The sequence below is a fragment of the Squalius cephalus genome, assembly GCF_949319135.1.
Source record: "Squalius cephalus genome assembly, chromosome: 12".
In the NCBI taxonomy this organism is placed as follows: Eukaryota; Metazoa; Chordata; class Actinopteri; order Cypriniformes; family Leuciscidae; genus Squalius; species Squalius cephalus.
The window spans coordinates 5,171,281-5,296,097 of NC_137133.1; the positions used below are offsets into that span (position 1 = coordinate 5,171,281).

Consider the following 124,817-nt stretch of genomic DNA (forward strand, 5'->3'; position numbering starts at 1 on the left):
GTTCCTCAAGATCTAGCAAGATGTCAATGCTACTGCCCTTCAGTCTCAATACATCAATCTGCTCAATTAAAGTTTCAATAGCCTCAATGACAGCAACAACTATGTTTTTTACATTATATTTCTCATTGAATGCATTCAGTACTTCTGTTAGTCTCTGTATTGCAGTGTCAGATAGTGTGCCACTTGCAATCATTTCCCTCACATATTTTTCTATCTCCCCTACACGAGTGTCCAGTTCAGTGATGAGCTTCATCACAACAGGGTTTAGATTAATCAGAGAGGCCTCCAGGTCATCCATAGTAACTCCATACTTGTTATAGAGAGCAGTCAGGTCCTCGCTGATCTTAACAATTCTCCTCTCCAGATTTAGATCCTTCACAAAATCACTAATGTACTTGGCCAAGTTCTCAATCTCTGCAATAATATCTTCTCTGTTGATATAATACTGCATGGCTTCAGCCGTTCTCAAAAGTGTAATTTTCATGTGTTGCAAGACCACAGGAAAATGCTCAATTAATGGCAGGCTGAAGACACGACTGTTTTTATCATATTTTAGGAAGGCTGAGAAAAAGTGGTCTTGGTTGTCGGAGTCAACCCTGTTGAAGAGGTTTGTCATGATTGATCCAGACCATTCTAATCCAAGTCTTTCAGGGGTATTGTAAGCACTCGCATCTTGGCTGAAGACATGGTTGTTAACCTTAGATTTTACTCTCACTGTTGCCTTCTGCTCAGATGGGGTCAGGACAGTGTCAATCTTATTATCAAGGTTGGTTTCAATTGATAGACCATTGTCCAGATTGTGAGTTGTTGAGACTCTGCATTCGTGCGAGTGTGCGAAAGCAAGTGGTTCTACCTTCATAAGAAATTTAGTGTAAGCTTGTGCGCTCTGTTTTCCATACAGATACAAATCACCGTCTGTATTGGCCATGGCATCAACATTGAATCTGAAGGGAACAGCAGTGGCGTGAAAGTTACCGTCAAAGCGTAGGTACTGAGAGTTGAAACGGGCATCACTGCCAAGTGTGACTGAAAGTCCAGCAACCTCGATTTCTGTGTTATGACTCATGTGAGATCCCATGAGTTTTCCAGTAGTACCACATTTGGCGGTGGCAACCAGATCTTCATATCTGATCTCATATGTGTGCTTCAGCTCTTCTTCGTCAGAGGCAAGCTTCCAACTGCCAGTCAGTTCAGCTGTGTATGGAAGTGCCTTAAACTGAGCATCATTAATCAGGTTGATGTCCAGAACATTCAGTTGATTGCTGATTTTCACTGAAGTACTAAATGGCTCAATCTGAAGGGAGAAGTCATGCTTATATGTTCCATCATTGCTAATAGCGTTAGAGGTGAAATCTAACGAGGACAGGGAAGCAGACAGAGAATTTGTATTTTCAATTGTTAGTTCATCAAATTTGCCCTTCGTCTCAACTGACAAGGAAAGTTTTGAAGTGTCGAGGGCTCCATTGAAGTTGTTCTCAAGTGACAAAGGCATGAGAGGGCATTTCAGTAAGGTTGTGCCACTCGTGGTCAGGCCATCCCTGGTCAAGGATAAGCTGCAAATATGGGAAGCTGTGTGTTCAACCAGATTTGCGGAGGCATCACCTTTTACATCCAGCCCATTTCTATCTAGTGCTGCTATAAACTGGGAACGGATGACATTTCCAGCAGTCATGTCAGCACTAGTGTCAATCTTAATGTTAACCAAATCAAGACTAGCACTAGCTTCAGCTACATTTTGGATGTTCAGACCGAGAGCCGTTGACCTTGTATCTGACTTCAGAGCAAGCTGAGACCCTTTATAGGTAACTTTAGCGTCATGCATCAGTACACCCTCAAATGCAGTTGTTTTTGATTTGACAGAGAGCTCTCCATTGGCAAACGCTGCTTCAATCGTGTTCTCTGCTTGGAAATGGTCTGAGTCTACTTTCAGTAAGGAATCAATTTTCGCCTCTGGCTTGAATGGAAGTAGGATAAGTGACTGCCTGAGAGCAACTTCACCATTCAGAGGACCAGCCTTGACAGAACCCATCAGGTTTCCATCTCCGGAGATCTCATCCTCATCAAATCCAACCTGGCCTGTGTGTTCCAGAGAAATCTTCAGACCCAAGGGACTGTTTGCCTCAATCTTGCTGCTTGATTTCATCTTGATCTTTTCAGCGATTGTCATTTCCTCAAAATAAGTAACACTGGCGTCAATGAGCTTGTGATCAAGAGATGATTTCATCTCAACCCTCAAAGATTCTCCGGGTGTGCCTGCTGCTAAAGCTGATCCTAAACATAAGCAGAATAACATTCAAGTAATCAGTATTTCATTACAGATTTCAGAACATGGTTAGTAAAAAATATAGCTGCAAATAAATATTACAAGTACCTTCTACTTTAAAGGAGAGGAGATCCACTGGGCTTGTTCCAATGACTTCAATCTTGGCAGAATAGCTTGGTTTCTCATCAAGTTCCCTGCCAGCTGAAGCTGTTGCCTCCATGTTGTAGAAGTTGCTGCTCAGCTTGCTGGACACCTCTGCAATTCCCATGAGAGGCAGTGACACAGACAGACTCTCGGGAACAAAGATCTCTGGAAGAGAAATCGTCATAGGAGCAACCTCCAGACCGATTTCTTGTAATACCAGGTTTGGTGTGGTCAGAGCAGCAGGGAAGTTGAAATCTCCAAGAGATTTCCCACCAAGAGGAATAGGAATAGAGATAGTGTAATAATTCTGGCCAAACTTGTATTTAGCAGCCCCCTCACTGTTAAAAAAAAAGATATAATATATACAGTATATATGAATGTACTTAACATTAGTATGTGTATACTTAATTCTTGTTTCTGCATTTTGAAATGAATTGTTATATTACTTGTTATATATATACTCACGCATTCAAGAACAGTTTCTTAGGGAAAGTGAATTCTGGCAGGGCAGGAATCCTAAAGTCCTGGACATATGGGATGTCAGCAGCAAATTTTTCCAGGTAGGCATTTGAGGCCTAAATGATTATGGATATAGTGTTATATTATAATATAATTTCTATATATTCGATATTTTATGGTTTGCTTTTCTTATTTGTATGACTTTATAGGTTTGGGGAACTAAGGATTTCATTTGAATATACCTCAACTGATTGGATCAAGACATCACGGATCTTCATACCAGATGTGCCAGTCTGCTGGTCAAGAAGATCATTGACTGTGGCTTTGATGGCATCAATTGGAATAATGTTGTGAATCTCAGAGCTGACATCAGAAGTGACCTCAGCCTCAATCTTCTCCGCATCTAAAAAGAACATGAACATTTTTTAATATAGCAGAGGATTTCCAGTTTATTTGCTGAATTTAAGGAAACGCAATTAAAATTTGTATACGCAAAGACATTTGTATAATCTCAGTAAGTATACGTTTTTAATGTTTGCCTGACAGACTTAAAGTTTAAGAGAGTCTAAATAGTTTTATAGGCAGTCACATTAAAGTTACTCATTGAATTTGAAATTAGACATCATCTTCCTTTGGGGCATAACTAATACAATTCAAATTCTCTGAATTCATGAATGAAAGCGAGCCATTTCTAGAATTCAGAATTTGCTTTTATCTGAAATTATACAGTATCTGGAGATCTTGTGATACTTTCAGTTTTAGAATGAAAGCTTGAAAATTTACCGTATTTCAGAATGACTTTCTGAATAGAAGTCGTCATCTCAGGGAGCCTTAGGTCACTCTCAAGCTCTACTGTAAGGACCTCAGATTTTTGAAGTTTTGCAGTTACTTTAGCATCAGTCTCAAAATGAGGAATGAGCAGCTGAACCTGCAGCATGGCATCCTTCATTGACTCTACCCTAAAAATTGAAGAGAATTTTAAACCCTGAAGTTTATTTGTACAATGTATAATTATCAAAAATATAACTTGTTATTGTCAGAACATATTTAATATAGATATGTACATACTTAGCAAGGGCAACAAGAGATCCTTCAGGTATGTTCTTGTTAATGTAGTCAATCTGGATGGAATGTGTGGCCCTGCTCTGAGTTTCGCGGTCAACTGCATGAACCCGAATTCCAGCTTCCAGGTCATAGTCAGGAACTTGGAGATCAGCCGAGACGCTGTATTTCTGTCTGTCAAACATCAGTTTGGCTGAGCCCTCAAAAGATATTCCTAATATATGGAAAAAGAACAACATTTCAGTTGATGAAGAAGTCTAGACATTTTATTTATTTTGTGAAACAATGCTTTACCTTCTGCCTTCAGACCAAAAGTCACTGTGTCAACCTTGTTTTCATATTCATAGTCGACAGTAGCTGTGTATGCAGAAACCTCGCCAGTTGGGTGGATCTCAATGGCAAATCTAAATACAGGTCAGTATTCACATTTTAGCATTCAAAAAGAAGCAAGAAAACAATCAAACAAACAAGTATTTCCCTTACTTGCTGTCACCAGTTAAGGGGAAATAGGGACTGGCATCACTGGAAAAGGCATTAGAATACTGCAGGGCACTGCAGTACTTAAAACCAGGGAAGAAAGGAGTGCATTTCTTTGCGTTCACATGTTCCATCATGGGTGGAATGGTCTTGGTTTCAGTACCAGTCACTGAGAACAAAGAGTTGCTGTGCAGAGAAAATAAAATTCAGAATTTCTATAATGTATCTTTAGAGCAATTTGACACTTTTCTGTGTTAACAGACACGTCTTACGTCACACTGATGAGTGTAGTTGGAGTTTGGGGTGTGGGAATGGTCAGCTTGAACTGCTTTTTGTTTACAGCAACCTTTACACTCAGACCGCTCTCATGGTAGATGTTAGTATGCATCTCTAAGCCAGACTCGACATATTCAGGTAAGAGAGCCCCAACTTCAGTCACAAACTCAACTCCGGCAGATGGCATGAAAGCCATCTCACTCTGTGTGAATAGACAAAGAAATGGGTTAATTAGGTATAGCTTGTAAAACTCTATTTTAAATTTTAAAAAAGTTATACCCATACCATGTCAAGGGGCAATTTAAGTCCTCCCTTCACTCCTGGAGTAAAAGTACCAGACAGGGCGATTCTTAATGGAACTCCAGTACCAGTAGGTAGATAAAACTCATTGTCCATGAAGACGTAGTGAAGGAAAAGGTTGTTGTTTACACTTGAGAAAAGGGTCCTTATGAACTGTAAAACAAATCATTCACTTGTTTATATATGTATACATATTTATGACCATGAAAGTACACTTAGACCTTTGACCATGATCCTTCTTCATTATTGTGGGGTTTTAGAGCATGGCAGATTTGCTAAGCACTAATATTTGTTTTAAAGCAGTGCACTTACATCAGTAGGGAACATATGTAAGAGTCTATTAGTCAGAAAAGTAGCAGAGTAGGCCATGCTCTCCAAATCCTTGGTTTTGAGATAACCCAGTTCAGCACCCAGAAGCCTCAGGTAGATCATAGCCTCTGGATTATCCTGAACCTTCAGTTTCTGGATAAGCTTGTTCACATTATTGCTTATTTCCTTGACGATGTTCTCGGGGACCTAGAGTGAGAAGGGTACGTGAGTGACACACCAAAACAAAGAGAATGACATCAATGTTGCAAAATGTGGAAATTCATTCATCAATTTGAAAGACCTTTTGTGTCTTTATGTTATTCCATAGGCTTGGGAACATGCGCTGCATAATGTCATTGCCTTTGAACACGCTGTCAGCTGCATAGTTAATGGTCTTCTGCATGGTGTCACTGAAGAATCCATCAATACCAATCAGGGCATCAACCATGGGTTCCAGTCCCTTACCATTCAATCCAATCTGTAAGTAAGAACAAAAAATAATTTAGTTATTTTAATTTATTAATTTCGATTATTTAAAATAATCGAGTAAAACGAAGGGGGAAATTTAAGAATGCAGAATAATCCTGTACCTCAAACATGTCTATGTCATTTCCGAAAGCATTCATGGTCATCTCCAGGATGACTTCATTGGGCAGAAGTTCCTCAGACTCGAAGATCACATTTCCCTCTAGAGATCCAATCTTGTAATTGCGAGAGTATTTAGTTGGATCCGTGACAGATCTGATCTCATTTCCTTGAAGGGCATTTAGAATCTTTTCTCTAAGTCTGAGAAGTAAAAGAGAAATTAGATACAGTTTTTATACTCAAAAATGTTAAAATGCATAAAGAGTTCTACTAACTCCTTAGTCTCTGGTGCTGTGGAGCTCAGGATGTTGCTGATGTGAGAGTTAACAAAGCTCATAGCCTGACAGTTTTCATTGTTAGGCAGAGCAGCAACCAGCTGAGCCAGTTCAGAGGGCTGAGGGTCCTTCATCACAATGAGATAGGCAGCAATACGCTTCGGTATCGGAGCAGCAGCATCAAAAATGACCTTCATTAGCACCTCTCTGCCCTGTTAGATATACAGCAAGTTTAATGTTAGCCAAACATAATTGCTTTATATTTACTTATTACATTTATTATTATTTTGAATTGTTTCAATTAGTTAATATATCTAGTTTACCTCTTCAGGGACAGAAGTTAGTCTAAAAGCTTGAATAGCAGCTTGCTGGACCTCAGGGGATGCAGCAGGTTGGTTTATGCATTGGATAAACGCTGATTTCAGAGCAGGGCTTGCAGCTCCGACGGCAACAGCCATGTTTCCAATGATCTACGAGATTTCAAGTACAGATTTCTATATCCACATATCAGCTGTTATTTTTAACTGGGTGAAGCATGCTTAATGGAAAAGGTTGAACATACCCTCAGGGACAAGTACACATGTTCCTGGCTCCCTGTGCAGTCGCCAATCTGTTCAAGGGCAAAATCAGCGACTGCCTTGATCTCTGGGGTGACACTTCCTTCAACTTTATAGAGCCTTGGATAAGACAAATTAATGAAAGTTTAAATTCACGCATAGATCAAACAACATGATTATTGTTGAGATGTCCTTGTTTTCTCACCTCCTGACAGCATTGCTGAGGCCATAGTAAATGGGCTTACTAGCCTTGAACTTGGCCATCTCTAGCATTTCCTTGACAAGGTCTCCAGATGGGTTGGGCACCATTCCCATGGCATACACTGCAGCATCAATTTCTACTGAGGAACTGTCAAAGGTCCTGAGAACCCGCAAGATGGCGCTGGTGCATTCTGGTGTGCCACACTGGAACAACGCCTGGTACACCAAGGGGCGAGAAATCTCCAGGGCCTCAGGTAGACCAGCGCTCAGGCTTTCAGCATTCATTTTGCGCACTGTAGCGATAAGCTTGTGAGCCAGGTGGGCTCTGTTATGTCCATTTGTGGTCTCAGAAAGCCCAGCCAGTTCCCTTAGAACAGACAGCATGGCCTCTTTATCCTGAATCGGATGGACTGTGCCAATGCTGCCGTCGAGGTGCAGGGTCTTCATGTTGGCTACATCTATAGATGGGTAAACCAAGAGATCAGGATTACTTCTGCTCACTCTAAATGCATCCTAATTTAAGTGTCTTAATGATTGCTTACCATGCTCAAAGATTCTGTCGTTGTGCACAGACACTCCCACCAGAGTCAAGACTTGCTTTCCTACATTAGTAACTCCATACTTTCCTCTGTTGATAATCATAATGAATTAGCAGAGCAATAAAACAAATGATGAGTCAAAAGTTAAAAACACATAGTTGTTAATGAACTCACTTGTAAGAGAAAGGCACAAGCATGTGGTTTTCAGTGCAGGAAGCAGATGTCATATGCTTCTGTGCATTATCAAACTTGTAGTTGCAGGTCTGGCTGCTCCTGATGAGCTGAGCAAGTGGGTAGTGCTGTGTGATGAAAAAAGCAAGTAAACGCATTATTGAAACCATCAGATGACCAGCACACAGTCCTTTTGTCTTATTCAAAGACTGGGTGACTTACCATGCCTGTGATAAGGGCCAGGGGACTGGTGTGGTCCTTGACAGGGCTGAAATGGTCACATTTAGACAAGTCTCTGTTGAGGGTGACATCAGTGGCAATGTCCTCTCTGGCGTTCACGGAGTACCCTGTCTTGCACGCACCGTAGATGGTGGGCTGGTTTTGGGGAAAAGTTGTAATGGATTAGTAAATATATATCAATCTTTTAACAAATGTAAACTTTTTTGATGTTTCAGAGTTAATGGCTGACCATTCTCCTGTTTCTGTCCTCCTCCAGCACAGGCACTGCAAGGGCAGAGATTAGACCCCTCTTGATGTTTAAAATGTTGACTGGTTCATCATCCTCTGGAAACAACTTGATGTCATCGTCTCCCTCAACGGTGAACTTCAGTGGGTTCCTGAGAATTGAGAGGTCAGTGTTTATTTAACGCGATCAGTTTCTTCTTATCTGCTCGGTGTAGAGTGCCTTGATAAACATACTTCTCCATGGCAGCCTTGAAAGCATCTGCACCAGCAGATGGCCCAAAGATAGGACTTCCTCCATCATCAACGTCGGTCGCCTCACTCAGTGTGCACTCTGTGGTGCGCACGATGAAGCTACATGTGCGAGGGACCTCAATCTCAACCTGTTTAAAAGAGAATATGTATGAAATTTTAAGTTTTGTTCAAAATGAAAATAAGAAACAAAATATATAAATACTGACAGCGTCGACATTTATACCTTGCATCTGGCCTTGGGACCATTGATTGCTCCATTCAGGGCATTTAGAGACTCTGTTTCGTAGGTGTATTCATACTTTTGAAAGCTCTTGTACCTTTTGGCCACTAGGGGAGCACAAGTCACATCTTAAAAATCTAGTATACAGTACTACATGACTCACAACATTAGATTGCTTTTCAGATTCTACTGTTAAAGTAACTCAAAACTTAAAGATGATTTTTATTCCTGATAAAGAGCACTAGATAATATATACTGTATATGATTTCTTATAGACCATTTATCTTTTATTAAAAATGTTAATAGTTTAGCACTTACAAAGGCATGGAAATTCCTCGTCTTGAGCATCTAAAGTGAAAAACAACCAGGAGTATTATACACAGAAAAAAATTACCATTACCATATAATAATATTACATTTTATTCATTAAAGGGATAGTAGACACAAAAATCACCCTCACCCTCACCCTCAAGTTGTTCCAAACACACACAAAATATATTTTGAAGAATGTCAGCAACCAAACAGGTTACCCATATTCGTCAAAATATCTTCTTTTGTTTTCACTTGAGGGTAAGTAAATGATGACAAAATGTTCATTTTTGGGTGAACTATCCTTTCAACAACATAAATATATTCAAAAACACCAAAAATAACTAGCGAATAAACATTATTTTGTTTTATAGTTTATCATCTATGATTTTTTGTTTAATGCTGACATACACAAATATTTTATACTATTTTCCATTCTATAAAAACAAATGAGTATGATCAGAAATGAAACATAAAACATACTTGTATATAATCAAATATATAAAATCAAATGTATAATATCAAACCAGGAGAGACATTTAAGAATGAATTCTTATTTACAACAACAGCCTGGCAAATATATTATTAAAAAAGTACATTATTAAACAAATTCCACCAGTCACAAATCCTCAATAGTACTTACTTATCACGGCTATTGCACACAGAAGCAGCAAAAGGCAGAGCTTATTGTCCCCCATGATGGGTTCAGTAAAGCTCTTTCCTTAAGACCGTTGTGAATTCAGATGGAATCTGCTGTATTACCGCTGTCTAAGACCTTATATATTAGGGTAGGTCCTGCAGGAATGGGAGGAGAGATGGCAGTTTTGAAAACAGTGAAGTCCCCGCTCCAAAGTTCATATCTTGTGCCTCTGTGGCAGGACAAAGGCAACTGTTTCATGTAATGTCAATGGTCTTTCAAATAGAGAGAAAATGCTTTTTTCAAGGAACACTTGCTTTGCTTGGTCTGTTGGTTGATTGTTTGATTCATTCATTTAGCATTTTCCTCTCTTTAGTGTAACCTCTTATTGATACACAGAGAAAATGTATTTATTTATTTACTAAAGAAGTCATTACATGACTGAAGGTTAAATTTGTACCAAAAAAAGTATTGTAGTTTAAAATATATAAATTCTAATCTACCTTTTAAATATGTAGCATCTCAACAACTTCCGTACGGCTGCTCTTACGTGATATTAGCAATAACGTGATGGCAGAAGCCTGTCCTTCATGCCTTCTTTACTGATGATCGATAGGTAGGACATTAAGCACCAAAAGCAGACTAGGTCATATTACTAATCTCAGACCCACATTTGACTATGCATTTTATTTTGACATCCTTTGCCGAGGGTATTGCCAATCAGACAATGACTAAACTGATATAGACACTGAAATAAATGATTAAACCTTCTGCCCTTTTGTCCTGTTTACTTTATTCTGTAACCTCTTATTTTATGTTGTGGGTAAATACTAATCACAATTGTCCAGGCAAATCTTTTTGGATACACAAAATGATATTTATCCAAAGTCTTCAGTTGTTAATTGATGGAAAGCAGAATATACTAGAACGGGTCCCTAAACATCCTTATAATCATCATGAGGAAGATATTGAGAACATTTACATGTTTTTCCCTGTGATGTTATGTATTGATTGCTGAAAGGTGTGTGGTGTCAAAATTCATTCAAAATGTGTGTTTTTGGATAAATGCATTGCGTTCACTTATGTTTGTAAAGCACAGCTTGTAAGACAAGAATGTCACCTCTTCCAAAGAGAAATGCTATCCTCATTTTTGGTACATGTAATCAGACTCCAAAAATTAAGTCGGCCTACTTGTAATTAAATTATATTATAAATACTCAGATAAGTAATGATAAGTAATCAGACTGCAGTTGATTTTATATTGTTTACATGATTACATGTTATTCTTACAATGGCAATAAATTATTAATAATTCATCGATTCTCCTTATTACTACTTTTTATCTTTTAAAACCTTTCTAAAAAAGCCTATACTGCTTATACGTTCAGAAGGTCTTCCAGGTTTGTGGAATTGCACACACAGACCAAGCACTATGTGCCTATGAAAACTGAGACCCACACAGCATTTGATCAAATTCTTGCAATCCTGCAACCATTCAGTCAATTCACTGCATTTCATATGTACGTGCAATGCATGGATCGCCCAACTTTTTTGTCAGCTGAACCTCTTTGTCCTAATATATTTACTTGAAGTAACCCCTGAGATTTTGAAGAAGTTAGGTCAATAATAAAATTAAGTCAATGATCGTACTACTACTACTAATAATAATTAAAAAATAATTAATTTCAGAAGAGTAAGTTTCTCTTATGTTGGTTAATCGTCACATGCAAGCAAGCAGAGCCTAAAATGAACACTTGCCAAGTGCCAAATGCGAGTGAAGATCGTGAGTATTTGGCGTCAGTCACCAGTTGGCTGGTAACATTTTTATGAATTCTAACAATGCAATGTTGTGAGAACATCATCACGCAAGTTTAAGCCTTTGGCAGTTTAAATATTCAAGCGCAAGAAGACGCAGTTTGTTATTCTCTATGTGGAAACAAAGTTTAGTGTCTACAAACATGCACGCACTCAGAAAGCCGTGTCTCAGACAGCACACGAATATCTACTGAATTGAGCTCTGTTTCACGTTTTCTTGCACTTGAATGTACAAATTCACACAAAAATGATGTCAAAAAATGCCTGTCTCGGCGAGTATCCTAGTGAACACAGTCGGTTATGGCTTGAGTGAATGTAAACAGTCGAGAAGAGTTGAGAAGAATGGCATCTACGCTAATTTTAGTGTCTTTGTTTATCCCAAGGTTTTCCCGCAGCCTGCCGGATCCAGGCCGTTTCCAGATCTGATGAAGGACCTTCGCCTGGACCGATGTCAATGCAGTGCTGAAGTGCCAACTAGTCTCTCCCTATGGAGGATCCCTTTCCCACTCTACAGATAAAGCGTCGTCGGGAAAAATCAATTAGCGTATCTACCCCGAATTGATAAAATAAAATAAAATTCTGAATCAAAACTATAAGGAAACACCAGTAATTTGTTTAGGCTTGGTTTTTAGGGAATTCCAAACCTGCACACATATATTCAAACGCACATAACTATAGAACCCGTTCTTAATGCGCATCTGAACGCCATCAGCGTTTCTCACAGGTTCGCGTTTAAAGTCTGTGTAGAGAGAATGGTGTCTTCTTGGCGGCCCTAATTTAAAAACAAATGATCGTTGCGACAGAAGCGAATCAATCAAAACTAACTTTAGCTGGAAAATAACTTTATTAAAGAACCGCTATAAAGCCAAAACAATCTTACGTTAAATTATACATTTATCTCTGTAAAGCTGCTTTGAGACAATCTACATTGTTAAAAGCGCTATATAAATGAAGATGACTTGACTTGACTTGACTTGAGAAAGACAACGCATGTGTACAGTATCAGTATACTGGATCTGTGCATTAAGTCTTAAAGCGACAGCAGTCTAATATTCCTACTTTTAATGTTAATCAAAGGACAAAGATAAAAATCACTCACTGCTCTTGACAGAATAACTTTTGTAACTTTAATAAGAATTAATCTGTTTAATTTATACAGTGAAGACTATCCAGACAGCGTCTCTACATGGAAACTTCTGTTACTTGTCTTTAATAAGGTTTTAAATTGATATTAGTTAGGCTAGTAATTTTAGCTGTGGTATTGAAATTGGAATAGTTTCACTGATATCTAAAATGTTGGTGTCATAATTGCCTGTCATAACTGTTTCATGGGCAGTAAAAAATATTTATGGCCGGTAAAGTTTCGGCCATGTGTAGGTGTGGCAAAAAGTTAGTTTAAGGCTCTGATAAATATATATTCATTTATTATCAGTGCCTTTTAGTAAGTGTTTTTTGTTTTTGTTTTTTCATAAAAAAAATAATGTAATTTAAAATGTTTATTATTTAATTACTTCCTTCATGAACCCCGGTCTGGGAAAGCCTGACGTAATGTAATATTTAATGCACTTCATGTTGTTGATAACAAAAAATGGAATATATTTTCTTTCTCTTTGTATTTTTAAATCGATATGGTACAAGATTATCCTATTCAAATCAAAGTGATAAATGAGTAAGGTCAAAAGTAATCTAAAAGTAATCAAAAAGTACTCTGATTACATTACCTTAAATATGTAATGTAATGGATTATCTAACAAACTACAATTTTTGTCAGGTAATTTGGACAACCGTTTTTTAGTAATCTACCCAGCACTGCTCATTATAAAAGCATTGAGCTCGACACAATCAATCTGCAGAGGCCAGCAGCAACATGAATCTTTACCCTCTGTGTTTGAATATGTATAAATCCGTATAAATTTGTATGTATTGTAATGATTAAAGTGACATTCATTAATATTACATTTTTCGTTTAGTCTGTCTTAGGACCTGGGCCTACACTGTTTGGTACGAACCTGTCTCCACTCTCAACCCTAACCCTAACTCTGAGAAGATACCATTTTTAACAGTTTACTAAATAACAGTAAAAATGAATATATATTTAAAAATGTTTAGCTCACTTTTCTCTTTTATATTTATTTAATATTTGGTTTAAATTTAAGCCTGTAAAAAGCAAATAGTCTTTTAGCTGGAAAAGGAGAGCACACAGCAATAATATTTTATCATGAACACTTGTTTAAAAGTCCACTGAGATATCAAGGTTCAGATATTGACAGACATGTCTTTGCTAACTTACATAAGATGTGTAAAGAGAGGTTCACTGATATCATTCAATCTCTTTCTTTCTCATTACAGTGCTTTTTCCAAAATAAAGGGTAAGAATATGTTATATTGAAAAATATAAAATTAAAATAAAATCTGACTAAAAAGTATTCTTTTGCATTACCTGATTTTGTGAATACTGGTCCGCTATTATACATGTTTATGTACTAAGGTTTATGTATTAAACAAAATCATCAAAAAAAAGACACATTCTTAATGCAATTTTTTTCTTTTCTTCATAAAATCGGCATGTCTATTTCCATCCTTGATAATCATTTATATGGGATTTCTCTCCCCTATTGTTTAATAGTCATTTGCCTCAACATGTAAAGTCATAACATAATCATATCTTCGCTAATCATTAGCTAATGATTAAATAAAGCAGACAACTGGAAGTTTAAATGCATGGCTTTGACCCATTGTGGTAATTAACACATTCATTTACACATTAGTACTATATGTTGTTGAGGAATTAATACATGATTAATTAATAGCAATTCATATATTACTTAATCTTTTAATCAGATAGACCCTTTATTAGTTGCTGATGTGGTAATCATTGATGAATGGTTCAGTTCTTCACAAACTCGTATTATCTGTGCATTAGTTAAGCATGAATTAATGCTTATTAGTGGGCCCGTATTGTAAAAATGTTACCAAACTCTTTTTCCTGTAGGATTTTGTGTTAGGATTTTGTCTGGCTCCTTTTGATTAGCATTACTGTTGATCAAAGACCTTTAAAACAGTCATAAATCATCAGTTTATTAACCCGGTTCATGTTATTATTGCACGTATGCAGGCATGCATGCAGACACTGACTCATTCCCTCATTAACGTGGTTATTATTCTACACACACTTTTATTAGTCTCTGAGCCAGATGTTGGACAAGTGTGTGAACTTGACCTCAATCCAGTATACTGTAGAGATATGTGAAGACATTATCAAACACAGACGGTTAGGTAACTACTGTATGATAACTGTTATCTAATCTAATAGACCACATAAAAGGCCTTTTGTGAGGGTTAGCATGGGTGACTTTGTCAGTGATTTTATAGACATGTTATAACAGTATTTATTATTAATAATAATAATAGTAATGCATTTTCTTTAGTCAGGTGATATTTAGAACCATTTGGGACTGTCATGTTGGTCTATTGTACTGTAAATGTCAAATCAATTGTACCAAAATTACATTACTGACGTAAAAAAAAAAAATTTAAAAAAGAAAGAAAATGAAGGATTTGTACAGAATGTACAGTGTATTGGCTCAGAAGCATTTGAGGTTTGTAATACACACCATTATCAACACTGATTACAGGCAGGTTTCTGATAAGTGTTTGAGCACGAACAGTTCTGGAATGCATTGTGCAATAATGGCAGCATACGCTCACATATATTAAACAGGCAAATAATCATTCTGGTGTAATGTAAATATGATTATACTAATCTGAAATGGCAAGCGTAAAATAATGAATCATGAAAACCTATTCAAAGGAGCTTTAACAGAATAATTTTAGTTAAACGAATATTTTTCATATTTAGTCATTCACAAACAGACGTGTATGTGGCTCAAACACTCCTTGACTCCATTGTTTGATAGCATATACATTCATTTTTTGGCAAACACATTTGTTTATTCACATCCTGCGTGAACTTTGACCGGGACATTTGAGTTGGATCCAACCTTCGTTCCTGCATTGATGAGCTTATCTTTTGTCTTAGGAGGCAAGTTGCACTTTTTCGAGTAGATAATGCCATAGATCTTCTTCGTTTTTGTGCTTAAAGTCCTCCATGATAGTTGTGTCCTGTTAGTCATGAACTGTAATCATAGTCCTTTAAATGAAATGTAATATATTTTTGTAGACTCATGGACTTTCAGTTGCATTTGTTAGATACTTTGGTAACTTCAAAACTGATAAGCTCTGGGCCTTCTATTAGACCTTATTTAATGGGAGTGGGAATTGATTAAGATGGTGGACATGCTGTGCAATAGATACTTCACCCACTTGTCTAGATGCAGGATTCACAGCAGATTCATGCATTTCATTTGCACGATATTATGAAGACAGCAGGTGATTTAACTTGACTTGTTATTTTTTTTTTAAAAAGAAGCAATTTATTGGGTATATTTTTGTGATTTTTTTTTTCAACATTCAAAGGTAAGTAGTGGCACAAGCCATCTCTGATATGCATTTTAATTTGAATTATTTTGAACAACATTGTATATTTGACTAAATAATTTAAATCTAACTTTTCTTATATAAAATAATTCTTGTATAAATAATGCTGAAGTTGTCCTGAAAATCTGTATATATCTGAGAGAGGGGACATTTCCTTGCAATTTGATTGGTGGAAATTGGCAGCACTGATCTAATAGGACAGACAAAAATGGATCATCTCAAACCCACCCTGCTGTTTGTTCAGTATTTAAACTTCATATTAGATCCTAAAATGAAACAATCTGAAATCTGTACTTTAAGATGTAGAACATTGAGTAGTATGATTTTCAGGCTGACGCATGAAGAATTGGCCTATTAGTTTATTTTTATTCTTTTGAAATGTAGATTTCATTGATACATAAAAAAAAAAAATCCAAATTGTCAAAAAAATGCTAAATTATGTGCATATTATGACTCTGATGATAATAATATATCTAAAAATAAAAAATAGCTTACTATGTTGTGTATTCATTTATTATAAAACAATTTGTAGATTTGATTTTGTTGTGTATATTTCAAAACCGTTTTTTAGCAGAAAATACCTATTTCTAGAGAAATCAGCACGCTTCCATGGAGTGACCATGAAGACCATTGCCCCTCAGTGTCCGAGGTACATTTATATCAGTCAATATTAACTGTTTGTTTTTCAACTCAGTGTTATCATGGTCTCTCAATCTCAATAATCATTTGTAAACATGATGGAGGTAGCCTAGATTTTCAGTCTGGGGTCCATACAGTTGAGAAATCTAAAAATTTGTTTATTTAAAAAAATTAAATAAAAAATAAAAATATTATAACAACATAAAATAAGTTTTGATAGTGTAGACTCATAGCTGATTCATGCAATAACAATTCCTTGTTATTTCTGTAACAAGAGCAAAGGTCATTTACGCAATCATAGATCAGAGATCATGAGTGTTTTTCTGCTTTGGTGTGATGGGTCTCTAATTTGTTTTTTAAATAATAATAAAAAAAAGTTAAAGAGATTAAAGGGTCTGTGTATGTCAACAAGCATTTACTGATGAAATGTGGATCACATTGCATAACATTTTGAAATCACAACATGAATTTTAGAAGTGGATATTTTCAGATTGACGTCAGAGCCCGGTCATTGTTTTGGAGCACACTAGCTTATAGGGTGATTTCACCAAGTACCACATGTTCCTGGATCAACATCTTTGTTGATCCTGGAACAACTTTCCAATCAACCAATCAGATTTGAGGGACAAGTTTACAGTTTATGTCAAGTTTAGGCTTAGAACCAGGGTGAGGTGCTTGGATCAGTCTTATTCACATATCATTTCCCTCTGATTTTAGGGAAATGTTATGGGTGGGGTTAGGTTTAGGGGTAGGGATAGGGTAAGGACTACATTTTGGGACAGGAATGTTATTCCAGGATCAATAAAATATGTTGATCTAGGAACATGTCTTACTTGGCAAAATCATTTATTGAGTGCACTTATTCAATCTCACATTCAATCCCACTACTGGAACTGTGTTCTAGAAATACATATTATAGATATGAGGGTATAGGCAGGCATAAATTCATTCAGAGGAATAAGGTACTGTATCACATACAAAAATGCAACAATAATAAAACAATGCATTGACATTTACTTTTGATACTTAAGTACATTTAAAAATTAGTACTTCTGTACTTTTACTTAAGTAAAAATCGGTCTTTACTACTTTTACTTGAAACAGAGTAATATTTGTCCAGCAGTATATCTGTACACTGAAATGTGACAATCTGTACATACACTGATTTGGGTTACATGAGAAATCACAAGGCAACATCTGCTGCCTCCTGGTGGAGATGCCAAACATATTTCCATCAGAGTTTTTCATCTCAAACCAATGAATGCTATCATTGTGTAAATTATAAAAATTATTTAGGAAGCGGGAGAATCTGATTTAAATGGTCAATTTGAGCTATGTCTCTTTCAAGAATCATTTAAGACATCATAACTGAATAATACAATACAAATTCATGTTTATTTTGGGTGATGTTATGTTGTCAAACCAAAATTTATTCAGACACCTTCAACATTCTTCACATTATCAAAGTTTATTCGCTATAGTTTAGAAAATGGTAATAAAAAGAACTCAGTAATCAAATCAGTTGATATTTCAATGGTTTTGGCCACCCTTCTGTTAGATTGTCACAAATAAATTAGGTTGAATAGCAGTCAGCTGTTAAATTTAAGTACACAATTAGATCATTCCAACTTAGGTCAACCAATTACCAAGCAATGCTTAAATTTTGCACCCATAAACAAATATCAAAAATGATATCTGGTGTCTGAATAATTTTGGGTTTGACTGTAAATTTACGACTGTCATTAGGAACCAAGGTATAATTTGCATTGATTGGACTTAAAAAGCTGCCACAATATAGCCTATAGGCTATGTGAAATGTATCAGCTCGATGTATCAGTTTGATTAATCTGGCTTTGCTGGGGACTGCAGGAAATGTATATTATAATATATAAATAAAGGCTATGATAATTATTTAATGACCTTTCTATGCTCTATTTACATTTTAGCTGATGGAAGTCAATAAAATGCACTGACAAGTTTAAGGTATAAATTGGTTATGGCCAACATTTCCCTATATCTACTGTTGTAGCCTACATAAATGAGGCTTATATATATATATATATATATATATATATATATATATATATATATATATATATATATATATATATATTGGTACAATTGCCATTTACAACACAATATACCAACACGACAGTCCGAAATGGTTCAAATTATAACATGAATATAGAAAATGCATTATTATTATAGTAAAAAATAAATAAATAAATAAATAAAAAGTAATAATAATAAATGCTGTCATAACATTTCTATAAAATCACTGACAAATTCACCCATCCAAAACATCACAAAAGGGCTTTTATTTGTGGTCTATTTGATTAGATAGCCTTATCATAGTTGCCCAACCGTCTGTGTTTGATAATGTCTTTACATATCTCTCTTGTACAGTATAGGCCTACTGTAAGGTCAGGTTCACACACATTTGTCTAACAGCTGGCTCAGAAACTTTACATTTTAGTTGATGGGAGTCGATAAAATGGTAAGTTGATAAGTTTAAGGTATAAATTGGTTAAAAGCCAACATTTGTCTATTGGATCCACTGTTGTAGGCAATATAAATGATGCTTATGTTGTCAAAAGTAAAGTTAGTATCCAGTAAAAAACAAATGTATCCAGTACGCGCTTTATTTTCCGCTAGCGACCAATAACTGTTCATTATTGCAATCTGCTCTACTTCGGAGTGTACGGATTCGTCCAAAGAGTAGCATGGGTGTTATACCCTCACAACAACGTTGTGGGTGCTCAGAAATTATTATTTTGCACACAAAAAAAATAGTCATCAATCAAATCGCATGGATTCCAACATCATGAAACATGAGTTTATAATGTGATCGTTCTCAAAGATAATACTGACATTCCATTCTCAGATAAACGAGTCCCCCCTACAGTCTAGTGGTGGACTCGTCCATTGACAGCGGAGCAGAGCTCTCTGTGTGTGGTGTCAAGTCTCTCGCTCAATGATGAGGTTTCAAGTGCGCCTTTGAGATGTTATGGAGTCTGTAGAATATTCTGCAAGTTATAACTTTTTCGATTCTCTTTTATTAAAACAACATTCCAACTTTTAGAGTACAAGATTGACCTGTGACCTGTTCTCAATACCTTATTTAATTTTTTTGTTTACAAGCTTCTGTGAGTTTTTTTCATAGCGAAAATGTTGAAAGTTTTGTGAGGACACTCCTTCAGACGGACTAAGGCTACAACCGACAAATTGGAGAACATATCAGCTCTGTCGTTTTTTAGGAGGTAAGTTGTTGTCTTTTTTAAACATTTTCTAATGTATTTTTTCAACATATGCCGCTTTTTGGAACCCATTATTTGCATGATAGCGGTCCATGGGAATTAATACACTCTTTATGGCACTAAAACTAATGCATTTCAGACTAAATACTGCTTTCATGTCTAGCAGTCTACGTTGGTTTTCACGATGACACGTGTGGTTGTTTCGTTTTTCTAGATTCTAGAAACATTTTTTTTTATTTATTTTTTTTTAGTTCATGTCCAGGTCACCATAAAAATCCATGCATGTAAGCATGGGATGGTTTTAATGCCCAGGAAAGCTGACCTTATGATGCCAAGGGACTCTATTTGACCCTTTGCATTTAATTTGATGCGTTATATTACTAGATTCATCGATTATCCACACAGTAAAATGACTCAATATTAGGGGTGTAACAATATATCGTGTCACAATATATCGCAATACAAAAATGCAACAATATGTATCGTGAATAGTTAACCCCCCCCAAAAAAAATTACTATGTGAGAAAAAATGTAAGTTTTCAGAGTTTTAGTGTCAGTACTTACATTCAAATATTATATATACTGTTGAATATAATGTATAATAATGCAATAGGGGAATATCTGTGTAAAAAAGTGGCCTACATTATTTTAAATGTATCTAGTGAGTGACAGAGAAACATATTCGTCTAAAATAACTCTGTATTTTCAGCTTCAGAATCATGAATATTTTTATTCTGGTGTCTCTATTGTCCTGTGCTTTGGGTTTCCAGCACCAAGTCCAAGAATATTCATTTATACACACAATGTAATATCAAATTTATCAGTTTAATAAACAGTACATTTTTTGTTAACCTTTTATCATATGTCTTGGAGTATCGCAATGATATCGTATCGTGAGTTCAGTATTGTGATATGTATCGAATCGTGACATGAGGGTATCGTTACACCCCTACTCAATATATGTGACTATATTTACTATACTATTATAAAACTGGGTGTAATGTATAATTACAGTTACACTGCTTATGATAGTTCTCTTATGTTATATTAATATTTGCAGTGCATCTTCTTTTCAGTGCCAGTCTGTAGATGGTCTAATAGCAATAAGTTATTCTTCCAATTCAGTTGTCATTTGTGTTCTTTAATTTCCCCTCTGTTATGATCACCTTCTGGGTCACAGCATGATCTTCACAGCAGGAGTAAGAGGTTGATTCCCCACTTTTCCAATCAAGTCGCTCCATGATGCCTTGCAATCATCTCAGTGGCATATCTGCCAACCTGCTATCAGTGTCTGAATAAACCCGGAACCATTGTCAACATTACATTTCTATTTCCATCCCTAGTTCTGGTCTGGTTCTGCTAAATATCAGAATTGTTTCGGAGAAATTCATTTCCCGCTTATGATGATGGGAAATGTATTGGATGACCTCTTGGCATTATTAAATTTAGCGACAAGCTATTTCGGGGAAAAATACCCTGAATTCTCAGACAAGGGTAGAAGTGTATTGTTTGTTTTCCTGTAATTTTACGGTCCGCCGGAGCAGCAGAAAAACTGGGTTTTCTGTTCTACTGATCTTTTGACACCTGTCAGGGTGCATTTAAGTTAGGCCACATTGGGGAATAGAAGGCTTAATGAGACACACACACACACACACACACACACACACACACACACACACACACACACACACACACACACACACACACACACACACACACAGTTAATTGAGCTGATGTTTTATGCATGATGGGTCAAAGATGAATACTGTACAACTGCATGCTCAATTGCACTGATGTGTACAAAATATGTCCCACTCCCACACTTTCCAGGTTACATTTATTTCTGGCTATTTGATCCGTGCACATGGCAACCTGGCACATATCTTTGTTTGATTTGAATGGGGTGTAATGAAAGCTGTTATCTGGAAATGAATTAAGGGCAATAGTTGCACTGGATTGCTTTTCACACTGGTCTGCGAAAAAAAATACATGTCATGTGAGTGTGTGTGTGGAATCTGGTGGCGAGACACAACATTCACGTGTGCCAGAGTGGCAGTGTTGTAATGGGGGCTAGTTTATTGAGACGAGGGAGGGTAACAAGATGAGTTTGTGCAACCAAGACTACTGGGAGTGAAATTGGAAACTAGGGCTTGTGTGGAGAAATCATCAAGGAATGTTTAGTCATTAGATGCAATATAAGAACTGGGACTTAGTGTGACAGAGTATTCCCTTTAGAGACGTGGCAGAGAGAGAACGGGCAAGGGTTAAACATTCAGTGGGAAGAAAGTGCAACGAAACTGGCATTTAGGATAAACTGAGAAAATATGTTAAACTAACAAATGCACATGTAGGCTATTCTTTTGGACAGACAGCTTTAGTAAATTAAATAACATATTGAAATACTCACAAGCTTGGCTGAACTGCACATTTTGGCTTTTTTTACATAAAATGAATGATATTTCCAAACCTATTTTCACCCTTAAAGGGATAGTTAACCCAAAAATGAAATTGTTGTCATCATATCACTCTGGCGTTCCAATCCTGTATAACTTTCCTTCCTCTGTGGAAAACTTGTGCTGAAGAATGTACTGGTAATTTCTTTCCATGCAGAACAATGAATGGTGACTAGAGCGTTCTAACTTTAAAAAGGACTCTGGCGCCCTATAAAAAAGTATCATAAAAGTGGTTCATATGACTAATGCATTTTCTGAAGTCATGCAATGGCTTTGTGTGAGAGACAGATTCAATTTACTGTAAGGGTTCGCTTACTGTGTTCATGTTCAGGTTCGTGAACAAAGTGTTCTTTTGAGTTGTTGATCTTTTCAGTGAATCAGTTTATTCGGTTCACGAAACCATTCAGAATGAATCAGTCTGATCCAGTTCTCAAGTTCCACTCAACTGACTGGTCCTGTATGCTAAGACTATCAGCAAGTGAAGTGAAAACATTAAATGTCAGTCTATTCCTCTCACAAAGCTATCATAGACTTCAGAAGACTTCCATACAAAACATATAAACTGCTTTTATGATAGTTTAAGGATTCAGTTCCAGTTCTTTGTAATTGAATGGAAAATGACCAGTAAATTCTCATTTGGTGAAATTAAGTCATACAGGTTTAGAACAACATGAAAGTATTTGAATGATGTCAGAATTTTAATTTTTGGCTGAACTATCCCCACAAGAAACATGAGCTCAATATTTCCAGTGTTAACAATGCGGAAGTTCAGTGTGGAAGTAAGCTGTTTTCTGTGAATGTGTGAGACTTCCAATTCATTGGCCGCTATAGGGAAATAACGTGAAGAGTATAACAAAGTGCAGTAAACGGTAAAACTATTTGCACTACAAACCAGTGTGTTTAGAATTAAGACAATACATTAAAATAATATGTTAAGAAATACAATTTTGCAGTACAGCTATAAATAACTATAAGAGGATGACACTGGAACATTCAATTTACAAATAGCCACGCACACTCTTAAGTGAAAAATGAGGTGGATATGTTTTCCAGTTTCCTTTGACTTGTATGGTTTATAGACAGACAGACACCAGTTGTGAAACCACCTGTAAAGCATTATGGTTTGTGACTGGAGTGGCAGAGGATGCTTGTGAATCTTGAGGTACTGGAGCATACAGTGATAGACCATCTGCTCTCCATCCGAGGAGATGTGTCTCACTTTTCTCTGTTCTGATTCAATTTTTTTGCAAGGGGATTTTCAAGCGTTTTGGAAATTAGGGCTGTGTTCAACTCCTCACTCCTCTCATCATGTCTTTCATTTTGGTTCCTCTTCACAGAGAATGAATTTGTGAGTCTCCGCTCTATATATGTGCCCCCTGTGATGTTGTTATTTCTGCTGGATCAGGGCCTGTAGGGACCCTTCAGATTTTTTTCCATTTGACAGCAGCATGAGCTTACATTTTTTCCTTCAGAACGGAAAGTTCTGGGTTTCTTGTGGCTTGGTGAGTGTCTGAGGAAAAAGAGGGAGGGAGAAGCAAGCTACGCCCATGTTTATGTCTGTCTGCCTGCGTGCTGCCAGCCCAGTAGCTTCACCCATGTGACTCCAGCCAAGGGAGGAGCCACCCTTATGATGGCCTCGACAAACTTAGCAAACGGAGCAAAGCCATTTTCTGAAGAGGTGGACATATCTAGAGAACCAAGTCTAAAAGTGAGGGGGCAGGAAATATAAGATATTCTTCACCCTGCCTCCTTTTCATCATGGTTTTATAAATTATATATATGAGGATGATGAAGTAAGTTTTGTTGGAAAATATCCATGAATGAAATAAACATAATCAATCAATCAATCAAAAAAAAAAAGTACCTATGAAATGTATTTCTATTAGGTCAAATGGTAGATTAGTACCTCCTTGAGAAAGTGTAGCTTTAACTGTAATAAATTGAGCAGATATACATATAAATTTACTGTATCTTTGAAAATGAAAGGTTTTTAGGTCATACCATCTCAGTTATTCATGAGTTTTTATTTATTTAGCCGAAAAAACTATCCATCACAGTGTTGCTCTGTGAATCCCTGGAAAGTAAGATGCCTGCATGAAGAGTTATTTTTCCAAACAGAAATATGCACGTTTATGGTCTTCTCAGGTCTGACTTGTGTCTTATGACCTATGACAGTAGCAGATCTTTTAAAAATCTAGTTTAAAACTAGTCTGGCTAACGTCAGACCTCTTCTCATTGAGATGTGGTCTGGGAACCACATGTTCATTTTCTCGTATTTGAGGCGTGGTTTACGAATGCCCAGAGCCGTTTATTGGGCGCTACGAATGTCTATCAAATGCGCCTGCACGTAGCTCATAGCCAATCGTTTCAATTATACCAGATGACGTATGTAGAGCGACAGAAATTCGACGAGGAAGAAGACGAAATAAACTTGCGTTCTAAACTACTTAGAACACTATCTAAGGCTGCATCGAAAGGTAACTTTGCGTCTGATGCCATGTTGGATCCATAGATATAAACAAACTGCTCTGGTGTGTCGCATAGACGTCGTCATCGTCTTGCTGCTCCCTCCCCGTTCTGTGATTGGTTCCCTTTTTGAGGGGAAAATCTGGTCCATGGTGTCCAGGCTGCCTAGCAGCGTGAAGAAAATCGCGCTGCGCGCAAGGCAGAATGGAGAAACCCAGGCTAGTTTAAAACACAAGAAATTCACTTTTTGTATTCATGTTGGTTTCCAATGGTTTTGAAAAACTTTTTATAAAATGTCATGTAATTTAACCCTCAAGTAAAAAGTACTTATAGAATAGAGGAAGAGGCTGTAGTAGAAAGAGAGGATAGAAGTGAGTGCATATGGCTATGTCGCTTATATAACCTATCGTTAAATTTCACTCCCTGCCACCTCACCGTTTATATGGTCTTTATATGATTTGTTTAAATAGAACGAGCAGTGCCTCACACTCTGCCCCCTCTTAACGCCGCAAGCACAGGCTCATGTACAGTAAGAGAGACACCAACCGTTCCAAATTACCCACACACATGCAAAAAAATAAAATATCTTCCTCATCTCCCTGGTAACCCACGGCCTCTTGATTGTTGCTAAGGTGGTCTGGTGGCAGTTATGCCCTCATATGAGCCTCCCTCAATTCTGCTCAGTGCCCTCCCCGCTTTACCCCACTGTGGAGGAGTCAATCAATTCTCACCTTAACAAGGTATTAAATGATTTCCATGGATACCAGGATCCACTCCTTCAATTTGGAAGGCTAACACGTTTTCCATTATTCTGAAACATACATCTGGCAGAGGAAATGTGAATCTCTTTATTGTGGCTTGCGTAGGTTTAAAAATATCTAAGAAGCTACTTTATTTCATTGTGTTTGTGCTGACAGGGAGCAGCAAGAGTCGTCTGCACTAGAGTTTCATCATGGGTAAACAGAACAGCAAGTTGCGACCTGAGGTCCTCAACGACCTGCGGGAGAACACGGAGTTCACAGACCACGAGCTGCAGGAGTGGTACCGCGGCTTCCTGAAGGACTGTCCGTCTGGCCATCTAACGGTAGAGGAATTCAAGAAGATCTACGCCAATTTCTTTCCCTACGGTGACGCTTCGAAGTTCGCGGAGCACGTCTTCCGCACCTTCGACACCAACGGCGACGCCACAATCGACTTCCGGGAGTTCATAATCGCCCTGAGCGTGACCTCGCGCGGAGGCCTGGAGCAGAAGCTCCGCTGGGCCTTTAGCATGTACGATCTGGACGGCAACGGATATATCAGCCGGGCTGAAATGCTGGAGATCGTACAGGTGAGCTTTTGGTTTCATTTGCATTTCTATATTTTATCTGGCCAGCCATTGTTTTTTATGGAAGCCCGTTTCCGCCACCATTGAGTAAAAAAAAAAAAAAGATTCTTTAAGTCATAATAATTAGAAAGTTTTTCATAATTATGACTTAGTATCTCATTATATTGAGAAAGTTTCTCAAAATAATGACTTAGTATCTCATTATATTGAGAAAGTTTCTCAAAATAATGACTTAGTATCTCATCATATTGAGAACGTTTCTCAAAATAATGACTTAGTATCTCATTATATTGAGAAAGTTTCTCATAATAATGACTTAACATCTCATAATAATGAGAAACTTTCTCGTAATAATGACTTAACATCTCATAATAATGAGAAACTTTCTCGTAATAATGAGAAACTTTCTCGTAATGACTTAACATCTCATAATAATGAGAAACTTTCTCGTAATAATTACTTATTTTCTCGCACTTCTACGCATGCGCAAAGCAGTGGAGCAGAAGGGAGTGCCATGCTAGCGACATCCGCTGGTCAAAGCCGTGTAAATGCATCACAGCAAACATGTCGCCGCGTTTTTAGAATGCCGTGTCGTGCGTGAGACGCTGCAAAAGACGCAAGCGCAACGTCCGTCTTATTATGAGATGTTAAAGCTACAATATCTAATTTTTTTCACCGCTAGGGGTTGCTAACCTCTTACTTTGGGACAAAAGCGAATTACTTCTCAATGGCAAAACAAAGGCGTAGGTTGATGACGCATAAGCGGAATTATGGAATTATCCGTCATGCCGAAGGATCTAATAATGTTTATGATGAGTGAATACTTTGATGTTTTTAACATGACTGTGGTATGAAGCAGGGCGTGATTGCTAATGAGAGACAGATATCAGCGCCACACGCGAGTCCCGCGGATATAAAGCAATGAGGACATTTCATTCTACCGAACTACCCGCAAGTGCTGAATTAATACTCACACAGGTCAGTTTATTAGACGAACTAAACTTGTGAGGTAATGCAGCGCTGTTTCACTTGGTCTACACTATCACACTAAACAGCATTTGAGTGTGTTGAAAGTTATAACGTTATTCTATGTGTTAGTTTGTCTGTATGAGACTAGCAGTAAGCTAGATCAACATTAGAATAACATACTGATCATATTCTAACTAGGGCTGTCAAAAGATTAATCGCGATTAATCGCATCCAAAATAAAAGTTTGTTTTTAATAATATATGTGTGTGTACTGTGTATAATTAGGGCCCGAGCACCGATGGTGAGAGGACCCTATTGTTTTTGCTCCGTTTATTATTATTCTTCTTCTCCAAAGTGAATCGCTTTTTAGAGGGCCTAAACATGCTCGAAAACTCATGAAACTTTGCACACGCTTCAGAAGTGGTGAAAATTTACGTGTGATATGGTTTTCAGAATTGTGGGGGGCAAATTCGGTAAATTATTGCCCCCACATTTTGCCCCGGCTCCTGGTTTCACGTACAGGTATGAAATTTGGTACATACATGTAATGACCCAATACCTACAGAAAAGTCTCTTGGAGCATAGCCCTAAACACAACAGGAAGTGAGCTATTTTGAACTTCCTCCTGGATTTTGGGCATTTTTCGTAATTTCCTGATGTTGTACTTTAACGAACTCCTCCTACAGATTTGATCTGATACTCTTCAAATTTGGTGAGTGTAATCTTAAGGCCTTTGTGACGTTAAATTGCGAAGATCTAGAGTTTTCGTCGAAGGGTGTGCCCTCGGCGGCCTGACAAACATCTATCTATAAATTACAGGAACGTCTGTCTGTCTGTCTGTCTGTGTGTGTGTGTGTCTGTTCCTCGCATATCTCTCGAACCGTTAGTCCGATTGATTTCAAACTCGACAGGTGTCTTGCCACGGGCACGAGTAAGTGCAGTGCCAAGTTTGACATTGTTTGGATGAGAAATGCAAAAGATATCGTTAAATATATCATTTTTAGAAGGTTGTGGTTTAAAAATAAACATTCTGACATTAGAGAGTTGTATCGGTCAAAGAAGCCCCAAGAAGGCTGTGGTTTAAAAATAAACATTCTGACATAAACACTCAGTCAGCTACACTGTTTACTTCTGAATATTATAGTTTGGTTCCCGAACGTGATAAATCCATCTATCTATAAATTACAGAAACGTCCGTCTGTCTGTCTGTGTGTTATTCGCATATCTCTCGAATGTGAGATAACCACTAAATGTGTGAAAACCACTATTTTCTGTTTCAAACTTTCACATAGCATCTTTAGGTTATAACAACATTGAAAATCAAAATCTGGATTTGAATTTTTTAAGATTTATTATAAAAACGGATTATTTTTTCCCAAAAATGCAATAAATTCATGACTTTTTTTTTTTTTTTAAATGCTATTAATCCATTGAATCAATATAAAGTTATTTTTGATCATATTGCCATCGCAAGAAATATCTCCTGAACTTTTTTGACGGCGATCAGCTCACAAAAACTGATTTTGCACGGGCACTTTGCACTGCTCCCTGAATCGAGGTGCTTATTCATTTGTGGATGTAAACTGAATCTGTAAGTCAGCTATGCTGTTAGTGTTTACTTCTGAATATTATATTTCATTCTGGTGCGCTTAACGTTGTCGCTACTGTGTAATAGTAGCCTATGCTATTCACCAACTAAACATATCCTATTCAATGCGTTCACAGTCTCTTTCACGGGCATCATTTGTAGTTGCCTATTCACAAACTGTTTGCTCAAGCATAGCGTTTTCTCGGAGTTCACTGTGTGCTTTTTACCATGCACAAATAAAAATGTCACTGAACTTTTGCTGTGTAATTGTAACAATAAGCACACACCAAACCAACAATTACTAAAAACACACACAAAAACTGATTTTGCACGGGCATTTTTTGCACTAGTTCACCCAATTTCGGCCTTTTGGTGATATATGCATGATCAGATAAGTTCAATATTAATGTTGCTTGCAGTTCTGATGTTGCTAGGCAACCACAGACAGCCTGCAGTAACTCAGGCATACAATTTTCAATCTGCCACAAACTTCACATGTTTGATAAGAGTCCTGTCCTGAACACATGCCAATGCTCATTATGATTATAGCAATAGCACCACCTGCTGGTAGCAGGAAGTGTGGCAAATACAAAACGTGCTCGAAAAATCATGAAACTTTGCACACGCTTCAGAAGTGGTGACAATTTACGTGTGATGTGGTTTTAAAAATTGGGTGGGGCAAAATGGCTTACTTATTGCCCCTACATTTTGCCCCGGCTCGACGTTTCACGTACAGGTATGAAATTTGGTACACACATGTAAAGACCCAATACCTACAAAAAAGTCTCTTGGAGCATAGCCCTAAACACAACAGGAAGTCAGTTATTTTGAACTTCCTGTCAGATTTTGGGCAGTTTTTGCCATTTCCTGATGTTGTACTTTAACAAACTCCTACAGTTTTGATCTGATCCTCTTCAAATTTGGTGAGTGTAATCTTAAGGCCTTTCCTAAAGGTGCCGGGTGGCGGTGGCAGGGGTGCGAGGGCCCTTTTCATCGCTGCTTGCAGCTTTAATTAAATTTGTATATATAAATACACACACATGCATGTATATATTTAAGAAAAATGTGTTATTTATATATATATAAAAAAAATATATTTATATATAATATAAACTATATAAATATATATACAGTATATGTATGCAAATATTTCTTAAATATATACATGCATGTGTGTGTATTTATATATACAAAATAATTATACACAGTACACACACATATATTATGTAAACACAAACTTTTATTTTGGATGCGATTAATCGCAATTAATCTTTTGACAGCCCTAATTCTAACATTTCATCATGTTGAGCTATATAACATTGATTAGTTTTATGTACATTTGCGCGTCTCTGTCGAGTCGAAGTTAGTTGCGGACGTGAAGCTTTCGGCATCTCGAAAACACCACGCTGATATTGATCCTCGTTTTAGTTCTCCTTTTGTCCCAAAGTCTGCTTGCCATGGTCCATAATGTTTGAATGAAACAACAACCGCACGAGATGTCCACGTCTGTCGCCATGGTTACTATGGCAGTACAAGCGGAAACCAGGGAAAAAGCGGATATTACGTCATTGTCAGGCGACAAGTGAACAGGGACGTTATTTAAAATTGGAATTTCTCAGAAATTAAAAATCTTTGGGATATTGTAAGTACACAACTGCAGGAAATATATCACACTGTGCAAGTGATTTTTGGATATTTTATTACAAAATTCTTACATATTGTACCTTAAAGTCACAATTATGAGAAAGTTTCTCATTATTACGAGAAACTTTCTTAATATGATGAGATACTAAGTCATAATTATGAGAAAGTTTCTCATTATTATGACTTACAGAATTATATTTTTTACTCAACTATAGCGGAAACGGGCTTCCATAGTTTTTAGAGCAGCATGTTCCATATCAATATTAGCTCAGTCTAATGTTTGGTGATACAGACCTCCTGAATAAACAGATCTCCTCAATCAAGTGTTCCACAGGCCATATGGTCTTGCCACAAATGGTGACCAAACACAAAGGCTTTGTTCGCTACTTCAAAGGGACTGTTGACTCTCAATGTTAATAACATAGATGGCTCTTTTACACCTGCATCAGAGGACATGCTATAAAACAATGTCTGAAAGTGACATTAAATGCATCTGCCAGAGAAACAGTCTCATGATCATTTGCATTGATTACACTGATATGAAGTGTTGATTGAAGCTGTGACAGTGACAGTTGCGTTATGCAACTTTTGACTGTCAGTTGTAGCATTATAAAGATAAACGTGTTGCTACTGAAAACTGAAACCTTTGCATGTGACAGTGAACTACCGTATGTTTTGACACGGTTACATTCATTTTAACAGGCAATTTATAAAATGGTGTCATCTGTGATGAAGATGCCCGAGGATGAGTCAACGCCCGAGAAACGCACAGATAAGATATTCCGACAGATGGACACGGACAACGATGGTACGCCTCCTGAGATCCGTCTCCCACTCACTGATAATATTTATATAGACTCTTAAAGTTGAACCACGCAAAATATGCACTGTTGTCTTTGTTTTACAGTAAAAACATCTAAATCAAGATTTGTCTTGAAAGTTTACTTTTCTTACCCAATTGCCAAATCGTTTTTTTTCCTAACCCAAATTGAGTGTTTCTTATGCAACTTTGCTTTCCAATTTGAAACCAAGGCAAATCATTCTTCACAGTGTCTATGACAACCACAAATGATTAGGATTAATTTAAGTTCAAGGATATTTGATCACCACTGAAATGTTACTCTTGGAAATGAACAAAATAACCCTTTTGTTGTTGTTTTTTCAAATCTATAGGCAGACTGTCTCTGGAGGAATTCATCAAAGGTGCCAAGAGCGACCCCTCTATCGTCAGACTACTGCAGTCTGACCAAAGCACCTCTCAACAGTTATAAATTCAGCTCTTAAAAGCGGCTGACAGGCGCCACTCGCATGCACACTGAAAAGAAGATTTAAGAAAATGGGAGTTGGCTGGCGTTATCAGTGATACATTTCCTGCTTAAAAAGTTTCCTTGTTCATGGGTGGTTACCTCTTTCATCATTCCAGCCTGTTTTTATTTTGATGTAATTCTGTTTGGATTGGCATTGCTGAGTCGTCATAATGTCTGGGCTGGGTCGGATTGTGAAGGACCTCTTGAAATCAATTGTCAAAATTCACTTTTAGCAGATGTTCACATTTTAAAACGTATTCTTCAGGGCCTTGTTTATAAAATGTGCGCACGCACAGATTTGATCTTAGAGTGTGCGTATGCTAGCCTGGAAATCCAGACCTAAATCTAAAAGATTAATGGTCTGGCGTCGACTAATGAAAATCGGCCAGCTCGAGGGGCGGCACCAAGCATGCATTTGAAAATCTCATTGCACGCAATTGGATAACACTACGACCAATCACAACAATAAACCCCATATGCTATCAGCGGAGCTAACTGGTAGATTAGACTCTTACCATATCTGGTCGGCAAAACAGCAAAAACGTCCTTCTTGCAAAGGAACGATTCGAGTGGCGTCTTCTGTTCCTGTTTTAGATAAAAAGCCAAGTCTAACTCGTTCATTGTAGCGGCCAAAGCCGTTTCAAACAACTGGTGTTCATCCATAGCCATCTTGCAATGTTTACTAATGACTTCGACGTCACAGCGCTGTCGTCATCTCGCTTCTGCCCCGCCTATATCAGATAACCTGATGTGATTGGTGCAGCTCAGATTGAGGGGCATATTTAATGAGCATCATTACTCGACACCAGAGTAACTCGCTGAGCAAATTCAACTTGTGCTCTCGCGAGAACTCTGGATTACCAGGGTATGCGTATGCAAAAATCCACACAGACGTTCATATTTATAAAAACGGTCTTTGATGTGGAAAAGTTCTTAGCACTACGTCAGGGTCTGAACAGACATCCGCGCTTTTCCTTGTGAAGGAGGGTCGGAGTATTGCAGGGATTTGGAAATCTAAGCAATTCTTGCCGCTCTCTATTCTCAAGTAAAGGATTTGGACGTTGACATGCTCATTTGCGATTTATAAATTTCTGGAAGAGAGGCGTATGCACGTTTGTTCTCTGAATCACACGTACGCACATTTGAGAAATGATCATCAGATTAAATGTAGGACGGTTTCTTCGCAACATTTTATAAATGAGGCCCCTGATGATTGGTTGCATTACACAGATTTTTGTCAAATCACATGCTCTCTAGAATGATGCTGCAGAATTGTCGCTACTTCATGATATCTTTAAATGATGACTAAAAAATATTTATATTTTCAATTGCATTCCACTCAACCTGTAAATGAGTAGTCAGTACCACGTCCAAATTTCCAGAATGGCTATTAAGCCAAAACATGAAGTTTCTGCTTGTAAATATTTCATTTGTTTTGCATTCAATCAAGCTATTAAGTGTCTCCAAAGCACCATTTTGGTTAGATGTTGGCTTTTATGCATCAGGTGCATTCGGAGCTGTCCGGCCAATTATGATCGACTTTGTTCATTTTATTTTAAATGGAAAGTGTTGCTTCTTTTAGTATGTAACAGAACATGCCAACAGTTTTGGGTCAAGAAGTCTTTTTTTTTTGGAAGGAAATTACTTTTATTCAGCAAGGATGCATTACATTTTCTACATTATAAAAAAAAAAAAAAAAATTGTGTTCTTCATCAAAGAATCCGGAAAAATGTATCCATTGTTTCCACAAAAATATTAAGCAGTGTGTAATCCTGCTAAAGCTTTAGCTTTGCCATCACAGGATTACATTACATTTTTAAAATATATTAAAATAGTAAAGTTCTTTTAAATTGTATACCATATTTAATAGTATTACTGTTTTAGTGCATTTTTTATCAAATAAATGCAGCCTTGGTGAGCAGGAGAGATTTCTTTCAAAAACATTTAAAACATCTTACTGAAACCAAACTTTTGATCAGTAAAGAAATGCCTACTGTTGGCTGCTGGGGTTTAGCTTTCAGTGTATTTTGATTTCAAATTTAACATTTAGATTTCAAATCAATATAAATACACTAGAATAAATGGGTCAGAAATTTGCAATTTATTCATGCATAATTATTTTTCTCCGTTTTGGTTTCAGCTCTAAGAAGCAGACAGACAAACTTTTCACAACCATTTCTGCCCTTAACTTAAAAAAACACACACACACACAAAAAAAACAGCAACCATCAGCCTTTAGGCTACTCATTAATATTTAAACGCTATTGTCCGATTGGACATATGGCACAGATAGAATGGCAGACCGGTGGTTAGTTTCTGTTTTTTCTTTTACCAGTCCAGTGTCAACATGAACAGTACAGATGCTGTTGTATAAGTAGATTCATGGAACGTAACAGAATAACTAAATGTCTTCAAGTTTCTGCTAATGGAAACATTGGATAATGCTCATAATTTGCTCTTTTGCATGTGTGGTATTTTAATTCTCTCTTAGTATTTTTTTCTCTGTAAAATGATTGTTGAAGTGAAATGCCAAAACTAATATTTGTACTGGAGATATATATATTAGCTTTACGAGTCATTTCTAATTTTGTATAGTGTTAATTGTGATGATGGTTGTATACTGCAGCTGGGATTGGGATGTCCAGACATATTTTTGTCGAGCCAAAGCATCAGGAAGAATCTGAACGTTGCATCTTTACAACTGAATAGTGTATTTGTTTGCATGAATCCTCAATAAACCACTGATTCATTGGCCACTGGTGTCTATCGGAATAGCTTCTATGATAAAAACGACTCGATTTATTATTTTTGTTTTATTTTCATAACAAAAACATTTATTTCAAAACAAAGCTGTGTAAGAAAAATCTACACAACACCCACATTACACCTGGTCAAACACGGACAAATGGGCAAACTGGGATACAGGTTGGCTGCCATTCTTTTCAGTAACAATTTTAAAACAAATAACCAAATAATAAAAGAAAAATATCACATGAGAGGGATAAAGGGTGAAAATGAAAACCATGTTAAGCTTCTTGTAACTCCAGTGTAATGAGCTGCTGAAATCATAGAAAGGCAGATATAAATAACCACTGGTTCATCTCATTACCAGAAAGACCAGTGCCATCTGATTAAATCTTGTCAATGAAACATATTAGAAAGTGTTCTATGAAGAGCCTCTGTGTGACGTCTGCTTACTGGAAACAAGTGATTGATAATCAGTCACATTCTGCTTCATCAAGCTGATTGAAAGATCCAATCAGTCACAAAATCAAAATGTGAAGAAGGAACTTGAGGCAGAGCATGGCTCAATCATGATGTACACACTGAAAAGCCTCATTTTTAAACTAACGGGGGTGTTTTCTTTTAAAAAGCTGCACAACCATTTGCTTTATTTGTATGTTTTCAAGAGTCTTAAGGAAGTTCATGTCCCTAGCATCCCCTCATCCATGGGAGAGAAGACATGGGCATCATTTGGGTCTCAGAGATCTAGAGTGGTTTAGACCAGGCTCATAACTCATCCTTCTCCAGATCGTCCAGATCCACGTCGCTCAGGTCAATGTCATCCTCCATGGGCAACTGAGGAAAGGCCAAAAAAAGGGGGTTGAAAACAGGAAAGGATGACATCCATCCATCCATCCACCCTCACACTGTTCTCTCTACTCACCACTCCATCTTTCCCGTCCCAAGGCTCCACAGTGTTGATCTTAGGCAAAGCTCCGCCTCCCACCGTAGCAGTGGAGCCACGGCCAACAGAAAGTTCCCTGCATAAATAAAGACATTAATAGTTTAACGACATAAAACAGGCAGACAGTTAGAAGGGCCATTATAAACAACACCTTAAATTTACTGTATGCTAACAGTCTCTGTGACGTAACTTGTTTCCTTGTAACATAAACTCCAGCCTTCTGTTACCTGAGGAATTCGTGGATGCCCGTTTCACTGAATGAGCCTTTAAGCAGAGCGAACTTCATCTTGCGAGCATTAATGGCTGCCATGGCGGGATAGCCGAATCCACCGATCCCGAGAGAGGCCTCCAGCTCCATCTGCGCCCCTGCTTCAGTCCACAACCAACTGTGTAGAGAGAGGAAAGAGAGTGATGTGTATGACTGCATCCCGCTCTCTATTCCCTAAAGTCTCGTCTCTGGCACACAAGCAGCGACATGTGCTGGTGTTATTTTTGGGCAGGATGATCTCAACTTGTACTCTAGATGATGCTGAAAATACTGACCCCCACATCTTCTTCTTGTATTTCTCTGCCATCGTCTTCATCACTTCCATGTAAGAGTTTCTTCCAGATGCACCTGCGAGCAGAGAGAAAATCAAAATAACTGTTGTTGTTGCGTATTATTGCTTACTAAAACTATGACAAATTGGTGCTTAATTGAAATAAAATAATTAGATTATAAACTTAAATGAAAATTAGAAACATTGCCTTGGCAACTAACTGACAAAACAAGTTGAAGTACTAAAATGACTAAAAATGGAATAATTTTTTTTTTAATTAACCATAGAAACCTAATTTAAAAAAAAAAGAAGACAAAATTACTAAAACTTCAGTAAAAATTTTTTTAACTAAAACTGTAATAGTATATAATACTAAAATATCACTGTATATTAACCATCAATCATGTTCCTAACATATGCGCCTTACACAGTAAGCTGAAAATTAAGTGATCACTTCTAAATGACACTTGCAAAAAAAATTACATGCACATGTGCTGTATGTACATACATATATATATACACAGATATATTATAACAATTATATTTTAATTCTATACTATTTTTGTGAAAAGAAAAGTTAATATGCAACAAGTGAATTGAAGCATCCACCATTATAATTTCAGTATGAAAAAAAATTGTTTTGAGGTATAAAGAATACATTTAACAGTTATTAAATTAGTCTATCTTGTTAACCAAGTGAACGTTAGATGACAGCAAATGTAAAAATAGAGGAAATGATCCAAAAAAAAAAAAAAAAAAAATCAGTCAATAAGAAAAAAAATAAAAAATGTATCCAATAACCTGTAACTAATATATTGTGCATCCCTAGTGACCGTCACGGTTTAAGAGGCTTGTCATTTTCAAATTTTTCTTCTAAAAAACAATAGTTTTGATGAAATCACTTGATGTGTGTTTTAGGTTGATGTTGTATCGTACCTGTGTCGAGAATGTGAGGCAACACAGCTATCATACACAGCTGATAGTCCTCACAGGTCTTCTTCAAAACGTCTTCATTCACAATCTAAAGGAAATAAAAACCACATGAATATAATCCAAACTACACCTATTATTTCTTTACAAAATGTTTGTCAAAATAAATGGTCACACTTTACATGTAACAAGCACACAGTAAAATAGTTACTATAGTAAGACCTATGAATTATGAATAATTGCATGCAACTACTTTAACCAAACCCTAATCCTAATCCTCTAGTGAGTGCATGTAAAAATAATACACATTAGTTACACCATATTCTATAACATGCTTAAAAATAGAAGAGAAAACACTCACCTCTTGAAGCTCTGGGGGAGGGATGTTATCAGAGAAGAGGTCCATGGCACTAGAAACGATGTCAGATCGGGTACGTCCCCCCTGAAAGTCCTCTGGCTCCTCTCCTTTACGAAAGATCTTGATGGTGGGGAATCCTCGAATCTACCAATAAAGACAGCAGAAAAGACACCGTTAATGAACCCAATGACCTGTGGAGAAAAAATGGCTCTCAAAAAAAAAAAAAAAAGCCACAAGCAACAGACATTCAACAAAAATGAGCTAACAAACATGTTCATTGTCCAAAATGAATGAATATTTTTTGATGACATAACTGGGATGTGAAAATAAATTAGAGACAATATAAGAATTGCTGGTAGCACTTTATTTTACGGACCATCTGCATGCACATACTATGTAATTATTATAGCTATTACAGTAACTGGGTAATAACTAGGTACTAAACTGAACATAGCCCATGTAGTTACCTTATATTAACCAGTACTTTCTTAGGCAAGTACACATACTGTAAAATAAAGTGCAACCGAATAGTTTATATTAAAAGACATCAAATAAGTACCCCATATCGGCTTGCCAAGCCCTGGTGAACGGTAGCATCCACAGCACCCAGTTTCACTTTACCCTTCGTCTTCTCTTTGACTTCTGTGGCGGCTGCCGTCCATTCCGGCTCAAGACTGGAAACATTAAAGAAAGTCAACACGGGAAAGCTCAGCCGGCAGAGGAATTTCATTGCGGCTTAGAATGCTTGTAAATAATTGAACATTGATTCAGCGCTTCAATAATGCATGGCACAGCATGTCAGGTACGATTTCAGGAGAATGACAGACAGACAGGTCTTATGATGTATGAGAGACACGTACTTTTTGCAGTGTCCACACCAGGGGGCGAAGAACTCCACCAACCAGATATCGTCACTGTCCAGCACGGTACGGTCAAAGTTATCATCGGTCAGCTCCACAACATCCTTCTTATTGCCAGCACCACCTCCACTCTGATCACAACATCACAGAGGAGTCAATCAATGGAAGGAAAACATAATTTAACAACAGATTCTTCATGCTGAGCTTCAATACCTGTCTGCTGTAGTCTGAGCCTCCAGTCTTTCCACCAAGCCTGTCTTTGACCAGGGAGCGAACAGCATTCAGAGCTGCGTCTACAATGGCCTGACTGCCTCGGCCACCTAGGACAGAGAGAGAATTAACAACATGCTTTCATATGGCCAGAAAACATTTTCTTTACATGCATGCCAAGATGTTTGATGAAAATGCAGTACTGAACCTTGGTAATCCTCTGGTTTGTTTTTATTGGCTCCAAAGATCTTGATAGTTGGGAAGCCTCGGACTCCATACTGGCCTCCCAAGGAGTTGTGTTGGTCTGCGTCCACAGCACCCACCTTCACAATGCCCTGTACCAACACACAAATGCTATCAATGATCTTTTTTATAATGCATTTTCACTTTTAGATTTATCCAGTTAATAACTGTGGTGAGACATGCTGCTTGTTATTTCTGAATTTTTAGATACAAAAATAAGTGATGGGAATCATAATGATTTTAATGATTCATGTTCCATTAAACAAGTATGGTTCCTTATTAACAACAAAGTCCTTTTATTAAAAAATAATTAAACCTAAATACTATATACTATACACCAACATTCAAAGGTTTGGGGTTAGTAGGACTTTTGAAAGTCTCTTATGCTAACAAGACTGCATTTATTTGATTTAAAAAAAAAAAAAACAGTAATATGTAAAAATTTAATTTATTTCCATATCTTAATTTGGTACTCAAGAAACATTATTATTATTATTATTATTATTATTATTATTATTATTATTATTGTCATCAATGCTGAAAACAGTGCTGCTTAATTTCTGTAGAAACTATTTTCAGGATTCTTTGATGAATGGAAAGTTTAAAATAACGAAACGAAAGAAAAAGAAATAGAAATATTCAGTAACATTATAAATGTCTTTACTTTCACATTTGAACAATTTAAAGCATCCTTGCAAAATAAAAGTATTAATTTCTTTAAAAAAAAAAAAAAAAAGTAAACTTACTGACCCCAAACATTTGAATACTACATTTTGGAAGAATGCTGAAGTTTAACAAACCATTCTGTGCCAGTAAATTGAACCGGTTCTGAATAAGCCCCAGTTCTAGATTGTAAGCATAATTAATTATTATGTAATTTCAAATTTACCTTTAGAGCTGCGGCTGCTTTTTTCCATTCAGGGGCCAAGCTCTTGCAGTGACCACACCTTTAAAAAATACAAAATAATAAATAAAAAAAACATAAACATCATCATGAAACATATAGCTACACAGGTGTAATAACGCTGCTCATGACTGTATTATGCAACATATGCAAACTAAGGCGGCACTTCATTTGCATTGCTTTACATCTCATTAAAGTAGCAATGACTCATACTTTCAATTATATACAAGAAAGCAACAGATTGGGTTCCAGACAGTACCCTGATCTGTAACTAAAGACCTAGAGATCTCTATGAGTGACACATATCCGGGTTCCACCACACTCTTACAACTTACCAGGGGGCATAAAACTCGACCAGCCAGAGACTGTCACTCTGCATGACTTCCCTGTTGAAGTTGGAGGGGTTGAGTTCAACCACATCATCCCCGGCAGAGTAGAGACCGTGGACAGAGAGTACAGTCAGAGAACACGCCAACACACCTGAGAAGAAGATAAAGAAGAGCATCAAGTCATTTCAACAGCTCTATTAAAAAGAAAACAAGAAAAATGCTACATTTTTTTGTTGTAAAAACAAGATCCACAGCATGAAACACTGCATATGGTTCATAATCATAACAACCAGGACATTCTACTACCAGACTCTAGGCACATACAACAGATTATTGTAAAATCTCAATATGAAGAAACTGCACATTTAATTATTATTCTCCAATTGGTCTTCTGCAATATGAAGATGAATTTGCTGTAATGTATAGGCCTAATACACCATTACACACTCTAAACTAGCTATAATGTACTATACGGTGCTACACACTTACACGTATGTATTTAATGTAAACAAAAGCTTCATAAAACACACTTCAGTTGGTTCAACTTTAGAGAGTTGTCTCTTCTTTTGTCATATTAACGTCCAAACTAGTTCTACAGTTTAGGCTCTCTGCATCTCCGTTTGCTTGCAAACGATTTTGAGTCAATAAAACGCGCTTCTCTACAGCTGAATTCACGCCTTTATGTCATTATAACTCACCCAGTAGCGCTCGCATGGTTGTTCTTTGTGCCTAGTCAATTATCTTGTTCAAGGCTTCTTCAGTGTGAACTCTCTCTCCACCTCATTCACTGAATCACACGACAGGTCTCCAACCAGCGGCGTAACAACACAGCACAGTCGTACCGTGGCCCGCGCTGATTGGCGGGCCTCCACCCGGAGACGACCTTAGCCAATAGGAGCTCGACGTGTAGTTCTGCATCTTGGGAGAGGTACGGTGGCTATGAGGTGGCAAAATTGTTAAATGAAATGTACAAAAGTTAAGGATCTATGTATTTTAACACATCAAGTAATATTGACAAAACGTTGCTATTTTATCGTCCATTACACCCCCTTGACACATTTTAATGTAAGATAAAGACAAATACTTCTGGTAATTAGGATTTAATAATAAAATATATACAAACAAGACGCATGCTCAAAGAATGATTTTAATTTGAGCCATAATATTATAAAGTTTACACAATAGTTATTAAGTTACTTTAAGAAACATCTTAACACAAAATAGAGTATAAAGATATATGAGGGTGTTCTTCAACTAAAGGCACTTTTAATACCCCTGGAGTAGATTTATTAAAACTAGCAAATTTCAACGTTTTATTTACATATTTAAACCCATGCCTTGACAATATAAGCCATCTGAAGTAAATAAACCATTAGGTTAGTATTGATTGTGCAGAATGTCCCTTTTTGTACAACATTTCCTATCAAGCTTTAATTGTGTAAAATTTAACACAAATTATATTTATAATACACAAAATGTCAGCTATGAAATGAGCCTTAGCAAAGATCAACCACTGTATTCCATTAAAATGTCATTAGCATCACTTTTACCACAGAATGTTATTAAAGTTGAGATGTGGTGGACCGTGGAAATGTTCATGACTTTCAGAAATTAGACTAAAATGACAATATTTCAGATACTGCATGCATAGACACTGTTAAACATCGTAATAAGACAAATTAACTATATTAAAGTTTTTAATAGTCCACAGCGGCAAAAGGCTCATAGTTGAAAAAACACCCATAAAAAGCCTCTATACATACATACTACATACATACAAAAAAAAGAAAATTTATATTATGTCATGCATTTATAAATAAATCTGTGTTGTGCATATTGTGCTGAAAGCAGGTGATTGATCAGCTTATCCTGAGATGTTGAAAATCTTCTGGATGAAAGCTGAAGGCAGAGAAAAGAACAGAAGGCCCAAAAAGATCAGCCCGGTTATGCTGAGCAGAGTCACCACTGTGGCCAACTTATACTGCCGCCAACCCATTATGCAGGTCACCCGTATTGGACTCAACAGCCACGACAGGCTAGTAGTTGGACGACTGTGTGAAAGAGAACAGGGTTTTAAACTATCTCACACACATACATACATGCATACCCACACTATGGAAACAAGAAACATGTTCAGTTTTATCTCAATGAGTTCATTTTATTGTCTTCATACTGACAAAAATAAATAAATCAATCCATATTGCACACTTGTGAACAAGAATTAAAAATACACTCTTTTTCAAAATCAGTGCAAACAAGTCCATGGTCAAATGCCATTCATTAAATAGAGCAACAGTACATAGCAAGCAAACAAGTACACAGCAAGCAAAATCAACAGTAGGAAGTACAGGAAAGAGCATTCAATTCTTTTATTTAAACTTGAAATGTCAAATTAAACATAATTCCCCTACTAGAATCTGTGTGTTTCTCTAAAGGATAAACAACATTACTGTATCTTACTGGAGTGCAGAAGATTTGTCATGGACTGAAAGTGCAAACATCAAGGCAAAGTTTAATCAAATAACATAGTGTACTGTATACGAGGCCTGCAACCCTATCATAATCTTTTTTTTTCAGACTGCAGCCACTGATGAACAAGTCATCTTTCTTAAGACAAAGTTGCATGCTTATTGTGCTTTTAGCAGCGACACGTACACGTCTAGACAATAACTACAAAATCCAAGAATTTGAAGCAATGCATTTATATGAACATTTGAACGGATACCAATAACGCTAGTCCAGTTTCATTTCGTACCAAAAATAAACAGTGCTGCTTTCTCTCCATATGACTAATTATTCTTGAAATGTACAAATAGAAAGATAAATAAGATAATTGATCTTTTCCAGGTAAGACATGCAAATTGATACCGAAAAAAGATTTTTGATACGTTATGCTTAGAGTGCAACCTTTCTGACCCCTCTTTAGGCCCCAAGCAGCTTCTTGACCAGATAGCCTGGCATGCTGTAGAGAAACAGGCCCACCATGATCAGCAGCAGCAGAGCCAAGATGATCTTGATGATGAGCCACTTGTAGCGGTTGCATATCAGGTAACGGATGGCCTTCAGCGGGCTCAAAAACCACAGGAAGGTGGTGTCAGGCCGGCTGTGATTGGAAGTGGTGAAGGGGTTGCAGGTAAGAGGTGGTGAGTTGAAAGGTGAAATCAGGGATGATGGAGGAAGAGAGGTAATACAAATGTTAGTGGTTAGTAAGATGATTGGTAACATGACTGAAAAGTTGTCAAATCTCTTAAAGGCATATTAACCATTTAAGCAATGACTTAAAAAGGAAAGTTTGTTAACGTCACAATGAACATGAATATTGAATATTGCAGTGTTTATTATATATGTACATATATATATAACTTCCACTTGCAATGACATCTCTTCTCTGATGACGTGTGCGCCAGCGCACTCACAAGAGATCGCAGCAATACAAACAAGCCAGTGATTCCATCAATTCCCGATGGGCAAAATCAAGTACCGCCCCAAATTTTTTTTTTGTTGGAGAAACCGTTTCACTCGGATATACATCACAATAGGAAAGAAAAGACTATTGCAACTTCCATTTCATGCCGACTTTAATGCCATTCAAAACTTTTATGACTTTCTTTTGCTGAGCACAAAAGAAGATATTTTAAAGAATGTTTTTTGTTCATACAATTAAAGTAAATGGGGTCCAAACAACACATTTGTGTTTCACAGAAAAAAGAAGTCACACAGGTTTGGAACGACAAGAGGGCAAGTAAATGATGGAGCAATCTTAATTTTTGGGTAAACTATTCCACAGAGCTGGTAAAAACATTCGCCTAGGTCAGGGGTAGGGAACGTCGGTCCTGGATGGTGTGTTTGATTAGGGTTGACCATCCATTGCTCTCCAGGACCGACGTTGCCTACTCCTGGCCTAGGTCTACCGTGTGTGTCAGAGTGATACTGTAACTTTGCAGTGGGTTGAGCTCAGAGCAGTAAAATGACACATCAGGCAACAAAGGTAGGTCCAGAAAAAGCACAATAGCAAACAGTCAAGTATAAATATCATAAAATCCATTGCCAAAAACAGACAACCAGAGGAAAAATGAGCAGCAAAAAGACTTGAGGTACCACACAGCATGCAGCTATGCGGTAAGAAAGAGTTGGGATGACAAAATGGAAAACACCACAATCCCTCAGGTCCATGTTGTAAAAATGGTACGAGAAACAAAAAGACAGAAATACACTGTGAATGGTGACATTGCACAGTTTGAGCTTAAAGGTTTGCTCAGAGAGAGACAAAAAGCAGAGAAAACAGAGGCAGTAAGAGTGGGCTACCAGTGATCTTCCCCTCTCTCCTCACGCCCCTAGGAGTTTCTTGACCAGGTATCCAGGAATAGAGTAGAGGAAGAGCCCAACGAGGAGGAGGAAGAGCAGCAGGGCCAGAGCCTTCAGGATCAGCCAGCGGTAGTTGTGCCAAATGAAGTATCGTATGGACTTCAGAGGGTTCATGAACCACATTAGACTGGTGTCTGGACGACTTTTTCCAAAACAGGAATGGGGGTTGAAATGAAGGAAACGAGCGGGAAAGGGTAGGCGAGGGAAAGGGCAGTCACAGGAGGAAGGAAGGATGTGAAAGAGGAGAGTGGGAGTATTAGAAAGGGAAGTTAACAGTTTCAGATGGGCATTCTTCACTGGACTTCATAGTAGACTTATATAGTCTACTCTAGAGTATATCTTTTTATTCATAATCTGAAACTGCATTGGTTCTCAGATGTGCTAGGCACCATGTGAGCGGAAGCAAATGTGTGTAAATGAGCTGCTTTATATCTTACTTTGGTTTCTCAAGTGGCTCAGGTTCGTTCCGTCCAAGACCGACTGGACTTTTCTCTGCCTCCTCAGCTGTCATTAGATGGAGCTCTGCCTCCACTTTTCCCTGCAAGCATGACATGGTTGGAATGTTAATGAGGTAACCTTAGCTATCATTCCGAATACACTACATGCTGGCTAATTATCAAGCAGTAGTAAAATAACCTTTAGATAATTGCATTGTATTAACTCACCGTGAGCTCAAATTCGTCATTCTCATCTCGGGCCACAAATGGCCACCAGCCCTTCACTCTCTTCTGTTTGAAGATGGAAATGGTTGGCAGCTCATGTTCTTTGAGGACCATGTTGAGAGAGCACTGCTTGGCTGTTTTTGCCCCACGGGGAAACTTATTTAAGTCCAACTCAATCGCACCTGTGGAAATAAATCACAGGCAGCATCAAAAATATATTTTGAATGAAACACATTGAGCACATTATTAACGACAATAATCAAATTATTTTGCCATACATGCAAATATCTAACAATATGTATGTTTTGTGAGCATACCCAGGAAGTCATCTGCAGAGAAGTGATCAGCATCCCATACTTGAAGGGTGAGTCGAGCAGGAATCTTGTACTCTGTCTCATCCCAGGAAAACATGGATTCCTTCTTGGAGATGACTATCTTCTCCTCAGCCATTAGATAGTCAAAGGGGTAGACAAAGCGCCAGTTGAAGTTTCCCTCCCCAGTTAGAGAGTGATAATGCACGTCTGTGTCCTGTTTATCCTCCTGCTGTCCTTTCAGCCAACTGAGCAGGGAGATGATTTTCAATTGTTAGAAGTGGCACAATAATATTTTAACATTTATGCAAAAGAATATCCAAGCACGGTATACATATAGTCATCAATGACTTATTGTATGTCACATGACAAAACATGCACAAATGTTCTGAACATGTGTCCTTTAAAAGTGCATCTAGATATTTGCAAATGTGTGAAATGTATAGACAAAAATACTGAATAGACAACATGCATATGATAGCATTTATACATATCAAGTTGATGCTCCATACAGCATCAGGAAACTGAACAAAATAAAAGTTCTACCCCGTGGTCATTGCAGTAAGATGTTATTAAACATTTTATTGAAGTCTGAATTATTATATTTTAGGTCACACTTTATATTAGGGTCCAATTCTCCCTATTAACTATGACTTTTGCCTCAATAAACTCTTAATTACTGCTTGCTTATTAATAGTTAGTAAGGTAGTTGTTAAGTTTAGGTATTAGGTAGAATTATGATCATGCAGAATAAGTACTAATAAACAGCCAGTATCCTAGTAATATGCATGCTAATAAGCAACTAGTTAATAGTGGGAATTGGACCCTAAACTAAAGTGTTACCATATTTTATTATAAAATACAAAGACTATGTACTGTAGATCATCAATGCATGACTCAGAGTTATGTGCTTGTTACTCTTTGATAATATAATTTGAAAGAGAGTGCATGTAATTACAAAATAAATATACTCTATTTAAATAGAAAAAATAGATGCTTGACCTGACATCTAGTCAATTATCTGCACTTAAGTTGAGAGGCTTGCATCTGCAGAGCTTTGTAGTCTGCCCCAACAGCATTACATTATATAGAGCTACTGTCTGTATTATGTATTTCTTTGAACCATTAGTAGCTAACTGTATGAATCAGATACATGCATAATTGTATGCATAATTGTATACCAAATAGATAGATTCATTCCTTAAGCAAAATGTTGGTATGCAAATGCCACATGTCAGATTATAAAAGTAGGTTTTGGCATGCAAACAGACATATCTTATGCTTTCATGCAGTAATTGATACTGTGAAAGACATCTCAGTCCCCAAGACATACTAAACAAAAATGGCTCTATAAACCAAGACCATACCAGTTATTAAATATTACATTTAATATACATTTTATATGAATTATCAAGGGAATTGAACTCAAAAGACAATCGAATTAACGTAAATAATAATATCAAATTAAATCAGAGGTTATAACTAGAAATCAGCATCATTTTGAATGATATGGTCCTGTTTAACTAGGATCTGCATGGAAGGTGGTATTTATTCTTTTGGATGTGAATGGAAGGGGCAGGTACAGATTTCTGCAGGCGGTGGGGAGAGCGGTCAAGCCATGCGATTGTATCGTCTTTACCCCCTGACATAGATGTCAGACATCTTCTCTCCTGTCATGAAAGCATCGTCCTCTAGAACTACGTCATCAGTGTTCCAAATAATAACACGAAGCTCAAAGCTAGATAACAGCACAGCAATGACGTGGGGGGCAGGGAGGGGGATAGACAAAATCACATCAAACGCAACAAGACAGACAAACAACAAAAGGAAACAGAAACAAACAAAAAGTTACAGATTAACCACACACTCTTCACACACCTGCCCATACCTACCCCCTCACAAATATGTCACTGGACTTTTCCCCTGTGAAGTAATCATCATCTTCCAGAATTACTTCGTCAGTATTCCATATTATCACCCTGAGCTCATATCTGGGAGATGAGTGGAGGGGAAGGAAAAGAATGGGATCATCATCTCACACTGTAAATATTGTTTTAACCTAAAAATGTAACTGGTTTGACTCAAATGAAAAATATTAGTTTGAATTTAGCCAAAGTAAAAAAGTAAAAACTGCTCGTTTCTTAATGCATGTTCCTGGTCTTGTAATTGATTCAAAATTGCCTTCGTAATCAAAACGTTATAGTCCTCTCTTCCTCTGAAATGAGTTTCCTTTTTTAATATTTAGTCTGTGCGCACTGTTGGATATTGGTATTGAATGTGCAAATAGCTTTTTATGCATCAGTTTAGCAAACTCACAGGTCTGGCTCTATTCTGTAGCACTCACTTTCACAATTCAATCCTATCCAGATAAAACCAGGATCCGCTGATTACATTAATTTCTACTTAATTATGCCGTGCATTCAGAAATGCATTTATGTCAATAAACTGCACATTTGGACTTTTTGCAGTGCATGAATATCTCTGAAACTGTCCTACTTGAGTCTCAGTTCAGGCCTTGGTAAAAATTGGCACATTCTTTAGATGATTAACATGAAAAAAATAAAGGCAGATGAGAGGCGTGAAGCTGGCAGAGTAAGTATGAGAGGAAAAAGAATAAGGACAGTGTGTTGTATCTACAAACTCTAGGTGAGAAAGAGTGTCGTCTGTTTTGTAGCTGAATCACAGTAGTATCTCTGTAGTTAAACAGTTAAAAACTATTATAGTAAACAATTCTAAAAAAAAAAGTGAGGTAAAAAGACATTCTGTAGTTTGGCAGCTACTGCTTCATCCAAAGCTTTTAAGTCATCCAAAGAATATTAACTGCACAAGCAGTCCAGATAACAAAGCAATCTGTTCCTTGCTTAAGGGTGTAATGATCCAAGAGTGAGAAAGTGATTTAAGCATGACTGATTATTAAAGCCTCCTATCTTTGTCTCATTTTCTTCAAGGCTAAACTCAGTGACGCACATATCAAAATGACATTTTGTTCCATGTACCAAGAGACGTTAAGGAAAAAACCTGTAAAAGATTATTGCAACATTATGCACACATGAAATATTAAAGCCTTAACTGCAACAAACTATTTGAGATTAAAAGAGCATGAATAAAGGAAAAGCAGCAAAAGTTTCACTGATCCTGATTCAAAATGTGTTCAAAATGGAGTAAACCGAGACTTTGAACAGAATCATCTACAGTACCTCTTTGGTTTGCGTGGTGATATGTCAATGGCTGGTCCTGGTGCTGGTATATCCATAGGAAACATGTCCACCCACATTTCAATCCTTCCCTGTGAGATTATGAACATTTGAAGAGTTGACCAGTTAGTTACAATATAATAATGACAAATTGATACGGCACCATTTTGCTTTATTTTTTCTAAACGATTTTTTCTAAACCTCATTTATCAAGCACAAATAAACTGCTGAAAATGATGAACCTTAGAATATGTCCTTGGTAATAAGAGCTGTATTTTGTTGCACACGCATGCATACCTGCTCTATGCCTGGCTTGTCAGGGTTGAGGAGCGGCCTGGTCTCTACATGCTCAGGGATGAGTTTGCAACCAACACGTGGGATCTCCTCCCAATGCCTAAGAACAGTGAGAGCCAAGTGTTCTTCTGTCTGCTTCTTCAGACCTGTAAGACATACAAAATGGATATCTTTTTTATAAATAATAGGAGAAAAAAAAACTAAATTACATTACATTACATTCTCTGTATAAGCTCTTAAATGTCTCACCACTCTCATCCTCAATTTCTGTAAACCCAAGAAAGACACGGTTTGCAACTTTGACCCTCCCACCAGGTCCATAGTGGGGTCCATCCAATTTGCCTTCTTTGCACAACTTAGCAAGGATCTGAGTTGGTTTCTGAGGGTCCCGCCATACATTGTAACCATGACTGTCAGTTAAAAATATAAGACTGTTAGTTTAACACATTAATTCAGGGCAGGTAATTAAACAGACTTTACGTTTGGCTTGGACAGATCAAAACTATTTTTAATAGGTATGGCTGTTCTCTATATGCAATTAATTATGATTAGTAATATAAATTAATTGTCACATTATGTAAAATAAAGTAATCGATTGACAACCACAAAATGAAAATACTTTAGCATGTTGTTTCATAAAGATTTGAGTGTTTCATGCTCAATGTGTTGGTAAAATAGGAGCAGAGAGTACTCACACAGAGTAGTTGGATGCGATGCCACACGTGGCTCTGTGTTTGCTGTAGTATCTGTTCTCCAAATCAATCTTAGTCTCACCAATCAGGTCATCAGTTCCGACTAAATCCCAGTCATATACTGCCACAGTCAGCATGGACTCCATTGGGAATGTGGCCTCTATGTCAAATGACCTTAAGGGAAAGAGAGAGAAAAGGGTGTGCTACATGAAGTGCTTTCAAGAAATGAATATGTTCTAGCTTGAGCTCAAACCATTGGTTTGGTTGGTTTACAATAGTATAGCCAACTCACTTTCCAAATACAGGATTCAGCTGCTTGGATATATAGTTCTCCTTGTCCCGAATCTCAGACTTTCCCAATCGAATGACTATATAAGGGTCTGCTTTTCCATTTATATCTGCAGGATGCAGGTCTGTGGCCTGAGAAGAGAGTCATGTTACTTTAGCTGACAGTACTGGACTAATAACACCTACGTATGATTCAGAGTTGAATTCACTTACTCTAATGACATAAATCCTGATGAGAACATTGATAGGGTCATTGTGAGGTGTGCTTTGGAACATTCCCATGTTCGGGTCAAATCCTGACTCCCTGGTGACTTCCTCAGACAGTGGTAGTTTATACATACAGAGGGATCCCTGGTTCACAAGGAGACAGATTCAAATATCAAAATGATATGTTCATACTCTAATAGTGAAACCTGATCTTTACACACACACACACACACACACATACATATATGTGTGTGTGTGTTCTTACCTTGAATCTGCCCACAATTCTGTCATCATCAACCACATTGTGGTCATCATCATCTCCAGCCTTTCCTCTATACAGGTTGAAGGTGTGGAGCCAGTCCTCAAAGTTACCATACTCACACTCCAGCTCTTTATTGTAAACCTGAGAATGAAATAAAGGCCTTCATATTTATATTGAAATTATATTAAATTGCTACAGACCACAGGTCATTTAGCTAATGCACCCTTATCAATTAAAAGTTTAGGGTCTGGATTTTTTTCATTTTATGTTTCTCACTTTCACCAAGGCTGCATTTATTTGATCAAAAATACAGTGAAAACAGTAATATTGTGAAATGAAAATGTGATTTTTCAGCCGTTATAATTCCAGTCTTCAGTGTCACATGATCCTTCATTAATTATTCTAATATGCTGATGTAACATTTCTTATTATCATCACAGTTAAAATGGTTGTATCGCTTAATATTTGTGTGGAAGCCATGGTACTTTTCAGGATTCTTTCATGGTTAGAAAATTCAAAAGAACACCATTTATTTGAAATAGACTCAAAAAAAAAAAATCTTCCTGACCATAAACTTTTGAACAGTGGTGTAAGTGCATTCTAAATTAAAGTTCTTTATAAAGCAAGAAAGAAAAACTAATATTTTCAAGAAGACGCACTTACCATAAGTTCATCAACTCTGGGTTTTGGAGGTCGTTTTTCTGTGCCATCATGGTTCTTCTTTTTGTCCTTGGAGCTCTTCTTGTCTTTGCTCTTCTCCTTGGGTTTGGTGCCTTTCATAGGAAATTCATCAGCTTTGATCTCTGAGATTATGGGTGAATGGACAAGTATAGATGGAAATGAGAAACGGATGAGCACGACACCTACGAGGCCAATTTGAATGGACGTTTGTAATGAACAATGATGTTTTCAAGCCATGAGAGCTATTTTAAACACTCAAACTAACATGGATTATGTATAATTTACAAGATGGATCTCTTCATAAAAAACATTAATTAAATACATTAAGGGGGAGACACCCCAGGTGAATAGGAAAAAAAATGAACTAATAGATATCAGCATGAAACTTCCCCAGTTGATTACTGACATTAAGACAAATATCTTTTGTATTACAAGTTTTTAGAATATTTATGTTTAAATACGCAAATTAGGTATTATCTCATTAAAAATGCGCTAATTTATATATATTTCCAGAAGAGAAATCTGAACATTGGATAAAGCCAGATTCAAAATTCTTGTTTCATTTTGTTGACATATTAGAGTCAAAGGTTTAATAGAGGGGATTTTGGATATCTCTTTTTATCACTCCATTAATCAGAAAAGACTGTCAACAGCCAAAAAAATCCAGTTTCGCCCCGTTTTTAGGTATAAAATGTTGTATAAATCAGAATCTGAACGATATATGAACAAACCCCTCTTAAGAATATAGATAGGAATACAACTGGAAAGTTTGGTTTGTGTAAGTGCTGCTGAAGTGGAGATTTCGGGATGATTTAGAACGCCAACTTTTATTGAATTTAAGAGAAATCTACAGACACAAATAGACAAAGTGTAGTAAAATAAAGACCTAAATGAGTATTTCGGACTTTTTTTCACCACAAATCTGAAAGAAGACATGTTACTGAAGACAAATAGTCCAAAATCTCAAAATTGACCAGTAAAAAAATGTTTTTGCCTGCCGTGTCTCCCCTTAAATACTCTTCATTCATACATTAAAATTCAATTGAATTACTAGTAATATATGGAAATGTTTGATCCCAATGTGAAGATTTTTCATAGCTTGTAAATGTCTGTGTCCAACTTTCATGGCATGAAAAAAGATCAATACAAATGGTTTTAAGTCATGACTACAATAGTGATGGATATGGGATGACATTGCTTATCAGAACATGTTCCCATGATGTCCATGCTAAGTGCTGTGGTTACCTGCACTCTCTGCTGCTATCTCCAAATCTTCTCTTTCCTCTGCCTCTGCCAGAGCAGCCTCCTGGGTTCTGAGATTCTGCATTCACAGAAAGTTCAAATAAAATTTGACAGTATGACACAGTATATATCAAATGTAAAGAATCTTTACTAAGTTGAACTTAAAAGACATCTCCTCCCCACCTCCATCATAGTCTCTATTGAGGCAAAGTATTTGGACCACCAATCCAACATGCTCTCATCCGGCTCATCTTCCTCAACATCTTCTCCCTTCTTTTTCTTCTTCTTCTTTTTCTCTTTCTCCTTATCATCCTCGTTCTGTTATCACAAAGGATGTTGTGATGTTTATTTGATAATAAATGTAATGTGTTCACAGTGATTCAATCCAACTTAATGAAAATTAAATCTAAAACATTTAAATCCGTCTAAACCAAGCCAAGACTTACCAAGTCAACTTTAACAACAGCATCGGTGGTCTACAAGGACAGGGCCACACAAAACATACATCAAATACAAACATCCACAATAGATTCTACAATAGCATACACATCACATGGCTGTTGTTAAAGTCACCATGAAATCTGGAATGTGGAATTGTTATTTTTATTTATAAATGTGCCCTTGAAATCTTTAACCAAAATAATGTCCCTCCCCTTGCAATAGCATCCTTTCTCTATCGCAATTTCCAGTTCATGCCGACTTTAAAATGGGACATTAACCTTAAAGCAGTAAAACAAACAGAACCACAGTAGGAACAAGAATACTCAAAGCCAAGCAGTTTTCTAAAATATAACAGCATGGCACATCTACTCACAGCATCAATCTTGACAACTGTGTCCATCTTCTTAATGTTGGGTTCAGGGTCCATATTGACCACAATTTCACCTGAGGGATAAGAAATGGAACGGGAGTGGGGGCGGGAATGAGACGTCCCATTGGTGAGAGCCATGTAGCCATTGGCCAGTCTAGCTGGTGTGGGTAGGGTCATAAGATTTAGCAACCAATGACCCAAGACCAGCACCAGGACAGGAAAGGTTAAGACCATGAAAAGGGAAAGGAAGAAGAAATAGAGAAAAGGAATGAAAAGTCAGAAAAGCTGGAAAAAGAAATGGTCTGTACAAAGAATTCAAAATAAAAAAAACACATGATATACTGTAACTTTTCTTTATTCATACTACCCTTCAAAAGGTTGGGGTTAGTAAGAGTTATTTTTAAAAGAAATCTCTTTCTTGACTGCATTTATTTGATCAAAAATACAGTAAAACAGCAATATTGTGAAATATTATTACAAATTAAAATAACTGTTTTTATTTTTATATGTAATTTATTCCTGTGATGGCAAAGATCAGCATCATTACTCGAGGCTTCAGTGTCACGTTATCCTTAAGAAATCATTCTAATATGATGATTTGGTTTCTTTTTATTATCAATGTTTAAAATAGTTGTGCTGCTTAATTTTCTTCAGGATTCTTTGATGAATAGAAAGTTCAAAAGAATAGCATTTTTAAATAGAAATCTTTTGCAACATTTTAAATGTCTCTTTTGATCAATTTCTTGCATCCTCGCTGAATGTCTTTCTTTCCAAAAAAAACAAAAAAACAAAACAATTCATACTGACCCCAAATGTTTGAACCGTAATCAATTATAAGTGAATCTTGATATATAATTTAGAGTTGTGCAGTATATGGTGCTAAAAATGACCACGGTACAATATCATCATTTGGCAAATTTGCTGCTACTCACACAGGGGCGGAGCCAAAACTTTTCTTCAGGGGTGGCCAGGTAAGAAACAGTGATTTAATTGGGGTGACAAAAAAATAAAAATAATAATTCCTGCTTGGCTACTTCAAATCTACAAAAAAAATCACTTAATATACTGTGATTGTGTATAGCCTGAGTGGAATAGGTTAAAACACATGTGGAATGAAACAAACGAATTTCAAATTTAAACACTGGTTTATTGTATATGTAATGACTGGATTTTTGCGTGGCATAAATTCTCTTCCATAGACAAGGAGTTTCTGGAGTACTGGTAGAGCTCAGTAAGTAGCCTATAACCATTCAAACAACTATCATGTCAAACAACTATCATTAATCATGTCAGTGAACATGTAAGGGATAATGTACATCCAGCCGTTTGTATGAAACAAGAGAGAGCGAGTCCACAATACTGGATGGCCTAATTAAATAACTGTACACAAAATACTGATTCGACTGAGTTTAAATATTTTATTAGCTCACCAAACGCAAAACATCCACGAAGAAAAAACGTTCCTAGCGCTTCTGAGTTCAGTGACCCGGATGAGTCTGCGTTATCTGTTTTGAGCGGTTGTTATCTGGGAATAACTTACCGCTGGATGGCGCTATTGACCAATCAGAATCAAGTATTCCACAGAGCCGTGTAATAATGCAAAACAATGTTAACAATTTATTGTAATTTAAAGGTATTAAAAATGCAACAGTGTGTTCATTTATATTTTCTTTGCAAAGTACAAATGCAAATGGAGCGCATTTATTTGTGCAAACACAGGATATGTGAGTAATGTACTGTGAGCGCGCGTGTAAAACCACATATAATACAGTGTATTTGTTCATTTTATTGCGCTAAACCTTAAGGGTTATTTCCATTCCACTGAGCTAATTTTCCATTGTTTTTCTAAGCGCTTGATAGGCGTGTTTGACCCCTGAGTTCGCGTCTCGCTCTGCTGTGTTTTGTTTATGTTTATGTAAAAGCTGCTTCGCCAAGCACACTCTTGCAGTGTTGCCATGTCCACTATCTTTGGGCTTGTTATTTTTTCCATATTAAGAGGTGAAATGAAAACTTAATTCAGCTGGAGTGTATACATGGCCTTTGTGCCAGTGTCACAGTTCTTTGCATGGAGAAAAGTCCGCTTTTGATGCGGTCAAAATGCTTGTGCAACAGGGGTGGCCAAGCTTCAATCAGGGGTGGCACTGGCCACCACGTAAATACGCCCCTGTACTCACACAGTGTGACACAAAACATAAAAGTTTGACCAGCTTGACATTATGGGCCCTATCTTGCACCCAGCGCAATTGACTTTGTACACACCGACGCATGTATCATTCCTATTTTGCACCCGCGCACAGCGGACTTTTCCCAAGTTAGGAAATGAACTTGCGCTCCCGGGGGGCGGTTCAGCGCAAAGAGGAGGCGTGTTCCGGCGCAAACGTTCCCTGGTGCTATTTTGCAGGTTTAAAAAACAATTCCGTCACTGACCAGGAAAAACCTAGTCTAAAGTCAGTGGCGCGTTGCGCATGTTATTCAGATGCTATTGTAAGGGCGCATGCTTGGCCATAATCAATGTAGCGTGTGCACAGGCATAAATAGGCATAAATCTAGCTTACACATTTGCCCAAATTATTATACGCCTGTTTAACCGAAGCTAATTTGGGTGGGTTTCTCCATCCCCATACAATGTCACTTCTCTGTGTTTTACGGCCCTGACGAGAACGTCGGTCTCCTCGGCTGTGAATCGCTCCTGGTGTGCGCCTGGCAAATCCGCCGTTATAATAGCAATCCGCCATGGAACAAGCGCGCCTGCTCTTAAAGGCAATGTGAGATGTCGCTCTGATTGGTTTATTTCACGTTACGCCCAAACCACACCTATGAATAATGAAGATACTTCAGACCAACCCATTTTAGATTCGCGTCGGGCGCAAGAGTCATTTATCCCGCCGGTATAATAGCAACAGCGCCCAAGACCCGCCCACAAAGTTACTCGCGTTTCGCGCTTGATACTTGCGTTTCAGATCGTTAAAATAGGGCCCTAAATGTGTCAGATGCCATGTTTAACGAATGTTAAGTAATTTGTAATCTTTGCATGCTACAATGTTTTTTTAATACAAATATGAATTAGAAAAGCATTGGGAAAGTTACATTATATTGCATTGTTATACTTAATTATTACAGATTTATGTGTATATGTGTATATGACAGGTACCTGTGTGAGCCCAGTTGTTAGCAGTCTTGTCTGGGGGGCTGTAGATGAACTTGCGAAGGCTGGTCACAGCATGAGACCCAACCAAGGTGTAGCGTCCAAATGCCCTACAGTCCACCACCCGAATATTGAGGGGTGGATGGAGTAACTCATTTTCTGGCAGATCCTGCAGCACAAGATTACTTGAGTTAACTTTTCAAATCAGAAAAAAAGTGAGAGACAAAAAAAAAAAAGATTTTTTTTTTTACAAATATAAATCAAATCACCACTTCAAACCACTTGACTAATGTGCTGAAGTTCGGATTCTTCTTGTAATTCTGAATGAGGGCTGACTGAACTCCTTTCCCTGCACACTCAATGTCCACACGAGGCCTGTCCACCTGGGCCAGGTTGATTCTTTTAAGGTCCCTCAGACCCCAAAAGAGGACCTGGAGAGAAACGAAGGCCGTGGCTCAACATAACTGAAGCAAAAACAAGTTAATCTGCAAATGTAGTTAATACAATTGTTAACAGTCTTTTATTGTGGCTTTCTATGGCTATTTTCACCTCTATGCGATATCTGCTGAGAACTGGTCGTATGCCCAATGGAACCGGCAGAATGGGCCCGCGGTCAGAATCAGTTGGGCCATCAATTGGAGGAAGTGCTGCCCGCCCTGCTGGACCAATCTGTGGATAAACAGATATTACAGAATGAAAATATATAACTCATTAACTGATGAAATAATAAAGTAATTACTGACTGATAGTAATACTGATTAAATCCTCTTTTTCCAAACCTCTACCATGCCTTGTAAAACAGTAAAAAGGAAAAGCACAGCAATAGCGAAGAGGATGAAGTCACTTAGACAAGAAAGGAAAACAAAGACAAGAATTAAAGAGGGGAAAATGTAATTTTGTTTATTGCACCTTGATCTGAGGCACAGCAAAGTCATGGACCGCAATAAGAGCCCTTCTGATCTCCTCATCATCATAAGGAATCTGTCAAGTATTCCATGGAAGTGTAAAGCAGAAAGATAGGACAGAGGATTGTGGAAAAATGTGATGGGAAATGACATCAAGAATCAAAGATAAGAGAGAGGAAAAGAAACAGAGTGGTCTGCTATTTAAGCAACATTTACTGTATGAACAGATAGGCCAAGCATTGACAGAGTCCATTCAGGATTGGAGTACGAACATGTTGATCACAACCACTGTATACCGGCCGTACCTGCAGTAGTTCAAAAGCAGCCAACAGATCTCCTGCAGTGCAGTTTCCTCTGTAGATCTGATAGTACTCCAGCTGGGGGGGGAACCGTGGGGGCCCGTAGTGTTCATCAACCATCTTAGTTAGTGGCTTTGCAAATGTTCGCCCAATGAACTCTGCTTTCCCCTGGATCCCACACAAAAACATGACAGTTACACTACCGCCTCTGAACACCAGGGGGCAGTGTGGCCACATTCCTTGTAAAATCACTTTCACGTTATGGCTACTATATTGCTGGGGCTTTAAAATCGATCTTTGGTTGTCAGTTATACATATTTTTGTTAAATGCAGAACATAAAGGTTTGCATTCACAGAAGTCAAATTCTGCTTTTGTTTGGTTTCTTCATCTGTGCTCAATCACTCGAAAGGAAAATGTATATTATATCTGACCTTGGCATTCAGCTGTCAATGAAAGAAACCACAGCAATGATTACTACAAACTACTGTAGAGACTACAACTACAAAGAAACATCCAATTGTAAACCCTCTGAATGGTCACAACCAAGGGAATGCAAGAGGTAGTTTATTGCCACAGGAAATTGTGTTTTTATCACCAAGTAAGGGAAATGGCGAAAATCTTGTTTTTGGGACAGATTCCCAAGCAATCTCACTTCTTGCATGCCTTGTTGAATTCAGCTATCTATGCAAACACAGATTGACAGCAGTGTTGAAATGTGTTCACACTCTACTTAGCCAAAACATCGTCCAACAAAAGGGCAGGACCAGAAGATTTTAAACAGGAAGAAACATCAAGTCAGGACAATAGGGCACATTTTCACACACTCTTATTGTGACGCATACATGGGGGGGATTTGCCCACTGAACTAGCAAACAATGAAATTTAATTTGGGATATTTAGCTTTTATTTGTGGCTATATAAGACTTATATAAACTTACCACAGTGTCTTGGTCATACAGTTCAATGACTATGATTGGAGGGTCGTCGCGGAGTTCACCAGCCTCACCGTAGAGTTCAACATTATCAAATACGAGCAACTGATCCCATGTAGGACAGAGAGTCTCACTGAGGACCTGGAATTTACATTACACACATTCATGGATGATTCATCAATTGGGAGAACCTTTATATCTAAAGAAAAAATCTAAAATAAAAGGATATAATATCTTTAGACTTGTTAATGTGTCTATGCAATTGCTTTTTCCTCATTTAAAGAGTAATTTGATTATTTAGTTTGACATTTGTCAAGTCAAGTCATCTTCATTTCTATAGCGCTTTTAACAATGTAGATTGTTTCAACGCAGCTTTACAGAGATAAAGAAAGACTACACTATTTGTGTACAAAGTATAAAAATAAATAAATAAATAGTAACAAACAATTGCATTCCCAAATAATTCAGTCACTATTACGGCAAGCATTTTAGAAAACAATATTATAAATAAATGTGTTAATATATAATAATATATAATACATTTCTATAAATAAAATATTTATATAATATTTATATATTATTTGATGTATATATTTAATTGAACATTTAAAAAATATAGTATATACAATGTATATACAACTTTTTAAGTAGTTAAAGTGCCTCTAACTGAAGAGTCACCCACAGTATTTGTGCAGAGAACAGCAAAAAATCTGACAAAACCTGTTCCATCTCATAACCAAAGACTTCAACACACACTCACCTCTGTCACCTGGCTGTGGGTGGAGAAGAAGACCCTTGCAAACGGGTCAGACAGGCCGCTATTGTCAGCAGCAAACAGACTGCGAGCCTGATACATGTGTGCCCTCAGCTGAAACACCTGCTTCACTACAGAAGAGGATACAGAGGGGCGGTTATCACATACCGCACATGTTTTAACATAAATGCAAAGAAACTAACATGTACAAACCATCAGGGCATATATAATCTTACTGTTATAAACTAGGCTGATGGGAGGGACAGCTTGTATGCCTATTTCTTTCGCTGCTTTGTTTTCTTCAAAGCCGCTGGGCAGGCCGCTCAGGAAGTCTTTCCTCTGTTTGTTCAACCCCAGCCACAAATATATCTCTAGTTTAGCCTGAACCGTCCAGCCAGCGTGCCCAAAGCCTTTCTTTCCAGGCAGCTGTAATGAACACACACAGCCATGCAGAACTTTTACATCAATAATATCCAACCTGATTTAACTACTTCTAATTAACATGTTTATTTGTAGGAAGAAATATGAAAATGGGATATAAAGTGAGAGTTACCCTGAGAAAAACAGCTTTAACTTTCCCGCAGTCTTTGCCCATCTCTTCGTCAACAATCGAGAAGAGGATGTCTTTGGAGGGTATGCGGGCGTACGCTATGCGTTTGTTGTTGCTAATCATCCATATGAACACGTCAGGGATGCTGTGCTGGGGCTTAGAGGGAAATAAACAGAAACGGTGAGTCTGAGATGCTGATGGTGTATGGAGAATTAAGGTAATGTGATTCCTTTTACCTCATCTGCCAGGAAACGAAGCTTATGAAGGAAATTCAACACTAGCTTGAGTTTTTCTCGAACTGTGTTTCTCTTCACTTGTGAGCGAATAGTCTTAGCCTGCTGACCCATGCTCTCCTGGGAACAATACAACCATGTAAATTACATTCAACATCCCATCAGCAGTTTTTAAAGGGGTCATATAATGGTACATGCCCATGCAAGTTGATTATACTGAAATGTGTGTTGGCAGTGCCTATACACAACCATCATAAAATGATAAAAATCCATCCAGTGGGTTTTTTTTTATCTTCTTATATGTTTTCCCCTGTCTCAAATCAAGCCGTTTGATTTTGTGACGTCACAAAATCGACGCCCCTCCCACGATTGTTGATTGACAGCAGCGTTTCAACACAGACCCGCCCTCGCTCGTGAGCAAGCTGTCAATCATAGTCCGTGCGGACCCGGCGCGGTCATTGTTGATACGCTGGATCACTGTCTATGAGCAGAATGGCGTCTAAGCGATTGTGGTGTTCTGTTCTTGGGTGTAATAACGAACACAGCAGTCATGCTGATGTTCCTAAATCCGAACCGCTGAAGACGCAGTGGCTGAGTTTTGTTTTCGAAGGGAATATTCCCCACGATCAACGTCAATGCTTTCATGTTTGCGCGAATCATTTCACACCAGACTGCTTTATAAAGGAGGGTCAGTATAAAGCTGGTTTTGTTAAGAAGCTGCTCCTGAAAAAAGGATCGGTACCAACTATTCGTGTTCCTGCTGCACCTCCAGAAGAAGTCAAGTCAAGTCAAGTCAACTTTATTTATATAGCGCTTTTCACAATATAGATTGTATCAAAGCAGCTTCACAGTATTAAATAAAATAGTACATCAGTGTTTGTTTCTAGTGTAAAAACGTCCACGTTTGGTAATGCTGATCAATAGTATTGTTGATTGATTGATTAAATTAAGTGTCCCCAACTGAGCAAGCCAAAGGCAACAGTGGCAAGGAACCGAAAAACTCCATCAGGTGACCTAATGGAGAAAAAAAAACCTTGGGAGAACCCAGGCTCAGTCGGGGGCCAGTTCTCCTCTGGCGTTTATGAACTAGAGACCGGATTTAACTGTAAGATTAAAAATATTATATAAATGCCTGGCTGAAGAGATGCCTCTTTAATTTAGTTTTAAACTGGGAGAGCGAGTCTGAGCAACGAACAGTATCCGGAAGACTATTCCAGAGTTTTGGAGCTAAATGTGAAAATGATCTCCCTCCTTTGGTGGATCTGGATATCCTAGGTATGACCAAAAGCCTCGAATTTAGTGATCTTAAAGAGCGCGATGAATTATAGGGCGATAGAAGATCCGTTAAATATCTTTAGAAGAAGTGAGTGTAACATTTTATTAACCTTTATATTAATATTTATATTAATCTTTGCAAATCGCTTGCTGCACGCTTCACGATGAATGCGGCTAAGGTTTTCACTCAGGGTACATTACGGCATGTTTTCTATGTACATGTACGACGTTTTCTTACAATACTAATGAGAATTTTTAATTAAAGTATATTACAAACTTTTAATTTAGACCCTAAAGAATCATATCACCTTGTACAAAAATGGCATTATATGACCCCTTTAATGTCGAAGCTGAGACCAAATAGGGTGAGTAGCCGTACCATCTCTCTCATACAGGACTTCAGCCTCTCCCTGTCCAGCTTGGTTCTTCCGGATAGATTCTGATCTTTGTTTGCCAGTGTAACAAAACGGCTTAAATTGTGGAGAATAGGGGAGAAAAAAAATTCAAAAGAGTGCTGATTATGCTGTATGGACTTTAACTTTGATTGTTTAGATTCACTTCTACGTTCTCTCACCTGCAACTTGCGCTAAGTTCTTCTAATACACCCCTAAGTCTGCGTTCTGGATACGCCTTCTCTGTTTTTATGATTTCTTGAACATCATTCAGACCTTCCTCCTGTTTACAAAGAAAGAAATGCACATCTTTAAACAGTATAACAATGCCCGATTTTACTAAAATAACCCTGTTAACGGCTTAGGAGAAGGAGATTGACAGGATAACAGTCACATAGCAATTTTAGGAGGAGCCTGACCAGTTTATCTGCAATCTTGTCCATTATATTGGAGTTGTAGAGCCGTCTCCTCTGGTCCTGCCACCAGCTCCTGATGTAAATGCAGGGTTTCTTTTCAAAGTAAGGCAAGTGGAAGTAATTTCTGTAAATCGAGCGAAATGGACAGTTCAGTTCCAAGACACACAGCAAAACAACAGCTATAAAAAAGTGTCATTTTGACAAACGGCATATAATTAAAGTAGCCTGTGATCGTGATTTTCAATCAGAGAACACTTTAGTAATACTAGTAACAGTGTGAAGGTTTTGCTCGAAACCATCATTTCCAGATGATTTGAAGACTCAATATTTCCTTGACATTTTATCTTTTTCTTTTCCCTAAACTCTGACCTGTCAGTGATAACCGGTTTCATAGGAGGGGTGGACGGCACAGACAATAAATCCCCATCATCCTCTGCCTCTTCATCGCTTGAGTTGTGGATGAGCTCAGACTCCTCTTCCTCACTTTCTCCTCCACCCTCTTTCTTCTTCTTTGCTGATGCAGGCTTGCTCACGCCATCTATCTGGTTACCATAGTTACCTAAGTGAAAAATTGTGTACATGTGGAGCTGTAAATGTTTTATTTTTGATGTGTTGAATTTACTGAAGCATTGCCTGACTAAGTATATTGAAAAGTGAAAGTTTTGAAGGGTGTTTGAATTTAGCTAACCGATAGTGACTTCAAAGCTGATGGGTTTATCTCCAATTTTTCTGTCTATCATTGTGGCTTCCAAGAATGACCCGAAAAGGAAAAACTCCTCCATCTTCCCGGTGGCACTCTGAAACAAAAAAATGTAAGATCCTCAAAGGTCAGGATGCAGACATTGATTTTATAAAAACAAAAAAAGACTGAGGAATGAACATACTATAAAAACAACAACAACAAAAAACATTGTTTTCTGTGACCTTTCATTTCACTGCATTGGGCCCTCACATCTTTTCTCTCAGACATGTATAATATTTTCCCAATAGTGATCGCAAGCGTGTGAGCTGAGTCTGAAATCATAATTAACATGAGATGTTGGCAGCTCAGTGCCGCATTGTAACCCAGCAGGGGTTTCCTCTCAACTAAGTCTATCTTTGATCAAATAAACCTTTCACTAGCCTCTTATCACCCTCTTATACTCTGCTGTTCCTAGCAGAAGATAAGAAATGAATCCACGCCCTTTCTTTTCCTTCTGTAGTTACTGCAACTGAATGCTCATACCAAATCTATTCTAAAAGTGAGGGAATCACTTTTATTATAACTACGGCAGTTTAGTAGTTAGTAGTAGAAACCAGATTGGTACTTAAGATAACTAAAAAAGAATGGTACATTTGGAAATTCTATCATAATTCCATCAAGACATCATTCCAGACCTGTATGACTGAAGTTCCAAAATGACGACAAAGCACCATTAAAGTGACACAAAAATGGTCCATTTTACTTGAGCACTATATTTTAAGTCTTATAAAGCCAAACAAAAGCTTTGTGTGAGAAACAGACTGAAAGTTATAAATGGAAACTATCGCAGATCTTTAAAAATGAAGTAGTAATGCTCAATTTGTAAATGAATTGTTTTTTTGAGTAAAATCTTTTCAAACAATGTTTATCCACTTGTTTTGCTCATTAAATGATTTGCTCATTAAATGGACTTATCTGGTTCCGTAACATCACACTGGATGCGAAGATTGTCAGGTGAATCTAGACTTTAATTTCAGGGCCCTATTTTAACGATCTGAAACGCAAGTATCAAACGCGAAACGAAAGTAACTTTGTGGGCGGGTCTTGGGCGCTGTTGCTATTATACCGGCGGGATAAATGACTCTTGCACCCGACGCAAATCTAAAATGGGTTGGTCTGAAGTAGCTTCATTATTCATAGGTGTGGTTTGGGCGTAACGTGAAATAAACCAATCAGAGCGACATCTCACATTCCCTTCAAGAGCAGGCGCGCTTGTTCCATGGCAGATTGCTATTATAACGGCGGATTTGCAGGCGCACTCCAGGAGCGGTTCACAGCCGAGGAGACCGACGTTCTCGTCAGGGCCGTAAAACACAGAGAAGTGACATTGTATGAGGATGGAGAAACCCACTCAAATTAGCTTCGGTTAAACAGGCGTATAATAATTTGGGTAAATGTGTAAGCTAGATTTATGCCTATTTTTTCACATCTTCATGGACACAACAATGATTTCCCTCGTGTGTTAATATTTTTCCTTGTAATAATGTATGGTTTTCTAAAAATGAGAACTGCTGCTTCTGTGTGTAGATGAGATAAGCAAAGTGCATGCTACATTGATTATGGCCAAGCATGCGCCCTTAAAATAGTATATGAATAACATATGCAACGCGCCACTGACTTTAGACTAGGTTTTTCCTGGTCAGTGGAGGAATTGTTTTCTAAACCTGCAAAATAGCATCAGGGAACGTTAGCGCTGAAACACGCCTCCTCTTTTCGCTGAACCGCCTCCGGGAGCACAAGTTAATTTCCTAATTTACCGACGTGCGTCTGTGGAGGGAAAAGTCCGCTGTGCGCGGGTGCAAAATAGGAATGATACATGCGTAGGTGTACAAAGTCAATTGCGCTGGGTGCAAGATAGGGCCCTCAGTGTGTTCTACTGTTGTCAGTTGTCATGATACCAGAATTTCCAAATTCAACACGATACCTTGAAAAATATAGATATCCGATACCATTTTTGAAATCATGGGGAAAACTGCCATATATACCTCCATACAGATAATTAGTTATCTCATAATTTTTTTAATATTTTGGGTAATCTGGTTGCAATAGCTTACGCACAGAACAAGGAGGCTTTATTTGAATCGATGAACTAAATTTACAAAAAGAGACACAAGTAAACACTAAAAGTCAGTAATAAAATAAGAACAAAAAACAAATTGCAAACAATAGCACAAATAAATACAATAGAGTGAAGTAAACATGGCTTTAAAGGGTTAGTACACCCAAAAATTTCAGAAGGTCAGAACGTAGGCTCACTATTGGCCCACGCTGGTCATGTCATGTGTGTGATGCTGGCCAATAGAATAGCTGAATAAATTTGTTATTTTTGTGTGTTTTTTTGCGCACAAAAAGTATTCTAATCGCTAGATAAACTTATGGTTGAGCCACTGTAGTCACTTGGACTATTTTAAACATTGTCTTTACTAACTTTCTGGGCTGGCAAGTTTCAATAACATAGCAGCCTATGGAGGAGTGAGCCAGCTCTCAGATTTCATCAAAAACATCTTAATTTGTGTTCAGAAGATGAACGAAAGTCTTACGGGGTTGGAACAACATGAGAGTGAGTAATTACTGACAGAATTTTCATTTTTGGGTGAACTAACCCTTTAAGTTATTTAGGTGGGTCTAACAGTAGTATTCAGGTAAGAAATACTACAGAAATGACTGTAATCAAATGTAAAGACTATCCAGTGTTATTAAATACAGATTAATGCTCACAATTAAAGTTACAAAAGTTATTCAGTCAAGAGCAGCGAGTGATTTTCTTTGTTAATTATTTCTTGCTCTTTGAATAACATGACAGACAGCAGAAGGTTTATTAGCCTCCCACATCTGGGGGTTTGTGCACAGATGTCAGTCAACATAACCATCAAGTGCCAAACAAATACAGTATGTACATTTATAAATCAAGTAAGAAAAACTACAGCACTGACACTCGACTGTGACTGGCTGAATGTATGTTCACTCAAATGTGCGAGGGACAGAATCAGCTTGGGTGGGCTGTGTCCCTATTGTCCCTCGCGGCTGCTACGCCCCTGTCTACAGCTTGGATCAATGCACAGGCTTTTAAAGCACCAGGTTAGTCATGCCATGAAGGGCAATTGGGACTATCAGCATCCTATGTTTGCCTCTTCATCAAGCGTGATAACAAATCTTAGCCTTCAGTAAATCCTCCATGCATCTGACAATCAATAACTGCTCCCAGAGGCCACACAAAATCACAGACAGCTGGACTCCCACATCTGCAATGACTTTTTGTCTGAGGACACAAAGCTTGGCCTTTTAATTTCCCAGTGGGCAGTTGATATTTCAATAATCTGGACTGAGCTGTAATCAATTTGTCTTCAGATATGATACAAGAGGTTCTTGTCTGGGACAAGATGGAATTTGAGTTTTTTAAACACTGTACAATATGTAGGCCGCAGAATAACCTATGTGTAATGCCATGGTGGGACAGGTAAGTGTGGAGATTTCAGTCCTGATCTCAAGAGAAATGTCACAGTGCCTTGACCAAATCTATAAAAAAGGAAATAAGGAATCTCACCTCTGAGATGTTGGACACTGGCTCCATTTGTACCTCAGTAGAGCTCATTATCTCAGCGGAAGAGGTGTCCAGGATCTCCACTGCGACACTAATGAGGAGGCGTGCCCTGAAGGAAACACCCTCCCCCAGCCCCTCGTTCAGGTCCTGGTGCTCATCCATCAGGGTGTAGTTACGGGTAGAACCATACATATTCACCCAAGCTGGGCCCATAGTGGGCAAGAACCCTGGGGAGAGATGGAAGAGGAGTCAATTCTCATGTTTTTTGTTTTGTTTTTAGAGATCTGTTTATTTACAACCACTGTTTATGGATGTACACACATTTAACTGTTAGTGTTTCATTGGGACAGATAACCGTTACCTTTGTCTCCATCATTTGCAATCTTGCGTAGATCGATGAAATGGGTTCCTATGGCAACATCATTCACCTTATCTGAATCACGGATCTGAACTTTCAAACGCCTACACAAAGGTGGGAACATCTCAGTGAAGACTATTTGCTCATTCCAGATGGGCTCGTAGCTGCTCTTCTGAACTGACGTTTTACCCTGCATGTGTAAGGTGTCATAAGAAATGTGTATAATTAAAAAAATAACGGTTGCAAAAAGGTGAGGAAATGGATCTATTTGTAGAAGTTTAAATATTTATTACCAAAAACTCAGAACTAGAAACAGAACAACCGTTAATATCGTGACGTGAACAGACAACGAACTTAAAGAAAGGCAGAGCTTAAATAACCAGACAAACTAATCAACTAAATGAATGACTGGTGTAACTGATAATCAATCAATGAAAAACCATGGAAAGAAAACTTGGACACATGATAAACCCACCCCACTATTAGGAGAATCCCTTACAATAGTATTTTTTTCTCAATGTCTAATATATAAAATTGGATGGATAAAAATATTGATCTCTTAGTGAGAGTCTTCAGGACTTTCTCACCTTCTGCCCTGCAAACTGCACCAGGACATAAGGGTCCACAAGGTCCCTGTTCTCCCCGATAAAAGCTTTCTTCACGTTGGCCATGATGCTGGTGTTCATTTTAGGTAGTCCCTCAGCTCTATAAATCTTAACATAAAACCGAGCCCACTGTCTCTCTGATGGAACACCCTCCGGCAAGAGAAGGTTCCTGTAATATAGATCATAACACACATGAGAACAGACCAACATGACACTCAAATAAATAAATGAACGAATTAATAAATAAATGTATAAATAAAGATGGTGTGGGGTGCAGTTTAAACTTTTGTTCATGAACATTTGGGAATCTAAAGTACTCTCGAATTTATAAATGAATACATGTATGAATGTTTATGTATGAATATATCTGTTTCTGACCCCTCTATGTCATCCTCATCTGTTTCATTGGCCTTGTGGGGAGTCTTGATATTGTCTCCTTTTCCTACGACTGCAATGTCACACTTAACGTAACCTTTGCCGCCAGCTGTGATGTCATCAGGGTCGGACAGCATTGCCCATTTGTGATGGAACTGATGCTCTGTAATGTACAAGTACCAATTAATAGTCTTTTTCCTATCTAATTAGGACATCTCTTACTTATTTCCAAGGTTACTGACCCGCCTGTGAGTAAACAGTTCCCACATCTAGTTTGAAGGTGCCTACCAGGGTGCCACTTCGTAGAAGGTTTTTAGAATGTATTACCTTCAATTTAGAACAGAAATACAACTCAATTTACATCTGTTTTTTCCAATGGTTTTCATGGAGATTTTTTTTTATAATATGTACAATCATCTGCTGGAAGATGTGAAAGATTATGAAAAGAGGATTGATCTACTCACTGATATCTTCAGGATCTTGTCAAACATGACATCTGGAGGCACGTGGAAGTCAAAGACAAAGTACTGTTGAAAGATAGAGAAATAATGTCTGGATATGAAGTTTATAAAGCTAGGTTGTTTATCATACTGTATAAACAATGTGGGTGGATTTACGTGTTATTTAAGTATTGATACTGAAAAAGATCATGAAAAAACTACAAGATAGTCTCTTTAGAGGTTCTAATCCGTTATACACTGGACCTGTCAGTAAATAGACCACTAAAGTGTCTGAAATGACAGAAATCCTTTGCTCAGATTTTTCAGCAATGTGAATATAACCTCATTGTAGTAGGGGCAGTTTGTGGACTCCTTCATTGATGTATACTTCTTTTCCTCTCCGATTTCCACACAAACCACAGGGTCCATGTTCAAACCAATCAACTGACGGGCCTCGATTACTGTAACACTGATCTGAAAGACATTTTAATTGGAATATTATCAAAATAAAATTGATATATAAATAACATCTAGGGGGGAAAAAAACAGAATATAAACCACTCAGTTGGTGTGTGTCAGACGCTGATTAAGAACGATGAGGCTGTGTTTACGTGGGAGTGCAATGTGTTATGCCAAGGTCTAATTAGTCAAGTTTGCTTTAGGGAATCAAATGACAAATGAGCTACAGTTTTCTATTGAATCACAGAATCATACAGTAAATATCTGAGGCTGCATATGGACAAATAAAGTCAAACTTAGTCAATGGAAGGAAAATCCTAATACTTTTGTAATTTTAGTTTCAGTTTTTTACAGTAAGTGACCAGGGCCATCTAATTCAAGTTTGCACAGTTAAAATGAACTACCAAATTGCGTTCTCTCTCATTTCTGCTACATTTGTGCTGTCTTTATTATACACTCCAAAGCGACGAGTCGCATTTAAACAAACTTCTCTCCACGGAAACTTGCTTCCAGAAGAATTCAGACAATAACAACACTTATTGCTCCAGTGATTTATTCTGCAAAGTGCAAACGAGTCCCAAAAGTTAATGTGGGAGAAAAAAGGAAAAGCAAAGAGTTCCCAACTTCAAGCATAATATGAACAGCTTGAGATAAGGAAATAAAATAAAAAAGACCTAAAAACACTTACACAGCACACATATATGGATTACACAGTGCCAGAACTGAAACGAATTTGTAATTCAACAGCTCAACACAACAGCCATGCAGAGGACAATTAGTAAGCAAACATTAAAGGCTTCTCTGAAAAACTGAAGCTCAAGGCCGATGTTGTTTATTTGGGACGGCTCTGTATATTCATGGCTTTCAGCAGAATGCACTACTCAAGGTTAAATGCCACTGGTTTAACATGTCTGGTTGGCAATTCAAGGCCGTGCAGTTACTGGGAATGTGGGAATGTTTTTTAGCCTGCCTCTCTTCATACCTGATAATCCACAGGACGCCCTGAACTGGGCTCCATCTTAATGTCAGGTTTTGATCTGAAAAACAAGAAGTGAAGATCAACTACATTTGAACTAGGCCTGTCAATTGATTAGTCATTTTAATCAAATTAATTACATGTTAGTTGAACCAGGTCTCCAATGTGACTATTCAAATTGATCTCTATTAATCACATTATTATTATTATTTTATTAAAAAATACAAATAACAAATAAAAATAAAATTTTTAAAATTAAAAAAACAATTTTTATTTTTACAAACTGTCTTGAGACTGTATTATTTTCAATCACACAAAAGAACATTAAAGTGACAGGCCTAATTTAAACTCTACAAACTGTTCTTTCTTTACAGAAGAACAGGGAAAAAAAAGCTTTCAAAAAAAGAAATACTGAGGTTTTTCTTCACTGTGACCTTTTCAAAGGATGCAAACAGATATACTTGTGTACTGCTTTAAAAATACACCATGTGCACATTAGATATGTGACCTTTTGTTGGAGACATTAGTGGTCACTGCAGTAACAGAGGCCAGTGATATGGTATCAGGGTCAAGGCCACCGCCCAGACGCATAGCCTTTCGATCCAGATCTTCTGCATCCAAAATGGCCGGGTCATCTGTGCACAAGAGTACAGCTGAGTTAATACTGCAAGATCTTTCCTATTGATGTCAAATGTAAAATCATTTTGCTTTGAGAACTAGAGTGACACAAAATATAGACACAAATGTGAGCACTAAAATGCAGACACAAATACTCAATCAGAAACTGTAAAAACCATTTCAGTTTGGTTCTGGTTTTCCTCTCTCAACTAATAAATACATTTGCAACTCTAATGATCAGCGATATTTACCTCCTTTTTTGTGGTCATCTTTGGAGCTACGTGTCTTGCCCAGTTTCATGGCTGAAAACACTCCTTTTCCTGTCCTACAACATAAAACAAACATTTAGAAGGGCATGAATGGGGGAAAAAGGTCACAATATGTGCACTGTGATTAGTTTTAAAATCACCACTACACTGTAAAATCGAATTAGTTGGGCTTACTTAAAAAAAGCATGCAAACCGATTGCATTAAAAAAACAAGTAAAGTGAAATAGGAATAGTATGTGGTACTGACAAATGCTTAGTTAGAATAGTTCACTTACACAAGAGTTCTAGTAACTAAAAAAGAACTGTAGAGAGTACTTGATAATTTACTTTAAATAAAATATAATTGTTACCATTGTTGTGTTTTGCAGGCTGAATGTTGAAGTCTGTGTGACTCAAGTATGATCAATTGCAAATATAGAGGGATTATATCAACACAATTAAAAGTTTCACAAGGTGTGTAGGACATAAGTGTTAGCAACAAAATTATAAAAGATCTTTAATTGACATGAAATATAGTTATGTTATACATCATTCATACATATATATATACATATACATATACATATATAATCTCTTCCTTTGAAACCGAATAACTGATTTCTTGTTGCATCAATGGGAAGAGAATTACAATAGTATAAATTAAGTTCCAAGTGCCCAACCAAAGGGATCACTAATCGCCATAACGGTGACCAAAAACATTTTAGGAAAATCAACATCAATTTATGAAGTCAGCTTATGTGATGTTCTCTCAAATTTTTCAGTTGTATTAAATTTTCAACATTCAAGATGACTTTGGGAAATGAGTGAATGCAATCAGATAAAAATAACTGCAGAAGTGAAGGAAATGAGTGAAAAGTCCATTAAGATTTAAGTTAACTAAAAAGTGTTAGTTAGAATCACTGTTGGATTTTACAGTGTACCTCTGATCCTCTCAAACACTGAATAATTTATACCAGTTTAAACTAAGAAATAAGATTATGTTACATAGATACTGTATAAAAAGCAGTGACATTCCACAACTCAATAAAATAAATAATTAACACCAAGCTTACTTTCCATATACAAATGTTTGCTCTACAGGTGAAGCTTTATCTTTTATTTACACATTAAAAATAAACTGTTTATTCTCTTATAGACAGTGCTGGAGTGCAATCAAATAATCACTGCTGGAGCACGATAAGTTTTCCCATGATGGAAAATTTCTGTGATATTTATCACTCAACAGCGAGACCCCACTCACAAAAGCCCCAGTGGTGTCCAATAACTCTGCACTGATATTATGGTGATTAGATATCAGTTCTACAAAGGCCTGATGATGTCACAGGCCGGCTGGACAAATAATGGTCCTTAATTATTCAACAAGATGGACACAATTCTCCAATTAGCTGTGATCTGTGGATATAGATACTTTCTCAGGACAAGATGAAAGAAATCCCGATCGTTTTGTTCCTTTATTTCCTTTGAGCATTTTAAACAGAGTGAAAATGTATCAGGATCACAGTGAATTCTCCATTATTTGGATGAATTACGTAAATCACCAAATAATAAGACATCATCGCAAATCAGGACTGTCTTTCCAGTCCAAGAAATGCAGTTATTTATTTCAACATTTTCAAATATTATTCTGTAATTTAGTCTCTATTTGCATCTCAGTCTTCCTCTGGAATCTGTTTCGCTGAATCTTTGTCGCTATCTCAAAGTGACAGTGAGGAAAAAGTCTTTAGAACTTGCAAGTTTTTATCCATTAGTAGAAATTATTAAAGATATTTTTTTTTTTTCTAGAAGTCCAGCAATTAACTTTTTAAAGGCGGACTATTCATAAGTTAAACACCCCTCTAAAATACATACTGAGCCAAACATGAAGTTATATCAAACAAAAGAGTATATCTTTTCTATATCAAAATATAGAAATGACATTTTCATCAGGCATGTTTTCAGGGTGCAACAGGTCACTTAGTGCATGACTGAATATATATAATAAAACGCAAAATTAAGCTTTCAAAAGTTTTTCTTATTAACAGAACTCACGGATTAAGCAGGTTTATTTTAACAAGTGTATGAACTGCAAAACAGAAGGAACTAGTTTACATTAACATTGCAATGAACTCCCCAACAAAAAACACATATACAGGATACTCACCAAACGCTGACAACCACCAATAGAGAAATATGTGTACTGAGCCAACTGGGGTAAAAAAAGAGAGGTATTCCTGACTAGACTACATGTCCATATTTAGTGGCTAGTCCAGATCAAAGTAAAAAATTAAACAAAATAAAAACCGGCAAAGAGACACTTCGCCAACTAAATAGGTGTCCACAATAAGGGAGAACTTGAGATGAAGACCAGGTATGAGTGAAAAAGTAACAGGAGAGTATGTGACCTCACACACACACACACACACACACACACACACACACACACACACACACACGCACGCACACACGACGACAACACTCACTCACTCACCCAGTGACTGACACTCACTCACTCTCACTCTCTTACAGATGTGTCCGATACAATTACTTATATTACATAAAGTAAATTACTGTTCTATAAATCGACATACACTACTGTTCAAAAATGCGGGATCAGTACGTTTTTTTTTGTTTGTTTGTTTGAAATGAATACATTTATTCAGAAAGGATATATATATATATATATATATATATATATATATATATATATATATATATATGTATGAAGAGTTCAGATGCAAAAGCCTCTAAGTGCCATCTGAAATTTTCTTCTAAAATTATCATTTTTATCAAGCTTGTATATTTAGGTTCAGTAATTTCACTTTAATGACAAATAAAAGGTAATTTTCATAAGCTTGATAAAAATTATCATTTTAGAAGAAAATTTCAGATTGCACTTAGAGGCTTTTGCATCTGAACTCTTCATATATATATATATATATATATATAATACAAACTATGCAACATCTTTGTTTACTATTCTATAATATACCTGTATATATATAGATCAATATTTTCCATTTTTCCCATTCTGCAAGTTTGATTCATTTTACCAATTATAAATGTGCTGTATTAACTGTCTTGGCTTATCAGATGTACAAATTAACTGTAACTGGACATAATAGTTTCTTAACCTAAACAATGTCATCTTGGGGTCACCACAAAAACACACACAAAAAAAAACAAAAAAAAAACATACTGTAGAACTCTCCATGCTGATTAGTTTGGACAAAATCGAGAAGAAAAGACTGGATTGTATCAAGACATAAGGTAACCTAACACTAATTAAATGATTTTTAGAGCGTGATGAGACCAGCTCTGTTTAATCTAAGGCTTCACTTCAGCAGTCAAGGAGAAACAGGCAACCCACAGCGCAATCCACAGCACTAACCACAGCGGTTCTCCAGGTCTTTGGGACACATGCAATATCCTTACTGAAGGTCTAGCAGTACTTACTTTATGTAGGGCAGACTTTCAGCACTGACTCTTTAGTCAAGAAAGGATGGTCAGGAACCCATCAGTCTGACAGACAGGGTTGCTACAGAGAACAAAGCCAGAGTCTCAGATTGCGCTTTGAGATGCACACAATGGAGGCGGCACTATTGTGAATGCCTAGGAGAAGGACATTTGTGGACACTGTCAGTCTTTAAAGTGCTTGAGACAAATAAATAACATATGTTTAATTCCATCATTAAATGCCAAATTCTGCACTTTCATGTGGTTTTCATTTGGTCAGCTCAGTCTATCTACATTGACTGTCCCTTAAGAAGTTAAACCTTTACAAAACGTCAAACCCACTTTGATAAAGACTGTAATTCCTCTTCCCCCTGTTTACTGAATAATGACCTTTGCATATTATTTAGTGTGTGGGGTGAGCTCAGGTGACATTTTATATTTTATGAGCCAAGATGCTAAACTGGGATGCACAAAAACACTGTACCATAATACAAGCAATGCAACAACTGTCAACACAATATAAAAGAAGGGAACATGACATCTAGGAGAGAGATGAAAAAGGAACTTCATTTGTATTCACTGGCATTTAGACATGATGGAATATGAGCACAAATCGAGCTGATACAGCCCACCCTTGGCAGGGTATAGCAGGAAGTGTTTGTCACTGATTTTGGCGGCTTCTTGCTGGCCAGTGAAGACATGGTAAGTAAGCATCATGCCATTGTGGCAGATTCTGCTCCCTCAGCTGGAACTGTGGTCTCTAGGGGCCTACCTGTTGAAAGGGAGAATCTGATTATAGCTACAATACAAAGCGCTTGCATTTTGAAGTGTGTTGCATTGAAGTAGCGCATATTTGAAGCTCGGTGTGGGTCGAAGATCTTCATCGTCGTATCAATTGTGGGGATACTGATTTCTTTTCCGAAGGAAGGTCACTCCCATACCACGCTGGAAGTTTATTGGACAACCGTTTCGACTTGTCATGAGGGCATTAATGCTTGTCTTTCAGTTCCTTAAAGATCCGGGTATATTTAATTTTCCACGTTACACTGGAGAGTGTGAGCCTTTCAAACTATGCTCCTTTGGCTGTGTGCATGGAAAGACAAAGTGCGCAAATGCCAAACATCTAGCGGATTTGGTTTTCAAGTGCTTAAGTCACTTGCACATGCGCTTTTGTACGAACACCATCCATGCTGTCACAAAAATTGGGTTGCACGTGGATGTTGTGAGTGGACCATCCGCGGACCATCCTCTTGACAAAAAATGAATCCAATTTGTGTTTGGTGGTGTTGTGTCCGAATGCGGGGTATATACGCCTAAAGTCATGATGGGAGTGCACTCTCTTTCGAGCTGCCTGTCCTGTAAAATCTCTGACTCAGAGGAAGACATGAGACTTGCTTCATGCCCTGTGCGAGGTGTACGCAGGTACATTGAGCAGATGCAGGTTGTGCACTCGTCTGACAAGGTTTTGTCATCTTTTCCAAAACAGGCAGGGATGCTGCTATCTAAGCATGTCTTTTGCATTGGATTGTAGAAAGCTATGTCCATAGCATTTAAGGAGTTGGTTCTGCCTGCCGGGGTGTGTGCCCACTCTACGAGGGGCATGGGAATGTCATGGGCTTGGTTTAAGATTTTCGTGCGCCTGCCAGTTGGGCATCACTGCACACGTTTGTCCAGTTTACCGACTAGATGTCACTGCGGTGATGGTAACTCAGTCCATGCTCACGCTGGTCCCTTACGTTTAATTCAGCGAATTTGTGGGGCATGAATATATGTTCCATAGTCATGTGTTGTACCGAGTGAACCGACTGAATAGGAATGTTGAGTTATGAGTTATGCATACTGTTGAGTTATGCATACTGTAACTACTGTTCCTAGAAGGAGGGAAACGAGGAACAACACCTCTGAGCCTGCACAGTCTGAGGCTTGGTGAAGAGCAGGACTGAACAAAGGGAATGAAGCATGCGACTGCATTTATATGCTGTGTGCAGGTCAACCCGCCCACGTCGTCATGCGTCATTATCCTTTCAAAGGTGTCTTCAGCAAATGGCACAAGAGCACAGAATCCCATAGTCAAGGTTCAAGGGTTAAAGGGTCTTTTATTGTCATTCCATACACATTTTTACATGAAGGAACTAAACTAAGTACTAAGGTCCCGGTCAAAACACAAGATAAAAACATTATATCCAATAAAAACATTAGAAACTAGGTTGTATGTCTAAGCAGCTTCGTCAGTATCATAATAGCAATAAAAAACTAGAGTAGACAATGCAAGAATAAAAACAGTGCAATAATTAGTAATAAATTAGGACATAAATAGTCATATTATTGCACATAAAATGTCTAAATAATACTGTTATTTAAAAAAGGAAACGAAAAAAAAGAGTTTAACTGTATTACACATGCCCGTATCTATATTATTGCACGCAGATTAGAAGAGCAAGAATTTGTCAGTTGAACAGCCTCTGGAAAAAAACTGTTCTTGATTATTAAGAGTCCTTAATAATACTGGCCTGTCCCTACATCTACTACTGTAAATATCCTCAATTGTTGTAAAACTGCTGCCAGTAATACACTGTGCCGATTTCACCACACGCAGTGGAAGAACAGTCATGTGCTGTACCTTGTTTCCCTAACCTTGTTTGCATAACTCAATGTTAAGTCTTTATGAGTGAGTCATTGAATCATTCATTCAAACCAATTTAAAAATAAACAAATAATTCATTCAAATGAATTAAATATTTTTAAAATAGACTGCAAGAATTAACATTTTGTCAGGAAATTACGTTATTTTGTTTAGTTGTCTATTCAGAAATTGTGATCTCATTTTAAACAAACAAAAATTCATCCAGAATTGTGCAGCTCTACGCACACATAAATATATTCAAATCCTCAAATATATGTATAGAAATGGCATAATGCAGTACTCCAAGACTACAAAAAAACCTAAAGCAAGATTTAACATACACTACCGTTCAAAAGTTTGGGGTCGGTCCAAATCTTTTTTGTTTTTGAAAGTGTCGTAGACTCACTTAGGCTGCATTTATTTGATCAACATTACAGTAAAAACAGTAATATGAAAAACAGTGAAATGAAACATTATCACAATTTAAAATAACTGTTTTCTATTTTAATGTATTTTAAAATGTAACTTATTCCTATATATATGGTAACGCTAAATTTTCAGAATCATTACTCCAGTCTTCAGTGTCACATGATCCTTTAGAAATGTGTTGATTTGATGCTCAAGAAACATTTCTTATTATTATCAAAGTTGAAAACGGTTGTGCTGCTTAATATACCATGATACTTTTTTTTTCAGGTTTTTTGATGAATATAAGGTTTAAAGGGATAGTTCACTTTGAAATAAAATTTTGGTATGTTTTAGCTTACCTCAAGGGCATCCAAGATGTAGGTGTCTTTTTTTCCGCAGTAGTTTCAATTTTGATATTTTTAGGTCAAACCGTTCTTGTCTGTCAGTCATTTCATGCAGGTCTATGGATACTGTCTCAAAGAGCATGCACAAAGTTCAAATTAAAACAATTCCCCATCGTCCAAATTAAACAATTCCCCATCGTAAGTACACATTGATGGCCTAAGACACGAAACGAGCGGTTTGTGTGAGAAAACGAACAGTATTTATATCGTTTTTAGCTCTTATAACACAGCCGCGTCCAAATGATCTGAGGGCTCGGGCGGGTATAGATATATACACTAGATGTCGCCTTGGCTACGGTTTCGTTCCAATGAACTGCAGTAGCGAAGGCGACATCTAGTGTATATATATCTATACCCGCCCGCGGACGGGTATAGATATATACACTAGATTTCGCTTGGCTACGGTTTCGTTCCAATGAACTGCAGTAGCCAAGGCGACGTCTAGTGTATATATCTATACCCGCCCGAGCCCTCAGATCATTTGAACGCGGCTGTGTTATAAGAGCTAAAAACGATATAAATACTGTTCGTTTTCTCACACAAACCGCTCGTTTCGTGTCTTAGGCCATCAATGTGTACTTACGATGGGGAATTGTTTAATTTGGACGATGGGGAATTGTTTTAATTTGAACTTTGTGCATGCTCTTTGAGACAGTATCCATAGACCTGCATGAAATGACTGACAGACAAGAACGGTTTGACCTAAAAATATCAAAATTGAAACTACTGCGGAAAAAAAGACACCTACATCTTGGATGCCCTTGAGGTAAGCTAAAACATACCAAAATTTAATTTCAAAGTGAACTATCCCTTTAAAAGAACAACATTTATTTTAAATAGAAATCATTTATAACATTATAAATATCTTCACTGTCACTTTTGATCCATTTAAAGCATCCTTGCTAAAAAAAATGTCCACTAAGTATGTGTGTGATCATGCAGCTAAAATAGAGAAAATCATTCGTGTCAATGAAAAGTATCTGTGTATATCACTGGCCATTTCTCAACCATGACATGGAATAAATACACAGCAATACATTTAAACAGAGATAAATAGGATGCATTGAAAAGCATAAAGCAGCACAATGAATTATGTATCACTCAAGTGCTTAGGAGATCTATTGGTGTCTGATGTGAGTTTCTCTGGCCACAAAAACTGAGGTAAAACAGGAACTCAATGACTGTCCTTTATTTCAAATCACTGATCAGAACAAAGATGTGGCGTAACGTACAGTAACATTGACAATTACTTTTTCCCACAAAGGTTCACTCCAAAATCCTAAATATAATGCACATTTTAAACAATTAGACAGTTTAAACCTCTTTTGAGTCTCATTTGAATTTGTATTGCAATTTTTTGTTTACAGCAATGCGTAAATGAATAAGAAGCACAATTCTATTTCATCAATGTCACACTCTATTAAAGTAATGAATTATTGAATAACGAGCACATTTGAGCTTTTGTGCCCTAGTTTTTTAAAGTGTGTGGGGGGTTCAAAGTAACAGTTTTATGCAGACAAGAACAAAAGAATGGAGCAATGGGGGCTGAACATTAGACTGCAACGAAGACAACAAACTGAACCACTAGAGTAATGCAGCAGCTCTAAAGTGATAAACCTTCCTGTGAAAATCCCTTTGTTCTGTAAAGTTTAATTTGGCTGCAAGCTTTCGCCCGTCTTTGCCCCGAGCTCAGGAGAAGAATGCTTTCGCTCTCATGAAAGCACATCATCCAATGCTGAAAGTAAACATACAATGCTCTCTATATGATAATGATGTTGTACAAAAGGCTGATAGAAGCTGGATGGTCCAATTGAGGTATCAAAAGCTTTTTCAGGTTATTTCAATGATGCAGGTGCTTTTGAGGAGCTCTTCAAATGACATGTAAAGAAAAGAACAAAACCCTTATAAAATGATGGAAAACAAAGCACTGTAGATATTTCACACAGTACGCGTTTTTTTCCGTACCATGTTAACAGGTTAGAGATTTCACACTGCACGCGGATGCGGTGTTTCCGCCACAGAGTGAAAAATAAAAAAGGTAATTGCGACTTTTTAATCTCACAATTCTGACTTTTTTTCTCACAATTGCGAGTTTACATCTCACAATTCTGACTTTTTACCTCAGAATTACGTGATATAAAGTACCAATTGCAGGTTATAAAGTCAGAATTGCGTGATATAAAGTCGCAATTGTGTGTTATTAAGTCAGAATTGCGTGATATAAAGTCGCAATTGCGTGTTATCAAGTCAGAATTATGAGATATAAACTCGCAATTGCGAGAAATATAGCCTACTTGAAATTCTGACTTTTCTCAGAATTGCGAGATATAAACATGCAATTCTGAGAAAAGTCAGAATTTTATAATACGCAATTGGGAGATATAAAGTCAGAATTGCATGAAATAAAGTCGCAATTGCATGTTATAAAGTCAGAATTGTGAGATATAAACTATTCTGAGGTAAAAAAGGGTATTTTTTCCCCTTAGAATTGGACTTTATATCTCACAATTCTGAGAAAAGATATCAGAATTGCGAGATATAAACTCGCAATTATGTGTTATAAAGTCAGAATTGCGTGATATAAAGTCACAATTGTGAGAAAAAAAGTCAGAATTCTGACTTTATAACACGCAACTGCGACTTTATTTCACGCAATTCTGACTTTATATCTCGCAATTCTGACTTTAGATCTTGCAATTCTGACTTTAGATCTCGCAATTCTGACTTTATAACATGCAATTATGACTTTATTTCACACAATTGCGACTTTATTGCACACAATTCTGACTTTATATCTCGCAATTCTGACTTTATAACACACAATTGCGACTTTATTTCACGCAATTCTGACTTTATTTCACGGAATTCTGACTTTATATCTCGCAATTTTGACTTTATAACATGCAATTATGACTTTATTTCACGCAATTGCGACTTTATTGCACGCAATTCTGACTTTATATCTCGCAATTCTGACTTTATAACACACAATTGCGACTTTATTTCACGCAATTCTGACTTTATATCTCGCAATTCTGACTTTAGATCTCGCAATTCTGACTTTATAACATGCAATTATGACTTTATTTCACACAATTGCGACTTTATTGCACGCAATTCTGACTTTATTTCACACAATTGCGACTTTATTGCACGCAATTCTGACTTTATTTCACGGAATTCTGACTTTATATCTCGCAATTCTGACTTTATAACACGCAATTGCGACTTTATTTCACGCAATTCTGACTTTATATTTTGTACTTTATATAGTTGTAAACTCGCAATTGTGAGATAAAAAGTCGCAATTATCTTTTAAAATGTTTTATTCTGTGGCGGAAACAAGCTTCCATAGTCCGGCAATGCGTTCCAGGTGCGGTGAGTATACAGCAGTGCAGAGATCGTTTCCGTCTATTGCTGTGCTGCACGCGCTGAATTAAAGTGACAGCACATGGTTTGTGGTCAGAATGAACACGGACTGACATGACAATATAGTAATCTCACCATAAATGCATTTAATTAAATTTTACTACTATTTTTAACAGTCATTTTCTTTTTAACTTTAAGCCCGGGGTAATTAAAGCAAGGAAAACTACACAGTAGGCTAGCCTACCTCAACAATGCGACATAATGGATGTATCCTACCCATCTCTTCGTGGAGGTGGAAAAACAAGTTGTGACCAACAATATATCTTGTAAAAAATATTTAAATGCTAAAGAAAAGGTATGAGAGAGCTGTTTTGTCAATTGTATGTTTTAATTAAAAATGTTTGCTATGTTAACATAAGTAGGCCTAAATGTTTAAATGTTTTGTCACTTGCTTGAGCAACTTAAAGGGGGGGTACAATGGTGTTTCATGTATTCAGAGTTGTTTACAGTGTTAAAGAGATGGATTCTCATGCTTAACATGGCCAAAGTTTTTAAAAAATATTTTGGACGAATAACGGAGAATTTCTGTGCCAAAAATCTTACTTCCGGGTTGGTACAAGTTTCGGCTGTTTTTTTTTCGACCGTGGATCTAATGACGTAGACCAGAGTGGAACTCCTTATATGAGCATTTCTCCCGGAAAAGCTCACCCGCGCACACGTCGACCAGAGGAGAGCGAGACCACGCACATCAACGCGCTTCAACAGGAAATCATCGGCAGCGCTGCATAGTGTCTCCAAAGTGTGTTTTTGGATGTGAGGGAAAGCTTACCATGTTCAGCTTCCCAAAGAACTCAGCGTTAGGAACAGTGGATGCAACGATGAATGTTTTATAAACAAAGCCCAGATCGACGGATTCTCTCTATGGCTCTGGCTTCGCCCACACGGCCCGCCTCCAGACGCTCGGTTTTTTCCGGAAAGACTCGATACAGCTTATCTTTCTTTTATAAATATAATAAAACTAAAGACTTTTTGGAGATATGAAGGATGCAATACTACTCTATAGGTACTCAAGATTAACAGGAGATTGAGTGAAAATGAGCATTTCACCCCCCCTTTAATATATAAATCTATATAGAAGTAATACATTGATTGAATAATTCGTTTTTTTAGTGTAGGCCTATTGAGTTTAAACATCTGTGAAAGAGTGTAGACCTATAACTACTGTGTACAAATAGAACCGCAATGCTGAAACTTTTTTATATTAGGCCTATTTTATAAAAGACGCTGACAATAAAAATATTGATTTGAAATAATAAATAGAGAATAAATGTTGTGTTTGTGGTACAGCCGTAGATCAGTTGCGCACTGCTCCTGCACCGCATAGGCTACGCACCGCAACACAGAGTAGGCCTATGTGTGAAACAGGCATTACACTCTAAAAAATACTGGGTTGTTTCAACCCAAATTTGGGTCAAATATGGACAAACCCAAACGATTTGTGTTAAAAATGTAATTTAAAAACTTAACCCAATGGCTTGGTTTGTCCAGAGTGTAACAGTGCATACAATAAGAAAATAGCAATGCAAATTCATCACACCCATTTAAATCTAGCCTTGGATATGTCATACTTATTCCAATACTTAAATGTACAGTTGCTGGAAAGTTAAGGATTTACCTACATTTTGGCAAATAGACAAACACGATTTTTCCTGCAACTGTGCATGGACATTAGACTATCACATACAGAATATCTAAGTATGTAAGGTGCCTTTTCAGTGTAAGTTGTGACTCATGACTCTATAGGGAAAAAAACTAGAAAGAGAAAAAGCAGAGTTGAAAGAGAGAGGGTGTGAGAGAGAGAGAGAGAGAGAGAGAGAGAGAGAGAGAGAGAGAGAGATAGAGAGAGAGAGAGAGAGAGAGAGAGAGAGAGAGAGAGAGAAATGAGAGAGGGGTGTAGTCATTAGAGAGGACTAGCATTTACTTCAGATCTGAAGCTTCACTACATTCCACTGGCTTCTGGCAACTTCAGCTGTACCACACACACACACACACACACACACACACACACACACACACTCACACACACACACACACACACACACACACACACACACACACACACACACACACACACACACACACACACACACACACACACACACACACACACACACACACACACACACACACACACACACACACACACACACACACACTCTCTCTCTCTCTCTCTCTCTCTCTCTTTCTTTATAGAGAAACTCCAAAAAAAGCTAACACACACTTTTAGAACTAAAGCTTAGAACTTTACAACTAAGACTTGTAATCAATAATGAAACAGCACCAGGAATTAAGTTCAAGTGAGGACAGTGGGTAACATTATTAAAAAGGCAAATGTCAAGTATTTAACATGCCTGAATTACTGTAACATGAGTACATTAGGTTGCTGTAATGTTTAAGTGTCTAAAAGAAATATTTTTTTTTCAGTGTCCAGATTGTCCAACTTTTCTAATTAGATACAGAAATTACATACCTTTTCTAATTAATATTAATTATTCAAAGAGTTAAAGATGCTGACTGCTGTGAAAATAGTACAAAAGCCAAACTCTTTGAAAAAAAAAAAAAAAAACGTTCAATTATATTCAGTTCAGAACTAGGAAGATGCTTGGAATACAAAGCATAAGCATGTCTCGAGTCTTTGAAGATGTTGCAAACTTTTGATGTGAGCTAAAAAATCATCTATAAAGCATCAAAGACATTGGTTTTCTGCTCACTCCTGGTCAGAAAGAGGAAATATGTTGTCTAAGGACTCCACACGCTTTATTCGGGAGAAAATAAGCTGACTTCTCTGGTGTGTGTGTGTGTGTGTGTGTGTGTGTTTGTTTGTTTGTCTGACTAAGTAGCTGTCATCTATGCCAACTTCGCAATGCATAATAAACTATCACATTACATCCTATTTATTCAGACTTGAACGCTTCCTTCGCTTCTCCTTTCCCTGTCTCTTCTCATTTACCGTTACCATCTGCAGTTAATTAATGCTAAATTAAAATATGCTTAAGTTGCTTTATTAGTAACTATTATCATGCATGAATATAAGGCCCATTTCCAGAGGCAACATGAACAGAATAGCGTATAGATACAAACTGTCTCAAACATCACTTCATCCTGAGTGAAGACATGAGAAGTTGCAGTTATACAGAAGAATGTGAAGTTTAAATGAAGACACAATTATAGAGAAATGAGAAGGCAAGCAAGGTGAATCAGAACAGATAAAAACATCACCTTTCATCACTTGCTTAAGTGAACATGAATCTAAAATTCCAGAATCACTATTTGTTTCGATAATAATGTGATTTGTTGTTTGAACAATTAGTAATTAATTGCCATCATCAAATACAATATCTAAATGAAACAGGGCTTTCAAAACAATCCAAACAACCATTCAAAAGCACAAAAAATCTCTATTGTGGCTGCTCTAATTTTCCTAATAGTATCTTTTAACAACTCCCCCTAACATTAATCATTCATACACATCAGTATGTAAACATATCCACATAAAACCACTAATGGTGCCCACGCACAAACCATGATGGAATAGTGTTGTGTCTGTATATGGTTATAATTTATGGATTAAATGCCCTGTGGAGACTAAAAGGCTTAGAGGAAATCAATACATCCCACACATTTAACTTGTCCATGTATTCATTACTCAGCAAAAATTGATATAATATACATATACAGTACTGTGCAAAAGTCTTAGGCATGTTAATACCCCCCCCCCCCAAATAAAATGGTTTTAAGTCAGTTATTTATATCTTTTGCTGTAGTGTGTCAGTAGGAAATATCAGTTTACATTTCCAAACATTCTTTTTGCCATTAATTGTAATAATCCAGTGAGATTTGTGTATGCACAAGGAGTCTGACAACAGCCGGTATGATCTGATCTCACCATCATCGAGTCCGTCTGTGATTACATGAAGAAACAGAAGAAACTGAGACAGACTAAATCCAGAAGAACTGCGGGAACGTCTCCGAGACGCTTGAAGAAACCTTCCTGCAAAGCTGCAGTACTGTGAAAAGCACTGGCACTTGTGTTAAAATGCTGAGAATGCTTTCAAAAATAGAATCACAAATTGAATTTATTTATGATTTAACTTCTATTAACTAATTCAAATCAATATATGGTGTAACGACCCTTTGCGTTTAAAACAGCTTTTGTCCAGGTACACTTGCGCATAGTTTCTCAGGAAGCTTTGCAGGAAGGTTTCTTCAAGCGTCTCGGAGACGTTCCCGCAGTTCTTCTGGATTTAGTCTGTCTCAGTTTCTTCTGTTTCTTCATGTAATCACAGACGGACTCGATGATGGTGAGATCAGATCATACCGGCTGTTGTCAGACTCCTTGTGCATACACAAATCTCACTGGATTATTACAATTAATGGCAAAAAGAATGTTTGGAAATGTAAACTGATATTTCCTAATGACACACTACAGCAAAAGATATAAATAACTGACTTAAAACCTTTTTTTTGGGGGGGGGGGGGGGGGGGGGTAGTTATGTATTAACATGCCTAAGACTTTTGCACTGTACTGTATGTTTATATAGAACTGTGGTCCTGTGAGGCAAGACATTTGTTCCATTGTATATCTCTATACAGAGGAATGGCAATAAATCGACTTGACTTGACATGTCAAATACAGTACAATAATAAATATGCAAGAATGCTTAATCTAATTTCCTCCTCATTATCTTCTTCATCACAGAGTTATCTGTTCAATATAAGCCACTACATACCGAGGGTGATGATGATGAGGGTGATTGTGTTAACAGTGATCGGCTAAGAAGACACACTCACTTCCGGAATGTGGGAATGCCGTGGATAGATCGTCCAGGTGATGTCCCGGAGCTCAGGCTGCGTCCAGATAGTAAACTGTCTGTCTCAAATTGAAAGGTTCCATCACAGTCATCTGGAACATCAAGGAATTCACCATCGCTCCACACCTTCACACTCCCGTCCATGGTCTGATATTTGATCTCTATGGAAATATTTGTCTGAAATACAACAACAAAAAAGTTGAAAATGAATTATGCATATACAGTATGTCATATGCCCAGTAAAAACTTGAACATATACAGTAAGGCATGTCTATCTTTTTCAAGTGGACTACTGAATAATATAATATAATAACATAAATATGATTGTCTTTTTGTGCATGTTCTTTCAAGTAGGCTTCTGAACAAACAACGAAATTGATTTTTTAATAAGAATACATAAACACTCACAGGTTTCACAAGCAATAAAGCAAGCAATAACACTTGTCTAACCCAGACACAACTTTTAAGCTGAAGAGAGGTAGAACAATAGGGTTCAGGTTAGGTGTTAGAGTTAAGTGCTAAGGTTAGGGTCATGCTAGCTAACCCATGTGGCAGTCTGTCAGCATCAGTTACCCTTTCCTTCTCATGTTTACAAACTCATTAAAAGGAACAAGGAACAATTTAGCCTCAGTCCAGCTTATCTCTCTCAACTGCCTGATGGTCACTTCTCCCAGGGGTACATGTCATACAAAAGGGAGAACCTGAGCCCTGGAACAGCTTTACTTAGATATAACCCCTGCTTTAATTAAACAAGACAAATTTCAAGCTTTGCTGAGGTCTCAGTGGTTGACCAGTGGTTTATAGTTTGTGCACAGTGTAAGTACAAGTGGATCAAGTTGCATGAAAGTACGTATTATGATCTTATTTTTCCATAAAATAAAAGTTGCTTAACAAACATTACAATAGTGTCAGAATTGCACTGGGTCAAGGATGAAATGGGTTGAAGTGGAGGAGAAACATCTGACATATCGTCACTCAATACTGTGTGACAAGTTTAAGACTTACTTTTCTTGGTAATATATCCAATAAAACATGGCTCATTTTTTGGAAAGTTTTCTGTTTTTCTAGCAACAACGTTTTAATTTATACTTTGACAAAGTTTGAGAGAGCTTTTATTCAGTGTCCTGCAAAACGAATGAATGACTGCATAGCCTTAAGCAAGATAAAACATGACCAGGAACCAGCCAGTGATCACCATGCATCGTGTTGCATAACAGCTTTGACATTTTAACAATAACTCTTCCTGTGTTGTGCCGTAAAAAGGTGGGCAGATAATGAAAGTGTTGACAGTTTAAAGGAAATTATTGGTGAAAATGTAACAAATTTAGGCATGTGAACAGATCGTTTCTGCCACAGTGTGCAAGACAAACACTTACTACTCCTTACAATAAAGTCAATTAAAGTCACAAACAAGTTACTTTTGGAAGTTGCATTTAAGATTCACTTAGTTCGAAAATGTTTTAAAGGAGCAATAACCAAACTGGTAAGATCTTAAGTGATAAGATTAGCAAGAGTCAAAGGAAGCTTAATGGAGAAAATAAGTTTAATATTTAAGCTACACGATACATTTCCTTTATTATCGAGCTGCTATTCTGACACATAGGGATGAGCCGGACCCCTATAGAAATCAACCTGGGTGGATATCAGAGAGAGCGAGAGAGAGAGAAATAAAACTGTATAGTTCCTTATAGCCTCCGAGTAGACATGTAACCATGACAACGATGGTTTTGTGCAAGTTGTGCAAAGCTAGACCCTCTGGTGAAATATGTGAATGGATGTTTTTGTGAGTGGGTGTGTTATATGGAAAAAAAGAGCATTTCTGATCTGTCAGACCAGAAGAAAAACAAGCACACGCACTGTCTGTAATCCTCACGTCTCACCCGTATGGCTGTGTTATTGTCGTCAATAAGAGTGTCAGACACCTCCAAGTGACCCTCCTCCACCACCTTCTGTAGAACCATGCGGAAAGTGCCAATTAACCTGCAAACAGAAGAAGTTCGGTCAGACAGTTGTGTTAAATAACGATCTAACACTTTGGTCTGACCCGATGTGCACTGAGCTTGTAAGGGTGGTGAGGGAGAAACACTGCGACAGCTACAAAGAGCCTGTGAAAAATACCAACTCTGTTATCACACACACAAATACATATGTGACTCGATACATGATTTTTTTATATATATATTTGAAGTATGTACAGCTGAGACGAATATCATGAACTTTGAAGATAGAGAAGTCTTTACAACTGTTTTATAATTGTTTTTATCATTTTTACATTTACTACTACTGCTATTAGCAGTCAGCCATGATCGGTACGATTTTACTGCTCACTAAGGCTGCATTCATTTGATCAAAAATACAGTAATATTGTGAAATATTATTCAATTTAAAGTAACTGTTTTCAATGGCAAAAGCTGAATTTTCAGCAGTCAGCATCATTATTCCAGACTTCAGTGTCACATGATCCTTCAGAAATCATTCTCATATGCTGAATCGCTGCTCAAGAAACATTTCTCGCTATATTCACAGATGAAAAAGAAACCAACGTGATTTTTTGAGGATTATTTGATGAACAGAGTAAAAAAAAAAAATGTAAAAAAAAATTGCATTTATTTGAAACAATGTAAAAGTCTTTACTGTGATTATATTTTGGCCTTGCTAAATAAAAGTATTAATTTCATTTAAAAAAAAAAAATCTTACTGACCCCAAACAGTAGTGTAATTCTGTGAGTGAAAGTGTCTGATAATAGTGTTGGTCGTGTGATTTCAACAAAACGGTTTTTATTAGACTGCTGAAATGTCTGGACTTGATTTTTCAAAAGCATTATATATTTATTGTTTGTTAGGAAAAACATACTGTGTGCACCTTTAACGGAATTAAAAGTACTAATGAATTGGATGTATTGTTCAAAAATAACATTATTAAAATACACTTTTTTTTATTGTTTAATCACTATTCTGCAAATAAATATCTGAAAACTGTCCCATCTTTGAATCATTTAAACATTTCCTATCAAAAAGGGCAGTTTAATTTCTTTACTACCAGCTGCAATCACTCCTAGGGACACAAACACATGCTTTTTATGTAACCACAATGTCTGTTTTGAGTTTAGAGGAATAAAGACTGACAAATCTAGACACAAGAAGATCAACAAACATATGCGAGATAGGAATGGGTATTTCTGTCTGCTTGTTAGCTCATCTCTCGGTATGAAAAGTGACAGGCAGTGAACAAAAGCAATCAGGAACTCTGGACTGACCAATTAAATGCCACATGTAGTTAGCTTACACACACTCTCTTGTCTATTACTGCATCACTGTCTAAGAGAAAGACAGGCGGGCCTATCCATGTAGTCAGAAAATTTGATGAGAAAACACATCAAACCATTCGAACCGCTAACAGTTTCAGCACCTGCCTCTGAGCTACAGCTGTATTCGGATGTGAAAACACACTCAGTCAGCACCATTGTTCATCTAGAGGGACTCGATAAAGGAAAAGAGACCATTGTGATTGATATGCGACCAGTTCGGTGGCGAAATGATGGCTTTGTGACTGTCTATGAACTGCATGCATCCACGGGTGAATAATTCACTGATCCTGGATCAGGTTCTGGCTCTTGATCAACTTTTCTAAAGATCCCTCATACATTATTGATCCTCTGAACAAACAACAGACAATTGACTTTCATCTGCTCTATAATTTACTGTCCTGCCTTGACAAGTCCATTCTCTTTTTTTGGAGAGGTCAGAACATGAGAATTCACAACAGTTAATCCCATGTTGCTTTTCCATTTTTCTTATATGAATTTTCTACAGTACATTAATACCAATTTAGAATTGATCCTATGATACATGCAAGTTGATTTCAGATGAGATCAGATTTCCTAAATGATAATTGTAAGTATTTCCGACTTATTTATACTACTTAACTGTTTTTTTTAATCCTTAAAAATGTACTGTTACTGTGAAGACTATAACCACAATATAAATTGAGGGGGATTGGCAGGAGTTCTCATTTCGTTAGTAATATAATGAGTGGCTGTGTTGGAATTCTGAGCTGGAATTTGCGGTTCCTCTGCACATTATCTACAGTTCTGCAGTTATCAGTGACGGATCCTGTTATAGAGCCGCAGTGTACTCTCTGCCTTCTAGTGATATTACTAATGAAATGCATGAAATCGCACCCCAGTTCCTTGACATACATTCACTGACATAAACCATTACATCACACACAGGCTTATTACTAACCTACCAATACTTTTTAAAACACGGTGACTATTTAAAACATATATATGTTTTTTGAATGCTCACCAAGGCTGCATTACTTGATCAAAAATACAGTAAAAAAAAAAAACATAATATTGTGAAATGTGATTACGGTTTAAAATAAGTGTTTACTATTTTAATTTACTATTTTGTATTTTATTCATGTGATGAAAAAAGTTGAATTTTTAACAGCCATTGCAGCAGTCTTCAATGTCACATGATCCTTCAGAAATAATTTTAATATGCTGATTTGGTGCTTAAGTGTCACAAACATGACACCTTTTTTTCAGGATTCTTTAATGAATACAATTAAAAAGTTCAAAACAGCATTTATTTGTAACAGTATAAATGTCTTTACTGTCATGTTTGATCATTTCAATGTGTCCTTGCTGACTAAAAGTATCAATTTCTTTTTCTTTACTGATACCCAAACTATTTATTATCTATTTGATTTCTTCTCATATGGTCTTTATTTGCAGGATGGGATCCTATTAATGCTATTGCAGGCATCTACAACGTCACCACCTGGTGGTCATTTGGTCATGAAACAACAACAGCAAGTTGAATGAATCACCATTAATTCTCAATTACTGCCTGATCTTCCCAAGGCTAGGAATTGTTCACCTCTAATGTAATGTATAACCTTGTCTGTCATAAGGAAGATAGAGTTTCTGAGCTACACATCGGTCTGCTGCGTGTACACAACGGTCTCACACCTGGTGTTTTGTCCCGATCTACTGAGTTCGCATAGATCACGATCAGGTCAGCTACGTAATGCATATGATGGATAGAAATTACATCTGTAAATAACAAACAAATAGCTAATGAGTGGCGCGGTTAACATATGTCACAGGGGCATGTGAATTATTCATCAGATGCTCTTCTTATACATTGTGATCTATTCACAGGTGACACTGTCAGCTCTAAACAATGCCTATGATAACAAAACAAAGTGCTGACCATTGATTGTACTACAATTAAATTAACTTATTAGTCATGATAGATTTTTCTACTTGTGCTCACGACAGCTGCAAATTTACTCAGTCACGTTGATGTAGCCAGACCAAGATAACGGTATACACTCGCACGCACCAACTCACACTGACGTCTGCCTCAGGAGAAGTGTCAAGCTTTCAGGCCACAGAATTTGCACGTCATTTAGTGGAGAACAGCTAGTAAAGATTGTCAGCCTATCCATCACCTCTAGAGGAATACATACAGTATATAGAAAAGACCACAGCACTCCTTCAGAGTTTCAGAGAAAAGCTTCACAGAGTGAACACTGACAGGTACATGAACAGGAAATAAACTGCACTGCATCCAATCAACAAGTTTCTGGAAAATACTATAACCGGAACTGATAGGCGAACCTCTATTCTGTGGCTGCTCTCTCATTCATATCTCGGGAATGAGTGTAAATTAGAATTGGCAGTATTTAATTAATGTCAATAACTACCACTCTACTAAAGCATAAATAGATCAAATAATCTACACCAGGGCTGCCAACTCTCACGCATTGAGCGTGAGACTCACGCAATTTACACTTTTCACAAGCTCTCACGCCACACATCCATTTTCTCATGCACAGAAAAATTGCGGAGCAAAGAGGTAACCTACTTTTAATATGAAACTAATTCTCAGCTCTTAGATTTCGTCAATTTTATTATGAAATTCAGACAAAAATACGTTTGGCGCTTGTAAATGTGACGTGACAGATCGGTGAGTGCCTCAGTTCAAGTGCACGTGAACCGATCATCTGTTACTTTTTTATTTTCAAGATGCAGTACAACTTACCGAAAGTATACATAATATCGACCAATTAGTGTTTTTCAACCACAGAAAGAGGTCAATATAACAGCAGGAGAACAATTATGTCACATAACGTTACATTTACCTCAGGAAAGCCATTTAATGACCATAGCATGTTAATTGAATAGAAAAAATAGCTAGAAAGGAGATTTTGCTGAGCACAATATTACATATTTATTATATTTTTACTTATGTAATTAAATAATTGTTATTATAACAAAAACTGCATTATATTTAATTTAATTTGTTATTTTTAACCTTTAATAATACCAGCAGATTGGGCCCTCTACGTTTACTGCATTAGGTGAGATTATTTTTTTAAATAAAATTTAAAATAAACATGTATCCAAATTAGTCAATATTGAATCAAAATCGGAATCAAATCACAAGAATGGAATTGAAATCTTGAAATTTTAGTCAAGCAATAATAAAAACTGTATCCTACCAGTCATTGTACAATGTAAACATTGTAACATGTTGTCACTAAACTTCATAAAATTCTATTTAGTTACCAAATGTTTTGACAATCACAATTACATACCCCCCCCCCCCCCCCCCCCAAAAAAAAACCTCACTCCAAGCTAAACTCAAAAGTTGGCAGCCCTGCTACACTGCTAATGGACTGTCAATACAACATATTATGAAAACCAGCATCACAAAGAAAATGTACGAGTTATGAGGTCCTGTATGGTCTGATGGAAATAACAAAGACTTATTGCTAAACAAACAAGCCTTAGTTTGTCTAAGAGAACATTTAAATACCCAATGCTTTGTTGCTGGAGTGTGTTTGGAGACCATAGGTTGAAGCCATGAATGTTAATTACTTGAACTAAATGGAAATGTATTTAGGCTTTGTTTATAGCCTTGTTCCACTCAATATCTTGTTTAGATTTATTTTAGACTGCAATAATCCTTGTATGTGTACTGATTATAATGTATTTTCTGATCATAGCCTCTTAAATCTATATAGATGTCAGTCAATAAATACTGTACATTCAGAAGCAAGTACTGTATATTAATAGGCTGCAATCTTTTTTGAGCTGATCTGAAGTCACACAGCAAATGTATTGAATTATCATACCTGTTAGTAAAGACTTTGCTGTAATTAAACACTTGGATCTCCAGCATCTCGTCTCCATCCACTTGACTCCCGATTGGCCATCGGAACGCCTGGAAAACAAACCAAACAAAGCCAAAAATCAATATGTTCAATCTGTTTAAACAGAGCTGACCATTTGTAGACATTTCCATACTTATTATTCACACTATATTGGGTCCATAACCAAAATAGCTCTAGTACAACACCGCACCATTAGACTTTCATATGAGCACAGATAAAGACGGGCTAAAGTTATCGATAATGTCGTGCTTGGTGATCTATACGGAAGCCCATTTATGCTTCCGAATAAAACATTAAAAAGGTAATTTTGAGATTATGTTTAAAATAACACAGCCACATTGTGAGATATAAAGTTGCAAAAATAGTCATAAATGGAACAGAATTAGACAGATTTTATCATTTGCACAATAAAGCAGTCCTTTACTATTACTAAATGTGCCCATTTTCTCTATTACAACCAAAGATAGAAATACACTAGTCTCAATCTTAATACACTAAGGTCAGCCCATTTACTTGCCATAAACATGCCAAACTTTACTAGGGATTTCAGTGTGAATATTATAGGATACTGAAGGACGACCCATTTGCTTCCCTTTCAAACTAATTGTTGCAAACTTGCAATTTATGACACTGTAGGAGTCTTTTCTGGTGCTAGGGCTCTAAACAGTGGGATGATGCATTAGCTTGCTCATGATTCCAACATGGACTCCCATCTGGCACACTGATCTATACAGACAAACGGGCTGCCCCGAAGGCTGCTGAGGCGTTCTGTTTCACTGCGATTATGGAGAACAGCGGTACTCCACTGCAAGGCTGTGCGACCACAATGTTTCTTGCCAAATCAATCAGTGCAGAGCTGAGACTGGCCAGGATGCACTGGCTAGGGAATGAGATTTGTTGAAGTGTGGTTAAAAAGTCACAGAGGCCACGTGCAGGTAGATAAGGCTATCACTTCTGCTTAATCCTGTTTTGAACACAAGTTTAGTTTACAGGAGTGACAACCACATTTAAAGCTACTCTGTGTAGGATTTTCTCCCATCTAGCGGTGAAATTGTTTATGACTACCAACTGAATATTACTTTCTAGCCCCTCCCGTTCAGAGGGCGTTTTAACTCCTACGGTGGCCGTTTTACTTCAAATCTGCCGGCAGTCGCGAGTAATCTCTCCCTCGCATTCGTCACGGTGCCACTGAGTGTCAAAACGCGAAAGGCGAAACTTGAATTTCCAGGTATGTCCCACTTTGGCTAATGTATTTTCAAGATGGAGGCGCAACATGGCTGCCGCCATTCGAGCGACTCGCTCGTATGTATTCTAAATGGCAGATTCTACGCTTACGAGAATACTTGATTAGTTGGTAGAAGTAATTACACATTAATGAGCACATATCATTTTTAAAGAAAGTGTTTTTTGCTAAGAATCAACTTAAAAAATTACACAGTGTAGCTTTAACAAGCAAATTCTAAAAAAAATTCTAAAGTCACGTGATAACAACATGTCTACAGAACTGAACTGAACACATAGATGTTAATTGTTATTACAATCGTATCAGAGATGTGTTTCTCTTCTCCAAATGCAGTGCAAACAAAGCATATGGAAAATAGGTATGTCTTCACTCCATCACACATTTTGACACATGTAATTGCAGAAACAAAACATTGTGCCTTGATTGAGGGCACTTTACTAAAGTTTGCCAGGCGATAATTTGTCTCCCTAACTGTTGCCATCTATGTTTCATGTTGGAAGCTAAAAGAGAAAATCACTGCTATAATTACCATTTAAAAATGTTTTGTTAGGTAACCTTTTTTTTCAGGATTCTTTGATAAATAGAATGTTCAAAAGAACAGCATTTATTTGAAATATAAATCTTTTGTATCACTATAAATGTCTTCACTCTCACTTTTGATCAATTTAGTGCATCCTTGCTGGATAAAAGTATTCATTTCTTTAAAAAAAAAAAAAAAAAAAAAAAAATATATATATATATATATATATATATATATAAGTCTGCAGTAAACAAAGATGCAGTAAGCCTACAGAAAAGAGCTGAGGGGAAAACAAAGATTATAGGAAACTAGATACAAAATAATAAGGCCACTAAATTCATCAGTATGCTCAAATAATTAGTTGAACCAGGGCAGATTGGGGAATAATTATTTTTTAAATTGAACCCCAGACAGCTCCTTGTGGATGATATTGCACTATGTATACATTTAACCTAAATAATATCCAGTAAAAAGAATAGCTTTTTACGACTTTGCATATAAACACAAACAGAAAATATATATATATATATTTTTAAAGGAAATTGAGCTTGTCCGGGTGCTACGTAAATGAGGCTTACACAAGGAAATAACGTATTTAAGAATCTAGTGAAACTTAATGGGATAAAACATGTTGAGCTTGGTTGTTGAGGATGGGATGCTGTTATTAACCACACACACACACACACACACACACACACACACACACACACACACACACACAAAAGCAAACTTCTGTCAACAGGACACCTACGGTCTTATATTCCACATTAGGATCATTTGTCTATTTGAATGTTATGGGTTCTCATCACAGTATGAGCAGTTAATGCGATGAGAGACATGATCCTCACTAGAGAGGGAGCGATACATACCAGATGCTTCAATAGAACTACATCTGAACATTTTATAATACAGAAGGGTAAAAACGGGAACACGGGAGGGTCTCAAAAAGAGTCATATGGCATGTATGGAAACTGTAAAGTCGTTGAACACAAAAGGCTGAAAAGAGGGTCTATGTGAGATTTACTAGATGTCTCAAACCACCTACATTCGCACTCGAGCAGCTGCACAAACCTCAGGACACATCTATATGCTAAACCTACAGAGAGGAGCCACTGATGGAGTACACTGCAGGAATAGTGCGCTTTGCTTGCCTTCACGGATTGAGCCAAATACCCACGGGGTAAAGTCCAGTCAAGCGGAGTGAGGATTTTCCCCTCAAATCCCTGAGCTCCAGTGCAGAATCTATATTCACTCCCACGGATGGTGCAAAAAATGAGGAAGAATAAACAAGAGGAGATGGAGTTGCTCATTAGAGAGAAAGAATTAACTGGCAGTGAGGGCTTATTTTAAACTCACTAGAACTAATCCCTCGTGTACATTAACCTTTAGTACGGTTATTAGAAAGCTTGAGATGAGAGGCGTTTCGGAGAGTATGGGGAAGAATAAGGAACATGAAGAGTAGAGATAGGAATCATCTCTTTAACTTGCTTATGCTCCCTGTGGATAAATGAAAAAACAAACATACAGACAGCTATTGGAAGTCACTCTGATGGATATCCTTCAAAAAATCCCAACCATTATCACGCAAACGTAACATCGAGAATCAAAAGCAATTTGTGAGATGTTTAAAATTGTCTGATGGGGTGTTATTGCTTATCAATTAGAAATTAACAGAGATGCACAAAATATATTATAGGTCAGTTATCGCCTTATTGCTGTTAAATGTTATCTTTATCAAATCTCATCTTTATACTGTACGTTGTGATGCCTAAATCCACTTGTAGCATTTAAAATTATTCATTTGAGTTTTGTTTTTCATTTCCTCAGACAAAATAGTATAGAATTTTAACATCAGAATTATAACAGTTATAGACAGCCATAACATGAAAATATTGTCTCATTGGTAAAAGGCCAGAATCTTAATATATTGTGCATCCCTATAAAAGAAAAAACAGAATATTGTTTGAAAATGTAAACAACTGTGCATAATTCAGTTTGCCACAAATAATTACAGATAATATTATTACAAGAACCTGTGACAAGTTGCAACATACCCTTTACAATAATTAATAATACTCTTACAAATGCTGCTGGCTATCTAGAGAACAGATTAGAAGGAATTACAGTGACTGTGCCCATAGATGCAGATCAGATGAGGATCAAATTATCTTTGCAGATGATATGGGCTGCTGATTATAAACTTTGAAAAAATTCTATGCAGCTTAGAGTTATTCTTGTAATAGCATTTGTAAGAAGGCTGAATTCATCAACACAAAGATGTACCGCCAGTTCACAGTTGCTCACCATGACTAATTAACCCAGGAAATAAAAATTAATTGGACAAAAATAGCATGGCTCTGCACTCATTTTCAAAGCATAAGCTTCACCCCATTTTGTTAGATGCATGGTTAAAACGGGGAAAAAAATATGGTTAAAAATAAACTTAATTAAATATGTTTTTAACAAAAAGTATAACTTTTAAAGGATAATTTCATGTTTTTAAAACAAAAAAGGCGATCACACAAAGGATATATTCGAAAGAAATGCCTGAAATGCAGGCGTCTGCCCGTGAAAAAAAGACTTATCTCCCCATCCTGGTGTCATGAGGTTTGAGCTCAGAGAGCTGTGACATTACAGATTCACTCAGTGTCTTGTTGACTGGACTCTATTTCACTGCAGATAACTGCAGCCTATTCTCTTATCCTCTTCTTTTACTCTAGTTTTTTCTCTAGGATACACTACAGACTCTCATAAACCAAAGAAACATGGCATGAAAGCATTTTTTTCCCCTATAGAATCCCAATCAACTATAATATATGCATAATGTACAATTAGCTCCACAACAAATCTTAAAACTCCCACTAAGAAAAAAGTCCATTACAATGTACAAAACAATCAGCCTATAGCGACAAGACAAACACTGAAACAGTATTAAAGTAGTGAATTTTCACTACAATCAATAGCACCAGTTCTGTTTGTATGAATCAAGAGTGAGTCTGCAGTGTGATATGAGAGACATGAAAGTAATAGAGAGCGGTCTGATACACAGCGTTACTGCGATCGACAAATCAGAGTCCAGTATTTAATTGATGAAGGTACAAATGATGTTACAGTTGAGTCCAAAAGTCTGATACTACACTGAGAATCAAGTCTGGAGTCAGTTCATTTGAACGAATGTCTTATTATTGAAAAGACGTTGAATAACTACCATAAAAATGTACAGATTCCTTCACTTAAAAATGTGGATCCTGGTTTTATCACCAACCTCAGTCACGTTTTACCAACTAGCATTTAATTTATCTCACCAATGTTGTCCTCCCCCTCTTACATAAGCTGTGAATAGATGAGCTCTCTGCATCAGTGATGGTGAAGACTTGAGGTGATTTGAGTTTGTAATTCAGCTCAAAGAAACTAAGAGCCTCCTCACGATTTGAATGCATGGAGAGTGAATTATTCAATGGCAAAGGATCACACACTGACATGCCACATCTCCCTCCCCCTCACTTCTCTCTCGCTCTCTCTTTCTTTTTGTCTGTGATTCAGATAATGGAAAGACGCATGAACACTCAACTCTTTCATTGAAATCAATGCCTCTATTAGGTAAAAAATGTGCACTGGTCCTGACATCAAACCGCATCTCTAATCAGCCTCCTTAGTCAACCCCCCCGGTGATTCTCTTTCTCACACTCGCTTGCTCTAACATTTTTTCCTCCTCCTCCTCTCCTACATTTGTATCTGTCTCCTTCTCGCATGCTGTGCTTTGGTCTCTTGTTCTCCCCTTTTTTCGTTTTTCTTGTAATTTGAGTTTTTAATCTCGATTTCTCAGCTCTTCTCTTCGTATCTATCTTCCAACCTCTGTAATGTTTCATGCTGCCACATAAAGTCGTTTCCTGACATTAATACAACAAGTTAAAGCACTTTTATTTCAGAATTATTTCAGATTCGCAGTGTGCGGCCAACTCTCGGGAACATTTCAGCTAATTAAGCTTATTAAAACAGATTGTTTTGATTTACCGCAGTAATCTGGGATGATTTAATGCGGCTATTACTTCTTCCCTCTTCCCTCTACACCATATGGCCTCACAGTGTGTGAGTTCTCCTGCAGCACCTCAAACATCTCACCCTCCGCAGATTTCGCTAGGTGACCTCTCTCAATTCTGAGTCACAACAAGCTCATATCTTCCCCTTTCCTTTTCCATTAAATCTAAAGCATCAAAAGAAATGCTGACATGCATTTACATGTCTGTATTTTGTTTAACAATTGATAAAGACAGGGGGCAGTAATGTTAGAGGCTTTAAGCCAGCAGCACGGTAGTATGCAAGTATAGAGATTGTACACTGTAAGGTAGTTTAGTTAAATGCAAAATGCTAGCCTGTTTTTGAATGAAACAGAACTTTTGTTCATTTAATTATTAGCTATTAGCTTAATCCACAGCTGTTATATATCTGTTATATATATAGCTGTTATATATCTGATAGGGTCACAAACAGCAGGGGAAAACATGCTAACTGCAAACTGCATAATTATGCATAGATAGCATATAAACACAAATAAGTTTATTAACTTTTAATAAATGGAGGAGAAAATGATTCACCTGTCTGTTATTTAAGTCAAAGTACAAATGTCAATTGGTATAAGTTTCAACATGGAAAGGTTGTGTGACATGCACTCATCCTCAAAAACCAGGACCAAAAAACTATACTATTTAAAAAAAAAAATTGTATATCAATTGTATTCAATATTATTAATAATTTTGGGGTGCTTCTGTCAAAACATTTAAAAATCAAACACTCAAACTATTTTAAAAAAGCCTCTTTATAAATACATTTTTTAAAGGGGTGGTTGATTATGATTTCACTTTTCTAACTTTAGCTAGTGTGTAATGTTGCTGTTTGAGCATAAACAACATCTGCAAAGTTACAGTGCTCAAAGTTCAAAGCAAAGGGAGATATTTGCTTTTAAAGAAATCGCTTTTTAAGGACTACAACAAACGGCTGGTAGAGACTACACCACATTCCTCCCGGGTTAGTGACATCACTAACCCTAAAATCTACATAAACCCCGCCCCCTGAACACGATTAATAGATTATCAAGACAGAATATGCTAATCAATGACTAGAAGATAACTACACATAAGCTTAATAAATTCATCAACTAACCATTCAGAAATGTTGCTTCTACATGTTGTCACTTCTTCTTGAGTCTCTCCATCATTGTCTGAATCCGGTTTGAACATAAAAGGCTAAAAGTTTTTGAAATTTTCAGTGCATGTCTGTGTGAGTGCAAGCTGTTGAAGCTCCGCCCCCTGTGCCAGGAGCAGCAGCTCATTTGCATTTAAAGGAACAGACACAAAAACGGTGCCCTTTTGCTCACTCTCAAAAAGTGAATTTTTTAACATTCTATATAAAAATATCTATGGGGTATTTTGAGCTAAAACTTCTCATACACACTCTGGGGACATCAAAGACTTATTTTACATCTTGTGAAAAGGGCATTATACCACCCCTTTAACCTTTTTCAGTCGCATCCGACTCTTGGTGATTTTCTATGTGCAATCTCTTGCCGCGAGAGACTGGCAATGAATTTTCTTGGCAATGATTTTTTTCAAAGGTGTAGCCAGGTCTTTCCCCAACCATCCATAATACATGGCTTGGGACTCACACACAGTCACACACACACACAAATTCACACCAACAGACAATTTAGCATCTCCAATTCACCTATACTGCATGTTTTTGGATTGTGTGGGGAAAACAGAGCACCTGGAGGAAAACCCACACAGACACAGGGAGAACATGCAAAACTCCACACTGAAAGGCCTCCTGCATTACCATTAATAAATATATAAAACAATTTTTTTTACTTTTTACACTATTTTGGGACTTGCCACGAACATGAAGGTCCTAAAGCATGACCATTTGAGAATCACTGCTTTACATGTATCTGATCTCTAGCTCGATAAGTTCAACCTTCACATCTTTTAAAACATCAAATTAATTTGTCAGCTTTTCATTGCAAACACAACAGCATCTAATGTGAAACGTCAACATTTCATTCTCTGGCAGCGTGAAGTATGGTTGAAAACTGTTGGAAAGCTGAACAGAAAAAATGATTAGACTGACAAAAGAGAGAGATTGATGCAATTTGGTGCTTCATTGGGCCATTGAAGAGAATGATCAAATCAAATGAGATATGCTGGTCATGATGAGACAATTCCCCATCAGCATAATGAGAAAGCAACTCTTATTTCTTCACTGAGACATTGATGCAGTGTGATAGGCATAGCTGAAGTTTTGTGATGGACATGAACTTAAATGCATGGGAGTAATAGGGCTGAGGCATGTAAACATCCTCAAATGGGTATACATGCATTTATACAAACATCAGCACTGGTAACACCGTCATAATCTCTTGCAGACAATTTTTATTTTTTTTCAACAAAAAGGATTTGGGGAAAAGTATTCATTCTTTAAACATACTTTTATTGCCCTTTGTTTCATTACACTATGTATTCCTGTGCAACTATGTCATCACTTCAAGTATTTACTCATTAGCATTCACAAAAACGAAATGTATTGTGTTATGCAGCCCCAACAGCCGCATTTCAGACTCAACTACCTTTTCTTCAAAACAAAACAAGAATTACATTTCTACTAGATAACGTTTGCATTATCATTAACTTAATTAAAGAAGCAGTATTAGAATCATTAACTATTAAATTAAAAATAATTGACACTGTGCGAGAAAAATAGCTCACCTCACAGCTCCCTCTGTCTTTAATAAGACACCCCTGAGCTTGTATGACTTTTAACATCACCTTCTTGTTTGCCAATCATACAGAGACGTTCTCTGCAAGACCTAACAGCAAATTTATTTATTAATAAAATGCAGATGGTATGTTTAATAAGTCTAATGTATTACAGTTTTTCTCCATTGGTTTGGCTCATTTCTTGAAACAGAAATTACATTCTCAAAACAACATGGACAAACCTCCAAACCACTTGGCAATTGTTCACAACAGAATTGAATTTCTCATTCATTTCATCAAACTGCAAATGTCTAAGTACATGTCTCAATGTCTCAGTACATCTTTGCAAATGATTAAGTACAGGTAGCCTACATTTAGCACAATTTCCAAGTGAATAGATCTTGTTGATCTAAACTGATTGTTGATTCTCAGTCTAATGGTTGTTCGCTCCAAAATGTGTCAGCGTCATTTCATTGTATAAGTCATCACATGCACAATAGTCTGTTCAGTTGTCAAATATATATTATATATATATATTACAGTATATACCATATAATATTACAGTATTGGCCACCGGGCCACTGTGGATGTCCCAGGCCAGCGATGGCCCAGGCCAGGCCACCAAGGTGAGTCAAACCTTGGAGGCTACTCTTACCCTAAAATCCTATTTCTTTTTTTCAGTTTTATACACAATTGTATTCTGTTAGACAAAAAACAGTACAGTAACCATTGTCAATGAAGGACTGGGCTAAGACTGAAAGGTGGACATGAGGGATATTTCAATGGTCCTCTGCCATAGTGACAAAACATCTAAACATTTTGACTTGCAGTGCTTACACAATGCCAAAGGGACGAAGCATTTTGGGGGCACTGACTGTTTAAATGAGAAGGAAATTTAGTTTTGACACATGAGTGAACTGTTTTGGGAGAGGTATGAACTTTTGCAGGTGAACCATGGTGTTGTGACGAACCATCCACGTTATTTTGGCAAAAGCACCAAAAGTGTTGAGAACGTCCGGTCTGTTTCAAGAAATGAGCCAAAGCAATTGAGAAGGATCTTTGCCATTTTCGTGGCACTGACTCTTTATATGGGAAACAAATTAAAATATAAAATAACAGAAGCTCAACTAAATATGAAAATATCTCCCACGAACCAATACCCTGGCATTTCTACAGAATTTAAAGCAAAGTTATGATTTATGTAATATGATAATGTAAAAAAGAACTTACAAGTTCACCAAAGTGAGGTCAAAATCCTTTCCAAATACCCCTTGGAAGTTGTTTAAGAAAAGCCTGGGGTTGGTGTTCCTCTGCATGATAATAAATGTTAACAAGGTCTCAGAGAAATTACATGTCACTATGGGTTCAGCAAAGTCTTTCTCCATCAATCACTCTTTTTCTTTAATATTTGACATTAAAATACAAGCAATAGTAATGAAATCTGTACACATCTGGGGCCGTATTCACAAAGAATTTTAAGGCTAAAAGTAGCTCCTAACTGGCGAATTTAGGAGCAACTCCTAAAAATAATGGGCGTGTCACTCGTAACTTTAGGACTCCTAATTTTTTTGACTAAGAGTAATTCATTTTAGCCCTAAAAAAAGCACCTAAGCCTGGGACAGCTTAAAAGAAGTCGAGAGGACTCCTAACTCACTAAGACCTATTCACAAACCGCTTTTTGTGGCATTTCACGTTGCGATGTTTTGAAATGCGTATGCGGCGGCTACAGGAGCTTCCAATCGCGAGGGAACAATTTAGCATAGTAGGCATAATGCAATAACGCCACCAACAACAACCAAAACTAGGCTACTCATTGCATGTAAACTAATTGTAACGTTTCATTGTGAATCAAATTAAAATGTTCTTCTCTTTGCAAACGTAGGCAGAGGCATATAGTGACAGATTAATTCAATAATGTTGCAAAGATATTGCTTCAATCCATATGTTTCATTAGGCTACTAGGCTATTTGTTTTGCCTTACTCTTTATTCATTTAGGCTATTTATTCAGTTATTCATCATCTTCCGTCCTTCGCACTGCTTGTGTAGCGCACGCATTCTCAGACCTGTCACCTGTCACTCATCATCATAGGGGAGGTGTTAGGAATCATTCCCGCGTTACAATCATCAGCCAATCAAGGTGGTCACTTCAGTCAAGCTCGTGCATGAGTAATATAGTCATCCATAGCAACGAAGACTCACTCTTAGTTTAGGAGTTGTCATTTTTCTTTACTAAGAGTAGGTCTGAAAGGCGTTGTGAATAACTTTTAAGAGAAAACTTCTAGCTAAAATCTTTTAGTGCGATTTAGGAGTACTCCTAGTGGTAAGAAAAAATGCTTTGTGAATACGGCCACTGATCTATATATTCTGCCCACTGAAGTTTCATCCACCACAAGAAGTGCCTTAACCAGCGTGAGCATCAAACGTTCACATCAGCAGCTGTTAACAAGTTTCTTGCTGGACTCCTGCAGATAAAATCAATGATTTAAAGATAGGCACTCCAGCAGAGCTGGGCCCGTATCCCTAAAGAATTTTTGTGCAAAAAGTGGCTCCTAGCGGCCAAATTCTAAGAAAATTCTCAGAGTCATGACGTTTTCTTAGAATTTCCCCTAAAAGTGACACGAAAATCCCAGTTAATATAAAAGCTATTCCTCAAGATTCCTAGCGCTAAAAAGGGCTCCTAAGGCGAGATCTGCTAAGAGCAGGGAAGAGGACTTTTAGTGGCTTAGGAGTTCCCCTAAGCAGCTGCACAAAATGGCCAACAGAGGATTTTTCTCCATTTTCTGTGTTTGTAGGATATTTGTTAACAAGCCTTCATAAATAGACCAGCCAGCAATCACAGACATTGATAAAAGCTGAGCCGTGTTACCCTCGTTAAGACCACACTGAGTTGTAACGTTGCAATTTCTACTTCATTAAGGACAGCCCCTTGAGATAGGCCATCTTGTTTTCAATGGGGTCCATATCGGAGTGAAAGTACAAAATATGCCAGCTAGGATATTAATATGAGCAAATAAGACACGAATCATTATTTGAACAGGGTGTAATGAGCTTAAGTTTTCACATATTTTAGATTCTAATGTTAGGCTATAACCCCTACAGCTTACTATTCATTTTCCAGATATTTTCTTGAATGTGAAATATTATTTACAATTACAGTCTGCATAAGATTAGAGTGAATAATTATGTTTATTGATTTGAGGGTACATCCTTTGCTCATTATCACCAAAAGTTCATTTTCATCAAACTTGTAGGATCAACCAATCACGGCTTTTGAAATGATGACTCATACCTAGCAACGGGGTCAACCACACCTCCTCACTAAGATAGGATTTTCCATCCATTCCTTGCTCAGAGTTCACTGAAAATGTTCTGGAATCACTTCTAAGCTAAAACTCCTGGCAAGGAATTTTTAGGTTAAGTTAGGAGCTCTCTGAGAGGATTCTCAGAATCTTTAGGGATACGGGCCCTGATGTAAAGGAGGGCAATTTTGTACATAGCTGCAGCAAGCGTCTGCCTAAAAGCTTCTGTCCATCACAGTCAACATCAGGCTGCATGCTCAACAGCCCTGCAACAATAAGCCATAACAATACACAGCACTGAGAAGTTTATTATTTATATAATACATAAAATGAGGAAGCACAGATTATGTGGGGAAAAATGCATCACTATATCAGGAATGTTAAGAGCAGGATGTATCCGGTTAAATTATGTAGAGCTTTGTCTTTGCAAGCGACTGTGAGCTTGTTGAAGATAAAATAATAATTGCTCATACATAAACAATAGCTGGGTCCATTCTGATTCAAATGAATAGTCTATTTGTGTGAGTACAGCTGAGACCTGAAAGGTGTACTCAGCTGCACACAGCAGGGTTAGTAAACAAGCTAGGGCCCTATGATTTCCACGTTGCAGAAAAAGAGGACAGAGTTGTTTAATCCAATCATTTAAACGGAATGGAATGTCAGAGAATATGGCATTAATAAATGAGAATTAATATAATTAATCAAATTCAAATATGGACTAGTGTCTGTGATTGTTAAACCGTAAAAAGAAACATGAAGTCTACATGTTCTGTTTGTCTGAGAATGAATGAGCAGCGCAGTTTCGTTTACTGCATATACTCAAGCACAAGTGATGCTCATGGTGTTTTTAGTGTCTGCTGTCTCACTTTATGAGGACATGAGCACATGAACTTCATCTCCAGAGCTGCTCTGAGAGTTCACTCCATAAGCATTTCATCACTGTTTCAACTGTTTCAAAGAAGTTCACCAGAGATTTTTCTTGATTTTTCAAAAACCTTAAGCGTCAGGGGTTATTCCAGCCCTCAAACGCTCCTGCAAAAAATCCAACACTGAATCAATAGGGCAGTGGTTAATTATTAAGTTGTTACGGTTTTATGAATTCAATTGATTAGACATGCTTTTTGATGTTTACATTTTTAATTAAAGCATTCAAATAGAATCTAGAAAATTCAAATGGAAACATAGAATTGAGGGAAACTGATTTAATAGGGCCCTAGTTAATGCCTTGTTCAGTTGTTCTGAGATAATAAGGCAGTGAGGAAAGAAATGGTGGGATACATGTCAGAATGAGAGAGGAAGTAGAGAGACGTAGCAGGGAAATTCGCTTAAAAGATCAGTTCACCCAAAAATTAAGACTCTGAAACACAAATAAAGATATTAATGTAATGAGAGATTTCTGTCCCAACAAAACATTGCATCAAGCAAGCACAGTTGAGCTTCCTTTCACCATAATAGATGTGCTCTGTGTGCTTTGATCAATGTTTATTTGTGAACAACTAAATTAGTTAAAATACTAAATGAAATCTCATCATATAAAGCAATCATGTTTCTTCAGAAGATTGGATTAAAACGCTTGATTCATATGGATTTTTTTTATGATATCTTCTTGTACTTTTAAAGGGACAGACACTCAAGTTTTATTAAAAATATCTCTATTTGTGTTTTGAAGGTGAACAAAAGTCTTATGGGTTTGGAATGACATGAAGGTGAGAAAATGAAAATTTTCATTTTTGGGTGAACTATCACTTTAACCCGGGTACGAATATGCATACTTTCTAGCTACAGAGTATATGCAAAAAGCAGAATGTGAACGTGAACCCACAAAATCTGTGCTGAACATACTTTCCATCTTGTGGATCGGTTGTTGTGCAGATGTACCCTGGAAATCCAGAGTTCTCGCGAAAGCACAAGTTGAATTTGCTCAGCGAGTTACTCTGGCGTCGAGTAATGATGCTCATTAAATATACCCTTGTATCCGAGCTGCACCAATCACATCAGGTTATCTGATATAGGCGGGCCAGAGGCGAGCTAAACAGAAGACGACAGCGCTGTGACGTCGAAGTCGTTAGTAAACATTGCAAGATGGCTATGGATGAACACCAGTTGTTTGAAACGGCTTTGGCTGCTACAATGAACGAGTTAGACTTGGCTTTTTATCTAAAACAGGAACAGAAGACGCCGCTTGAATCGTTCCTTTGCAAGAAAGATGTCTTTGCCGTTTTGCCGACCGGATACGGCAAGAGTCTAATCTACCAGTTAGCTCCGCTGGTAGCTAAGCGATGTTGTGATTGGTCGTAGTGTTATCCAATTGCGTGCAGTGAGATTTTCAAATGCATGCTTGGTGCCACCCCTCGAGCTGCCCAATTTTCATTAGTCGATGCCAGACCATTAATCTTTCAGATTTAGGTCTGGATTTCCAGGCTAGTGCAGGTGCAGAAAACTACCAGAATCTGGCATGCAGACACTTATTGGCTCTTTACAATGCAGAAAGTGTGCTTGTCCACACGCCACGTCTGAATACATGCCCGGTTATAGCGCTCTTTGATCGTCATTGATCTTTGAATAAATGCTGTCATGATCAATAGAAAATGTACACAAACGTCTCTTCAAAATAAAGTCTGTTTGCTTTCTGATAATGGCCTGCTTTCAGTGCATGTCAGTATTAGCTAAACTAAAACCCACGTTACTTCTTATGAATATGAAACCTGATAGTGCATGCCTGACAAACCTGAAAAGACAATGCGGGTGCCAAACACAAACATGCTATTAAAAAAAAGAGAAGATGGAGGGAGAGAGAGAGAGAAAGACAGAAAGAAAGCGAACATATCCTACAGTGCAGTAATAGGAGTGAAGATAGTTCTGAACTGTCTTGTGGGGTTTGGTATGAGATCTGTGATGTAATCATAAGTGGCGAGTGGGTTCAGTCGATTTGAAGTGTGTACTGACCCACTCTAACCGCCTAGTAATGATTAAACTATTACCACAAAACTATGAGTGAGGGATAGAGAGGAAATAAAAAGGCTGGAGGTCAACCAGAAAGTTCATAGGGCATTTAAGGACAGCAAAATGAAATAAAAAACTGATTATGTCCCTACTTAGCAGAAAAACTGTCAATTTTATTTTTCTACATTTAGATAAACCCAAATTATAATTGTTTTGTTTATTGCCTTACTATGAGTCATTCTCTCGCTCCTTATCATACAGTAGAAACCTTCCTCATAAAAAACAATCAACAAGAAATGAAACAGCACTTGGTTTTTAAATAGATTCAAAAGAGCAATTTTGTAATGCTTGCTGTTTGCAGCACAAAAAAACAAAAAAAAAACAAATCAACAACCCCGTCCAAACGTCAGACGAGGCTAACACTAGTGTGGGAGTTCCAATCACGACTGACAACAAAACATAATTGAATTTCTGCCTACTATGAGGACACATGAAGAGGATATACAGGTATATTTTAAAGTGCCCCTATTATGCTTTTTTGATTATTACCATGCATGCAGTGTGTAATATAGCTATTTGTGGATGTAAAAGGTCTGCAAAGTCTTAAAGTGCACGACAAATATTCTGACGAAACACGATTCTGAACTGCCCAAACCAGTTGTTAGCAATTCCAGGCTCACTAGCTGAGAAGCAACAAGTTGTAGCAACATGTTGTGTTGTCGACTTGTCGCGAAGACTGGAATTGATATGGTAAAACTGACGCTATATATAGAAATATAGAAATATATATATATAGAAAGTCAGTGCACTTATACTACCTATGAATGGAGAAAAGTGAAACACAAAATGGCGGAACAGCCATTAGAAGCTGCGGTTGTCATAGAAACAGTCAGTGTTCTGAGACGCGCGCTAAGGACTGCACATGCGCATTGGCTGGTCTAGCCTGAAAAATAAGCTTTTATAAATGCTATTTGAGCATAAGAAACAACATTTATGGGACAATTCATGTCAGATTTTGTTACTGATTTGAAATATGTTGTTTAATTGTGAGTTCGGCAAAGCAGTTTTTTAGATTTCAGGATTCCCTCATTTAAGAAGATAGGACTTGGTCTTGTATGCCCGAAATAGCTGCCGGAGGTGTTGCAAATATGACCACAGAGTGAACAGACTTTTCTTGAAAGGGACTTTGAATTCCGACACACGCTTTAAATGGTAAACCAATCACAACAGACTGAGTCATCTGACCAATAAGAGCAGAGGAAGCTCTCGGAAAGGAGGGGTTTAGAGTCACGCCCCCCTTTAAAAAAAATCTATATAGCAACTTCTATGTCGGGCTTGTTCAGATGGTGACAAGTCAACAGTCAGAAGAATAACGATTCAGTGAAATTGGCTTTGGTGCCGTTTTATAAAGGCAGAGCGCAAAAATTCTATTCACACACTTGAACTCCATTGCATCGGCTGTTTTCTGTTTGTATTTTTTTCAGCTGATCCCCTCCCCACCCCTGCAGTGCCCCACACTTTGAGAAGCAATGGTTTAGAGAGACTGAATCATTTATCAAGCCATTTCAGACACAGTGAGAAAAGAGGTGATGTGCCATGTATATTATGAGAAAGTGTTTTTTGAACTTGCATTTGAATGCATGTAAACCTATTGTAGGAGACCTCCAAAACAAAATTAGGAAGATTTAAAATAGCATAATAGGGGCACTTCAAAAAGAACTTCTGCAAATTATTATCAATGCAAATAAAAAACTCTCTATTGCTACAGATTCTGAAACCATTCATGAGGACATTATGCATGAGGTGCACATCCTCAAGTCATATTTAAGAAGGAGAATGCAACAAAGCTTTACCTGCTATTTTACCCATCAAATGTAAGGATGAGACCTGTAGCAGGGATATTTTAGAGTAAAGAGAGCAATCATTCAACTATATTAGCGTAATGGTAATTTAGCTGGTGTATCCACAGGCTTATTGTCACTTCATTCTGCTATGTTGCTTGCCGGAGGGTCTGTGCAAAATAGGAATCAGTGGGGCTAAATGTGATGCATTTGGCCATGGTTGAGCGGTTCGATTTCTCGTGTGATTCCTTCACCACATCCTCTCTTGGGGAGAGAGAAATCAAATTTGTAGCGTATATGTGTATCACAAGATGCTTGAGTTAGTAGTAGAAACTGGTGCTATAGCAGGGAGTGGGGGGACGGGGGGGGGGACGACTGACCTGCTCAAATCGAGCCTCATCCTCACAGTTTTCCAGCACCCGAGAGAAGAAGGAGAGACCTGCAGGGAGATAAACGGGGTAAAAGGTCAATGTGGCTCAGAAGAGACTAACATAACAGAAATAATTTTACATATACAGTAGTGACCAAAAGTGATGTCCAGGGGGATATTTGTTTTTAATGACAATTTGGCATGTTTTATTGCTTTATCACAAATAAAACAATTGACTCCCAGCACAACTACGCAATTTGCATTTAACATTTGCATTTAATCATTTAGCAGATGCTTTCATCCAAAGCGACTAACAAATGAGAACGAGAAGTAATCAAACCAACAAAAGGGAAACAATACGTAAGTGCTGTGACTAGTCCAGTTAGTCTAGAGCAGTACATGTGCAAATTTTTTTTTGTTAATAAATAATTAGAATAATAAATAGAATGGAATAGAATAGTAAGTGTTAGTATCAATTGAGCAAGTGTTGACGAAAATGCGTCTTTAGCCGTTTCTTGAAAGTGGTGCTCAGGTTGAGTTAGGCGTAACAGGTGAAGATGTCAATTTTCCACCAGACATCACTTTTGGCCACTATTGTAAACCATTATATATTGTGTGTATGTATGTATATATATATATATATATATATATATATATATATATATATATACATGTATATATATATATATATATATATATACATGTATATATATATATATATATATATATATATATATATATATATATATATATATATATATATATATATATATATTAGGGCTGTCAAACGATTAATCGTGATTAATCGCATCCAAAATAAAAGTTTGTGTTTACATAATATATGTGTGTGTATGGAGTATAATTATTTTCTATATATAAATACACACACACATGCATATATATTTAGGAAAAATGTGTTATTTATATATAAAATATTTATATATAATATAAATGATATATAATATAAATATATATACACAGTATATACATGCAAATATTTCTTAAATATATACATGCACGTGTGTGTTTTTATATATAGAAAATAATTATACACCGTACACACACATATATTATGTAAAAACAAACTTTTATTTTGGATGCGATTAATCGCGATTAATCGTTTGACAGCCCTAATATATATATAGACATTGTGACAAAGTCTTGCTGACACTGTATATGAACTCTCAAGAGTAAGATTTTATTCTTCATACCAAATCTCTTTACATGACAGAATTATGTACATAACCAGTTTATCAAGACCCTCAGTTTAACTCACTGAAGACCTGTTGTAGGTAACATTATTAGGATTATGCATTATAGGCAGGTCATCACAGTCCTGACAAGTTTTGGAAACAGAGAAGAAATATAATTCCAATATCATAAAACTGCAACATAGTTAAAATAGTGAAGTGTGAAACTGCTTTATAGAAGTCTGACTCTGTCTAAGAATAATACAGCTCGTTGTTTCTTGTCAGTGTGTGTTTGTGCGTATGAGTAAATATGAACGCTCAATACAAATATGTTTACACACCACCCTTATGCACTCATTCACATGCCTACACAAACACTTATATTGAGTGTTTATTTTAGTGTAAGGCCATAACTAATAATGATTTATGTATTTACCCTTCATCGATTCACAACCATTGATTTTTATAACATGCAATCCATTTACGTTTTTTTGTGCTATTGTAGTTGTCATGTTTCTGTTTGTGTTTGTACTTCCTCATTGTTCATAGTGTTCAGTTTCTAGCCACTCCTCCTTCATTAGTTCATCCCAAGCCTGTTTGTTACTATGGTTTCTGTCATTGAGTTCATTTGTCCCAGCTGTGTCTCGTTTCCCTCATCTGCTCTGTGTATTTAAGCCCTGTGTTTTGTCCTGTTCAGTGTCTGTCGACGCTAATGTTAAGCTGGTTGTTCTGTCCTTGTACTTAGTCTCCTGAGTGTTTCTGTAAGTTTAAGTTTATCATTAATAAAGTCTGCTGCACAGAAATCCTGTTTCTTCGTTGCTGCAACCAGAAACCTAACAGTAGTTTTATGCAATCATTCTTTGTAACATACATCAACTTGATGCAACCTGGACACATCACCAGTGATGTTACCTGGGGTCATTGAGTGTTTCGGGTCTTTCAAGCATCATACATTCTCACCCAGGCGACCCAGCTGGGGTTGATCAGGCCCCAGCTTGTGTCCAGGTAGCCCTACCCCACCCATGATTCTCCTCTCCTTATCCACAGCCACCTTGAGTCAACTTCTGCTGACTCCATGACCTCCTTGATGGCCCTTCGCTTACTGGCCCCTATGATGCCCAGGATGTTGTAGGCCCTGCAGAGAGACTGGCCAGCAAATCCTCTGCATCCCACCTCAATGGGTTCACACCGCGCTCGCCACCCATTGTTCCGGCACTCCTACACTAGCTCAGCGTATTTTGCCCTCTTCCTCTCATTGGCCTCTTCGATAAGGTACTCCCAGTTCCTCCCAGTTCCCAGTACAGTGAGTTCCAAGAGAATGATCTGCTTGGAGGTCTCTGAGATGAGTAACAGGCCGCAGTGTTGTAGTGGCAACAGTTTCTGGGAATTTCAGTTGCTTCCCCAGGTCAACTTTCAACTCCCAGTCTTGTGCTGTTGCTAGCAGGCCAGATGAGGTGGCCCTGGCAGCTAATGGTGGCTTCTCCCCAGCCCGGACGAAAGCAATGGTGTTCTTCACTGGGTGGAGGCGCTTGCAGTGGCCAATTCCACAGCTGATGGTATTCGCTATGGCCTTCAGGACTTGGTCATGGCACCAACAGTAGCGCCCCTCGCCCAGGGCCTTCGAACAGCAGCTGAGGATGTGCTCCAGGGTCCCCCTCTTCAGGCAGAGGTTGCAGGCTTGTGACTCCACCAATCCCCAGCCAAACAGGCTGGATGGGCTCGGTAGTACATCGTAGACAGCCTAGATCAGGAACCGTATGCGAGGGGATCTGCTTTCCACAGCTCTACCCATGAGACTCTGCCAGGGTTCCAGACTGTGACCAAAATGGTCACCCAGCACAACTACGCAATTTGCATTTAACATTTGCATTTAATCATTTAGCAGATGCTTTCATCCAAAGCGACTAACAAATGAGAACGAGAAGTAATCAAACCAACAAAAGGGAAACAATACGTAAGTGCTGTGACTAGTCCCAGTTAGTCTAGACAGGACATGTGCAAATTTTTTTTTTGTTAATAAATAATTATAATATGCGTATGCATATGCGACCATTTTTTGAGAATGTGCGAGTTAAAATTTGATCTGGTCGCATTTGTGCGAGTGCATGGTCATGTAGCCTACTAAGTTAAAATCACGCATGAATTTTTCTGCATTGAACTTGTTTTAGCACCCGCCAAAGTTATTTTTTGTCCCGCCAAAGTCTTATTTGATCGGTAAGTAATGTAGATGAACTGCAGTGCTTGTGACAGGGCGCATGTTTAACTGATAGAACGAGCAGAGAGAGAGAGAGAGAGAGAGAGAGAGACGGTCGTGCGCGCGCGCACTCTCTCTCTCTCTTCGGAGCCAGGCGAAAGTGTAAACAAGACTTCACCGTCTCCAAACTAAGCGCTATCCCTCGCACATATTAATCAAAATATGAAATGTTTTCTGTGTTGACAGAAATCTTGGATGTCCATGTCCTAACTGCTGGGATAATCACACAACGCGCATGACACGACCAATTCGCGAACTAATGACTCCTTTGAACCGATTCATTTTAATGAATGGTTAAAACAACTGAACTTTCCAACAGTGAACTCAGGAGACGTCTGAATCGGTGTATAACTAATCAGTAACATTTTACAATAAGGTTCTATTTATTACATAAATTACATAAAAAGTACAGTTTGCTTATTCAAGCTTAAGCTTTAAAATAAATAAAAAAGCATATGACTACATTTTTCCACACAGTGCTATCAAGAATCGATAAGAGAATCATTAAAGAATCGGATCGATAAGCAGAATCGTCAGTGGCATTGATATTGAAAAAATCGTATAAATTCCCATCCCTATGTGAAGACAGTAAAATTATAATCAAACATTAAAGAACATACATGTTTTTTTAATAGTTTTTTTGAGAGTTAAAAAATTCAAACATTTTGCTAACATGAGGTATTGTGTCACTGTCAGTCTTTTTACATCAGTGCAAAACTAGGGTAGGCTATGCAGATTAAGACCACTATTCATCAGCATGCATTGATTAATCCCATGGCATGTAGTAAAAAAAAAAAAAAGGTGCGACCAAATCATATGCTGGTGCGACCAACTGAGAAAGTTGGTAGCACCAGTGCAACCAGTGGAAAAGTTAGTCTGGAGCCCTGCTCTGCGGTCCACTGCATGCTCCCATCTTGTCCAGGCTCCCTGCGGCCGCATTCCAACCATCCTACTGACCCGCTCCTCCTCTACTGCTGCCCGCACCTCTTGCTGCAACCGTGATCTCCTTTCCTTCCCCTGCGCCTTGTTGCAGCAAGATGTTGTGCCGCTACCCAGGCCAGCTCTCCCATGAGTCACTGCTTCCACCAGTGTCCTTTGCCGTAGCCGCAACTCAGCTACATCCACCGCCTCTGCTGCCCTCCACCTCTGCCCTGTCCTCACCTCGATCCCAGCCTGGGAGACCTTCAGGTCCTGTGACTCTCTGTATTGCAGCACCTCCCTGGCACGGCCCACCTTGAATTCCTCATTCAGGCTGCTGATAGTGAGCTTCAGCTTGTTGTTCTGGCCATACCAGTCGATGCTGCTCAGGCTTCGAGGTAGACCTAGCCACATCCGTAGAAACCTGCTGACTCTCCTCTCAAAGCCCTCGATGGTAGAGATTGGAACCTCATAAATCAGAAGGGGCCAGAGAATCCGTGGGAGGATGCCATGTTGGTAAATCCAGGCCTTGAACTTGCCAGGTAGGCCTGACTTGTCCACTGCGGCTAGCCAGCCTTCCAGTTCAAGGTTGGTTGCACGGATGGCTGCCGTGTCTTTTAGGCTGCAGTCGAACACTTTTCTCAAGCTCTTCACTGGTTTCTCAGTGATTGATGGTATCTGGGTCGTGCCCAAGGGTGAAGCGGAACTTGTTGGTAAGCTTTCCTTTCTTCAACACCAGAAATCTGGACTTTGCTAGCTTGAAGCACATGCGAGCCCAGGTGGTCATCTCTTCCAGGCCCTTCAGGATCCACCTGCCCCCTGGGATGTGTGATGTTGTCACCATCAGATCATCCATGAAAGCCCTAATGGGCGGCTGGCGGACACCGGACTTGGTGAGGGGACCTCTACACTGGACCTCTGTAGACTTCACCAGCATATTCATGGTGAGTGTGAATAATATCACTGAAATTGTACATCCAGTGATGATACCCTTCTCAAGCCTGTGCCAGTCTGATGTTGTAGACCCCGCAGAGACTCTCAGACTGAAACTGTCGTAGTTTTCCAGAATGAGGTCTCTAAACTTGTCTGGAATGTGGTCCAACCACATTGTACCATGTCTAGTGTTGTCTTGATTCTTTGTTGAACAATTGAGCTGATAAATATCATGTAAAAATGTTTTAGAAGAGTAAACTTAAGAAAGTTATGTAATCTCAAAATGCAGACAGCAAAATTCTGTCTCAGAGAAACAATTAGCAGCTCATCTCAAACTCCTTGCTGGCTGCTGTTGTTCACAAGTGCTTTTCCCCCCAGGTAACATTTATAACCTCTATACACAGTGCTGTAGATCACAAAATTCAGATGGTGGAGGAGCTAGGGGAAAAATGGTTATGTAACATGCATAAATTGAGCAAAAACTTAAAGGTAGTGTAGGCAATTTTTGAGAGGCTTAGCAAACATGAACGCCTCCTCCAAAACACATGAACGCGCACAGTAAACAATTTCGAGGATGTGAACAGCTCCGGGTTGCCAGCTCTTAATTACAGTAATTACAAGATGGCGTGAATGCAGCTTGTTGTTTTGGTTCAGGATAGGGCTGAACAAATAATTGCATTTGCAATAAGATTTTCTAACTGAAATTGCTTGTCTTTGTTGAATAATACAGAAGATAAAGAAGATAAAAAAAATCGCATATTAAATCACAATTGCAATATTGGTAAAAAAAAAAAAATCACAATCAGATTATTTTTTCAAAATCGTTCAGCCCCAGGAGAAACTGTAAAAGGTAGCTACTGTTTGTCTGTGGCGCTCGGTGACTATCTAACTCTGCATGCATAGCCTTACGGAACAAGCTGATGACGTGTGATGTCTGTGCAAGCAGGATGCGCGGAGGTATGGAAATACATGTTGACAGGCAGATAGGACATCCTATTATTGCATTTGGACCTAATGCAATGATTGGAATAATTAATATTTAAACCATTTCTGTCTGCCTACCCTACCTTCAATAAAAATGCATGGGCAACCTTTAAACCGACAGAACAATCTTAAACGGTAAGTTCAATAATGCATAGTCTTTACAAGGACTTTTCACATTCTAAAGCAATCAAATCTCATAATGTCTGAAAGCCAATATGTTTGTACATTGAATCATTTTCTATCTCCGATACTATGATAGAATCACATTGTGATTTTTCATTGTTCTCAGATCCACTCAGAGGTACTCAATCTAAGTTATGCAACCCACAGGGAAACAGGACACAGCTCAGTAGAGCCCTTCCGCTCCAGACAGCCTAGATCAGGCACACGGAGGCTGGTGGAGATCAGAGGAAGACCGAAAGGGAGGGAAGGAAAGGGTGGCAGGAGGAGAGCTTAATAGTCATTGCCCTCATAGAGGGGGGTGGGGGTGACAGTGGCAACAGGACAAAGCATCAAAATGGCTTCAATCACTTGCAGTGTCTCAATCAAATCACTAGATTGGGAGTAAATTGAAGCAGACCGTCACCCTCACTGTCATTTCAAACAGAATGTCATTCTGTAAAGATGACAAAAAGATTCCCATTAATACCGGAAGATGTTTACTCTTTTAAAACATGCATCCGCTTTTTTATTACCAATAAAATTGTGTTTGTCCTAGCTCATTTCTGCTTCATTTAACTAAGGCGATTCTGTAATGTATCTTTTTATATGCTAGAAACATACTATCAACACACATCTCTGGCTCCCACCCTTTCACACACACACACACACACACACACACACACACACACACACATTTTATGAAATAGAAAATGATTGTGTCAGATCAACACTTAGCAACTGTCCAAGGTGCTGAAATACAAATACAGCTGAAAAAAAAAGAAGAAAAAGAAAAGAAAAGAGTCTCTGAGCCACACTGCATGATGACACTTAACTAATGGATTGTCAAGGCAAGCCTCATAAGACAAAACAACCAAGAGTTCAAACTAATTTGGTTCACTCTTATCAGATTACATTCTAAGCTTAAACATTTTGGAAAAGAATCCCAGTATCTTATTAAAATGAATATCCACTGCTAGACTACAGCTTGAAATCAACAACGTATCAAACAATACTGCAGTGAATACGAGAATCTAGTTACACATATAGGCTATAATTAAACCAAGTAAGAAATTGTTGCTATTTATCTATAAACGGGAGTTTTCATCATCTAAAAAGCCCTTGTTCTTTCATAAACACATGCGTTTAAGAATAGCATGGATTTCTTCAACTTTTTATCAGACACACGATTTCAAGTTACGCACTGCATACATGGCATAGACATTAAATAGAACATAAAACAATATAAAACCAACATATGTATTACCCAAGATGTTTAGTGTACAAATGCACACATTCAAACCCATTCACTGGAAATAAAAAGTATTGCTCTATACCTCTGAAAGTCACTTTTGCGATTCGGTCCCCCTTCCCACGAAGCTCCGTGACAGTCTTTAGGTACACCACTAAAGCCATTTCAACTTGGAATGAAGGGGGGTAAAAAAAAAATCAAAAGCCTACAACAGAATAAAAATGTTTCATCACAAAGACCGCGGATCTATCTTGCTGCATAACTTAACCTATAACATTATCTTAACTGCTTTTATTCACTGCATCACAAACGAGAAAAAAAATCCTCTCGTTGTACAGGCTGCATCCTCTGTGCGCAATAACATAAAAAGAGTAATTAATAATTAAAGAGCTTTCATTTTCTCTCGCTTTACAATGCACACGTACACTCGTCAGATCCGCTGCGAGACTCTTTCACTCTGCTTTGATGCGCCTCGCCACTGCTCCGCACAACGCGATGACGGGTGACGCCAGCAGGGGGCAGGCACACACCGCGGACTCTCAGGAGGGGGGCGGATTCTTGCAGAAAACCCCACTACGTCTCACAAGCTTTTTATTATTTGAGGCAACAGGAACATACATTTTATATATTATTTATCAATTAGAGTAAAACTGACTTGATAAAAAACGCATAATGCTATACTGAAAAAATGGTTGCCAGGCAACCATTTGTTGTCTTATCTGTGGTGCAGGTCCGTCAGACGCATTGCTGAACTTCAGCGGCTTATGATCGGATGATATTCGTAGTATCCTTGTCTATTCAGCCATGACTTTCAGAGGAAATGGGACTCTCATAACGCATAACAACACCATAGACAGTATGAACAACACAGCCTACATCCCATCGTCTCTGATGCCGGGGTAAAAACCTAGCTTATTTCTTGTTTTGATCAGGGCTGTTTCAGAAATACATTTTTTTAAAAGAATATGGGCCTTGAATTGATTATCAGGGGTAACGTTAAGTTTTGACATTCGGGGACCTTGATTAGAGTATTTTTCTTTTCAAACATAGAAAATAAATGTGTGCTGTCCCTTAATGTTAAATACTCCAACTGAATCAATTCATTGAAGTAAATTTGAATAAACAAGTATGGTTGTCAAGGTCTGTTTCTTCGGCATTTTTGACCTTCTCTGTGGTTAATTTCAGGCAAATCATAAATTAATATTTTCAACAACAGCTAACCTAGGCCTAATTGTGCAACTGCTGAATCATTTAACTTAAAGGTTCTGTGGACACATTCCTACGACAAAATTCCAGTGTGGGGAGACTTTTGGCAATGCAACCCTAAAATACTTCCAAAATATCCGATCTGCCGAAATGGCCTCCAGCAAAAGCCTCTCCAATAAGGGTGGTGTGCCTCTGAGCTCCCATACGCAAAACAGTATCTTACCCTACTGGGCCCGGTACAACATTGATTTCAAAAGACAGAAGGAGATCAAGGATTTCAACATGGTAAGAATAAGCCTTAAGAAGTTAATGTGGATCATGTTCTCTATTGATATCTTTTATCTTACTGATTAGTCATTCTCTTTTCCCCAGTTGTCACAGAAGCACAGGGAAAATTACAAAGATAAGACTGGCACTGTGCAACCTGTCAAGTACTTTGTCATGCAGTAACGTTAAATGAGGCTGAGAAGAACCCTCTAGAGGCAATACAGTAAGTGTACTTTACTGAGCCACCTCAGCTATTTAATTCAAATAACTATCTTAAAGGGTTAGTTAGTTCACCCAAAAATGAAAATTCTGTCAGTAATTACTCACTCTCATGTTGTTCCAACCCCGTAAAGGTGATGATACACAGGGCAACTTTTTGGGCAATGTTGCCGTCAACGGGCAACCAGATGAGACACAGGGCCCATGACCAATCTAAATTATCCAGATATTTATTTATTGCCCATTTTCAATGGGAAAGTGCCCAAGCAACAATCGATTGGCAAGATTGCCCAGCAACATTGCTCAAAAAGTTGCCCTGTGTATCATCACCTTTAGACTTTCGTTCATCTTCGGAACACAAATTAAGATATTTTTGATGAAATCTGTCTCACTCCTTCATAGGCTGCTAGGTAATTGCATCTGCCGGCCCAGAAAGTTAGTAAAGACATTGTTAATGTGTAATTAATCCTCTGATGTCACGACGCATGCGCGAGAACTGAGAAGATGACGCAGATGGGTCTCGATGTAGTGTTTAAAATGGTTCTAAAGTGTGCATTTCCTGAATGTCCGAATCGTGAGAAACCAACGAGAAAACGTAAAAGTGCCTTACCAATGCTGCAAAATGAATGGCTTACCTTTCACACTTTCCCATCAAATGATCGTGAGCGTCATCTTCTCAGTTCTCGCGCATGCTTTCGTGAACTCACGTCAGAGGCCCACACGGAAAAAAATTAATAGTTGAATAAAGTCGTTATTTTTGTTGTTTTTTGCGCACAAAAATAATTATTGTCTCTTGATAAACTTAAGGTTGAGGAGCCACTGTAGTCACTTGGACTATTTTAACAATGTCTTTACTAACTTTTCTGGGCTGGCAGAATGAAATTACCTTGCAGCCTATGAAGGAGTGAGACACCTCTCAGATTTCATCAAATATATCTTAATTTGTGTTCGAAGATGAACGAAAGTCTTACGGGGTTGGAACAACATGAGGGTGAGTGATTACTGACAGAATTTTCATTTTTGGGTGAACTGACCCTTTAAGTGAGAACCAATAATGTGAAACATGGATATTCAGTATGAAACATTTAAAGTCGGCATGAAACAGAAGATGTGAATGACTTCCATACTGTAATATATTATATTTATGACTGAAACTACTCATCTAACAAGAAAAATAGAAGAAATTGTATTCATCGTCTGTTAATTGGATTGTGAAAAGTGAGTATACTGGAATGGAGGCAGACCTGAATGTGATTGGCTTTTTAAAAACAAATATAGGCCTATTTATTGTAAGAAACATGGATTAAGAAAATAAGTTTTGATTTTATGCTTACTTTAATGTTCTCTAAAAACTTGAAAAGCTTACTCAAATTTTTAGTTCTAAAAACTAAAAGCTTGTCAATTCCTTTCCTCTTTCTTAAAGGGTTAGTTCACCCAAAAATTCTGTCATTAATTACTCGCCCTCGATGTCATTTCAAACCCGTAAGACTTTTCATCTTCAGAACACAAATAAAGATCTTTTTGATTAAATCTGAGAGCTTTCTGTCACTCTCTGTTGGCAGCTACGCAACTGACACTTTGACACTTCAAAAAGTTCATAAAGAGATCATAAAACTAATCCATATGAATTGAGTGGTTTAGTCCAAATTTTCTGAAGACACACGATCGCACAGACTAAATTTAGGCTTTTTTTCACATATAAACATTCATCAACTCACACATCAGTTATGATAAAAAGAAGCTAAAGCATGATTGTTTGACGTGCAAGAACCCATGAGGTTTATTCTCGTGGTACGCAGCACGTTTGAGCTTCAGCAAGAGCCAATGAGGTTCATTCTCATGGTACGCAGCACGTTTGAGCTTCAGCAAGAGCCAATGAGGTTCATTCTCGTGTTACGCAGCACATTTGAGCTTCAGCAAGAGCCAATGAGGTTCATTCTCGTGTTACAGAGCACGTTTGAGCTTCAGCAAGAACCAATGAGGTTCATTCTCGTGTTACGCAGCACATTTGAGCTTCAGCAAGAGCCAATGAGGTTCATTCTCGTGTTACAGAGCACATTTGAGCTTCAGCAAGAGCCAATGAGGTTCATTCTCGTGGTACGCAGCACGTTTGAGCTTCAGCAAGAACCAATGAGGTTCATTCTCGTGTTACGCAGCACGTTTGAGCTTCAGCAAGAGCCAATGAGGTTCATTCTCGTGTTACGCAGCACATTTGAGCTTCAGCAAGAGCCAATGAGGTTCATTCTCGTGTTACGCAGCACGTTTGAGCTTCAGCAAGAGCCAATGAGGTTCATTCTCGTGTTACGCAGCACGTTTGAGCTTCAGCAAGAGCCAATGAGGTTCATTCTCGTGTTACGCAGCACGTTTGAGCTTCAGCAAGAGCCAATGAGGTTCATTCTCGTGTTACGCAGCACATTTGAGCTTCAGCAAGAGCCAATGAGGTTCATTCTCGTGTTACGCAGCACATTTGAGCTTCAGCAAGAGCCAATGAGGTTCATTCTCGTGTTACGCAGCACGTTTGAGCTTCAGCAAGAGCCAATGAGGTTCATTCTCGTGTTACGCAGCACATTTGAGCTTCAGCAAGAGCCAATGAGGTTCATTCTCGTGGTACGCAGCACGTTTGAGCTTCAGCAAGAGCCAATGAGGTTCATTCTTGTGTTACGCAGCACGTTTGAGCTTCAGCAAGAGCCAATGAGGTTCATTCTCGTGTTACGCAGCACATTTGAGCTTCAGCAAGAGCCAATGAGGTTCATTCTCGTGTTACAGAGCACGTTTGAGCTTCAGCAAGAGCCAATGAGGTTCATTCTCGTGGTACGCAGCACGTTTGAGCTTCAGCAAGAGCCAATGAGGTTCATTCTCGTGTTACGCAGCACGTTTGAGCTTCAGCAAGAGCCAATGAGGTTCATTCTCGTGTTACGCAGCACATTTGAGCTTCAGCAAGAGCCAATGAGGTTCATTCTTGTGTTACAGAGCACGTTTGTGCTTCAGCAAGAGCCAATAAGGTTCATTCTCGTGTTACGCAGCACGTTTGAGCTTCAGCAAGAGCCAATGAGGTTCATTCTCGTGTTACGCAGCACGTTTGAGCTTCAGCAAGAGCCAATGAGGTTCATTCTCGTGTTACGCAGCACGTTTGAGCTTCAGCAAGAACCAATGAGGTTCATTCTCGTGTTACGCAGCACATTTGAGCTTCAGCAAGAGCCAATGAGGTTCATTCTTGTGTTACGCAGCACATTTGAGCTTCAGCAAGAGCCAATGAGGTTCATTCTCGTGGTACGCAGCACGTTTGAGCTTCAGCAAGAACCAATGAGGTTCATTCTCGTGTTACGCAGCACATTTGAGCTTCAGCAAGAGCCAATGAGGTTCATTCTCGTGGTACGCAGCACGTTTGAGCTTCAGCAAGAACCAATGAGGTTCATTCTCGTGTTAAGCAGCACATTTGAGCTTCAGCAAGAGCCAATGAGGTTCATTCTCGTGTTACGCAGGACATTTGAGCTTCAGCAAGAGCCAATGAGGTTCATTCTCGTGTTACGCAGCACATTTGAGCTTCAGCAAGAGCCAATGAGGTTCATTCTTGTGTTACGCAGCACGTTTGAGCTTCAGCAAGAGCCAATGAGGTTCATTCTCGTGGTACGCAGCACGTTTGAGCTTCAGCAAGAACCAATGAGGTTCATTCTCGTGTTACGCAGCACATTTGAGCTTCAGCAAGAGCCAATGAGGTTCATTCTCGTGTTACGCAGCACGTTTGAGCTTCAGCAAGAACCAATGAGGTTCATTCTCGTGTTACGCAGCACATTTGAGCTTCAGCAAGAGCCAATGAGGTTCATTCTCGTGTTACGCAGCACATTTGAGCTTCAGCAAGAGCCAATGAGGTTCATTCTCGTGTTACGCAGCACGTTTGAGCTTCAGCAAGAGCCAATGAGGTTCATTCTTGTGTTACGCAGCACATTTGAGCTTCAGCAAGAGCCAATGAGGTTCATTCTCGTGGTACGCAGCACGTTTGAGCTTCAGCAAGAGCCAATGAGGTTCATTCTCGTGTTACGCAGCACGTTTGAGCTTCAGCAAGAACCAATGAGGTTCATTCTCGTGTTACGCAGCACGTTTGAGCTTCAGCAAGAGCCAATGAGGTTCATTCTCGTGTTACGCAGCACGTTTGAGCTTCAGCAAGAGCCAATGAGGTTCATTCTCGTGTTACGCAGCACATTTGAGCTTCAGCAAGAGCCAATGAGGTTCATTCTCGTGTTACGCAGCACGTTTGAGCTTCAGCAAGAGCCAATGAGGTTCATTCTCGTGTTACGCAGCACATTTGAGCTTCAGCAAGAGCCAATGAGGTTCATTCTCGTGTTACGCAGCACGTTTGAGCTTCAGCAAGAGCCAATGAGGTTCATTCTTGTGTTACAGAGCACGTTTGAGCTTCAGCAAGAACCAATGAGGTTCATTCTCGTGTTACGCAGCACGTTTGAGCTTCAGCAAGAGCCAATGAGGTTCATTCTTGTGGTACGGAGCACGTTTGAACTTCAGCAAGAGCCAATGAGGTTCATTCTCGTGGTACGCAGCACGTTTGAGCTTCAGCAAGAGCCAATGAGGTTCATTCTCGTGGTACGCAGCACGTTTGAACTTCAGCAAGAGCCAATGAGGTTCATTCTCGTGTTACGCATCACGTTTGAACTTCAGCAAGAGCCAATGAGGTTCATTCTCGTGGTACGCAGCACGTTTGAGCTTCAGCAAGAGCCAATGAGGTTCATTCTCGTGGTACGCAGCACGTTTGAGCTTTAGCAAGAGCCAATGAGGTTCATTCTCGTGGTACGCAGCACGTTTGAGCTTCAGCAAGAACTAATGAGGTTCATTCTTGTGTTATGGAGCACGTTTGAGCTTCAGCAAGAACCAATGAGGTTCATTCTCACGTGTCAAGCAGGTTTGGTTGAGCTTCAGATTATGTTTGCTGTTCAATGTTTATGTCAATAAAAGCCTAAATTCAATCTTTTCGTCATTTAAAGTCATTGTGTCTCTTCAGAAAATTAGGACTAAGCCACTCAATTCATATAGATTAGTTTTATGATCTCTTTATGAACTTTTTGAAGCGTCAAAGTGGTAGTTGCATAGCTGTCAATGGAGGGACAGAAATCGCTCAGATTTCATTAAAAATATTTTCATTTGTGTTCCAAAGATGAACGAAAGTCTTACGGGCTTGATACGACATGAGGGTGAGTAATTGATGACAGAATTTTCATTTTTGGGCGAACCATCCCTTTAATCCCCATCTCACATGGACCTAATTGCCTCTTTCTCACGGTCCCCTGAGACAGCCAGAGACTATGGCTGTCCAGTGATGGAGGAGTCTTATTTGCTGATGCATTACTCTGGGTTATTTGTGCTTGGAGCTCTGCAGTCTCTAGGGGTTTTTCTGTTCAGTTATGTTTACATTTAGCTGCTGGGTAGTTTCTAGAGTCATAAAGAATTTATGTTCAAGCGAAACTACCTGTCGTTGTTTTTTAATATTGTTCCCTTCTCTTTGCTTCTTGTCAAGTAATTAGAGGTTATGGCATATCTGCGTACACAGAAGTAGCAGCCTGACGAAGTCCACCACTAACAAGTCTACCTCCGAGGCCCGCTATTACATTTATTGTGTTAAATAAATAAAGAAGGAAAAATCTGTTGCTTTTATTGTGCCTCTTGTATAAATATATGTAATTTAATATATTTTTTGTAGTTAGTTGGTTATAAGTAGTTAGATAAAATAATTTATGTAGTTAGATATAATGTCTTTAAATCACAATCTTATAAAACCAATCATGTTATATACAGGTACATAAGCCATTTGTTATTTTCAGTGCATGCAAGCTACAATTTAAAATACATTGTTGACCTATGGCCTAAATGTAGGAGGCTATATAATTTATTTCATGCAGTAGCTGAGACACATTCAATCATTTAATGTCTTTTTACTCGAAGTCATTGCCTTGCAGAAGTTGCCGTGAAAATTGAGCAAATATAGCATTATTAAAAACATGCTGACTACAGTGAATCACGGGGAGATGGGGGTTTAACCAATCAGAAGAAAAAAACTACAGAACTAAAATCACTATCACACATGACCAGCACATCCCTTCTGAGATGAGAGTATCTGTGTGAAAATATAAGGATTTACACGACAATTCTTTAAGTAAAAAAGTAAAATTGCATTTGATTTGTGATCACGCCAATGGATGTTATGTTAAACGGTAGGCCTATCATTTGAATCAGCAGCTTAATTTATATAGGTATATAACAAACGAAAAGCTTTTCACCTACAGTAAAATATATATATATATATATATTAGTATATTATATATTAGTATATTATTATATATTATAT

General features: G+C 37.7%; 4 protein-coding genes across 19 annotated transcripts in view; 1 reads left to right on the forward strand and 3 right to left on the reverse strand.

Moving 5' to 3' along the window:
* apobb.1 (apolipoprotein Bb, tandem duplicate 1) overlaps window positions 1–9,633 on the reverse strand; it is a 15,307-nt gene extending 5,674 nt beyond the window's left edge. The window contains exons 1-25 of the mRNA XM_079888766.1: window positions 9,508–9,633; window positions 8,874–8,903; window positions 8,559–8,662; window positions 8,318–8,463; window positions 8,088–8,235; window positions 7,841–7,993; window positions 7,622–7,746; window positions 7,451–7,536; window positions 6,913–7,366; window positions 6,713–6,827; window positions 6,474–6,620; window positions 6,151–6,362; window positions 5,881–6,076; window positions 5,592–5,768; window positions 5,294–5,497; window positions 4,967–5,134; window positions 4,678–4,883; window positions 4,412–4,591; window positions 4,223–4,332; window positions 3,935–4,142; window positions 3,650–3,825; window positions 3,109–3,269; window positions 2,873–2,982; window positions 2,372–2,745; window positions 1–2,271 (exon numbers count right to left, since the gene is read on the reverse strand). The exon at window positions 1–2,271 is cut by the window's left edge and continues 3,747 nt beyond it. Of these exons, the coding sequence (XP_079744892.1) occupies window positions 1–2,271; window positions 2,372–2,745; window positions 2,873–2,982; window positions 3,109–3,269; window positions 3,650–3,825; window positions 3,935–4,142; window positions 4,223–4,332; window positions 4,412–4,591; window positions 4,678–4,883; window positions 4,967–5,134; window positions 5,294–5,497; window positions 5,592–5,768; window positions 5,881–6,076; window positions 6,151–6,362; window positions 6,474–6,620; window positions 6,713–6,827; window positions 6,913–7,366; window positions 7,451–7,536; window positions 7,622–7,746; window positions 7,841–7,993; window positions 8,088–8,235; window positions 8,318–8,463; window positions 8,559–8,662; window positions 8,874–8,903; window positions 9,508–9,562 (6,316 nt within the window). The 5' untranslated portion in view covers window positions 9,563–9,633. The remainder of the gene's footprint in view (window positions 2,272–2,371; window positions 2,746–2,872; window positions 2,983–3,108; window positions 3,270–3,649; window positions 3,826–3,934; window positions 4,143–4,222; window positions 4,333–4,411; window positions 4,592–4,677; window positions 4,884–4,966; window positions 5,135–5,293; window positions 5,498–5,591; window positions 5,769–5,880; window positions 6,077–6,150; window positions 6,363–6,473; window positions 6,621–6,712; window positions 6,828–6,912; window positions 7,367–7,450; window positions 7,537–7,621; window positions 7,747–7,840; window positions 7,994–8,087; window positions 8,236–8,317; window positions 8,464–8,558; window positions 8,663–8,873; window positions 8,904–9,507) is intronic.
* Window positions 9,634–15,443: 5,810 nt separating this feature from the next.
* hpcal1 (hippocalcin-like 1) lies at window positions 15,444–31,732 on the forward strand. 2 transcript variants are annotated; one of them, XM_079888882.1, is made up of 6 exons: window positions 15,444–15,792; window positions 16,385–16,462; window positions 19,337–19,712; window positions 25,546–25,958; window positions 30,859–30,964; window positions 31,330–31,732. In XM_079888882.1, the coding sequence occupies exons 4-6, from the start codon at window positions 25,581–25,583 to the stop codon at window positions 31,425–31,427; spliced, it is 582 nt and encodes a 193-aa protein (XP_079745008.1). In that variant the 5' UTR covers window positions 15,444–15,792; window positions 16,385–16,462; window positions 19,337–19,712; window positions 25,546–25,580; the 3' UTR covers window positions 31,428–31,732. The 2 variants fall into 2 exon arrangements, with proteins under 2 accessions (XP_079745008.1, XP_079745009.1); XM_079888883.1 differs by lacking the exons at window positions 15,444–15,792; window positions 16,385–16,462; window positions 19,337–19,712 and adding an exon at window positions 18,940–18,949.
* Window positions 31,733–33,591: 1,859 nt separating this feature from the next.
* On the reverse strand, window positions 33,592–41,302 carry pdia6 (protein disulfide isomerase family A, member 6). Its single transcript, XM_079888881.1, has 13 exons — window positions 40,223–41,302; window positions 39,531–39,675; window positions 39,181–39,238; window positions 38,257–38,383; window positions 38,052–38,158; window positions 37,839–37,969; window positions 37,538–37,652; window positions 36,982–37,122; window positions 36,627–36,711; window positions 35,695–35,767; window positions 35,379–35,537; window positions 35,131–35,227; window positions 33,592–35,042 (listed from the first exon to the last, which is right to left on the reverse strand). The coding sequence occupies exons 1-13, from the start codon at window positions 40,236–40,238 to the stop codon at window positions 34,974–34,976; spliced, it is 1,323 nt and encodes a 440-aa protein (XP_079745007.1). The 5' UTR covers window positions 40,239–41,302; the 3' UTR covers window positions 33,592–34,973.
* A 356-nt stretch (window positions 41,303–41,658) lies between these two features.
* otofa (otoferlin a) lies at window positions 41,659–117,255 on the reverse strand. Of its 15 annotated transcripts, none has more exons than XM_079888910.1 (48): window positions 116,859–117,255; window positions 109,094–109,152; window positions 92,079–92,167; window positions 86,806–86,905; window positions 84,906–85,102; window positions 69,801–69,874; window positions 69,440–69,566; window positions 68,938–68,992; window positions 67,839–67,970; window positions 67,521–67,583; window positions 67,299–67,383; window positions 67,060–67,219; window positions 66,664–66,850; window positions 66,080–66,266; window positions 65,722–65,945; window positions 62,124–62,232; window positions 61,805–61,994; window positions 61,439–61,559; window positions 61,202–61,302; window positions 61,007–61,097; window positions 59,356–59,472; window positions 59,123–59,275; window positions 58,806–58,995; window positions 58,576–58,700; window positions 57,822–57,956; window positions 56,889–57,050; window positions 56,588–56,659; window positions 56,228–56,347; window positions 55,948–56,109; window positions 55,685–55,847; window positions 52,537–52,691; window positions 52,169–52,198; window positions 51,906–52,040; window positions 51,726–51,801; window positions 50,463–50,572; window positions 49,803–49,940; window positions 49,544–49,681; window positions 49,335–49,462; window positions 49,046–49,216; window positions 48,600–48,760; window positions 48,354–48,496; window positions 48,060–48,148; window positions 46,755–46,853; window positions 44,869–45,110; window positions 44,555–44,733; window positions 44,327–44,427; window positions 43,830–44,031; window positions 42,099–42,627 (listed from the first exon to the last, which is right to left on the reverse strand). In XM_079888910.1, the coding sequence occupies exons 1-47, from the start codon at window positions 116,935–116,937 to the stop codon at window positions 43,851–43,853; spliced, it is 6,105 nt and encodes a 2,034-aa protein (XP_079745036.1). In that variant the 5' UTR covers window positions 116,938–117,255; the 3' UTR covers window positions 42,099–42,627; window positions 43,830–43,850. The 15 variants fall into 15 exon arrangements, with proteins under 15 accessions (XP_079745025.1, XP_079745034.1, XP_079745035.1 ...); XM_079888906.1 differs by having other exon boundaries at window positions 50,463–50,602; XM_079888907.1 differs by lacking the exon at window positions 46,755–46,853 and adding an exon at window positions 46,502–46,600 and having other exon boundaries at window positions 42,551–42,627; window positions 50,463–50,602.
* Window positions 117,256–124,817: the final 7,562 nt, after the last annotated feature.

Coding starts and splice junctions, on each gene's coding strand:
- hpcal1 (XM_079888882.1), top strand. CDS start 25,581: ATGGGTAAACAGAACAGCAAGTTGCGACCTGAGGTCCTCAACGACCTG. Junction 25,959..30,858: donor AAATGCTGGAGATCGTACAG/GTGAGCTTTTGG, acceptor TCATTTTAACAG/GCAATTTATAAAATGGTGTC. Junction 30,965..31,329: donor GATGGACACGGACAACGATG/GTACGCCTCCTG, acceptor TCAAATCTATAG/GCAGACTGTCTCTGGAGGAA.
- otofa (XM_079888905.1), bottom strand. CDS start 116,937: ATGGCTTTAGTGGTGTACCTAAAGACTGTCACGGAGCTTCGTGGGAAG. Junction 109,153..116,858: donor CGCAAAAGTGACTTTCAGAG/GTATAGAGCAAT, acceptor ATCTCCCTGCAG/GTCTCTCCTTCTTCTCTCGG. Junction 59,473..61,006: donor AGTCCTGTATGAGAGAGATG/GTACGGCTACTC, acceptor TATTGTTCCCAG/GAGAGCATGGGTCAGCAGGC.
- pdia6 (XM_079888881.1), bottom strand. Junction 38,159..38,256: donor CAAACCAGAGGATTACCAAG/GTTCAGTACTGC, acceptor TCTCTGTCCTAG/GTGGCCGAGGCAGTCAGGCC. Junction 37,970..38,051: donor GCTCAGACTACAGCAGACAG/GTATTGAAGCTC, acceptor TGTTGTGATCAG/AGTGGAGGTGGTGCTGGCAA.